Below are 140,942 nucleotides of genomic sequence, written 5' to 3'. Positions count from 1 at the left end.
TGAGGGAGAATGGGCCAGTTATGCTGTTTATTAAGCAATAGATTAACTTTGACTACTCTGTTTGTGCTATGTGTATTGTGTAGTGTGTGATAAGATTAATAATAATGTTGGTATTGCACAATAGAATGTTGCGCAAGCTTTGTTAAAGTCAGTCGATGGGTTTAAAGCAGGTACAATATGTGCATGATATTTCATGTTTTTCATGATCTGTCAGAAACACAGATCAGTTTGCTTTAGCTTAGATTTATTTTGCATTATTTGTAGAGTACTGGGTGATATAGCAAACCAACTTGTGTGATGTTCAGCAGATAATTATATTACCTCATTCATTAATGTAGATTTTTGTTGTTGAATCTTCTTGCATATATTGAGTTACTAGTTGATTTTAGGAGGCATTTTCAAATGTGACGAATGAATCGGGGTTTGATTTTAAGATACTAAATGGTTATGAGGTATAAACCTTGCAGACATAACTCATTATTTATGCCTTTTATTAGACATTAGATGATCTTGCAACAACTGATTATTTGCTAGCATCTCTGCAAACTTACAGTGACCTGAAAATTGAAAAGCAAGAGAGTGCTGTGAACAGGTCATGTTTGACTTAGATATGTATTTTTTGGCTGGACTTTTTGCTCAAGATGACCAAGATACTGTTGTTAGCTTAACCCACTTTGTGGAAGTAGTGATAGCAGGATTGGTTGGCCTTTAACTGTTCTCCTAGGGTAGTCAGTAGCATGTGTAAATATTGAGATGAAGGTGTATACAATGTTGAAATTTAGGAAGCTTGTAAATGTGAAATTCTGATACATCTGATTTTGGGGATGAATTTCTTGGTTGTGTCTGTTTTGAAATTATGAGAGAGATAATGTATCTCCGTTTCTATCATGGAGAGGTTGAGTGTTGCAGCATTGATGAAATGTTTTCGTGTGGGATTCCATGACAGATTGTGTATAGTATTGCGCCGTTACATGTTGGTGCAGATAGATGGCTCTTTGCCAAGAGGGTAGTTAAACATGTCTTTTATACCATTGTTTTACTGACTTAGAATTCACACAGATTTATTATCATTCATCCCATTCGGAAGTGTAAAATAAGTGATATAAAAATTTGTTTAGTTTCATTTTGAAATGGAAAAGTAATTTGAAAAAATAGATTTTGCATGTCTGTACTTGACCCCTCTAAAACTGTAACATAGTAGATAGTAGAACATGTAACTTGAATATTTCTGTGTGTGATTAAATTATCTTATCCAGTGAGCTTTATGCAGAGTAGAAGAGTTGGGAAGTTGATCAATGTCTTTGTTAAAGGTGCAGGAAAACAATGTCTGGTAAATTGTGGCATGTCTGTATACAGTGCATATTGATCTGTTCTCAAATGATACATAAACCAATCCATACCAAGCAGGGCTGTCATTGCTGGTTGAATTCTAGCCTGGGCAGAATAATGGTAGGCTTATCCAAGAGAAATTAATGCTTGACAATGGGGAATTTGCCACACAATGTACATGCAGTTTCTGTACAATTGGTAATAGCTAAATGTAGAGGCATGGTACCTCAGACTGTCTTCGAACATGTAGGGCTTGTTTATGGTGACACATTTATGGAAGGCTCCTAGTGGCTCTCCTAAAGTACAGTTAGGTGCCAAGTCAGTGGTAGGCAGTCTGGAAGCTATTTGTCAAGGTCATGCCTCCCCCAAAGTGCTGTCATTTTGTTGCATTCCATAGATGTGTATTGATCTAGTACCTTGATCTACTTACCCAGATCTGATTAAAAAATCTCGCAGCCAGTCCTACACAATTGATTTTTGATAAACCCTCCTCAGTGTTGCCAGCTTTTTGTTCAGGGCTCAAATTACAAGTTATTGTGGATCTCCCCACTTCATTGAGCCACACATAAATCAAGACTATCAAATTTTGTTGTTTGTTTGTATTATTATTATATGTATTAATAATGATGATAAGACTCATAGATGATCATGTATTAAAAATGTTTAACCACTTGAATATATATCTTTATAATCTATTTAAGCCTTATGTTTGAAAGGGGAAAAAAGAGCATGCATATGTTTAGAGATTATTTATTATTAGAATTTAAATGGTTGGTTTAATGAAAAATACAAAGAATTGAATATATTTCATTTAGAGAATTCGTTTGAATGAGATTACTGTTGATTCCTCATATTTCTTCTTCAGAGAATTGACTGACTGACCTTGTTTCTTTCAGGTAAAATAAAATATACAGAAAAAGTGTATGATGCTTGCATGGAATCGTTTGATTGTTTACCCCTAGCAGCTTTAATGAATCAACAGTTTTTATGTGTCCATGGCGGGCTTTCACCAGAAATCCACAATTTAGATGATATTAGGAAAGTGAGTACAATGTGAAACAGCTGTAGTTGTTTGATGTTTGAGTAAAATGCATAGTAGAAGGTTAGCAACTGTCTGGCTCTCATTATCTTCTGTGCATGAATCTTCATTAGAGTCTCAGACTATAATATCTGATAACAAAACAGAAAATTTCCCACCAATATACTCTTTTTTCTTAACATGCCTGATTGACTGAATTTGCCAATGGCCATGCCGTCTGTCTAAAGAGCACTAACCTGTCTGCAGAACTTAAAAATCGGTAGCGATCATGTGTAGGTGTGTGATCAGGCATTGCCTTATCGTATGAATGCAGCTGAGGGCAAGTGAAATTGATGAGAAGACCAGCATGTTTAGCTTGTTGCGTGTTGAAAAGTAACAAAACGCAAGATATCTCTTCTCTCTCCTTGGATTACATATGAGCCAATGCATTTTGGCCTTTGTTCCTGGAAGTCAATTACCACGGTTACAATAGATTAGATACTGGAACTTAAAGAAGAGGGTGTTTACCTGTCCTATTTAGCTGTGCATCTCCTAAATACCAATGAATTATGTAATTGCATATAAATTCCATGTGTTTTCATCCTGTCTAACAGCCAGTGATTATTGCAGCTGCTGATATGCAATTTATTAGCTCACCTGATGAAGAAAGCTCTAATGATAGGAAATTGTTCCTCTGCATTAATTTTTCTTTTTTCAACTTTTCTAACATTGCATATCGTATCTTGTCACGATGCCTTAAGATTTCTTGAAATGCTGGCTGTTAAGAAATAATTTTCACTTAAAAGAGAAATACAACTTTTTGTGTTATTCTCCATTTCCATGAACAAAATTAGCTCTTCTAAATCCTAATCTGCTTTAGTTAATGATATATCAGTTTGTATGCAAGACAGTCATGTAGAAGTCTAAAACGTGTAAAATGACGTGAATATTCTTTTAGTTGTTAGTAGATGTTAAAGCTAAGGCTAATGATCTGCAAGATTATGTTAAAACAAGATATTGAGGGTTTTTTAGCTCACCGAGACGAAGTCAAGGAGAGCTTATGCTATACCCTCGGCGTCGGCGGTGGCGTCGGCGTCGGCGTCCGGACCTGGTTAAAGTTTTTGTTGCAGGTCCTGTATCTAAGCTATTACTTGTCCTATCTTCACCAAACTTGCATGGGTGATGCATCTGGACCTACTTATGGACTTGAAAGACTTGGATGCTGAATCTGGGTCCTAAATTTCAGATGCTGGAGGAGGTTAAGGTTGTTGGACCAGGTTAAAGTTTTTGTTGCAGGTGCCCTTTGATAGCAATATCTTAGTTACTGCTGGTCCGTACATCACCAAACTTGCATGGATGGTGTGCCTTATGATACTGATGCACCAGACAGGCTTGAGTGCTGAATCTGAGCTATAGGTTTCGGATGCTGGAGGAGGTTAAGGTTTTTGGAGCAGGTTAAAGTTTTTGTTGTGGGTGCCCATTGATAGCAATATCTAAGTTACTACTGGTCCTAACTTCACCAAACTTGTATGGATGATGCGTCTTATGATACTGATGCACCTGACAAGCTTGAATGCTGAATCTGAGCAATAGGTTTCGGATGCTGGAAGAGGTTAAGGTTTTTAGAGCTGGTTAAAGTTTTTGTTGCAGGTGCCCTCTGATGATTATATCTTAGTTACTACTGGTCCTTACTTCACCAAACTTGTATGGATGGTGCGTCTTATGATACTGATGCACCTGACAAGCTTGAATGCTGAATCTGAGCAATAGGTTTCGGATGCTGGAGGAGGTTAAGGTTTTAAGAGCTGGTTAAATAAAGTTTTTGAAACAGGTGCCCTCTGATGATGATATCTTAGTTACTACTTGTCCTTACTTCACCAGACTTCCATGGATGGTGTGTCTTATGATACTGATGCACCTGACAGGCTTGACTGCTGAGTCGGGTTTCGGATGCTGGATAAAGTTAAGTTTTTAGGAACAGGTCACATGTTTAATAGATGATAGTACTTTATCAAACTTGCATAGTTGATTTAACTGTAATATGAATGAATCGCAGAGGTAGCTTCAGATGCAGAGCTTGATCTCCATTATCAAGGATGCTAAAAAATAAATCTTAGTTATTACAGGTCCTAACTTCACCAAACTTGAATGGATGGTGTGTCTTATGATACAGATGCACCTGACAGGCATGGATGCTGAATCTGAGCCATAGGTTGCGGATGCTGGAGGAAGTTAAGGTTTTAATTGCTAGTGCCCTCTGATGATGATATCTTAGTTATTACTGGTCCAAACTTCACCAAACTTGCATGGATGATGCGTGTTATGATACCAATGCACCTGATGGGCTTGAATGCTGAATCTGAGCCATAGGTTTCGGATGCTGGATGAGGTTTAGTTTTTTGGAACAGGTCACATGTTTTATAGATGATAGCTTGCATAGTTGATTTAACTTTATTATAAATTAAATGCAGAGGTTGCTTTATATGCAGAGCCTGATCTCCATTATCAAGGATGCTAAAGAAATTTCCTACCTCACTCAAACCAGCTCGATAGATAGATGTGTTTGTTGATAAATGATATAACATGATTCCTATGATATAGTATTGTATGATATGAAACAATATTGTTTGAAATGATACAATATGAAATCATATGTTATATTATAAAAAGTTATACAATACGATATGATATTGTATCAATTTTTTGGCTATTTTATGATATGATATTGTATCATGATACCTTTATGTATAGTATTGTATATTATGATACAATATTGTATAATATTATATTGTATTTTTAATTTATTATTTTATCACATGATACAATTACATAAGATATTGCAAAATATTATATTGTATCCTATGATACAATATTGTATATTCTATAATATTGTATCTTACAATATTGTATAATATGGTATTGGTTTCAGTAATATAGAATTATATCACATGAAATTGTATTATATGATATTGTAATATTATATTATATTGTATCATACGATATTGTATGATATGATATTGGTTTATATGATATATTATCTTATCACATGAAATTGTATTATATGATATTGTAATATATATTATTGTGTCATATGATAATATGTATAATATGATAATGTATTTTATAATATTTTGCTTTATCACATAATATTGTATCATTTGATAAGATACAATGTTGGATCCAATTATATTGTATTATATGATATAATATCATATAATGTATCAAATATGTTTCAGTGTCATTCAATACAATATCATACTATATTATACAATATAATATGTTTCAATGTTATGATGTATTATGTAATATGATATTGTAATATAATACTATGTTGTATTATATTTTATGATATTGTATTATGTGATCAAATACAATAAGGTATAACACAATACAATGTCATATCATACATTACAATATCATATCTCATTATTGTTTATTACGGTATTTTATTGTTTTATATGATATATATTATAAATATGACATGATACAATATTTAATTTTATATCATTGTATTGATTAACATATGAACATATGATTATCATAAAAAAAATTTATCAGATGATATACGATATTTTGTCAAAACAGAATCCATGAATATCCAAGATCATAAAGTATGATTTTCATATAAAATGATAAAGGTGGTCTTATGAAGGTGATGTCTCATAATGGTGATGCTCCGTCTCGGTGAGCTTAGTAATCTATGATTACCTATGTTTTCTTTTTCCGCTTGGCAGTATTTTTCAAAAAAAAATCAGTGAGCATATCTCGTGCATATATTACTGACCTTGCAAGCCATTTCTTGGGAGAAAGGAGTACCCAGTCTCCTTATGACACATTGCAAGAGAAAGTGATTTTTTCTCACTCCTACACATCATCTTACAAATTGTTTGTTTCCAAATGATATGTTTTGAGAGCCAGCATCATGAATTTTTATTAAATCAATATTAGCATAGGTTAACTATTTGTTTTCATCTGCTTTGATTATTACTAATTTCAAAATAATTTGTTCAGTTAAGTTTATAACTATTATTTAAATGCCAATTTTTAAATTATATATACTTCTAAAAACAAGATTTGGCAGAAAAAGAAGAAAATATTATCTGACTATTTAATATTTGTATCTGTAATTATCATTGAACTTGTTTTGTCTGGTTTCAGTTGGATAGGTTTAAGGAACCACCAGCATTTGGTCCCATGTGTGATATATTATGGTCAGACCCCTTAGAAGACTTTGGATCAGAGAGGACATCAGAACATTTTACTCATAATAGTGTTAGAGGTTGCTCATATTTCTACAGGTAACTCTGGGTTTGTCAGGCTGTTAAGTCTGAATAATTGATTAGAGTTTGTGACACATCTGCATTGTCTAGCTCGGCTGATATTGATTTATCTGCACTTCCACTCATAGTTTTCTAACTGAGGCGATGCATTACTTTTCATGTATTTTTCATTGGTGTTCAGGATAATTCAGGGAAACCTTTTTTTTTCTCTTTCAGCTATGCAGCATGTTGTGATTTTTTGCAGCAAAATAATTTATTATCAATTATCAGAGCACACGAAGCACAGGATGCTGGGTAAGATTAGTACAACAATACCGATCGAAAGTGTACTGACAGTATATTTTAATTCAGCACAAATATAATAATAATTAAAAGACATCACATAGAAGGAGTCTATAGATTTGCTTGCAGATACAAGTCTGTTTGTTTCTTGAATGCATTTTCGTGATAATATAACTATTTTAACAAGAGCTTGGACTTAAGGTAGTTGTGTCAAACAGCAATGTGAGGTAGCCCTGTTTATTTCATTGCTGGCTACTCAGCCATGGCTCTTAAAAGTTAACAAGGTTTTTGTCTGGCTTTTGAGCCAAGACAATGCAATCGGTGTATATTTCGTTTAAAACCATCACCAATTTTTACTTGTTTTGACACAGAAATAGTTATGTCCTACTGAAAGTCCAGCGCCTTGTTTATTTGGTTCTAAAGAAATTTCCTAATAACAGTGAAATTTGAATTGTCCATGCATCTTTTCAGGTACCGAATGTACAGAAAAAGTCAAACAACTGGATTCCCCTCTCTAATTACAATATTTTCTGCACCAAATTACTTAGATGTTTATAATAATAAAGGTTAGTATATGCTTATTTTACAGGCTTATTTTTGTATGATAGTAGTTGCTTTTATACTGCAATGCTGTTGACATGAGGTTTTGAAATTTAATTTGATATTTCAGCTGCCATATTAAAGTATGAGAACAATGTGATGAATATCCGACAGTTCAACTGTTCCCCACACCCGTACTGGTTGCCAAACTTCATCGATGTTTTCACTTGGTCTCTACCATTTGTCGGAGAGAAAGGTCTTTCCCTTAAATTTATTTTTCCATGATCATAAAAAGGAACGTTGACATCAATATTCTGTGTTAATGCATGATTAATGTAAGAAGTCAACACTAGTATGCAGTAAAATTGTTTATTTTTTCTAGTGACGGAAATGCTAGTGAACGTGCTCAGCATCTGTTCTGATGATGAATTGATCAGAGATGAAGACGACACATTTGAAGGTACCATTTCAATAATTGTTTTTATTATCTTTTTTATTGATAAATATTTTGGGGCAAATGATGTAATTATCATACAACAGTGACTTTGGAATGTGTGTGTGTTTGGAATATTTTTATGGAATGATGAATGATAATTGCAGTTTTGTGCAACTTTAAGCATACTTTGAAAGATTATTTTAACCTTCAACTTTGAATACGCTATGTGGGGAAAGAACTTGAATTTTAAGGACAAAACTCTTTTTAGGGAGAGAGGGGAATCTGAATTTATATTTTATTTTTTGATCATGTTAAATTCTTTCTAGCCCAAAATCTTTTAAAAGGGAGATAATATTAGAAACTGTTCTCTTGCAATTAGAAGTGCAGTCGGAAGAATTAAAGGGGAAGTTGATAGGGAATATGGAAATGAAATTGTATTCATACTGCAATAGGGTTATTAATGATGTTATGTTTTTCACACAAATAGGATCCGATGAAGGTAAATCTACTTATAACAGTGCAATTTATGTAGTCAGAAGACAGTTAAAACTCGGATGAGTAAACATTGTGTATTGTGTAGATCTATCCTTGTGTTGTTGCATACTTTGGGAAATGTTAGCTGCACTTCATAGACCAAATTGTACTGTTTATTTGATACATTAGCCTTTGAATAATTGAAGTGACATTGTTCGGTTGGATTTGAAGTCACTATAATTATTATGTTTTTGTTTTTTCTTACTTGAAACATTTCATTTATCTGAAACCCAGATGATTGAAAGTTTGACCCAAACATCTTACTACCTAGTTTTCTTTTGACACAAATAATTCTTATTAATGCTGCATTTTCTTAACGTTGTTGTTTTTCTGTTATTAAACTTTCAAGGGGAGGGGATGAATGAAAATTGAATCACTTTTTCGTTCTTTTGAAAACTTATGATTATTTTTGTTGTGCCACTTTGTAAATATATATGTATACATGAATTTTAATTGCTTAACACAGATGCAGCATGGCTTGATATCTGAAGCACAAGCTTCCATAGTATAGGCACTTTGACATTTAATAAATTATAGCATCAAATTAAAGGGCCAGGCTTACGAACATATTTAAACATGATACACTTTACTTGAAAGTAATTTTGATTGTACAGATGCATCCTTGCTGCATGATGTACACTACTATAATCTGCTTCATTGTACAAACAAGTCCAAGCTTAGGTGATGGGTACTTTCAATAAGGAATTCAATTTGAATTGCATTAGGTCCATTTCACTTTGTCTTTAGTTTTAATACTCAAACGATTGGAAACAGTATATTTCATTCAAGAATCTTCTCTTTGCAATGATAAAGGAAAGCATATGTAAGTTAAAGAGTTGACATTATGAAATGTTAAGGAGAAAAATGGGAAAAATGGGGGGGGGGGTATCATAGACAGTTTTTAGCTGATATTTGATAATTCTCTCAAAAAATATTTGTCAAGTATGTTTTTGTATAGAATTTCTAAAAGCACTGTGTACTTGTACCATAAAGTAAATATTGGCTGTAATTTCTGTTTAATATTTTATCTAGTTATTTCAATCAAGTTGCAGATTGTATGAATTTGTTAAATATTTTTCATTTTCTTATAATTGCTTTTATTTAATAAATGGAATATTCAAATTTAATATTATTACTGTTAGGTATAAGTATCACTAAATACAAATGCAGAGATGATGGCATTTCCTTTTTCTATATAATATATCAAAATTCAATCTGCAACTTCTGTCAGACCAGTATGTCAATTTGAGGGAAAAGGGGAAGTGGGATGAGCTGAAAAGATGCATGGTTAACAATTATGCTGGTCTGACTAAGATTCTAAGTGTGTTATGCTGTTTTGTTGGTTCCCATGATATCCTTTGCATGTGTTTACTGTAGGACCACGTAATGGTAAGTCAGACATTGCAGACTGCGTGGTTAAAGCTTTGTGCCTTGTGTACATATTAACCATGCATTTGATGCTGTTGGCAACCATATGTAATCCTCTACTGAAGCTAGATGCAAAATACTGCTTGTAGTTTTTGCTTGAGTGCTTGGAACCCAGATTTTTTTAAAGTTATCCAGACATGGCCCACTGGTTTTTCAATAATAGATTTGTGTAACATTCTAGTTGACCCTAAAGACCAGGATAAAGAGGCAAGTAAGTGTCTCCAGCATGAGCAGCATCTCTGTATCATTGCCTGGTTGGTCCACTAAGGTGCTCCATCCCCCCAAAGGCTCTGCCCTCAATGACTTTTCAGTCCAAACCTCCAAGCGATTTGTTTTTTCTATCCTTTATACGAAGCTATCGTGCTTTGCAAAAATGGATTAAAATATCTTTGCATTGATAAGGATAAACTTTCCAAGATTTTAAGTATTTTTTATGTATTTAATTTAATATGCATTTTCTCAAACAGCAAGATATTTATTTCCATTTTGGCATGCTAGCTTTTAAAGCAATAAGTTATAACAACAAATTTTATACTTATTAAGTCGTCTTCACTACTAAAAGAGGTGGAGCATCAAAGGAAAAGTTGTTGTGCTTACTACAGAACTTGTAAGACTATATTCAGAGAACCAAATTGTGTTGCTCTTTGGTTTAACTTACACCACATATTGCGGTTTTATTCGTTCAGCACAAACAAGTGGCAGGCATTTTCTGTAACTGATCTAACGTATGTGCTTTAAGGTTGCTCAGTGATGTGATCAGAGGAAAGCTCATTTATACATATGTCTGCAGTCATTGTTTTGCCTATCTGTTAAAATAATGTTTAAAGACACTAAAAACACCATTTGCAGTTCTAATTCTTGTGTATTAGTTGTAGAGCATAAATGTCCTAAAAAGTGGTCCATTGTGGTCATTAACATTGCTCTGATGCTGTAAGTGCACTACTTGGCTTAAAGATGAATTGTTTTGCAGTTATATTCTATATATGTATATCTATGGGAAAATATCTTGCCATATATCCAAAATTTTATAAACATCGCAAACCTTTCCTTTTAACCAAAATTATTTATATGTTAAATTTTTGCTTCTGTAATAGGAAATTTTAATATAAAATGAGGCTAGTTTTGTATACATCGTTTAGAAAGTTTTAGCCAGATGTTCCTAACAAGTTGGTGCCAAAAATTATTCATCAATATGTCTTATTCTAGGTGATATGTTTTAAAGTAAAATGTTTTTACTATGAGAAGTCTTTTTTTCAAGTCATCCATCCCCTTTATAGATAACAATGTCTTCCCTTTATACTTTCCTATTATATTTACACTTCTTCTTACCTAAAACATAACACATTTTTCTGCACATATTTGGAACCACCCTTTTAAATGTTGAACTATAATGGTGTGTTTTTTTTTTCACTCCTAAAAATTTTAATGAAGGCTGTCTGCCTCTAAAATTTGAGTCATGTTGATTTGAGGAGTGTAGTTAAGGTAAAATAGAGACAAATGTCAAAAGATATTTCCTTCAAGATGGCTTTATCTCCTTATTCCCATACATTTTTTTGTCTTTATACAAGTTAATGAGAAACATTAAATATTTGTTTTCATTGGTAAGATTAATTTTCTTTTGAGTAATTAAAAATTTTCCACTAGTGTAGTTTTATGATTGCCATGATTTTCCAGGAGGTACTATTGCCGCCAGGAAAGAGGTGATCCGTAACAAAATTCGAGCCATTGGAAAAATGGCTCGGGTGTTCACTGTGCTCAGGTAGGTCACGTGTGCTGTTCTGTTTGGCTGGGTTTGTTCATGAGTGTGTGTTTGCTTTTGTTACAGATGGTGCAGTGGCAGCCAGGAAAGAAGTGATAAGGAACAAAATCCGGGCCATAGGGAAAATGGCACGTGTCTTCACTGTTCTGAGGTACGTGACCAGGCCAGACAATCAAGTCTATGTCAACAAAAGGGAAATCTGGCTTCCTCTGCCACTCTCTGTCTTTGTAAACAAACAAGTGCTTTTCATTAATCCTTTACCAGTGTAAAAACTGATCTCTCCTGCCCACTGCAGTCACCACTTTTTAAGCATACAGTTACATGTGTTTGCTTTATGAATTTGACTGTTTCAGGTTATATCTCTAACAATACTAGTACTTGCTTGATTTGAATCACAGCAATTTGCACTTTTGTTTTAAATGAAACAGACTGACACCCATTACAGCTAGATATAAAACCATGCAAAATAAGTGTTTTATTGATTTAAAACAATGAGCAAGTTGGTGAAGGTGTTTAAGGTATCAAATGGTATGATGTCATTTCTTAATGTGTAATCTGCCTAATTTGCATGAACCTAAACAAATTAATATTGCCCTTTTTTACTTAACCTTAAACACATGACATGTTTGTCACCCCACTCTGCTATAGCTCCTATAAATATATTGAAAAACGTAGTAAAAATATCAAAATTTATTGTATATTCTCTGGCTCTGTTTTTATTTAAATAAGATATATTGCTTTAATTAAAGATGAGATGAGTTCATCAATTTTAAAATAATTGATAAATGATGAATTGATGGTAAGCGTCAAATAAAAGGTAATAGTGAGAGTAATGTGCATAGCAAAGACAAAGTATAAAGAAATAGGATCTCGTGCTTTGTGATGGTACATGTATATGATTTTATTAAATTAGAGCCCAGGGAGGATTGGAAAAAAGTCATATACCATCACAATAGATTTTTTTATCACATGTTTTAATAATGTTTTTGCAAAATTTTTTAATTCTTTACATGATGTTATCACAGTATAATGAGCTAAACATCGATTTAATAACTGTAACATTATTCTAACAGCATCCAAATATAAAAGAGGATGTTTTTCTTACATTATGAAATGATTTTAGTAGACTTTGTTTCTGCTCATCTTTATTATCCCTAAATAGTCTCATTTTGAAAAGCTAATTGTAAATAACTGGTTAGCAAATGAGAAAATTAAAAAAAATATTTGCAAAGTTCTAGTATTGGGATACTTTGAAGATACAAAAATTGAGTTTAAACACATGTACCTATTACAAGATATTTTTGTAACTTAAGTTGCCTGTTTGCTTTCAAATTCATCATAGATGTTGAGATTTTCTGTGGACATATTTCAGAGAGGAAAGTGAGAGTGTCCTGCAGTTGAAGGGACTGACTCCCAATGGACTCCTCCCTCTCGGGGCCTTGTCTGGTGGAAAAGAAACGTTATCCACAGGTAGTACAATTCAATTTCAGAAAAATTTCAATACTTTATTTCTATTTGATAAGTAATGTGAATTTAAAGAAAATAGCTTCTAGTTACTCGCTGAAAATAGTCAGTTACAATGCCAGTAGCCAAAATCTTTATCGCAAATCTTACACGGGTGTATTCACTGCGAGTGATAAACTGATGCGTTGAGTGACGACACTATCGGGATTGCGAGTTCCAGTTATATAAACAAGCATTTTCATTGGCCGTTTTAGTACCCGCCCACCCATACCTGCTGACGTGGTATTTGTGTCGTTTCTGCAATAATTGACTAAGAGTTCTCACAATAATCGCATCTTCTTTTTTTGTGTAAACAATTGTCAAAAACACGCTGTTAAGACAGGTTCAATCCCCAATTCATTTTTAAATATAATACATACTTCATCGAAAAATTCAAATCCTTTTAGCTGTTAAACGCATCAATTTAAGATGAGGCTATATTTATTTTGTTGTAGCTTATTCCAAAGAATTCACAACAGATACTGCATTAAATATTACATAGCCTATATTGCATTTTGTTGAACTTTGACTGATTAATATGACACACTTAGAACTACAAGTGTGCATGTGTTTTCAAACATACCAAAAAATTGAATTTTACGGCATGTAAACGTGTTCAATTTTGGACTGATCTGTGATCAACGTTATTTTGTAACTCACTTAGTCTGTATAAACATTCATTTTATTATATGTTCTTCGATATTAATCACACAATATTTACTTCTGATGTTGACACTGACACGCTAATCGACCTCGGATTGTTTAATTCACGTGCAGATCGAGTCGCAATTTTACAGTTTTCAATGAATATAAACAAACCACACTTCTTCATTTTGCGGAGCTGTTGACGGTGTTTCAAGGATTTCAATACTTATTTATTGTAAATAAAACAGTGAAGACATATGCTGTAAAACGTCTAATGGATTTCACGGCGTGTCAACCCGAATTTTCCCGTGGATCTACATTTTGCAACAAGTTTTTTATGAGGAAAAACAGTTAAACGCATGCGATTTTCAATATATACAGTATATGGTACATTATTAACGGTAACGTAAACTTTATTTGTTCACTAAACAGTTTCTGGCGATTTTTTTTCACAATGAACTGAATGACATTATTCGATAAGCGAAGTACAATCTTATTCTGTGACTGATAATCTATATGTGCCGATCCCTGCTTTTAAGGAACTTTTTCTTTTTCTTTTCATTAATATTTTACACATGTATGTGAACATCTCCCCGTTTGTTATTAAATAACTCTGTACGTAAATTTTTAACTTGCTAGTACAACTTTATGAGATGTTTTCTTTCTCCGACATATCTTTCCACGTGTTAGCATCATGTTCTCAACATGCATTTGATAAATGGGCGGGTCTATATAAATGCACCAATCAGAATCTTTATTTCAAATCACAATTGAAATACACACCGATTAGAAAGTGTCATCACTCAACGCAATGCTACATCGGTCGTAGCGAATACTTTCATGTAAGATTTGCGATAAAAAGGTTGCTTTTGATTTAAGCCTCACTTCAACAAAAAGAATATATTGTGGAAAAGTTAGATTGGGATCACAATTGACATTGAATCCCCTGCAAGTTAAAATTGATAAAAGTATTGTCATTTAGTTGTCAGTTTCTGTTACTCTTTATGTTGATGTTTTTTGGTAACTTGGTTTAATGTTTTCTGGTTTATCTGTAGCATTGAGTGGATTTTCACCAACTCATAAAATCAGTGGGTTTGAGGAAGCGAAATGCTTGGACAAGATGAATGAAAGAAGGCCTCCACAGAAAGATGCTCTAAACAATTCCACAAGATAAGGAAAAACGTGAGAGATGATGAGCTGGTCTCCTCATAGGCAATATATGGGACTGCACACCTAACACTCACTGGTCATGTGCAGTCTTACTTGTTTTGTCATTTCGGCTGTCCAACAACAGCGGAAGGGAAAAAGAATTTTATCTAGCATGCTACCAGTTCTCATGATTTTCCATTTCGTAATATTTGCTGACAATTCACTTTGCCGGATTTCTACAGAGTTTATGCATTTGCTCACTCATCTTTATCTGTTAATGAGTATACTTAAAGGACAGGCTTTGGATATTTCTCAGCGATAGTGCAAGAGTTGTTTTCATTCTAGTCATTGATAGTGTAGAAATTAAAGTGTTTTTTCAGCAAGGCCAGCTGATTCTTTAGTGTGTGCAGACGATGACCTGGTTGCATACGAAATGTCAATGGACGTAGAAGGCAGCACAGCTTTCAGAAGGAAATGTAATGAAAATGAACTGCACCAATAAACAGGATTTTATAAATGCACAGTGTTTAAGTGAAAGTGCATTGGGCATGATCAGAAGTTGTGCATTACCCAGCTTTGAACACACTTTAGGAAACTTACTTGAGGACTTCACTATTTGTGATGCAGGATATACATAAAATCACAACAAAAACACGCTGCAGAAAACGAGGAGATTGATGAAATCTGTTATATTTCACATGGAATAGGAATCAATTCAAAAGATCTGTGCTGAATGAACAAATGCAATTGATATGTGTTATACTCTCTCTATATAAAGCACCCCTTAGGTTAATAGGGAGATGCTTTTACTGTATGGATTGTTCATGTTTGTTAACATTCTGGCGTTGATCTGTACTTATATATTATATACATATAAGTGTCAAATTTTTAAATGGTGTGTTTTCTCAACAACAACAAAAAAAAAATTATTCCCCAATGTTCTTGTATCTAATATACTAGTCCCATTAAATTATTATTTTCCCCTTATTCCACATGAATGTAGCTTTTGTGTCTGATACTATTGACATTTTTGGTCATAAGCTTTGACTGTAGTGCTCTAAAAGAAGTGTGAGAGAAATCCAATTTTTTTCCAGTTCTGTAATGGTAAAGTGGTTTGCCATGTGGTGGCCACACCTTAAATAAACATGGATGACTTAGCTGTAAAAAGATCATTCACTTCCAATGGGCTGATAATTTCAGAACTACTTGGACTTTAATGTGTTAATGACTGATATGTGCTACAAATGATAATATTGCATGCATTGGTTAAAAAAACAAAATCATTATTTTGACTCTCAAGAAATATGCAATAGAAGAAAAGAAATCTTTACGAAATTAATGTTAAGATCATGATACAAATTTGAATTTTAAACTTTTTTGATTGTGAGGGTAATGTAATTATTTTTTTTTTATAAGGTTTGCATATAGCATGTGTTGTAAAATTCTATTTTGAATTAACTAAACATCAGCAGTCACAGTTGCTTCTAGTCAATAAACTTGTTATATCGTGTATAATAACAACCAGTACATCTGTGTTGTGTGGTTGGTAACTATAAATGCAGCTGGTCAAGTTGGATCCATAAAATTGTAAGAAAGAAAAACAAGACCCTCCTAAGAAAGAACTTGCAGCTGAAAAAAAAAATGTTAGAAATAGCTTTGTGTCAGTCATGTAATTTCATGGCAGGCTCTCTTATTGTACATAACTTCCAGAATTGGAAAGAAATATGAGAACTGTATGTCTTGAGAGTTTCATTCTGGTTTGTTGTTGATGTTTTGAAATCCCCCCCCCCCTTTTCCCTTCTTACATTTTTTCCCCCATGTAAATGCTATGTTAAAGCAATGAACAGAAGTGTATTTTGCCGATATTTTTTCATTATTATGAATGTCATTCCGATTTTCAATATACTAATGATGAAACCTTATTCAGGGCTCATAGTAGAGGCTGTCTTAGCTCACAGTGCAATTTGTGTTCTTGTGATGAGTGACCTTGTTGCATCTTACTAATGTAACTTGTTATTAATATATTGTAGACTTGTTCTTAGCCTTTTTGGCGCTAAACTTCAGTTGTTATTCCTCCGTTATATCACCTTTAACAGTGGATATTTTCCCCCCTATTTGATGTGCATTACTCCTTTTAAGACTATCGTAGTTTCTGGTTTTCAACGTGTTTAAATTTAGAAGAAAACAGCAAATTTCTGAAGTGTGCTATATACTGGGTACTTTAAAAGTGAAAATTAAAAGAGAGCCAGATATTTGAAAATAAGATATAATTAGGAAAATTAGCATCCTTAATGAGATGGGTATTCTTTGAATTAAGGAATGCATCAAGGTTGTTTAAGTAATTTACTAGAATATTGACAGAGTGAAAGGATTTTTTTTTTCATTATTTATTTTTTTAGTATTGTCATATTCCCGGTATATGCACAGAAAGAAAGAGAATGATAGTATGTTGTATATCTGCAGTTTGTTGTAACTAAATTTTCATGTTATCAAATTTTAAATTCTTAATTAGGGAATGTGTTTTCCATTCAAACTTACATTTATTAGTGTACTTTCTGAATATTGCAGTTGTGCAGCAGATTGCTCACAACAAGAAAATGGTTCTATGCCATTTAACAGTAATACCTTTGATGTTGAATTCTTAATTGTGTTTTACAATTCTCTGCAATTTAAACAGTTTTGACAACTTTTAGGTGTTGTCTTTAGATGTCTGGAAACTGGTGTTGTTCTTCAAACCATTTTCTCTACCAACAACATTTTTATACTTAATAAATAATTACTACAAAATACGAGTTCTACTTGTTTTCTGAAGGACATGTCTTGGAAGCGTTTTATAGATGATATATATATATTCATTTACAAACTATGTAAGACCAGATCTTGTTATTACTGGTGTTGTCTTCACACAAAACTTCAATGGATGATGCATTTGCGATGCACTTGACATGTTTGGATTCGAAAGCTGGGGGATGTTGATGTATATGAAGTAGATGGCTAAAAAAAAGATGAGGGGATAAGATGGCGCAAATGCCCATTCAGTTTAGTCATAAAATACAATTTTAAATTTATTTTTTCCCAATTAAATATTTTCAAATATATAAAAACACAAGTTTGCAAAAGCACAATTTCGAACTATATTCAATTTTTAATATTTAAGAAAAAATATTTCTGGAAAAACAAGTATAGCCAGATATTTTGGTAGTATTGAACCCATGGCATAAAAACCCTAGATTGTCAGGTACTCTAACCACAGAGCCATTTCAGACACAACAAAGTAGGCTGTTTAAATATTGAATGTGACTGGCCACGAATTTACGGACTTGTATTATTTTATCAAAACGTTTAATTGTAGGGATACAAAATGATATTTCTAATGCATAGTGGGTCATCTCTCCACGTTGTTGATTGAAATCGGCTTGTTTTTCATTAGACCTTATGTTCTCCTTCGTTTCACTCATCCGAACATAAGTATTTCTATTTTAAGTTTTTATAAATGACAACAGGTGTTGGAGTGAGTGAGCTATCAACCAGTTTATTCGCGTAATATACAATCAGCACGCGACTTTAATAGCAATGAACTGGGATTAGGCCCAATAATTGTAGATTTCCAAAATACAATGTAAATTTTATATATAAATGCATTTCAAGCATACTTCATCATACGCACATGCACCTATAAACAAAAACAAAAAAATCGTGTTCGAAAGGGTTGTTGCTCATCGATGACCTGTCTATACCAGATCGGTTCTATATATACTACAGCCAAACGACTACTTGTATAACTGCGCTAAAAGAAGTAGTCCGTAAAATATGCAACTTACAGAAATTTATTTATTTAGATCAAGTGAAAAATAAGGAGCAAAGACCCACTCTATTAAAGAAAACGCCTTGAAGTTCTAAAAAAAAGAAAGACAGTATTTGCAGGTTTTGATACGTATACGCCTGTTTGACTCAACATATTTTAAGTATTGTACATATTTATTAGTTAAAAATCCATGATATTTATGGGCATTTTACATGCCTTATCCATCCATCTTCTTTAAGGTATCATTTGTTTACCGGGTTTTCCAACGGAAAAATCCGGTTATTAAAACGGTAAAAATGGCGGACAGGCGGCTGCCAAAATGGTACCCTCATTGTACAGATAACTCTTCCTACAGTTTATAAGATAGAAAGTTGTTCTTTTGCAGATCAATTGTACATATATATCAAAGGTGTGTGCAAATTGATGTCTGATAATTTATGAAAAAAATACCAGCTGTCGAACTTAGTCATTTTTTGGCAAAATATTGCATATTCTTTTGCAGATCAACTGTACATATATCAGAGGTGTGCATATTGCTAGGATTTTGATTTCTGATAATTTATGAAAAAATACATGCTTTTGAACTTAGTCATGTTTTGGCAAAATATTACATATAGGGTACCCTCATTGTACGGATAACTCCTCCTACAGTTTTCAAGATAGGAAGGTTGCTCTTTTGCAGATCAACTGTACATATATTAGAGGTGTGCATATTGCTAGGTTTTTGTTTTCTGGTATTTTGTGGAAAAAATATCAGTTTTTCAGTTTAATTATTTTTCGGCATAGTATTGCAGATAGGGTACCCCGTTTCACTGGAGGTGTCCCATACCACCCTAATCTTTTATTCGTAAAAAAATGGAACATCTCTCGTCAATATCTATTCCAAGAGTGCACATATACATTAAGACAAGTCCTGCCAATCTTTATTTATCCATTAAGCGTTTGGGTTTTGGTAAGGATGATTTGCATAATTTCTAGCCTTTATTAACAGGTCTCCGGCAATGAGAACGCGCTTCTGTGCCCAATAGAAAAAGTCACCTATTAACACAAAAAAATATTCAGACAAATTCCGAGATGCTAATATAGAAATGGAATTTTTGGGGTATTTTTTTTATCGCTCTGAAGTTTTAATAATTCTGAAATTTTTTATTAATATTGATAGTTTATCAATTGATCTGTTTAATAAAGGTCTAAATGATCGGATATGAGAAACAGTGGGGATAATTTTCTGCTAAACAGATGTTACATGCGTATTACAACTTGCACAAGCAATTGCTGTCCCCTGGAAATTGATGTGGTCTCTCAAATGGGTGCCCTACATCATTCGACCCTAGTGCAGATGCAAGATCAAATTCAGGAAAGTTTTGAAAAAAATGTACATTTTCATTATGGTTTTCATTTAAACCCTTCTCACGATATTCTTGCAACAATTTTGATTCTTGGAAACATTTACACAATAAAATCCTTTTTTTGTGTGTTTCATGTGGATATGTAGATAGCTAGCAGTGTTGAATTTGTTTTGCAATGCCGCCATGCACCTTCATAACCCGTATGACACCTCCCCCCCCTCCCCCCTTAAAAAGCATTTCATTGTTCATATATTTTACATCTGGCTCAATATCATTTAATATATTATCCATAAAGAATTATGAAAAATACATAAATTAACATTTTTGTCGACCAGAACGCAACACAGAAGGACCAGCTAATTTTTGTGAAGGTGAAATAAACTGCATGTAACTACAACTACTTGATGGTCTGATAGTGGGTATCTGTTCGTTTAAAGAAACAATTTACGGTCCGATGTAAAAAAAAAAATCTTCAAAATAAGTGATTTCTAAAGCATGATTAATAATGATAGTATTTATTTATTAATAATGATAGTATTTATATAGATTATAGATGGAAAAACTACCTTTAAATAAACATTTTAAGTTTAAAAAAAAACATATGTCCCAGAGAAAAGGGGGGGGGGTCCAAACCCCAGAACACTGGATCCGCAAATGGTCAGGGTCATGTATATATAGATGGATGTTAATCGCGTGTACCCACAGTTTTAGACCTATATGCACCTATCATCGCTAAAAGACGGAACTGTTGTTACTTCAGCCTGTCGTTGCTGAAGATCGAACCATCAACAGCCCAATTTACGCTAATGACGAAATTTACTATAATAAATGAAATTACACCAGAATAATATATAAGGGGGGGGGGGTATATTTCGGTGAGATAATTGGTTAAATTTTAATTAATCTATTATTATTATTATAATTACTCTGATAAATTTGGACATCATCGAAAAATGGTATAGCATTGTCATAGGAAACTGCATCATACTTCAGCAAATACACATTGAAAGGATTTGGAAGTCCACAAAACTTCATATTCCCAAGCCAAGTCTGATTCGGACCTCTCCTCACAAACCCAAAATCCGCACCTCTCCTCACAAACCCCTGATCCTCACCTCTCCTCACAAACCCCAGATCTGCACCTCTCCTCACAAACCCCTGATCCGCACCTCTCCTCAGAAACCCCTGATCCACACTTCTCCTAACAAACCCCTGATCCGCACCTCTCCTCACAAACCCCTGATCTGCATTTCTCCTCACAAACCCCAGATCCGCACCTCTCCTCACAAACCCCTGATCCACACCTCTCCTCACAAACCCTTGATCCGCACCTCTCCCATCTTCCCCAGTCAAGGGTTCTTAATTCGGACTCTAGCTGGATTTGTAAAGAAGAAAAAACTTTTAATTTAAGTATTTATGCCTTGATATTTCTAATCCTCAGAGAGTTTTTTATCGGTCTCATGACGTTAAAAGATTAAAAGATAATTACTGTGTCTGTAGTACAGTCTTTATTCACTATTTGGTTATGCTAAATTAAATGTATATCTATAATCTTAAATCTTTAGAATGACTCATTGTAAATTAAATGTTTTAAACCAGTGTAATTCACCAGAAGTGTTAAGAAACAACAATAAATTTTTAAAAAAAGATGAATTAAATAATGCAAATTTATTCTACAAACAATACATACAGTTTGTATAACAATATAAAATAAAATTAACACAAAGAAATGATATAAATTGATGCAGATTTTTTTTAAAATCAGGACATCTTTTATCAAACTATCACCATCATTATGATATGATCAAAGACAGATTAATTTTACATATATAGAGGTTACGGGGTCTTTTAAAAAAGCAACAACAGCGTTCTAATTAAAGTACTGAAAGTACTGGAAAGCTTTTAAGCAAGCGTGTTATTTAATTGTTAGATCATTTGCAGAAAGGTTTCATTTTTGTATATTGTATAGTTCCTGTAAAAGCTAGAAAAAACCAAAAGAATAAGACAAGCCAATACTTTCATTTCATAGAAAATTTAATTTCATTGTCTTTTTCCTCTAAAACTATTTTTTTAAATAACAAACTAAAACAATAATTTTTTCTGATATTTACACAATGCTAGGTTTTTTTTTATGATTTCTAAAAATTTCGTGTTTTAAGTTTGAACACTCATTGTGTCGAGTATAGGACTATGATTTAGATTTCAAATCGGAAAACAAAAAGATAATTGGATCTAATCTTACCGCTAATTAATACTTTTTCGCGATTTTCAATAATATATAACCCCGTTAATTTAATATATATATTTTATATTAATAGATACGTAAATTGGCCAACACAACATCAAGACAACAGCAAACGAATAATTTTAATCAATATAAAAAAAACTCCAAATTTTAAAACACCGAAAGGCATGGGAAAGCGATTGTCACGTCTCTCTATATATCTTAATGTGACGTAACAAATGATCTTGAACTTTTATTACCCGAGCTGGTTTTTTCTCTCTCGTTAGCACAGCAGCACCTAAATGTGAGCCCAAATGCCAAATACAGAAACACGCCCTGACCTGCAGTAAATAAGGTGTGCAAAACGGAGAACAGATGAAGCTCAGTGAGCAAAGCCAAAAATCCAAACAGCCAAGACACTCCAGTAAGCGTTGATAACCGGAAGAATGCGCCAATATTCTTATGATCAGCAGACTTGCGTACTTCGTCCTTCTCTTGAATTCTACTTACCGTGACCAAAAACATAAACATGTTGAGACACACAGCGATGCCAACAGGTAGGGCAAAGGTGTATAGAACCATACTAGATTCTGCGATATAACAGGTAGTGAGAGAATATCCTAAATTCTCGCCTTGACTGGAACTGTAGCTTAAAATGACGTTGATTCCTACAGGAAGTATAGAGAGGAACGTGTTAGGCAGCAAAAGAAACAACACCCGTGCGTTCTTTCCAAAGCGTGCAACTCTCAAAGTTGTAAACGTTTGAAAAATTTGGAAAGTAGACAGGCTCATCCAAAATAGAACAGACAGCCAGAGAAAGTGCACTAACATGCCAACAGTAACACACAATTCTTTGCTCCAAAGGAAGTACTTCGAAAAGGTGTATACTGTATTGGCAAGTATCATTAAAACTGAAAGAATGATGATTTTTGTTCCTGAGGATGTAATGCGAGATTTTTTAGAAACAAAAGATAGAATTGTCAACACAGCCCCACAAGAAGAAAGAGACAAACAAGCGAGTGAGAGATATTTCTCTACTGAATCATCAATTGTATTGGACAGGGCTTGTGTTGTAAGAGAAAACCGATACCAGTCAAGACAAACTTGAAACTTCTGATTATTTAAAGACTGCTTGAAGTATCTTGAGGGAATACAGTTTTGGTTGTCGGTGAGACACAGGGTGAAGTTTGACAACTCAAGTCTTGCATCAGCCGTCTCTATGTTAACTTTTGGACAACGATACCAGTCGGCCACGACCACAATATGGGCTTTTTCCTTGACACAATTATATCGTCTGTTATCATTTGCCTGATTAGCAATGTCGAATAGTTTACTATGTAGCGTTTTAAATGTAATTGGGTGGATGTAATGGGGATCTTTATAAGCATAAAAATTATCCTCATACAAATGAAAGCGTTGGCCAATAATAAACCCGGTGACATTTATTCTATGGTTGAATAGTCTATCGGAGAGTTCGATTTCATTTTCAAAAGTAACTATTCGGATCAGATTTTCTATGAAGCTGTCAATGTTATGTGGATGATTCACCGATAGTTTGACGACCACCCCGTGATAAATAACATCTGTTTTACGACTGGGACCGCCGCCTTGTTCGTCAATGGGACTCAGAACTGTTATTGTACACAGGTACCTGGAAATGTTATTCTGAGCAAAGACGCCCTGTAGAAAGTCCCTCAATGATTTTTTTACGTCCACCTCTAACCCGACTGATTCTGTGGGATAGAACATCATGTTGACTTCGTAGTTGTTTTCTCCCATTGTTGAGTACATGGACTGACAAACAGTATTTCCTTCTAAAATGTACTCGTCTTCACAAGTCAGCTTTAAGCATTTGTCCTTCAAAAGAGAAAGGGAATTTAGCAGTTTTTACTTCGACTATTTAAGTACTTCATTAGCGCTCTCTATTTTATATATGATGAAAATAAAACTATTCTCAAATAACGAAAAGAGGGATTAATTTATATATATTAGTAGTTACCGTTGAAAACTGTGTGTTCTAATTGATTTTGAAACAAGGTTTTGTTTTTGTAGTATTGTTATCAAACTGAAGTTATAAAGTGATAAAGAAATTTGTACACCAATGTTTTTGCAGGTATTTTAAATCAAACACTCGATCCGTGTTATATTTAAAAGTTTATTGTAGGTCCTACCGATTTATGGATACTAGAATTGGGGGTTTACAACATGTATGTATATGAATCGTTACGCAGTATGCGTAAATTTCATTGAATTCATTTTAAGGATCCGGAACAACGATACCATTCACATGCTTACCAAAAAGGTGTCGTATAATTCGCCATCTGTACACATTTCATCTTGAGTTACCGTGCGAGTTTCTCCAGCGATCTCTTTTTCCAAATTCAGAAGAGCAGAAAAAATCGGAAGTTTGTCCGCCCCCAGTTGAAATAAATGGCTGCTGTTTGGGCAGGCAATTGGAGCATCATATATTCTTGGAACGGTACACAGGTAACAGTAAACATTTCTATGTACGATACCTGTCATACACGAAAAGTATGGCAAATTATATGCAGCACAGGCATCCACCAGGTACGCTTTATCTGCTGGCAAGATGTTCGCGTTAATACAATAATTGTCATCAACTTCGGTACATTTCGAAACAATTTTCTGTAGCGAGACTGGTGGATAAAACAAGAAGTTACATGATGGGTAAGGATTGAAAACCAATCGCACAAATTCTCTGCTGGTTATCTTTGACAGCAACTCGGACCTCGACGTGCAAATAATTTGGTCATGGTTCCAGAATACCAAATCCGTGAAGTTTTCAGAGTGACACAGAGCGCAGCGTATGTTTCTGTAGGTTTCGTTTGTTCTGAGAGAAGTGACTGGAAGAGAAAGCGTGATGTTCCTTATGTCGGCTTTGGACAGCGGTGGCACACATCTTTCGCCACTTGGACATGTCTCTATCATCCAATACGACGCTCTGTGTGCTTGGAAAAGGACAGCAAACGTCGGGTTCCATAATGGTTTGAGACATGCTAATGGTGTGCTCTTCTTCCCCAAGCTGTTCTGGTCCAAAATATTTGAAGGACAACAATTCTTCTTCCTAGCGCAAGAGTCGTCACAGCTGCAAGTCGAACACGCAGGACTCATAGAACCACCAAACGTGTAATTCGTTTTAAAACTTTCCCCCTTGCACATGTCTTGTCCAGGGCAGACTGTCAGATAGTCAGCCAGCATGTTCCTTGCTGTAAGGTTTGTGATTGTTGATGTTATATTTAATGCTCCTGCCACGAGTTCTTCAGACGGAAGTACTTCAGAACGGAATGTGAAGCCCCCAGTGAAGCCCCCAGTTGGTAAATTAAAGCCTGCACAGTTGCTCCACCACGAGATGAATAATACCAACCGCAGCGCCTAAAATACACTCTAAAATTGTATTCGTGATATTTGCTAAGTTTTACTAATGCTTTTAAATAATTGTTTTCAAGAAATGTCCAGTCTTACTAGAACCCATTTTAAAGTAATATGATACTAGTAGATTTTTTAATGGTGGTAATTTCCTCAGTTTATTATAACCCTTATTTACACTTCCTGTTTTTCGTGCTATTTTCAGAATCTTTTTTAAATAAATCAAATTCAAAAGGGTGTAAAATAATACATACATTTGCATAACTGCGACGTTAAAAATGAATTTTATAGTTTTGTATTTTACTTTATGACTATTTTAGCTTTTTCAAATAAGACCTGAATTTTTAACTATAAATATTATTAATTATAGAAAAAATCAATATATTTTACATTTTTAACTTGGGTATTTTCCTATATTTCAATATAAAGCTCTTCTAAAGGAGATCAAAACAGTCTACAAATGGATACGACCATCGAGTCTTCTTAAGTATTTGTAAAAATGTAATTGAGCCCCATTACAAATTTGATGAAAAATAAAAGTTTAAAAAAAAATTATTTGAGGCATTGAAGATAGAAAAAAATTGAAGGAAAAAGATAAAAGATGACTCCGGTATTTTTCAAGTGCAATTCTGTAACCTACGAGAATGGGGATTTGGTTGCTTACGACATCTCATTCTAAAATAATAACTATTTACGTTTTGTTTTGTCCGTTGCATTGCATTAAATTATCAGGCAAGTCATCATGATGTTGTAGACTAGTGATGTTATAATTATGTATTTATTCAATATTTCTGGTAACACCATTGATGTTCAAATGTTAACCTTCATATGATAACAACTTGAATCATTTTATAAAGAAATAAACCAACGGAAATCCATTCTAAGCTTAGGAGTAATCGACCGACATTTTATATTCGTTATTTTATAAGCTTGTCGCCCTTATAAATGCAAAATTCTTTTAGACAGCATAAGGGTTTAAGATAACAGTTTTTCTTAATTAACCGACTTTGAGAAACTCATATTTTAAAGGGTAAAAAAGACTATATATATATATATATATATATATATATATATATATATATATATATATATATATATATATATATATATATATATATATATATATATATATACAAAGATATTGAGTGTACATAAAACATTTTACTAGTGTGTCACATGTTTTCTCTTTACAGTGTTATCACACAATATCATTTCTCGACTGCGAATTTAATTTAAGATATACCTAAACATGGGGGATGTTGATGTATATGAAGTAGATGGCTAAAAAAAGATGAGGGGATAAGATGGCGCAAATGCCCATTCAGTTTAGTCATAAAATACAATTTTAAATTTATTTTTTCCCAATTAAATATTTTCAAATATATAAAAACACAAGTTTGCAAAAGCACAATTTCGAACTATATTCAATTTTTAATATTTAAGAAAAAATATTTCTGGAAAAACAAGTATAGCCAGATATTTTGGTAGTATTGAACCCATGGCATAAAAACCCTAGATTGTCAGGTACTCTAACCACAGAGCCATTTCAGACACAACAAAGTAGGCTGTTTAAATATTGAATGTGACTGGCCACGAATTTACGGACTTGTATTATTTTATCAAAACGTTTAATTGTAGGGATACAAAATGATATTTCTAATGCATAGTGGGTCATCTCTCCACGTTGTTGATTGAAATCGGCTTGTTTTTCATTAGACCTTATGTTCTCCTTCGTTTCACTCATCCGAACATAAGTATTTCTATTTTAAGTTTTTATAAATGACAACAGGTGTTGGAGTGAGTGAGCTATCAACCAGTTTATTCGCGTAATATACAATCAGCACGCGACTTTAATAGCAATGAACTGGGATTAGGCCCAATAATTGTAGATTTCCAAAATACAATGTAAATTTTATATATAAATGCATTTCAAGCATACTTCATCATACGCACATGCACCTATAAACAAAAACAAAAAAATCGTGTTCGAAAGGGTTGTTGCTCATCGATGACCTGTCTATACCAGATCGGTTCTATATATACTACAGCCAAACGACTACTTGTATAACTGCGCTAAAAGAAGTAGTCCGTAAAATATGCAACTTACAGAAATTTATTTATTTAGATCAAGTGAAAAATAAGGAGCAAAGACCCACTCTATTAAAGAAAACGCCTTGAAGTTCTAAAAAAAAGAAAGACAGTATTTGCAGGTTTTGATACGTATACGCCTGTTTGACTCAACATATTTTAAGTATTGTACATATTTATTAGTTAAAAATCCATGATATTTATGGGCATTTTACATGCCTTATCCATCCATCTTCTTTAAGGTATCATTTGTTTACCGGGTTTTCCAACGGAAAAATCCGGTTATTAAAACGGTAAAAATGGCGGACAGGCGGCTGCCAAAATGGTACCCTCATTGTACAGATAACTCTTCCTACAGTTTATAAGATAGAAAGTTGTTCTTTTGCAGATCAATTGTACATATATATCAAAGGTGTGTGCAAATTGATGTCTGATAATTTATGAAAAAAATACCAGCTGTCGAACTTAGTCATTTTTTGGCAAAATATTGCATATTCTTTTGCAGATCAACTGTACATATATCAGAGGTGTGCATATTGCTAGGATTTTGATTTCTGATAATTTATGAAAAAATACATGCTTTTGAACTTAGTCATGTTTTGGCAAAATATTACATATAGGGTACCCTCATTGTACGGATAACTCCTCCTACAGTTTTCAAGATAGGAAGGTTGCTCTTTTGCAGATCAACTGTACATATATTAGAGGTGTGCATATTGCTAGGTTTTTGTTTTCTGGTATTTTGTGGAAAAAATATCAGTTTTTCAGTTTAATTATTTTTCGGCATAGTATTGCAGATAGGGTACCCCGTTTCACTGGAGGTGTCCCATACCACCCTAATCTTTTATTCGTAAAAAAATGGAACATCTCTCGTCAATATCTATTCCAAGAGTGCACATATACATTAAGACAAGTCCTGCCAATCTTTATTTATCCATTAAGCGTTTGGGTTTTGGTAAGGATGATTTGCATAATTTCTAGCCTTTATTAACAGGTCTCCGGCAATGAGAACGCGCTTCTGTGCCCAATAGAAAAAGTCACCTATTAACACAAAAAAATATTCAGACAAATTCCGAGATGCTAATATAGAAATGGAATTTTTGGGGTATTTTTTTTATCGCTCTGAAGTTTTAATAATTCTGAAATTTTTTATTAATATTGATAGTTTATCAATTGATCTGTTTAATAAAGGTCTAAATGATCGGATATGAGAAACAGTGGGGATAATTTTCTGCTAAACAGATGTTACATGCGTAATACAACTTGCACAAGCAATTGCTGTCCCCTGGAAATTGATGTGGTCTCTCAAATGGGTGCCCTACATCATTCGACCCTAGTGCAGATGCAAGATCAAATTCAGGAAAGTTTTGAAAAAAATGTACATTTTCATTATGGTTTTCATTTAAACCCTTCTCACGATATTCTTGCAACAATTTTGATTCTTGGAAACATTTACACAATAAAATCCTTTTTTTGTGTGTTTCATGTGGATATGTAGATAGCTAGCAGTGTTGAATTTGTTTTGCAATGCCGCCATGCACCTTCATAACCCGTATGACACCTCCCCCCCCCCCCCTCCCCCCTTAAAAAGCATTTCATTGTTCATATATTTTACATCTGGCTCAATATCATTTAATATATTATCCATAAAGAATTATGAAAAATACATAAATTAACATTTTTGTCGACCAGAACGCAACACAGAAGGACCAGCTAATTTTTGTGAAGGTGAAATAAACTGCATGTAACTACAACTACTTGATGGTCTGATAGTGGGTATCTGTTCGTTTAAAGAAACAATTTACGGTCCGATGTAAAAAAAAAAATCTTCAAAATAAGTGATTTCTAAAGCATGATTAATAATGATAGTATTTATTTATTAATAATGATAGTATTTATATAGATTATAGATGGAAAAACTACCTTTAAATAAACATTTTAAGTTTAAAAAAAAACATATGTCCCAGAGAAAAGGGGGGGGGGTCCAAACCCCAGAACACTGGATCCGCAAATGGTCAGGGTCATGTATATATAGATGGATGTTAATCGCGTGTACCCACAGTTTTAGACCTATATGCACCTATCATCGCTAAAAGACGGAACTGTTGTTACTTCAGCCTGTCGTTGCTGAAGATCGAACCATCAACAGCCCAATTTACGCTAATGACGAAATTTACTATAATAAATGAAATTACACCAGAATAATATATAAGGGGGGGGGGGTATATTTCGGTGAGATAATTGGTTAAATTTTAATTAATCTATTATTATTATTATAATTACTCTGATAAATTTGGACATCATCGAAAAATGGTATAGCATTGTCATAGGAAACTGCATCATACTTCAGCAAATACACATTGAAAGGATTTGGAAGTCCACAAAACTTCATATTCCCAAGCCAAGTCTGATTCGGACCTCTCCTCACAAACCCAAAATCCGCACCTCTCCTCACAAACCCCTGATCCTCACCTCTCCTCACAAACCCCAGATCTGCACCTCTCCTCACAAACCCCTGATCCGCACCTCTCCTCAGAAACCCCTGATCCACACTTCTCCTAACAAACCCCTGATCCGCACCTCTCCTCACAAACCCCTGATCTGCATTTCTCCTCACAAACCCCAGATCCGCACCTCTCCTCACAAACCCCTGATCCACACCTCTCCTCACAAACCCTTGATCCGCACCTCTCCCATCTTCCCCAGTCAAGGGTTCTTAATTCGGACTCTAGCTGGATTTGTAAAGAAGAAAAAACTTTTAATTTAAGTATTTATGCCTTGATATTTCTAATCCTCAGAGAGTTTTTTATCGGTCTCATGACGTTAAAAGATTAAAAGATAATTACTGTGTCTGTAGTACAGTCTTTATTCACTATTTGGTTATGCTAAATTAAATGTATATCTATAATCTTAAATCTTTAGAATGACTCATTGTAAATTAAATGTTTTAAACCAGTGTAATTCACCAGAAGTGTTAAGAAACAACAATAAATTTTTAAAAAAAGATGAATTAAATAATGCAAATTTATTCTACAAACAATACATACAGTTTGTATAACAATATAAAATAAAATTAACACAAAGAAATGATATAAATTGATGCAGATTTTTTTTAAAATCAGGACATCTTTTATCAAACTATCACCATCATTATGATATGATCAAAGACAGATTAATTTTACATATATAGAGGTTACGGGGTCTTTTAAAAAAGCAACAACAGCGTTCTAATTAAAGTACTGAAAGTACTGGAAAGCTTTTAAGCAAGCGTGTTATTTAATTGTTAGATCATTTGCAGAAAGGTTTCATTTTTGTATATTGTATAGTTCCTGTAAAAGCTAGAAAAAACCAAAAGAATAAGACAAGCCAATACTTTCATTTCATAGAAAATTTAATTTCATTGTCTTTTTCCTCTAAAACTATTTTTTTAAATAACAAACTAAAACAATAATTTTTTCTGATATTTACACAATGCTAGGTTTTTTTTTATGATTTCTAAAAATTTCGTGTTTTAAGTTTGAACACTCATTGTGTCGAGTATAGGACTATGATTTAGATTTCAAATCGGAAAACAAAAAGATAATTGGATCTAATCTTACCGCTAATTAATACTTTTTCGCGATTTTCAATAATATATAACCCCGTTAATTTAATATATATATTTTATATTAATAGATACGTAAATTGGCCAACACAACATCAAGACAACAGCAAACGAATAATTTTAATCAATATAAAAAAAACTCCAAATTTTAAAACACCGAAAGGCATGGGAAAGCGATTGTCACGTCTCTCTATATATCTTAATGTGACGTAACAAATGATCTTGAACTTTTATTACCCGAGCTGGTTTTTTCTCTCTCGTTAGCACAGCAGCACCTAAATGTGAGCCCAAATGCCAAATACAGAAACACGCCCTGACCTGCAGTAAATAAGGTGTGCAAAACGGAGAACAGATGAAGCTCAGTGAGCAAAGCCAAAAATCCAAACAGCCAAGACACTCCAGTAAGCGTTGATAACCGGAAGAATGCGCCAATATTCTTATGATCAGCAGACTTGCGTACTTCGTCCTTCTCTTGAATTCTACTTACCGTGACCAAAAACATAAACATGTTGAGACACACAGCGATGCCAACAGGTAGGGCAAAGGTGTATAGAACCATACTAGATTCTGCGATATAACAGGTAGTGAGAGAATATCCTAAATTCTCGCCTTGACTGGAACTGTAGCTTAAAATGACGTTGATTCCTACAGGAAGTATAGAGAGGAACGTGTTAGGCAGCAAAAGAAACAACACCCGTGCGTTCTTTCCAAAGCGTGCAACTCTCAAAGTTGTAAACGTTTGAAAAATTTGGAAAGTAGACAGGCTCATCCAAAATAGAACAGACAGCCAGAGAAAGTGCACTAACATGCCAACAGTAACACACAATTCTTTGCTCCAAAGGAAGTACTTCGAAAAGGTGTATACTGTATTGGCAAGTATCATTAAAACTGAAAGAATGATGATTTTTGTTCCTGAGGATGTAATGCGAGATTTTTTAGAAACAAAAGATAGAATTGTCAACACAGCCCCACAAGAAGAAAGAGACAAACAAGCGAGTGAGAGATATTTCTCTACTGAATCATCAATTGTATTGGACAGGGCTTGTGTTGTAAGAGAAAACCGATACCAGTCAAGACAAACTTGAAACTTCTGATTATTTAAAGACTGCTTGAAGTATCTTGAGGGAATACAGTTTTGGTTGTCGGTGAGACACAGGGTGAAGTTTGACAACTCAAGTCTTGCATCAGCCGTCTCTATGTTAACTTTTGGACAACGATACCAGTCGGCCACGACCACAATATGGGCTTTTTCCTTGACACAATTATATCGTCTGTTATCATTTGCCTGATTAGCAATGTCGAATAGTTTACTATGTAGCGTTTTAAATGTAATTGGGTGGATGTAATGGGGATCTTTATAAGCATAAAAATTATCCTCATACAAATGAAAGCGTTGGCCAATAATAAACCCGGTGACATTTATTCTATGGTTGAATAGTCTATCGGAGAGTTCGATTTCATTTTCAAAAGTAACTATTCGGATCAGATTTTCTATGAAGCTGTCAATGTTATGTGGATGATTCACCGATAGTTTGACGACCACCCCGTGATAAATAACATCTGTTTTACGACTGGGACCGCCGCCTTGTTCGTCAATGGGACTCAGAACTGTTATTGTACACAGGTACCTGGAAATGTTATTCTGAGCAAAGACGCCCTGTAGAAAGTCCCTCAATGATTTTTTTACGTCCACCTCTAACCCGACTGATTCTGTGGGATAGAACATCATGTTGACTTCGTAGTTGTTTTCTCCCATTGTTGAGTACATGGACTGACAAACAGTATTTCCTTCTAAAATGTACTCGTCTTCACAAGTCAGCTTTAAGCATTTGTCCTTCAAAAGAGAAAGGGAATTTAGCAGTTTTTACTTCGACTATTTAAGTACTTCATTAGCGCTCTCTATTTTATATATGATGAAAATAAAACTATTCTCAAATAACGAAAAGAGGGATTAATTTATATATATTAGTAGTTACCGTTGAAAACTGTGTGTTCTAATTGATTTTGAAACAAGGTTTTGTTTTTGTAGTATTGTTATCAAACTGAAGTTATAAAGTGATAAAGAAATTTGTACACCAATGTTTTTGCAGGTATTTTAAATCAAACACTCGATCCGTGTTATATTTAAAAGTTTATTGTAGGTCCTACCGATTTATGGATACTAGAATTGGGGGTTTACAACATGTATGTATATGAATCGTTACGCAGTATGCGTAAATTTCATTGAATTCATTTTAAGGATCCGGAACAACGATACCATTCACATGCTTACCAAAAAGGTGTCGTATAATTCGCCATCTGTACACATTTCATCTTGAGTTACCGTGCGAGTTTCTCCAGCGATCTCTTTTTCCAAATTCAGAAGAGCAGAAAAAATCGGAAGTTTGTCCGCCCCCAGTTGAAATAAATGGCTGCTGTTTGGGCAGGCAATTGGAGCATCATATATTCTTGGAACGGTACACAGGTAACAGTAAACATTTCTATGTACGATACCTGTCATACACGAAAAGTATGGCAAATTATATGCAGCACAGGCATCCACCAGGTACGCTTTATCTGCTGGCAAGATGTTCGCGTTAATACAATAATTGTCATCAACTTCGGTACATTTCGAAACAATTTTCTGTAGCGAGACTGGTGGATAAAACAAGAAGTTACATGATGGGTAAGGATTGAAAACCAATCGCACAAATTCTCTGCTGGTTATCTTTGACAGCAACTCGGACCTCGACGTGCAAATAATTTGGTCATGGTTCCAGAATACCAAATCCGTGAAGTTTTCAGAGTGACACAGTGCGCAGCGTATGTTTCTGTAGGTTTCGTTTGTTCTGAGAGAAGTGACTGGAAGAGAAAGCGTGATGTTCCTTATGTCGGCTTTGGACAGCGGTGGCACACATCTTTCGCCACTTGGACATGTCTCTATCATCCAATACGACGCTCTGTGTGCTTGGAAAAGGACAGCAAACGTCGGGTTCCATAATGGTTTGAGACATGCTAATGGTGTGCTCTTCTTCCCCAAGCTGTTCTGGTCCAAAATATTTGAAGGACAACAATTCTTCTTCCTAGCGCAAGAGTCGTCACAGCTGCAAGTCGAACACGCAGGACTCATAGAACCACCAAACGTGTAATTCGTTTTAAAACTTTCCCCCTTGCACATGTCTTGTCCAGGGCAGACTGTCAGATAGTCAGCCAGCATGTTCCTTGCTGTAAGGTTTGTGATTGTTGATGTTATATTTAATGCTCCTGCCACGAGTTCTTCAGACGGAAGTACTTCAGAACGGAATGTGAAGCCCCCAGTGAAGCCCCCAGTTGGTAAATTAAAGCCTGCACAGTTGCTCCACCACGAGATGAATAATACCAACCGCAGCGCCTAAAATACACTCTAAAATTGTATTCGTGATATTTGCTAAGTTTTACTAATGCTTTTAAATAATTGTTTTCAAGAAATGTCCAGTCTTACTAGAACCCATTTTAAAGTAATATGATACTAGTAGATTTTTTAATGGTGGTAATTTCCTCAGTTTATTATAACCCTTATTTACACTTCCTGTTTTTCGTGCTATTTTCAGAATCTTTTTTAAATAAATCAAATTCAAAAGGGTGTAAAATAATACATACATTTGCATAACTGCGACGTTAAAAATGAATTTTATAGTTTTGTATTTTACTTTATGACTATTTTAGCTTTTTCAAATAAGACCTGAATTTTTAACTATAAATATTATTAATTATAGAAAAAATCAATATATTTTACATTTTTAACTTGGGTATTTTCCTATATTTCAATATAAAGCTCTTCTAAAGGAGATCAAAACAGTCTACAAATGGATACGACCATCGAGTCTTCTTAAGTATTTGTAAAAATGTAATTGAGCCCCATTACAAATTTGATGAAAAATAAAAGTTTAAAAAAAAATTATTTGAGGCATTGAAGATAGAAAAAAATTGAAGGAAAAAGATAAAAGATGACTCCGGTATTTTTCAAGTGCAATTCTGTAACCTACGAGAATGGGGATTTGGTTGCTTACGACATCTCATTCTAAAATAATAACTATTTACGTTTTGTTTTGTCCGTTGCATTGCATTAAATTATCAGGCAAGTCATCATGATGTTGTAGACTAGTGATGTTATAATTATGTATTTATTCAATATTTCTGGTAACACCATTGATGTTCAAATGTTAACCTTCATATGATAACAACTTGAATCATTTTATAAAGAAATAAACCAACGGAAATCCATTCTAAGCTTAGGAGTAATCGACCGACATTTTATATTCGTTATTTTATAAGCTTGTCGCCCTTATAAATGCAAAATTCTTTTAGACAGCATAAGGGTTTAAGATAACAGTTTTTCTTAATTAACCGACTTTGAGAAACTCATATTTTAAAGGGTAAAAAAGACTATATATATATATATATATATATATATATATATATATATATATATATATATATATATATATATATATATATACAAAGATATTGAGTGTACATAAAACATTTTACTAGTGTGTCACATGTTTTCTCTTTACAGTGTTATCACACAATATCATTTCTCGACTGCGAATTTAATTTAAGATATACCTAAACATTTACCCTTGTGTTTTTTGCAAGTTGTCAACACATTTTCCCTGGCGACAATTAATGTCCACATCAATATTTCTATTGTTTTTGTTCATATCGTTTTTATCATTATTATTTGGTTATTCTTTGTTATAAAAAAGAATGCCTTTTTTGCGTAAAAGTATTCTTTGTAATAAACTAATATACCTTAAAATACTGACTTTGTATAAGTTTTATCATTCTATGCAAACGTTGTAAATGATACTGAAAATTCCTAATTAAACGCGAGGAATTAATATCCCCTTGAAATCGTGGGAAGCACATCTCGCGAATTTAAAAATCTCGCTTTTATTTTTTGGACATATGTAAGCTACATAAAACTATGACAAAAATTCGCATTCGCTATGTGATGTTCAGGCAATTTGAAAGAAAACGGTTGAATCGCGGAATTAAGTGCTCGCTTAAAATAATGAATCCATAAGTACAGTAACAGATCACTTGAGATTTACCCTCACTCATAAAGAAATACAGGTGTACTTCACGGATTTCACCATATCGGTTTTAGAACCCGTAGAATATATACATGATCACATAATTGGTTTTGCGCAAAATTCCCACAAATCAGCTTATGCTTCATAGACCCAGAGTTTTAATTCGCCACTTTTCAAATAATCTTTTTCTATTTGAACTCGCTTTTTTGTTCAGTTATTCTAGTTTATAGCCCTGAATTTATAAAATTAAAAAAAAATTAAAACATACAAGTTATGAAGGAAAAAAAACTTAATTGCAAACTACATGTCATCAAAACTCATATTCATACTTACCATGGCGGGAATCGAATGATTTGATCGTACGTCTGATCGTGTTAGTCTTTTATATGGGTTGAGCGAAAGACATGAAGCCTTAGACCAAACGAGGCATACTTAGACACCTACATAGTGTAGTATGAGGCGACTATTAACACTCTTGCTGTAACGCGCTTTGTGTAAAACTATTCTGTTAGAATCGTTTTAGTCTCATTTGAAGTTCTTCCTATTAAAAGTGTACACTTTATTAGCTACAAATGAGATGTATAATGACCTGTCAGGTGTTAAAACCATGAAACAAGTTTGAAAAAGGTAAAAAGGTGTAAAAAAAAAAAATGAAAGATGATCTGGTGTAATTCAAACTTATTGCCAAAAAAAAACATTGCTTATGTTTGTTGGACATTTACACAATCTAACGGACTCTATAACTATACTTTATTGCTTTTAAGGGCAATTATTATTATCATTATCATTATTATTATTATTATTATTGAAAGTGCCAATTTATATTTAGAACTCTTTCGGAATGACACTTTCCCTTTGTTTTAATACTATCTTTGAAACGGCAATGCAATGATTTTACTTCCGAATTGAAATGTATCAGGTGTCTAACTAATCAGATGCCTCTATTTTTGACCAATCAGTTATAATCAGTACACTTAATAGAAATTATGCATGATTAGACCAATCAGTGAGAACTTGTATAGTTTATTGGTCAACAGCTGTACAGCTCATAGACATAAACAATTAATATACAAATGTTACAATACATATACTGGTCACTTGAAAAACAGGCAAGTTTTTACATTTTGATTAAAAAAGCATTCTTAATATATTTAACTAAATTGCACAAATCCTTTACATTTTGTGTTGACAATAATAGAATTAATTTAAAAACAGAGGGTTTAATATAATAAAACTTCTTAAGGAATTTTTCTCTTGAGTTACAGTAATAGGGACATTTCAATATAAAATGATATTCATCTTCTATATCTAAAGTACATAGAGGACATAACCATCTTTGTAATGGAACATTGTTTTATCTGCCAGTTTCGATGGTAAGACAATGAGATGATAATCTTAATTTACATACAACTGTATAAGTTTCTTTTATTGTAAAGGGATTCTTTTTGTTAGATATGACTGCAAGGTACAATGATCAACTAAATATTTATAGATTGTACATTTGGAAGAGGCATTTATGTCAGCTAGAAGAGACTGTTTAAAATTATCAAAAATACGTTGCTTGGCGATTGTTAGAATAATAACTTGCTGGGTATATACTAATATACAGTCACCTTTTTATTCTTAATCAGTCTTCTGTCGGTGAACGACTAAAACCGTCGTCTGGTGAAACTCTTCGGTAAGAGTTCTACAGACCAGGGATTTGAGCTTTGTCGGAAAGCAACAGAATTGTGAGCTAGATCATTCAGTTTTTAACTCTGCCTCTGTAACTTGTGTCTTGGTGACTTGCTAGTGTCTTTGTGTCTAAGTGACAGTCGTTCTACAATTAAATAACAAAGGTAGAGCCAAAGGAAAATCATACAATAACTGCGAGTTATATTGGCAGATGAAGGCTTCGTTCAATTGTTGTTTAATACTTGATTCTTAGGAAGGAAATTTAAGCGAACTTACTAATTGAGGAGGTTGGCTCCTGAAATAATAGTAATGTCAATCATTCGAAAACCACTTAGATATAAAGATGGGGACCTAAAATGGTCATTTATTTAATTTGTGACCCATGTCCCAGGCCATTTTTTAAAATAAAAGGCCCCAAACAGAAATGATTATTCTCCGGAAGTTTTTGCTAAGATTTGACATAGAAATTGATGATTTGAAGAAATCAAACAAATATTCATAATTTGAACTATTACTATTTAGCTATGGTTTTAATACAGTATGAAGTCGAGCACACTATAAAAGTAAAGTCTAAGTCAAAGTTTAAAAATTCTTGCTTTACTGGTGGCTTCAAAGGCCAGTACACAATGAACAAAACAACAGATATTACAAAATTTTGGAGTAATCAAATTATAACGTAAATAAAAAAAAATATACATTTAGTATGTTATCTTTCCAAAACTTTGCACACAAATAGACGTACATTTATTGTCTCATTTGAAAGTAAAACAAGTAGGGGTCACATTTCAAAAATTTGAGATATGGCATGAAATAAGCTAATTTAAGGCCAAAATTGGAGTTAATTTTTTCTTAACTTTTATGGAATACAAGCTAAATATGTCAAATATATCGATTGAAATATCAAAATTGTTTTAATATGTTTTTCAGAATATCATGAATATATCATTATACACAAGCTATCTAGAAGTTTGGTCTGCGCTGAAAATTAGGAAGCTAAAGTAACAATACATGTACTCTAAAACTAGTGAGTTATGAAAATTGGTCATTTCCTTCTTGAAAACCTTCCGCCACAAAATATGGTCCCTTACTAAACTATGTAAAAATGTAATTTTTAAAAACAATTTTATTCAATATAGTTTATTTGGCATTGTAAAATATAAATATAATACTAGAATTGATATGTGATGCAGAATTTTCAGACTATAGGTGACTAAAAATGGCTACCCAAAACCTAAGGAGTGAACCTCTTTAATAGATGATAATTTTAATAGTAACTTGAAAAACGTTTGCAGTTATATCAAATTACAGGACATGAATTTCATATTATTTTCTCATTAGGACAACTTTAGAAAAAGTTCAACACAAAACTGTATCAAACAATTGACGGAATATGTATTTTTAATCTACTTGCGTAATACATACTCATTGATCCGTGCATGCACTGTCTGTTTCAATATCATTGATGCTCGATCAATTAACCGCGACAATGTCAAAAAACTTTTAATTTTGACAACGGAAATGTGCCTAAATTTGAAGTTTACTGGAGCATGTGGAGGTTAGATGCAGTTTAAACAATGGCCTCACCGCCTGCTAGCCTCATAATGAATATAAGATCATGTGTTAACAGGTTTGTTTTTTGCCATTCTATATCCATGTTCATGTCACATGTTGTAGACGTGTGTAGCATGAAAAGGACAGATGTACAAAACATAGAAACTGTGGAAATGGCGAATAAAATGGTTAAAGTGTGTTTTTTTATTAATCCGATCATCAGTTAAAATAAATTATTTTGTGAATATTTTTAACACGCCCCAAGAAGTGTTCACCCAAAAAGCATATGTAGCCAACGTATTTCTATTGTTTTGTTTTGATTTCTGTAAATTATTTCTTTGATGTCTGTAAAATAAATATGAATTAACTGCAGACAGTACATAATGTTTTCATACACATTTATTTGTATAAAGAAACACTTCATTTAAAAGGTGTCTTTATAAAAGAAAACACGTTATAATAAATAACCTTTAAAAAAAGTTTCTTCATAGGAGAAAAGTTACCTTTCGAAAAAAAAAATCATAAATCTGAAAATAATTTATAAGAATGTAGCGATGTTCGCACTACATGTACTATCATAGATACAACCAATAACAAAACAAAGAGGAGCAATTTTCAACAAGAGTATTTCAAACGGATGATTTTAAGAAATTTTCTTAATTGGAACCAGATTCACAAAAAGGAACATTTCGAGAGGGATATTTTAAGGAGGCTGAACGATCAATAAATTACACATCCGATCTGTCTTAAACTTTTTATTATAACACACTGTAATTTGATCATTAACAATTATTCAGTAAAGAAAAAACCCAATTATTTTGGCTTCAAAATCTGACATTTTCCTATACCAATATTCTTCAAAAATTACATAACCCAAAAATGGCCACGGCCACCCCGCCATCTTAAAAGAACGTATTAGCCATCCTTTTTTTTCACTGGTAAAACCCCGAGTCCTGTGAGTCCTGTCCTGTCGTCTGTTCCTCTTTTTCACAAAGACACCGTTTGCATTTTAAGATCAACACAAAAAATCTGCGCAGACTTTCTCTGCGCAGTATGACGTAGAGCCAGGGATTGATTTGAGTGTTTAGGTACATTAATCGAATCAACCATAGTTCCTTTCTACTGTTGGTCTCTGATAATCCACAGATATGGAAAAGGATGTCAAACTGTGAAAATGAAATTTTAAAAAATCAGATTTATTCATATTTTGGCAACGCCTTCGAATTTACATATACATGAAGTACAGTGTACTACACTTATAAGTGAGTTCTTTGCGATAAAAACGATGCAGTAAAACACGGTTATAGCGAACACGCTTATAATGAATTGACGTTTACAGCGAAGTGAATTTCATTCCCCAAGACTATATTTCATGTTGTAAACTTGACGGATATAACGAATTACGCTTATAACGAAGTTAAATTCCCTGACCCTGGGACTTCGTTATAAATTTAATTTTATTTTAAAAAATATGTGCTGAATGAAAGGCAAAAAAGTCTCTTGCTAATATCTAAAACATGGGTAACAACACTTGTACACTGGAAACGAAATACGAAATGGAATTATACTATTAATTTGATCCTTTCCGTTATGACACCACTTAATTTCTAAATCGTGTGCATGTATATTTTTAAAAATGTACAAATTTCTAAACTGTACAAACGACTTTATATATTGTACCAATCATTTAAAGGGTCGTAAAATTAATTAATTACATATTTTTGCAAAATTAAACGTTTTTGGTACACTTTATGTTAGTTTAACAACTAAAATTTATTGAATTTTAAACTTATACCAACCAGAAGGGGACTCCACAGCAAAAGAAAGGTCACCATTGAAATGACCAGGAACTTTCTCACGTGGTTGTCGTAAATCCCAGTCACACGATGGTGATCGAGTAGCAATGCTTGGTACTCGGAATTTCTACACGTGACCACGATCGTTTTCACACCGATAACGAACACTGCCATCATGATGCATAGACCAAACACGGAATATATCCCAGCATTGATTTTATTTCCGATCGACGAATCGGTAAAGTCAAGAAAACACCAGGATCCTGGATAATAAAGCTGGCTGTTTCCTAAGCCAAGGAGATGGAAACTTGAAATTATGCTTGCTAAAAGAATTATAGCAAAAAGTGAAGCGACATAAGGTTTTCTTTGAGCGCCGTATTCTTGGGTCTGCGTGTGTATTGCTCTGAGGTAGAGATACCTGTCTAAGGTCATGGCCCCAATAATCATTCCAGATGCCAAATGTGAAAATGTTTCCATAAAAGAGTGAAAATTGCACAATTTTACGGAAAAGCACCACGTGAAGTCTGAAATGTATCTTAGTAGAACTAAGGGATAACACACACCGTTGTGAACCAAATCGGTGAGCACAAGTCCAGTGAAAAAGATGTAAAAAGACTGCCATTGGTGCTCGTGTCGGCCAACAAACAATATGATTACCGCCAGAATATTTCCAAGGGCGCCTAGGGCCAGCTGAATATACACTGGAATCGCGCTTTCATTTTCTTTTTCGTCGCACAACAGTTTGTAAGCTGTCATATTCCTCATTTTTATTTTAAAGGGTGAGATTGTTTTTCAACATGGCGATGCATTGTGGGGAGAAAATGACAAGAGGTGCTTGATCTATATATAGAGCGATGGTAATATATATACATGTATATATAGCAATTTTTTGTAATAGGGGTTGCGTTTAGTTTCATTTTCGTTAATCTACTTAAATCAAGAGAGCAAAATTTAATGTCCAATACTCCTATATAATAGAGAACATTTTTCGTTTGATTATTTCATTTATTTTTAGCTCTAGTTTTCTGTTTTGTTTTGGGTTTTTTTGGGTGAGTGGGGGATGGGGGTTAGTTTCTTTTCTTTTCTTAAAAAATAGATGGTTTTTATAATAAAATATGTATATTGTGAAATTATTGTTGGACTTTAAACTTTAATTTCCCGAAAATGATATAAAGAGGGAAGTTAATCTGAGGTATAATGGTTTTGAGGACACACCGCTTCAGACAATTACTACTTGACTTTGGGCGGTAATCGATGATAGAATGTATGTAATTATGATTGTAATTCCTGTCTCAACTTTCCATTTTCACATAGTTTAAAAATTTTTTTTAAAGTGCGTTAAAATTTAAGACCAAGTCAATGCACTTTGAATTTTTTTTCTTTCAAAAGTGCGTTATGACTGTACCTCAACTTTTTTTTTTACCATCACGACACTTAAACGCACTTTTTAAAGAAAATGTGTACATTATATAAATAGTGCCTGTTTGGAAGGGTAACAGTTGAAATTGACACCCGAGGAAACTATTGTCAACCGACGCGAAGCGGAGGTTGACAATGGTTTTCGAGGGGTGTCAATTTCAACTGTTATCCTCCCAAACAGGCACTATTTATTTTATTATATTGAATGTCTTAATTTTAGAGATTTTTTACTGCTTTTATTTAAACAATAAAATGCTTTCTTTGGTGATTCATTATAACCCGCGGGTTATGTAAATTTTTTCTGCAATGATCACTACCTTCATAACCCGAATGAATCATCAAAGAAAGCATTTTATTGTTTATATTAACATCTTTCTTTAAGCTTATCGATAAATCAATTAGGAAAAGTAAGTAAAATTCACTAAATTACTGTTGATGTACGTAAGTAAGTTAGCTTAAAGAAACAGCCAAATCGTCTCCTGTGAGACCTTGAATTGTTGTTCTTCGTGCGTAAATTGATAAACGGCATCATTTTAAACGAAAAGCTTTTTCATTGCAAAATTGCTTTTCAGGATAGCTGCATGTTGACATAACTATCTTGCATGCCAACATATTTATCTTGCATGTCGACATTATTAATAGAAAAATAACTTGCACACAAGGGGCAGAGATATGCCACCATATACTTCCAAACAATTTGCGTTTTTCTGGACATAAAAGTTTTTGAGAAGAAGGTTTTTAAAGATTTTCCTATGTATAACTTGACCCCCCTCCCCATCATGGTCCCACCCTACCCAGAGGGCCATCTTTTAAACAAACTTGAATCTACACTAACTGAGGATGCTTCTGGCCTAATGGTTTTTGAGAATCAGTTTTTTTAAAAGATTTTCTCTATATATTCCAATGTAAAAATTTATTCCCCATTGTGGCCCACCCTACCCCCAAGGATCATCATTTAAACAAACTGGAATCCCTTAAAGAGGGTGTGGCCCTTCATTTGAACAAACTTGAATATTCTTCACACAGTGATGCTCTGTGCCAAGTTTGATTGAAATCGACCCCGTAGTTCTGGAGAAGAAGATGAAAATGTGAAAAGTTTACAACAACAACGACAACAGACAAAGGACAAATCTTGATCAGAAAAGCTCATTTGAGCCTTCTGCTCAGGTGAGCTAATAAAAAACATGTATCTCTGTATGGCAACACTTTACTAAATGTTATATTAACTTTCAAGGACTTGCAGTGAGCTTGATTATAACGTTTCTTTGGTAATGTAAAGTTTAAAATTTATGGAGTCAATTTTGTTGTTTTTGTTGTTGCTGGTAATATATTGGCCAGCAAACTTGACTTCAAAATGAGTGCAGATTTTATAGATGAAATTTTTATATGTCAATAAGAATATGAACTAATTGTGAAAGAAGGTGACGTTATACTAGTATGTACTAGCATACATTCTTTAACCGTTTTAAGTAAATAACCATAGTAACAAACGATTTTTTTGTAAGAGAAAAATCAAATTCTTCTACTAGATTTTAAACTATTGTATATATTAACTAAACGAAATCAATAAACTCATTAAATACTAACAAGAAGAGGTCCCCATAGGAAAACAAAGGTGAATATCGAAGTTATAAGAAATGCTGTCACGTGCTTGTCATAAACTCCGGACACTAGAGAGTTGTCGAGTAGCAATGCTTGATTTTCTGCGTTCCTGCACGTTATTCTCAGAGTCATCATACCGATGATAAACGTCGAAGTCATAATTGAGATCCCTAATCCCGAATATACATAGGCAGCAATTCTATTGCCAAAAGACTTGCTGGTAAAATCTAGAAAGCACCAAGAACCCGGGTAATAAAGTTGACTGTTTCCGATGCCAACAAGTTGAAAACTAGATATCAGGGCTGATACCAACAAGAGAACGCTCAATACTCCTAAATATTTCAGTCTCGATGCGGCAGTGGACTGCCGAGATATCAGTGTTAAATGTAGATATCGGTCAATTGTCATCGCGCAGACGATCATGCCGGTGTAATGAAGAATAATGACCCCCGTAGAATAATGACCGGGGGTCATTTTTCTACGTAGAAAAATGACCCCCCGGTCATTATTCTACACAGAAAAATGACCCCCCGGTCATTATTCTACGTAGAAAAATGACCCCTTTGCCTGAAGAATAAGTGTCATTTTCATAAAAATGAGCACACTCCACATGAAGAAAAGTGACCCCTGTAGAATAATGACCCCCTTGTAGATATTATATATATATATATATATATATATATATATATATATATATATATATATATATATATATATTGTGAAATAGTCTTTACACTATTGTAATTTTGACTGCTGCAGTGTACAGAAAGTAACAGAAATTATAATTCATATTCAAATAAACTTAAAGTGAAAAAAGGGGTATATCTTAGAAAATAAAAATCCTTCCGTTATAACAAGATATTGACGTATTGCATCGGGGTATGGTTGTCATCTTAACAATTACATTTACATATATCTATGGTGTTCTGATAGGGCCACTTCGACCTAAGTTGCAAAGGCGATAGAGCGAAGGCGTAGGAGCAAAAGTGCGAAGATGCGACGACGAAGCGCGAAGATGTGACGCCTAAAGTGCGAAGTTGCGAAGGCGAAGGAGCGATACTACTATCTTCCTTTCCAACTTTGCACTCTGGCCTTCGCATCTTCGCACTTTTGCATTCGCCTTTTTTGATTGCATTCAGCAAGTCTCTGTCGATTACATAGAATTTAATACAGGCACCGTACTCGCCAAGGTTTTCCGATTAATCCAGGCTATTATTGGTACGAATGCGCTAGGCCATCGCGCTTACTATGAATGTTTATAAATATTTTAATGTGTACATGTAACATATATGTTTATTAGTAATGGCTATGCCTAATCATTATCTACTCCACACAAAATTTAATGTCCGCCATAATGTGTACATATGCACTTCTAAACTTCTGTCACTTACCAGCCGTCTGTTAACCGTGGACCAAACACAGTAACATTCTAATTTCATTATGCGACACGCCTTGCTCATGCATGGATCTAGAGGGGGAGAGGGGGTCCCCCCCCCCCCCGGAAAATTCAATATTAATAATTTTACGCAGTAAATCGGGAGAGGGAGTCCGGATCCTATCCCCCTGGATAATTTAATTTTATTGATTTTATATTTTTTTCCCCAAAATATGCCTCGGAACCCTTTAAACGATGGAGAGCTCCGCAATTATAAAACATAGGTAATCACAGATTACAAAGCTCACCGAGACGAGGCATCACCTTTATGAAGCATCACCTTTATAAGACCACCTTCATCATATTATATGAAAACCATCCTTTATGATCTTGGATATTCATGGATTCTGTTTTGACACAATATTGAATATCATCTGTTAAAAAATTGGTTGATAATCATATGTTCATATGTTTATCAATACAATAATATATAATTAAAATTGCATCCTATTATACTTACAATATATATCATATACTACCATAAAATACCGTAAAAAATTGTGAGATATGATATTATAACGATATTATAACGTAAGATATGACATTGTATTGTATTATACATTATAATTGTATTTGATCTAATAATAGAATATCATAAAACATAATACAATATAGTATTATATGAAACAATATCATATTGCAATAATACATCATAACATTGAAACATATGATATTATATTGTTTAATTAAGCATTGAATCATTATTTTTCTTAAAGAAGTGGTCTCATAACTGCAACGGTGTGCATACAAATTGTATAACGCGCGCTAGTGCGTAATGAAAATTTGTTTGCACTCATCGTTACTCATATATTGCAATATCATATGTAATACTATCATGTGATTAAATAATAATTAAATAATACAATATAATATTATACAATATTGTATCATATTAATCAATACTTTACATAACAATATCGTGATACAATATCATATCATAAAATATAAAAACAAGAGATGTTTGTAAAACACTTATGCCCACCTCCCTTGGAAACATCCACAAAGAAAATGAACTGCAAAAAACTGGTATTTTTCTATGTTCAAGGGGTATAACTCTGTCGAAAATTGCTCGATCGTACCCAATATCGAACGTGACCTTGATAATATAATGATAAACCTGTACACAAAATTGCATTCCAATATGTTGATCCTTTGCGAAGAAAATGAGCGGAAACTGCAAATAACTGGAATTTTTCTACGTCCAAGGGCCATAGCTCTGTCGAAAATTGCTCGATCGTACCCAATTACGAACTTGACCTAGATATTATCATGATAAACCTGTATACCAAATTTCATTTCAATATGTTCATCCTCTGCGAAGAAAATGAACTGAAACTGTTAGTGGACAGACTGACAGACCGACAGCAGCAGAGCAATATGCCCTCCCTTCTTCGAAGGGGGGCATAAAACTTGATACAATATTTTATCGCATCATATAACGTTTTACAATATAACATTTTGGTATTATATTGTATCCTATTAAACAATAGTGTTTCAAATCATACAATACTATATCATAGGAATCATGTAACATCATTTAACAACAACCACATCCATCTATCAAGCAGGTTTGAGTGAGGTAGGAGATTTCTCTAGCATCCTTGATAGTGGAGATCAGGCTCTGCATCTAAAGCAACCTCTGCGTTTCATTTATAATATAGTTACATCAACTATGCAAGCTATCATCTATAAAACATGTGACCTGTTCCATAAAACTAAACCACATCAAGAATCATAAACCTATGGCTCTGATTCAGCATTCAAGCCTGTCAGGTGCATCAGTATCATAAGGCGCACCATCCATACAAATTTAATGAAGTTAGGACCAGTAGTAACTAAGATATAATCATTAGAGGGCACCTGCAACAAAAACTTTAACCAGCTCTAAAAACCTTAACCTCCTCCAGGATCCAAAGCCTATTCAGCACTCAATCCTGTCTGGTGCATCAGTATCATAAGACACACCATATATGCAAGTTTGGTGAAGTTAGGACCAGTAGTAACTTAGATATTGCTATTAAAGGGTACCTGCAACAAAAACTTTAATCTGCTCCAAAAATCTTAACCTCCTCCAGCACCTGAAAGTTAGGAACCAGATTTAATAGGTCCAGATGCATCATCCATGTAATTTTGGTGAAGAGAGGACAAGTAATTATAATAGCTTAGATACAGGAGCTGCAACTAAAACTTTAACCAGCTCCGGACGCCGACGCCGGGGGATAACATATGCTCCCATTGACTTCGTCTGGGTGAGCTAAAAAGGCGAAAGAGCGAAGATTTGAAGGCGAGAGTGCGAAGTTGCAAAGGCGAAGAAGCGATAGTAGTATCACTTCTTCGCTTTCGCAACTTAGCACTTTCGTCTTCGCATCTTCGCGCTTCGCTGTCGCATCTTCTATATTCTTCACAGTGTTCATGAATTATACTTGCATTGTGGATTTCCACAATACAAACTGCTGGGTACATACAAGTTCATCACTTATGATCATTAATGATGAAAAGTTTACTTTATAACCAAGCTGAAGTTAGTAGGCAATGACAGCAGCAATTACGCCAGTAGAGGTTAGCGGCCAATAAGGAAAATCGTCAAAGTACTGAGAGTACTCGTACAAAAAATATATTTTACTTTATCCTCGGCATACTTTAGTAAGTTTAGTTAACATCAAGATGATTAATGCTTCAATAGTTTGTATGAGCATTGGTAACTTTTTATACAATAAAGATCGTGTGATCAAAATCAAGCGGGATATAAACCCCTAACATGGGCCCTAACCTCTTATCAACGCTTTTAGAAACAATCTTTTATTATAATCGACCAGTGTTTATTACATGTATCTATTAAGATTTACTATACTCAGGTACTCTTCACAAATTTGCTCTAAAAGAATAAAGTTTATTCATAATCACAAAACAACATTACAACAAATGTTTAGAATATTGATGTTCATGTATTACGTAGAAGAAAACAAAACTAACGCAGAATGATTTTTTAAAAAATCACTTTCCCCAAGAAATGTAAATAAGAAGTATTCATATTCCTACGTTACCTGCCCCTTAGTCTTTTCCCATTAAGATATATACATGTATCATTCTTCGATTGACAATTCATTCACCAATGAATATTGCTTATATCATTACAACAATTATTCTTTTATGATTATTGTTCGTTAATTATCTCACAATATCCTCATTTCCAAATTTTTCTTTATTTGCGTCATTTCCCGCCGTATGTCGACGAGAGAAGTAACGTAACTGTTAACAATCAATTTGTGGCAATGTCAGAGTGTTTTGCATGTGCTTGCTACGGATATATACAGCGATTTATCAACAAGTTCGGTGTTTATAACTTCAAAATCAGTTGAACAGAGTGAAATATTAAGTAATTTCAAAGTCATATCTTGGATACGGGGTAACCAATTTCTATTCATGTTTACGGGGGGGGGGGGGTCATTTTTTTATGGGGGTCATTTTTCTTCATGTTTAACATGAAGAAAAATAACCCCTGGGTCTTTTTTCTTTAGAAAAATCCAATTATTCTTCAGCTAGAGGGGTCATTATTCTACGTAGAAAAATGACCCCCGGTCATTATTCTACGGGGGTCATTTTTCTTCATTACACCGGAAGTCAAGTGACAAAATGTCTCCACGAACGAAAGAAAATCACATAATGGTTCGGATAAACACCAGGTGAAATGGGACACGTATCTTCGAAGGACAAGGGGATAGCAAGCACAATTGTTCAGCAAGTCCGTCATCACCAGGCCTGCGAAAAAGATGTAGAAAGACCGCCACTGATGATGTAAACGGCTCGTCCACAAAATCCCCACCGCTAAAACGTTTCCTACAATACCCATTACCAGCTGAAAGTACACAGGGAGAGCATTTTCTTTTTCGTCCAATTCGCACAACACGCGATATGCAGTCTTATTTCTCATTATAGTCGAATTCCTATGTCATAAAACCTTCATAATGGCAACTGTATTTTCATATGTGTACCATTCCTTCTCTGGTTTACGCTCATTTTTTTACACCCAGGAAAATAAATTCCTTTCATGATTCTAACCACTGAAAATCAAGCACCATAAAATTATCTTTGCGATCCAATTGGAATTTATTTAAAAAAAAGAAAAAGTGAATTACAATATATGTAATTGCTATCGTGTACATGGTAATTCTTCCCTATCATCAAACGAATCAGATTGGTACACAATGACACAGGAAACAAGGCACGAACTGTCAAGTGTTAAGTTCCTGTAAGTTATTAAAAAAGTGTATTTTATTAAAGTGTTGAAAAAGTTAAAACGCAAACAATTCACTGGTTATCTTGTGAAGACAAGAAGTCCACATGGTGAAGAGTGAAACGATCCGTCAGTCAGGCTTGGGGTAATGCTAAATGTAATGGTAATGCATTGCAATGCATTACATGTTTTCAAAGTAATGCTAGTACATGTAATGTGTAATGCCACAAAATTAGCATTACAAGTAATGGTAATGTAATTCATTACTTTCCAAAATCTAGTGTAATGCTGGCATTACATGGCATTACTTTTCATTACTATGCTTATTTATGCATGTTCATTTTAAAAAATGTGATTAATAAATGAATAGTTGAAATTGAATTTGACTAAATTTGTTTTTTTTAAAAAGAAATAAAAATGTTTTAATTGTATTATTTAAAAAGATTTTTGTACAAACTGTGGGTCTTAATCTGAAGGTAATATACATTTTTTTCTTGAGTGCCCAAGATACACTCAACAAAGAGTTAAACTTTTTAATCAATTGTATGACATTAGTGTACCTTTTCATATTAACTATATTCTTTATGGTAGTTCTGACTTTTCATACAACTTAAATTGTAAAATTGTTTCTTATGTTCATAGTTATATTATAGCTTCTAAGCGTTTTTGATTTATTTTTTTTTCAAATGGGCTGGATCATGACACCAATATTCTATGTCTGTCTGTCGGTATGAATGAATGAGGTGATGGGTTTATAAATGTAGAATTGAATGTGGTTATGTATATGCTAAACCTAAACAACAAGTTAATTTATCATCATATGACAAAAGTCAAGCTTATTATTTATAATCCAATTATCCATTGTCTTGTATGCAAATATATCAATAATATATCACTCTGTAAACTGGTTAATTATACTACATACTATATTCTATGATTATTTTATAACACCACTTCTTGACTTTGTATTTTGGAGAGGGTTTATATAGGCTTTGCCTGTTGCCTATTCCATTTGATTGCTCAATAAAATATGTTTAAATTAAAGATTTTTAAAAATTCAATTTTGAATTGTAAATATTACTAAATATAACAGTACAGATACATAACATTTTTAAGAGTGTTGTTATTAAGAGTTTTTAATCATTTAAACAATTTACTCCAATAAGAAATGTGTCAACAACACATTATGCCACCAGGATAATCTAAGTATCAAAACAATCTGTTGTTATAAGAAGTGCTAAACACCCGAATCCCCTTCCCTTTGCTATGTCCCAAAGGAATACGAGACAGACATGCACCTTTAAAAGCAAAGTGAATGCACTGTTAATCCATGATGAAAATCAATATCACTTCCAATATTATAACCCATTTGAAAATAATTTTACTGACTTATTCTCTCTCTCTCTATCTCTCTCTCGTATATTAAGTACACTGTACATTAGTTTGGACTGATAGAAAATACAAGATTCATGTATTTTTTCTATAATTGCACTTAATATATCCTAAGATAAAGATCGTCAAACAGTACTTTTCAGTCCAAGCTTCGACTGCTCCTGTAAAACATTTATTTAGTATAGCTGGGAAGATTTTCAAACTAACAGGATGCAGTTAAAAGATGAACCCTTTGAAACTTTGATCATATGGTGCAACAGTCCTCAGCAGAAAGAAATACGATTCAAATACAGTATCTTAAGAAATATAACTGGGAAAAACCATCTGTTTATGAATTAATACAATTAAGTGTCCAAAATTATAAAGATTTGTGTATTCTGAGGAAATATCTCTATTTAGCTTTTGATAACCGCAACATTATTCCATAAACTGTTTTTTGTTATGCATGTAATTCTGTGTCTCTATTTCGTATCCTACATTGTATCATGCCATATGTCTATAAATATCATTTTACTTATGTAATATGTTGTTCATAATGCCACAAGATGATTATGTATTGAGCAAATAAAGAATGACTCTTGTATAGTCATTGAATTTGAACCTGATACTGAGCATGAACCTGTAGATATGTTAAGAGTGTTTTATGTTTGAACCATTTGCAAAAACTCTTTATCAGCTTTACTTTTTTAAAACAAAGTAATGGTAATGCATTACTTTACTCATGTAATGGTAATGTAATGCATTACTTTACAATGTAATTCGCCCCAAGCCTGCCGTCAGTATAACATGCAGGGAAAAATTTCCGAAGGCAAGTTCCAATCAAGTGTGTGTGAAGTTTTTCTTTTGATAGCCCATATCCTTTTGACGACGGAAGTGTAATATTGGGGTTATTTCCTGAAGGGCAGTCGCATTGTCATAAAACGAAAATAAAATTCGGGTTTCGTAATAAGGTGGAATTTTGTTTTATGGATCTTTAAAGTATCATTTCTGAAACATGACTTCAGAGCAGTCTCCCATGGTAGTCGGAGATTAACGAAGACAGCCGAGCGTCTGGTTGAACGAGACAAGAGTTCAAATTTGCTAGGATCTAGACACGTGTACAATTTTTAGAAATATCTCGATTACTGATACATAGTTTGATGGAATTAATTCTATCTTTAAATATTATACAACATGATTCATATGTGGTTTTCTCGAAATTCTTGTCGGAAAAGTTCGAGAATTCATATTTTAAAAATGTGCGCAATTCAAATACAGATTAAAAACTACATATGTACTTGACATGCAAAATAACGTATCGTTGATTTTAAAATTAATAATAATTGATTGTAAATGTTGTTAGTGAATTCGCTTTTTCTTTTGCCAAATGAAAACTGTATAATACAAGTTAGGATAATACTTGGTATTACATGTAAATGCTTATTGGTATGTACACTATGACCTTGGTTCACGATTACAAAGTTCTTCCCATTGTCATGGCTTACAAAGCATTATTGACAAACCTAAATAATTTCAAGTTACTTGTACAAAAATTAAATCTTTTTAAAATAGTTTAATTTAAAATTACAACAAGTCTTAGAGGAATTGGCTCAATCTACAGCTTGCTAGATACTAGTAAGCTAACAATCTCAAATATTTAATTTAAACTAAGAAACAGACAAGAAGATCAATGGTGTTCATTGATTTAATCAATATATACATGAAAACATGTAAATTTCAAACACAATACTCACAGAAGTAAATGATAATGGACTTCACTACATGAAATCAATGAGATATTCAATGGTATTAGCATGATTTTGGGTATTACTTGGAAACAGTAATAAATTGTCACTATAACACTCATGTCTTTCGGGAAAAACCATGCTGCACTCCAAAAAGACTGTCTTCTATTCAACACATCCTCTCTGCTTAAGATTCTTTTCATTTTCATGATGTCATCAGAAAGCAGTGTAGTTTGGATTTCCCATATTACCGCCCATGTTGCCCATGCCTCCGCCCATGTTGCCCATACCCCCACCCATATTGCCCATACCACCCCCCATGTTGCCCATTCCACCTCCAAAATTGTTCATCCCTCCTGTAAAATATCAAACATACCAGTATTATGTAGGGTACAATATAAACATATTTGATGACAAGTTACATACAATTGCAAATATCATTGCAACTGTATTTTAAACTCTAAGTAGATTTTACCTTCAAAATCCTCTGATTCATCAAAGTCTTCTCCATCACCGTAACCCCCACCCATGTTTCCCATGTTCCCTACCCCTCCCCCGTTGAATCCACCACCAGGTCCATAATTCTGTCGTCCAGTTGGTGTGGAATTTAAAAAGAGCTCTATGTATCTGTGCTCTGTAAAAAAAAAAACAATGGCAATATTATGAACGTTTATTTTTAATTCCTGGATCATCAGCAAACAAAGAACTTTTATATATTACCAAATTTCAATTTTTTGCAAGTTTCGAAAATACATATTCATGTACTTACGCATATTTTTCTTGTGTCGGGACATGGCTTCCACTGCATCAGAATGAGTTTTGAAGTCAACATTGGCCTCTCCTGTTGGTCTTCCATTTGGTGCGAACTCAAACTCTACTCTAACAGGGGTCAATGGAGAAAAGAACTGTGGAAATCAGAAATACATTGTAAGATTTAAAATACAACCACAACTTTTTCAGCACAAAGAACAGTATAATAAACTTGTTTCAGTAAATCATAAAATCAACTATAGTTTCACAACAACAGACTTACATCTGCTATGTCGGACTCGAGGGCTTGGAAAGGGAGTCCCCTCATGTGTACAGAGTGACCAGTCCGGCTGACGTAGTGACTGCCTGGGGTAGCTCCTCTCTGTCGATTGCCACCTCCCATCCCGCTCCCTCCCATTCCACCCCCCATGCCCCCTCCTCCTCCTCCTCCCATACGTCCGCCCATGCCTGGGCCCATTCCCCCTTCTCCACCCATCATGTTCATTCTTCCTCTCTGTTGCTGCTGCCTCATCCCCATGGGACCTCGGCGGTTCATGCCACCACCTCCACTGCCAAAGCCTGGTCCTGGTCCGTAGCCACCATTGAAATCATCAAAGTCATCTTCAAAGAATCCTAAACAATTGACCAGAAGAGCCATGACAGAATATATATATATCAAAAATACTTAAATGGTCCCTAAAGAAGTTTGTTTTCTTCTTCAACTTTACCACATCCAATTCTTGGTGATTTTTGTTTTTCTTGCCATATTGATTATGTAGTCCCCTACACTTCAATTTCCCTGTAATTCTCAACACTACAGACAAACTAGACAGGAACAGATTAAGCTTTTACCTTTTACATTACGACTGCCTCGACCCATGCCATATCCCGACATTCCCATTCCGGGATTGCCTCCCATGCCCATGTTACTACTGGCACCACCTGCCCCCATTCCAAAGCGGTTGTTTCTGTCATAGGGACCTGGTCGCTGCATTCCCCCTCCTGATCCCCCCATCAGTGGCCTTATCCGGGGGGTCTGTCCCATGGCATTCTGGGCCTCTTGCATGCCACTTTTAAAGATTTCAATGTACCTAAAATATTGAACAAATCAATTGGTATGTTTCTAAATTCCTCATGCCAATATTTACCATACTGCCATACACTCACTGATTTGGTATATAGAGATGTACATGTATATCTATACAAAACAAATACTATTCATTAGGGGAATACAAACATGAACAGAACAGAGGGTTTCACTTTATACAACAGTGGTTGCTTTTAGCCAAATACCTTTTTCAATAAATCAAATTATTAAAGAAAAGTTTTGGCATCTGCTTTTTACATTTAATATTCAAAATTATTATCGTTGTTTTAAAACCAGATAAGCACGTGTCGGAAGTTATCCATATATCACAAAATGCAACATATGCATGTCAGGCACAGATTAAAATAAATATACTCAATCTATACTGTAAGTTGTACAATGTACATGTATTTCTATACAAACAGTTCGTTTGATATGCTATTCACCTTCTAAAATCTTTGGAAAATCAACAAGGCACATAAAATGGAACCCTCTGTGTTGTACAGGAAAGCATGCTTATGTTTTATAACAACATATTCTACATGCATCAAAAGCTTTTTGTCCATTTTTCCATTAATTCCAAAGATAATATACTGACACATTAAATCTGTGACCTGTAGATAAATCTTAGTCAAGTTTCTGAATTTTCATCAAATCAATCTTACTATCGCAAACCCTCGTTTACTCATCACTCATTTCTGCTTCCAAAAAAAAAAAAAACAATAAAAAGAAAATCTGTAAGCTATAAATGTAACCAGGCTAGTGTGTTGCCGTGGAAACCCACCAAGCCCAGTGTTCTCACCTCCCAAACCAGCCAGCCAACCGACCTTCAAGTTTGTAGACCCGTCCTTAACTTCCATCCTACTTTGCTTGCTGTTCAGTTTCTTACAAGTAGCAATATAGCATCAAGGTTTACAAAATTCCAACAAAACCAAAAAGTTATCTCTTACAAGTTATCATTCTTTGTTTGGTTTTTAAATTAGTCCATTAATATCATGAGTTTTAGATTTAAATTTATGAGAAAACGTTTTAATGTACAATCTCTTTCCTTCTTGCTCTTACTTTTCTTCTTTTAAAAATGTTTTTTCTTCCCCCCCTTTTTTTTTTTACTTAAACTCTAAATAAACTGACACAGCAAGCAAAGAGTTTGATATTTTTGGCTTAGTTACCACCAGAGTTTAACCAAGGAGATACTAATAAGTTGACCACGCCCCAAGAGGCCCTTTCCTCCCACCTGTGCCCAATTCTTTCCTTGTGTTTGGATAAAGCTTTTTCGGCTATCTCCTGTGATGCAAATTGGACGTATGCCTCCCCCGTGCTTCTCCCTTGTCGATCCTCTGGTAGCATTATCCCATTTGGTACAATCTCCAACCCTATAGCCCCCAGGCCCAATGAGAAACATGACATCAGCCACATATATTGCCACAATGTGTAGCAAGTCATTGCATTGCTCTCAGTCAGGGGAGGTTTGTCTCCATTTCGTTTACTCAAAAATCTGGAGTGATTGTATGTGTAAATTAAAAGAAAGAACAGAAGTACATTTATTTTTCATACTTTATATACTTGTAACAAAAATCCTCCCCTAACTGTGTGGGATCTTGACAAATTCTCATTGTACAAGTAAAACTTACAAATCCCGAATTCTGTTTTCCCTGTGTATAAATTATTCTTCCTAATCCCTTCCATTTACCATTCATTAACCAATGACTTAAATCTATTCAATCATTTCATTTGTTGATTATCACTATCACAAATCTCTTGATCCTGATCTACATCAATGATCATTTGTACACAATAAATTTAAACTATATTTACAGCGGTATCTCAAATTTACTCTTTCTCTTTGCTTTTTTCTTTTCTTTTTTTAAACTTTCATTTCCTTTCAATATTGTTTTTGCTTCTGCGACAAACATAGAATAAAATCAAACATAAACATAAGAAAGATTTCCGCAAACACGCTAATCATTATTATCTCACCTGTGAAAAATTGAGCAATTTCTTCTTTGGAACAACCAAACGGCAGTCCACGTAACCTGACCACAGCTTCACAGGATCCTGGCATTTGTCCAGGCCCTGCCCTCTTAATCACCCAATCCATTTCACTTTTCTTGGAGCGGAAAACTGAAAAGGCAAAACAAAAAGGGAATCAAGGTTAAACATAAATCTTCCATTAAAACTTGCTCAAAGAACTAGGAACACATTCCCAATACAAACCTTCAATATATCTGTTTCCCATGTGTTTATTATGACATTTCAACCCTCTCTGCACATTGTCTTCATCTATCAACTCCACAAAGCATTCTCCACTTGGCCTTCCCTCTCGGGAAAATGTAAAATGGACTCCCTGTTCTCCATCTACTATCTCTACGTCTTCTGTAAGAGTCAAAGAAGTAAATATATTCTACTCTAATTTCCTGTGAAGTAACGTGCTGCAAACTTTACAAAAAATCATATATTTACAGAAAAGAGAAAAAATCATCATCAATTTACCTCCGAAAAATTTGACAACTTCAGATTCTGTTGCTGACCATGGTAATCCCCTCAACCTGACAACACAGCCATCTTCATCACCAATTCCTTGCTGAATAGGGTAAACAAAAATACATTGAAAAGTGAAAAACATAAAAAAACCTTTAAGTTATAATTAAGCAATTTCTGTGATACAACAGTGAAATTTAATTCTAAATATAAAGAATGGATTTTTAGTGAAGTGGGGCTTTTTGGAGGTTGTGGTTTATTATTTTCACTAAAATCACTATTCCTATCTGTATTCCGAGTCTCTCCTGCAAGTTTTATATTGCGATTTTCTTACTAACATGGCAAAATTATATGTGTATATGGATGCATGTATAAATTATTATAAAGTTTTCAATTGCCATGTTAAAAAAATTAGTTTATTTTCGATTCAAGCACGGAAGTAAAAAAGAAATTTCCCACAAAGAAGCCAATAAAATGGCGACGCCGCGGGGGGAAAAATTTATTAACGCAAGTGCAAGTAATCGGAGAATGTTAGGGAACAAACATTGAATGCCAATACACAGTATAAACATAACTATGTCAACAAAAAATATATCAAAACGTGAAACTCACATATACCTCTTGTTTCATCATTTTTGGCACTTCGAAGAACGCTTCTCCTCGTGTCGATAAAATTGGAGTTGGTCGGATACGGAACATAAATAAGTACGAATACCTTTTCGGACAAAAACGGATTAATGCAGAGAATTTAAATAGCTTTATGTATATTTTAATTTTATTATTATTTCTTTTTATTATTACCTATGAATTTCGTCGAATTTTTTTTTTGGGGGTTGGGGGGTTGGGAGAGGACAGAATTGTTTTTTTTTAAGAATGTATTTAGTGTTTTATTAAATAAAAGAAAGAAAAGATATTTTCAAGCAGATCGATCATCCAAAAGTAGGCTATTTGAGCAGGCTCAGTACAGAAATGAAAACGATACGCACAATCCTATTAAAATCATTGATATAACTGATAATCAAATAAATGGCAGATTAGATAACGACTAAAAAGCGTATCAACGCTTTTCCAAAAGTCATAATTAATAATGCGATGAAATGCGTTAATGTTATTTATGTCTCTGGTTTTAACGCAAAAAAAGGTTTTTTTATCCAAAATTTTCAAAAGCAATATAGGTCAAATAAGGACAACAGTTTTAGATTTAAGCCGGAAAATATCCTCTGTCCCAAATTTATGCGTCCACAACTCTTTGCTTAATATTTCGATAATCATATGAATATCTAAGTTGTGTCCAAACTGCGTTCATCCACTAGAGTGAAAAAAGTCCACATTATCTGCTTTGGTGCACCCTCTACCGCTTCATGTTTCAATACACAGCCAAAAATAGAAAGTCTACGGGGATTTTGCATGACAAACGATATGAAAAGTACCCGGATGATTACGTTGAAAACCTGTACGAGGTGTTCCGAGTGTTTCCGAATGGAGAAAATATGTAAACATTTTCCATTCTCCCGGTAAAAATAGAGGAGGTGTGAATGAAAAAATCTTGGATTTTACACCTAGTATCAATTTCAATTGTACTTCTTTTACTGGTATATGTAAGTTCGTTAGAATTTGTCAAAAGGTGACGTAAACAGTAACCTGGGACAGACTGTACTGCGTGTCAGATTGCCAAATTTTTTCCTACGGGGGCCAGGAATGCATTACTATTGGGTCACGAATTTAACACAGAAATATATATTAGTTTTTAATTTAAAAAAGGACTCAAAACTCTCTTCTTTTTTTCTTTTCTTTTTACTTTTACACAGAAATGTATTTTTTTTTTTAAAGCTTAGTTTAGACATGACTGCATGAATAAATATAAAACGTACTATAGGCTTTTTTATTTAGACAAGATTGCCCAATGCATTTGCATAAGGATATATGATAAACTAGTTATACCAGTTTATACATGTAGCTATTTGGTTCAAAGTTAGAAGCTGTTGCTTATATGAGGGTGATATGACAAATGGACCTTTTGGGAAGGCGACATTGAATCATATAGGTGTAATTGCAACGGTCTGTGCAAATCATGAGAGCAACGAACCAACTTTGTTACATGTTGTTGGTTGGCACAAGCCGTTGTAGTTATGATACTAGGGAGGGTACCTACATCTTTCAAAAACAATTCAATAGACAATACATATATTAACATTTCTAAACCACTCTTCAGCCTTGTCTTCAAGAATGTTTGATATTTCAAAATCCTTGTAATATCCTCAGTTCTGATATAAGTTTAAAATAATTGTTCAACGGCCAAAACTGCGAAATTTGATTTTTGTTTCTGATGCTGCACTTTTAAAATAGCGTTCAACGTTAATTGTGACGTATTGATAATGAAACTCATTACTCAAACCTTTATCATCTCAGTCAGCGTGAGCGTCAATGTACGCCTGTAAATACCGTTAATTGCGTTAAATTACGCCTTTTATTTTGAATGATAAAATATAAAGGCCTTTGTGAAAAAAAGCAAATAAAACGGGTAATGGAGTGAAAACATTTTTTGGCAGGATTTTTCAAAACTGAATAGAAATAAATTGTGTAAAACTCAAAAATTCAAGAAGTTCCATGGCACTTTGATCATTCAATGGTTTACAATTTAGAATAAATTTGTTATTGTAATCCATTTTTTCCTTTGTAATTATCAAAGTTCTATAGGCTATATAATTTAGTTCTTATGACCTTATGACCTATGTCAATTATTTTTCCGTTTTTATCAGGATTTAGTTGTTCACTCTCATGTTCCTTGGGTGACTTTCTTTCATAAAATATGGGAGTATGCACATTTTTACATTTATTCATTAAATAAAGTTAATAGCAAAAGAACTTCAACATATTTTTTCACTCTGTTGCATTTTCCCTCCGTCGTCCAAATATTTGAAAGCTTCCTGGTTCTGGTTTCCGGTAACCATTTTCTATGTTTACAAACAACAAAGTCGAGGAAAATCCATCATCATCGGCGTAATTATCTGCTGTCAGATTAAATCTGACTATTCTATTCATGAAACAAAGTAGCAGCAGATATATATCTACTCATAATTGCCAATTGTATGCAGAATGAGCTTTCTGTTGTAAGTTGAATTGCTTTATTGACATTTGGCTGTTATTGTTTACATTGAAGCTTTTTATGCTTGACATGATACTATTAAATTTCATATTTTATGTCATAATCGGATAGATGATTTATATAGTAACATAGCTATTCAGTATATGAAGATTTAAAGATCTCTTGCTTTATTTAACCCTTATTTTTCGATACAGGATCGTAACATAATCAGGTTCAAACAACATCTGTAAAGTGTAGTGCTGTTAGTTCTGCTACGATTTTTGTTAATATGAGTTTGTTAAATTGTTTACGTTGTCCCTTGTCATGGTCTGACTTGCTGGTTAAACTTTCAGCAAATATATCCAAGGTTAACTAATCAGGTCCAGTTCAATCTCCAGATTTAGCCTTTTAGCTCGAAAAAGCTATATAGCTTGATAAAGCTTTTCAGAATAGCTTGATTAAGCTATTTATATGCATTTTCACAAAAATTTTACTGGCAACGCGACCAGATCTCGCCGAGTACCATTTCTTGCCAGTACATTGTGATGCATTTTATCAACACATTAAATTATAGATGAAAAATGACGTCACAATGTACTGGCGAGAAATGGTACTCAGCGAGAACTGGTCGCACGCCAGTAATGATCAGAAATATTTTTAGAAAACTTTTAGAACTTTAAGTGCAAAGTCTATGAAAAGAGACACAAATTGATGAGTAATCTTTACATGCATTGTTTTCAGAACAGTTCAAAGTTGTAAACTATCACTGCACTAAAGTGCGATTTTGTTTACATGCTGAAAAAAATACAAATTTAAGAAAAAATTATGACAAAACAGCTTCATCAAGCCTTTCTAAATAGTTTTAAATAAGAGATTGTGCTGGACCTGTTAATAATGTAAACGTAAATCATGGGGGCTTGTGTAGAAAAAAAATGTTTAAAAAGTGGGTATCTTGGTGGAAAAATAACAAGGTAGGACCGCCATCTTGGATACCGCCTTGCTTCATCAGCTAATTTCTCATCAAGTTGTTAAACTAAACATATGCTACAATTCGTATTACTTTATAAAAGATTCTTCTTTAAGCTATTACCTCTGGGTTAGTTCTTTTTTTACACCAACATCAACAAACTTTTTGATTTCTCGCATATACATTCAAAATCGGCAACTCCCTGGTTTCTGCAGAAAGCGAACGAACGGCATGTCAGATCTTCGTACGATTGGTTATGGGAAAAAGCCAAAGAGTTTTTGATTTTGGATGTTTATGCGAGAAAAAAATTTGTTGATGAAGAGTTGAAAAGAATTAATTGAAGGTGGGATCTTAAAGAAGAATCAATTTTCTTGAATACGAAAGGGGGGGGGGGGAAGTTTCTAAAACGTTTTAAATGAGAAATCAGCTGATGAAGTGGGGCGGTGTCAAAGATGGCATCCTCACTTGTTTTTTTTTTTTCTTTGGAGGTACCCTTTTTTTAATGCACTGATGAGAAATGGTACTCGGCGAGATTTGGTCGTATAACAGTACTGTTTCTAATGTTCTTAAGAACTTTGTAATTTGTGGGGAAAAAAAACTTGCTCAGGTGTTGAACTGATTAACAAATACTCTAAAATTGAATACTACTATGAAAATTTTAAGACAATTTTCTATTGATGCCATCACTTATTCTCTTGAAAACATGCTAACCGACCACAGAAAATGAAGAATGTTAAATTCATATGCAGACCGAGAGTTGTCAATTTTAAATGTAAACAACTATAAACTTCTTCACTTTGAGGTGCTGGTGATATTGTTTAACAGAATAACTTCGGCAAATAGTACAATATAATGATCATATCTGTGGTGAAATGTCTGTTGATTTTTTTTTTTTTCGAATCGAATCTTTGTGCAGAATGTGTTCGGAAATAAGATTAATCAGTCCAAAACTAGCGCACCATAAATTGCAAATTTTTTAACAAACAAGGAACTATAGCTCTCAGGTCTTCCATCCAAATTTTGTTAAACCTGCAAAAGCATGCATAAGACACAAATTTCAGTAATTTTGTGGGGCCTGTAATAGTTTTTGGGTGTTCAACTTGTCACATGTATGAATTTGCAAGTTTATTTAATTGTCAGTAGACAGCAGTCTTAGACTAACAGGAAAACACATTATCTAATCCAGAGACAGATAATTTATGAAAATAGAATTACTTTTTATTTAGTGGGTGTTGATATTTTTTCTACAGACACAGGTATTTTCAGCTCTTATGACATTTCAATTCCAAGTTCTTAAAACATTTTTTCAGATATTGTATACCAAGACTTTATATTTATCTCATATTCAAAATATATCCTTTTACATTTGTGTGTTGATTATGTATCTTTACAAAATGTTTGAAAGTTAGCATAATAAATAATATAATTTATAACATTTTATCATAAAGCATTTTTATTTTAAACTTAAATTAAGTTTAAAATAAAAATGCTTTACGATAAAATGTTAAGTTACTTAATGCTCATCTATTTTGACATAAATGTGTATTTGCCATGTGTGTTTAACATCGGGTTTACCATTACACACCTCGGATGTGAAGCATCTATCAGGTTGAAAATTTGCATATTGAAATATCAAGCAAAATTGTAAAATCCTATGCTCTTGCAGAACAGACCCTGGTGTGCATTTTAAGTTGAGATTAGATAAAGAAAACCAGTAAATAAAATTTCTTGTAGATGGAGGTCACTAGGTACATTTTTAAAATGGAATGGTCATAGGTTGCTTTGCAGTTTTAAAGAAATGAAGCTGTTGTGGCTTTATATATTCTACTAATGGTTTTTATTAATGAATTAAAACTGGTCACTAGATATATATAGATATATGCATACGAATCAGTCCATTGTAGCCCTAAGATTTTGTCAGCACTTGTACAATCTTTCGAATATTCTTGCCTGAGAATATCATTAAAATTAGATGTAGATTTATTGAACTATTGGTATGCAGTGTTGTACACATTTGTATCTAGTAATATATACTAGAATATAGTATATATTACACATGTAGTAACATTACAGGGAATTCCTATGCTACAAAGAAATTTTTTTTTGAATGGAATTAGAATTTGAATTGTCAAATGCATGTACACATTACACACCAATAAAACTTGATTACCACAAACAGAGAGAAAACGAAATCATAGTTATAGTGAAAGTTTTGTGGGATCCTTAGCCATTTGAAACAAATTCCTGATATTATAATGAACTCGAATCTAATGAGTTTTGGGATAGAAAATAGGTGTAAAAAAAGTCGTAGTTTATAATGAATTGTTATATAAATAGTTATAAAAGTTCACAATATTTAAGATCATATATTTTGTGGGATTTTTGGATCTTTCTTGAATAGTCCAGCTTGTTTTGCCTCTCATAAACCCCCCTGTACTTTTGTTTACAGTGGAGGCCGAAGTAACAAGACCTTCAAGCCTAAGAAGAACATTCCTGAAGGCACGCATCAGTATGACTTGATGAAACATGCCGCTGTCACGCTGGGCAGCGGGAACCTGCGACAGGCGGTCATGTTACCTGAGGGGGAGGATCTCAATGAATGGGTGGCGGTCAACAGTAAGTACTCATTTTTGTCTGGGGGCAGATAGTGTGGGGAGATTCTCCTTACCAATTTCTGGTACCATGAAGCCGGTTATCTACTTGTGGTAGATAGAGTGAATATTCTTTTTGCCATAAAAAGGCTATTTTTGTAGGAGCTCCAACTTTGGTTTAATTTGTTGGTTGCTATCAATGTGCTAAAATAAAAAGTAATTATAACAGGCTATTTTTGTAGGAGCTCCAACTTTGGTTTAATTTGTTGGTTGCTATCAATGTGCTAAAATAAAGTAATTTACCTTAGACTTTATACTTATATTTAAAAAAAATGTGAAAATTGCAGATTTGAATGGATTTGTTTGTTTATAAAATTGTTACTTTATGTGTGTGTCTCTTTTTGCAGCTGTCGATTTCTTCAATCAAATTAACATGTTGTATGGAACCATAACAGAATTCTGTATAGAGGAAACTTGCCCTGTGATGTCAGCGGGACCAAAGTATGAGTACCACTGGGCAGACGGACAGACTGTGAAGAAACCCATCAAATGCTCTGCTCCAAAATATATCGATTATCTCATGTCATGGGTCCAAGACCAGCTAGATGACGAAAACCTATTCCCCTCAAAAATAGGTAGGTGTCATCGTTGTCATGACTAATGCATCATGTAGTACATACACATTGAATATCAACCTGGTATTGGTCCAACAATACTGAAAGGCTCCATTATCTACATTGTACATGAAATTATCTTGAGGAAAAAAATAAAAAATTTTAAGATGAAATGAAACTGATACTTTATTGTAGTTATCAATGAAATATTTTTGTGAAAATAAAGTGGGGATGTTTTTGTTTTCTTATCCATTGATGATAGAAGTTTGTTATGAATAATGGGTTATTATCCTGTGATTTCCTTCCACTTCCTGTTAATCATCACCCTGTACATTAAACAATAGAACCACTGTTATATGGTATCTTTATGAAGACAGCCTTAAAAGAATATAAAGGATGTATGAGCTGGTGTTTATTTAGAAAAAAAAAATCTCTTACGTAACTTTTGCTTCCTTTATTCAGGAGTGCCATTTCCCAAAAATTTCCTGTCTATTGCCAAAACTATACTAAAAAGACTATTTCGTGTGTATGCCCACATTTACCACCAGCACTTCAAGGAGGTGGTGCAACTGAGCGAGGAGGCCCATCTCAACACCTCCTTCAAGCACTTTATCTACTTTGTCCAGGAGTTCAACCTCATTGAGCGCCGCGAGCTGGCACCGCTACAGGAACTCATCGATAAGCTGACCAGCAAGGATCGCTAGGGTGGCCCCACGCACCACCGGCGATTCCCGCCCCCAAACATGTGTGACAGGACTAGTCGATTTTGAATATACACTACTGTTATCTCACTGCTGTGAGGACATTTTGGGATCTGGACATCTCCTGCAGGGACACGTTTCTATTGCTGAATTTTACCCATGTTCACCCTTTTATTATTATGCGCATTTTTTCAGCCCAGCATCCATTCATTTCTATTTGTTGGCCATGCTTTCAAATGGAAGACTTTTTTTCGTTTATCTTTTATTGTGAATTTTGAGTTTTTAACACACCTTTTTCTCATGTTACTCGATGATGCTATTTTGTTCAAACTACTTAAAAACTTCATATTCACTCGGTATATTTTGTACATAAGAGTCTTCGTTCATTTTGAAATTTCCAAAAAAGTTTGCTTGCAATCAGTTATCAGTCTAATTTTAAAATTACCTTTTACTAGATGGATACTACGGTACATATGTACTGCATTTTAACTAATATGTGTTTCTCCTGCCTTTTCTTTTGATAAAGAATGTGAAGGGGAAAGACATGCTTTCTCTGAGAGAATACAAAATATTAATCATGTTATGTTTTAGAAGATTTGAATGTGTATCCATGTTATATGCAGTAAATATATGATATGCCATATCAATCTTTGAACTAGAGAAGGCGTGTTTAAGCTTGAAATAGGGAATTTTATTCTATTTTTAAGGGTGCAAAGATGACTGTGATAAGGAAGAAGTTAGATAATTTCTTTAAAATTTTATTTTGGGGACTTACAAGAAGGATAGATATTTTTGGGGTTTATTGGGTTTTTAGGTACTGTAGGTGCTGTATATCTGAGAACATGATCAATTCTCTAGCATCAGATTATTCTTCATTTGTATGTTCACTCATTCTCTACAATACATGCATGTACATATTTATATATATAGTTTTCTATTGACCCTCATTTGATCCCATTTTGATTGTTATGCCAGGAGATGAAAAATATATATACTCATTTTTTTTTTTATTTGCCCATGTATGCTACACAATTATAACGCCCTGTTAACTGGTTCCCTGCTAAACTGGTTCAAGTGCTTATTGCCAGAGTGCTTCTTGTGTGTCACGACCAAATATGGAGCAGGCAAATTTTATGTCCTTCAAAGTCAAACTGCTATTTAGTGCAATAGGTAATAACTTGTATGAAGATGCTTCTAGATATCTGAATGAATATAAACATGTGTACCATACGTAGGTTTGCTTATTTTTGAGCAATAATTTTTTAATAATTTTTTTTTGAAAAATTGCGTAATACATCCCGAAATCCTAGCTGTGTCTCTTTGTTATACACGTCTTTCAGAGTTCAGGAATAGTGAATGGAAATAAGTTTGAATTATTGAGCTTGATCATTACTGTGTACATGTGAAGTTCTAGACTTTGTAAAATGGATTAAGATAATGCATGCGTTTGCTTCCAGAGAGATGTTTAATGTAAAAAAAAAAATTTAGGCCATTTTACATTTTCCAAATCGCTGTTTCCTCCTTTGAAGTCTTTGTAGTTCAACAAAAAAGAAGTGTATTATAATTTTGGGTTTAAAATGTACAGCATAAAATGTCAAAATTCAGCGAAAAACGAAATTGTAAAGCAGGAAGGGGGAAACATTTAATTCTCTGCAAGGCTTTTATTTGTTTTCTTTATTATTTGACAAAGAAAGGAGTATTTTTATGCCAAAAATTATTTTGTGTCATTGCACATGTGTCATTGTTATTAATGTAGATACATGTAATGAACATGATACCACATTAAATCATACAAAATCTATGCATGCGTGTTTCATTTTGGGGGATTTATGGAGAAAAGTTGAGGATAATGTTCCATTTATGGTAGCATATTGTCATTGTCATATATGTCCACTGAGCATTATGCCCACATATGACTGTAAACTCACACAAAATTACAATGAATTACTGTCTAAATGAAGTCTTATTTTATACTTATATGGTTAACTTTGTGTTAAAATTTTAGATATTTAAACAGTAAACTATACTGAGAACACTCGTATACTTTCATCCGATTTCCAAATAATTATAAATTCCATAAATGAGAGAATTAGTTTTCCTTCTAATGTACAGTATATATGTACATTGTATTTGTACTGATTGACAATGATGATAATGTACTCGCTGTATATGAATGATTTTACAAAGACATTGAGAGTGATGCAAGTGCTTCTTTTGATGATTCCAAAACATTCTTAAGGTGACTATCTATGTGGAATATGTATGACTGACTAACATGGGTTAAGTATTTTTGTCTTATTTTTTTACCCCTTCCTTCATACTTGAACCATCAAAGAAGCATTTGTGTTTACACAACCCACAAGGGAGCATGTGATATAAAAACTTTCCCAGTGGTAAGTTATACAAGTACCGGTAGTCCATATTTATCCCCATATTTAGGCACTTATTTTGAATTAGAATCCTATTTGATTCCTATGACCTTTACATGTGTATATTAACTTACAATCTCCAATGGTGTGAGACGCCCTCTGATTCAAGGTGGATGAGAATACACTTAATTAAAACAGTAAACAAATTGTTGAAACATTTTAAAATTGTACAGATTTCGATCATTAAATTACATTATAAATTCTCTTATTGATGTAAAAATTGCTCTTATCAAAGAAAGTACATCTGACCTAACTATGCTTACAAACAATTGGCCACTGGGTAAACAAATAGCATGAGAAAACTATTACATACTGGTATATATACCCCAATAAAATGAAGCAAAAAAGACAATGAAAATTTTTTTTCATGATGACTTTAATTTTTGTGACTACAAAAAATGACATGACTAAAACATTGCATTTTATGCTTGATGCACATTATGAAAAAAAATCATAATTAAAACATAAAGGAAAGGAGGGTGTCATAAAATAGCATACATTTAACACTGTTCTGACGGAGAGTACACACACGATGAATGGGGATGCATAAAGATGTCTGAAATCAACGACAAATCTGAAGCTTTCTCAATAATAGTTTCCGTTTCCATAGTTGTCATTTCCATAATTCCTTGAACTCCCTGAAACAAAGAAAAAGTTCAATCAGAACAGATATATTCACTGGTACATGTTACAAATTTTGAAATATATTTTCATCAATACCTGTAAACTTTTCACTGCATGTATATATTTGACAAATTCAGAGAAATCAAATCAAATGCCCTAGTTATCATTTAAATTTACTAACAGAAGAATTTCAGATCAACATGCACACAAATATTAATTAAGTTTATCATTATATACAGTAGTAATCAAATACAAAATAATTAACAATTAAACACTATTATAGTGAAGCACCAGGGACAAGGTAGATTTCAAGGAATAATTCTGACATGGCGATCTCATAAAATGTTTTACTGTATTGACTATCTAGTATAGACATTTCATTAATGGAATAGAATGCTCTTACCTCCTCCCTGTTTGGACATGTTGTACTGTTCCCACTTGGACTGAGCAGAGGTCCACGACTTCTCTCGGGGTGATTCCTGTTTGAGGTTGCGCCTCGGTGAGGAGCCTCTGTTACCATAGCCCCGCCCACCATCTCTACGGCCCCCTCCCCTCTGTCCTCCACCTGAATCAGAAGATTAGCTTGGATATAAAGTAATGATATAGGGTAGAGAAATTGGTTTAAGTGTCCCCCTTCATATACATGCAAATTTTCAGCAGAACCTTCTAAGGTTCTATACACATACTAAATACTAATAGATATGATGCTGAGAAAAAATGTTGTCGTTTGAATCAATAAGATAACTGATACAAACATACACAAAATATCATGCATGAGACAGGCAATCTAAATTAAATTTGATCATGCATCTGTTTCTTTCAAACATGCAAAAACTTAACTACATTTATATCTTGAAAGCCTCAAATTTCACTTTTTCCAGAATCATTGGATATCTACATAAAATGTACATATAAATGGCTTTATTTAGCTTAATGCTGCTTTATCAACTCACTTCAAAGATATGTCTGGTTGTTCAAGTCAATAGATTCTGGCTTGGACAACCTGACATACACTAACTTCTTTAAAAGTCTCTGACAAAGCTTCTAAAGGTTTTGTTCTGTATGTAAATATCCATGAAGATAAATTGTAAAACGTTCATTCAAACCACCTTGTTGCCATTTACATAGTATATATTGCAACGTGCAGAATACAAAAATTCTGTTGACTAAAGCCAGAATAGAGTCTGAGACAAAACAAAGTTTATTTAATTTTTACATGCATATATAAAGTATAAAATTTCATTTTCATACCATAATTCGTTCTCTTTGGTCCTCTGTGATCATCATAATCACCCTTGCGTTTGTTTGACTGGAATCGGTCAAAGTTATCGTCAAACCTGTTTCCACCAGTCCCGCTGGCAATGCCAGTCATAAATGGCACATCCTCAGCAATTCTTGGTGGATCCACATCATACCTGTATAAAACAAAATTTATAATTCACTTACAAGAATAAAAGGATTCTGTTTTTATTAATAATTATTACGGTAATTGAATTCTGTTTATATAGTTTAAATCAACTTCTATTCAAGCACAAGAAAAGTTTCTGAGGTTCGCAAAAGATTCATTGTTACAAATATGAATATTTGTGAACCAGTCTTATAATATATATTGGTTTAAGATGGTAAATGTAGACTTAGTTTATAAAATAAGCTGCAGCTTCCCAGTTAATTTCTGGTAAATTGCAAATCAATTTGGTTAATATATATGTGTCACAAATAAAAGTTGGTTAAGAGCAGTTTATGACTTTGAGTCTGGATGTCAATAATGGCGTCTATACCTCTTGGAGTCGTAGCTGTCTTGGCGTCCTCCATAGCTCTGTCGACCACCACCACCACCACTGCCACCGCTAGGCCTGGGGTCTATAGAGTAATAAAGAACAAGGTCAATCAAATATACAAGTTATATATGAAAGCTAACAAGAAAGGATCATAACATATAATAGCACCTCCCTAAATACCGTGGTAGTTGATAATTCATTAGCAAATAACTGTGATAGTTTATGAATTACGGTATCCAAGTACTATTCATAGTGTGTGAAGAATACACATGCATTTTTGTTTAACAGTAACTGTTTTAAAATAATCAGCAAAAGTTGAACATATTTCTTTAAAAAAACTTATCTTAAGTTCATGAAACTCACTATTCTTTTAATGTCACAGCAGTAAAACATGCACATGAATTTGAACACATAAGGGATATAAAAAATGTCCCATCCTTTAACAGATTATAAAGAGGTTAAAGCAGTCCTCTTCTTGAGAATAATTACTACATGTACCCGGTAGAAAATTTCTGTTTATCTACTTGCTGTATGCTTGTGTGGATATGATAAGGGGATTTTTTAAATGGATATTTAAAGAGTTTTTAAAACTACTGTTCTAGCATTCATTCATATTTCTGAGTTCTTCAGAATTCCAATGCCCGTCCTACTTCTATATAAATGACAAAAAAATCTTACTTCTCTGTGGATTGGGGCACTCTCTGGCCCAGTGGCCTCTCTCGCCACACTTGTTACACAGGTCCTCAGGCTTGGGTCCTCCAGGCTTGTTTGGTCCTCCACTGTGTCCTCCATGGCCACTGTGTCCTCCATGCCCTCCGTGGCCACGATCTGAACTGCTAGAACCTGGGCCTGCTGGAATGTCAAAGTAAGATGTCACACACTAAACTGTATACCATCTGTAGTACATGTATTTACAATGTTGCTCCAATTACCTCTCTGGTTCTGATTCGGACACTCCCTTGCCCAGTGACCATCCTGTCCACATTTGAAGCAAGCAGACTCTCCTGGGGGAATATTACCTACGTTTGAACAGTAACACTGTCAACAAACTTAACAATGGGCCATCTTAACAATCAATACTTAGTGTTCTTTCCAAATTAATATCTTTAATCTTCAGTAAAAGCACATACTGTGGAATCATTAGATTTCGTGGTGGCTCAATTTTCGTGGAATTCATGGGTACGTCTTATCCACGAATTAGCATCCTCCACGAATAAATAAATTAAGGCAATATTTCCTTTTGAAGGTATACGAGAATACACGAAAATGCGTCACCACGAACCTGTAAAATTTAAGCATTCCACGAAAATTGGCCTCCACGAATTTTAATGATTCCACAGTACCTGGGGTGTTTCTCCTGTTCCCAGCACCACCTCTAGAGTGACTATCAAAATCATCCCGCCTGCCCTGCGACCTCTGAGATGACCCCATGCCCCCCATTCTGTCTCCTCCCCGATCAAACGAGTCCCGCCTGTTGCGACTGTCATTCAAGCTGTCCATGTCATTGAATCCCCTTCCCCCTCCCATTCCTCCACCCATGGCACCGACCCCTGACATCCCCGTGTTAATGGTGTTGAGCATGTTCTGCTGGTTGGCCATCTGTCTGACCAGATTCTGCTGCTGAGCCAGCTTCTGTTGGCTGGTCATCACCATATTGGTCAGAGCCGACATCTGGTTCACCAGCATCTCAGTCGATGGTCCTGTGTCTACAAGAGTTAAGATGAAACATGTACATCATAACTATATTACCATGCTATAACTTTTCAAATGTGAACTAACTGTAAGAAGGAATTTAATTTTCAACACTTGCCCTACCCCCAGAAACTTAATTTCCAGGATATGTAATATGTCTAAATAACATCTCAATAATGTAAGTTTAAACTCTTGTATGTAGCTAATGTAAGTTAAAACTTTTGTATGTAGCATTAAATAATAAAGGACAATAGCAGATAAAGGTTATGTCTAAGAGTCCTGTATTTAAAAGACAAACCCAACTTGTTCAGATTCACTATCAGGCGAGAAACACGTACTTCTGTTGACATGGCCATGTCCGTGGCTGGAGCCCATGTTGTTGTAGCTGCTTCTGTTGATGCCACCACGCTGCATGCCCCGACCTCTGCTCCTAGTCATTGTATTGCCTCCAAACTTGTTGTACCTTGTGGAGAGACTGGTACCTATGCGTTTGACAGGCATGGTGCGTCGATTCTTCAGGTTAGAGAAGCGACTAGCAGTGGGACGGGGGCGGTCGTGTTTGTCTCTGGGACGGTCATGCTTCCTCTCTTCTTCTAGTCTCTTTTGTACTGTTTGTGACCAAAAAAAAATCAAAAATGTAATAGGTAAAAAAAATTTTCATTATATGTCTTTATATATGCTAGAGAACATGAACATTCAAAAACTGTAAGAACATAGAGTACAAAGGGATCTACGCAATTGAAAAATGAAGATTATTTCAAACTTGAAAAATCATTTTTGAAACTCTGTATCTTGAATGCCATTAACTCATCCGATTATTGGATATTTATTAACCAAGAATAAATTGCAAGAAGTCATGCATTATTTGGATGTCATTTTTCCACTTAGCACCTCCATCATCCATTTCCAAAAAAATCTTTTTCTGCATGTTACGGTTTTTTATATTCCACCAATTTATACATCTTAGACTTAAAAAAAAAAAAATAGTGATAAGGCCTATGAAAAAAATTGTGCGTTTAGGGTAACACTGATGAAAAAATTAGGTTAGGTAGGGAGTGATTTTTTTTTAAATTTTATCATTTTTTCTGCATGAATCCTAAGAATGTTTGCTTGTGTCATATTTAAAAATAGATTTTTTAATGGAATTAATCAGACATAAAAAAATGGTAGGATCGGGGCATTTTTGTAGGTTAGGTCCAGTTACCCTAAACACACAACTTTTTTTTTTAGGCCTAACAATGCAAATTCTTCATCCCCCCCCTTTACACATGTATCTCTAAGATGGAAAAACTTTCAACACAAGCATTTCTTATTTGTATGAGGAACTGGAACCTATATAAAAGACTTGAATCAATACTGGTACTCAATCAGTTTTAATTTATAAATGGAGCATGGAGAGAACCCGAGACTTGACTGACCATGGTCTGGCATGGGGTAGCAGTGGCTCAGCTTGATCTTGTGGTCCCCGACCTCCACATCCTTGTTTCCCTCCACACAGCTGGCCGCCTCCTGTCCACTCTTGAACTCCAGGATGGCACACCTACACAGGTACAAAGGGCAAAGGTTAAAGAGCAAGATCAGACTTTGTCTTTTATGTTTTAGTAATCTTCCATTTTTTTTTTAAATTTTGGCTTTAGAAATACTTACCCTCTTTACTAAAACAGAATTACATACCATAATAATGATAAATAATTAAAATAAAATCATTACCGGTACATGTCATTGAACATAAGATTAAATTGAAGTTTTAAAGTAATGTTTTTTAACGCTTTATGCCAAACATCATTGCATACTAATATAGTGCAATTCTTTTGTTCAAGATTCAATGTCCTCTTACATTGAAAGTTTGAAATCTCTCTTGCTCTAACCAAAACGCTTCACATTTTAAAATTAGAACTAACGTGCTATGAAAATCGGCTTACAACTACTCATTTCACTTGAAGATATTACTATTCAAAATAATCGTCTCAGAGCATTCAACAGCTTCCATTTCTAAGATGCAAAACCTGGTGAAATTATAGTTCCTCAGTAACTTTGCTTTTCGCAGGCAATGACAACTTATTCAACTTCAGCGGAGTTGCTTGAAATTAAATTTCCTTCAGCGTAATTATATATTCAGCGCTTAAAATTATCTGACATTATCAAAATGCCGTTCATCACTCAGCCGCAAAACTTAACCTCTCATTCAAGAACTGGCAAAATATTACCTGACGCATCCATGCCACCACTTTTTCCTTTCCATTAGCAACTTACCCAAAGTTTTCACCTTCCTCATTAGTGGGTATTAGAACATTGGTGCATTCTGGGAAAATAGCTCTCAAAACCTCCTCTGTAGTGTCTGGGGGAATATTGGTGCAATAGGCTGATTTATCTTTTTTCTGACCTGAAAATTTAACCTTCAAATGCAGAAAATGGGTGTTTGTACCACTGGGGCCTTGTTAGCTTTCTTTTCTCAGGAGCCAACATGGTCCAAGAGCAGCCTGCTGGTTAAATTCTATACAGCTTAAAGAATCTCATTTTCATTAAAACATAAACATTTAAGGGAAGTTATATCAGTGTTTTCTCCATACAGTAGAGTCCAAAACTTCATTTCCTTCCTTGGATATATTTACAGTATAAAATCATATTATCTCATTTTTTTTATATAATCAATCCTCTAAAGAACTCAAAACTTTATTCCTTCTCATCGTCGAAGATATGTCATGTCTTAAGAATCATTACGTTCATATTTTTTCCAGTCATCAACATGAATGCTTTCAGATTATTTTTCATTGAAGTTCCATGTTTGGTTACATTCTTTTTTGGCTGAATTTGAAAAATTTTCCATCGGTGGGCAATAGCTGTAATTAGTATTAAGGTTAATTCTGAAGAAGATTTCACCATATGAAACTACCATGTATTCCATGGCTTTCCAATCATTTCCAACCTCGGAGGACAATAAAAGAAAACTGCTAAATCCACTTCTTATTGGTCAATTTCTCAGTTTTTCATCTGTATCTGGAAATCAGAATTTTGCGTTTGTTTCTGAAGACTGCATAATGTTGATGATGCCAAAATGTATATAGAAATACAAATGTATCCAGAAGATTTGCATGAATATGCACGCTTAATTTCTTTACTGCAAGTCAGAATTTGTCATTGCAGTGCTGCCTTGTAGAATGTAGTATCTCTTGGTAAAATCCTCATTTCCAGCGGAGGTTTACAGCTGATTTTGTAAAATCCAGAGTCAATCTTCCAAAAATTTTCTTTGCTTCTTCTTTTCCAATCTTTTCTACTAGCAACACAAGCTTTTTCTTTGTGTACAAGCCAATAAGATTCTAGTATCAAGTTCTCTCTTTGAAGATATCATAAAGCCATATTGTTGACATTGAAGTTCTCTGAACATGTTTTAATTTCCATTACTCATTTGATTTGATGCAATTTTTCTTCATCTGTGTGTCTGACTCAGCTTTTCTTTAGGGTGAAATTTTGACATTTAAAAAATCTGTCCTTATGTCTCTGCTTTTATTTTCAGATGAACTGCCGCATTTTGCTTGGGATTTCAGGAAATTGGAGAAAACACTGATATTCCCAATTTTCATCTCTTTCCTTGGTCATTTTCAAATCTCCTGCCTTTATCCATAATAAACTCAAAGAACATTAATTATTATGTTTCAGTATACAGTACATGTATTGGATAGATCCAAACTTCTGAATCAGAAATATGTTGGTGAGTGAAAAATAAAGGCTACAACAAACAAACATTAAATAAAGTCAGGCTGATCCCCAAGGCTATCATGACATATCTAAGCATATTTCTTCCATGAAGAAATAAACTCTTTTGTTTCTTATGCCCTCTACATTAAATTTTGGCATATTGTATCTTATGCCTTCGACATTAAATTTTGGCAATAATATGCTAAGAAAAATTTTCAAGATGCCTGCATTTCTTAAAGTCCATTCAATCTCACCAAATTTTCACTGTACTATTCCAGCAACAGTCAACCCAACCTGGCATGGATTTTTGTAGTCAAACTTGTAAAAGCTCTGCATTATCCTCTTAATTCCAGTAACATTAAAATACTTCAAAAAGTTACATGCATAATCTTTCCCCATTTGAAATTTTTCCCACAACAAAAGGCATTAGGATTTAGTGCTTATTTGATAAGCTTCCATTACACCTTACCTCCGTCAAAATTTGGAAACTTGTCCCTTCTTTTCTCAGTAGCTGTGAAAGAAATACATGTACATTAAAAATTTGATTTGAATCTCACAATAGAGGTTTCAAACACAATATGGACAAAAAGATCAATGAGAATCTGAAATACTAAACCACAATAAAATTGTAAAGACTAATAGATGATGCTGTTACCCAGCAAAGCTGCAAAAGCTCTTGGACAGGCGACACTGATTTCATCATTGGTAAGCTTCAGTTTGGCCAGACAAGACAATATGTCAATGGCCTTTCGACTTCGTCGGGGATTAAACCACATTGTAACTGTCCTGTTAATAAAAAAGTTTTAACTTTTGATTTAGTTCAATAAATTTGATTTTTTTATTCTCATTGATTGAAAATGCTCTAAAATATTGGATCAAACTGTACACAATTATATCGTCCTCTTCTTGACTCAAGCTAATTGATTCTACATCTATTACCCTTTTCTGTCATCATAATCCAGTGTAGCCTTGACAGACTTCTGGATCAGTGATTGAAGATCTCGGTTACTCAGGTCTGCAACTGTCAGTATGGAAATTCGAACAGGACCCTTGACAACTGAAAATTTAAAAAAATTCAAATACATACTCTAAGAAACAAGGAAATTTGACTCAGAGATGCAATTATTTTTTTCTAATCTATAAATTTGGGGGAGTCAATAACATGTTCTGCTTTCTGAATTTCTACATATTTCAGATCTCAACAGTGGTTTAAAAAATACCATGGGTCAATAATGTTTTCTCTGGAGCATCTGGGTCTGTTTTTTCTTCCTTCTTCTCTCCTTCTCCTTCCTTTTTTGGTGTACTCTCTTCCTTGTTTTCCTTCTCTTTTTCCTCTTTCTCTTCTTCCTCCTCCTTGCTCTCTTCTTCTTCATCATCTTTCTGATCATCTTCTAGCTGTTCCTCATTTTCATCCAATAATTCCACTGCTTTCAATTCAATCTCATCTTCATCTGCATCAGAGAATATAAAATGCAAATTATTTTTACATGGTAATCTTATGTAATTGTACAATGCACATTGTATAATATAAAAACTCCTTTCTTGAAAGATTTTTTTTTGAAGTTGGTTTAGAACTCTAACTTTAAGTGCATGTAAAAGGCAGCCTTACATTTCTAAACTAACAAGGAAACTATTCAACATGCTATACTTAAACAGTATGCTGAAAAAGTAACATAATAAACTCATTTATATGTACATGTATATAATTCTTATCTTGAAAATGATATCACTCAAAGGAAAAAATATAGAGACCTTTCTATGGAATATTGTTTCACAAACCAATATTTTCAGTGAATGGTCTATACAAATCTTCTCTGAAAAAAATGTTTTCAATGGAAGTCTTCAAAATGTAAACAAACCTGCAGCATTATTGGTTTCTTTTTCTTCTTTGTCTTCTTTCTTAGTGTCCTCTGCTGTTGTTTCTGTCTTTTCTTCCGTTTCTTGGTCTTCCTTCGAGTCTTCCTCTTCTTCTTCATCCAGCTTTATGACATCTTCCTCCTCCTCTTGATCAGATACCGTGAAATCAACATCCACTAAGTTGTCATCTCCACTGACATCCATTTTCTTTTCCTCTTCCTCGTCGTCAATGGGTTTTACAGGATCTTTCTTAGCAGCAGCTGCACGCGGCCTTTAAAACATAATGCATGTTTAGTAAACAAGCAAAATTGACTTCCTACGTAAAATATTACATAATAAGGAAATTTTCATTCCTGATAAACACATCAGATTTTGTGGGTATGAGCATGACAAAAATATTTGCAGGGTAAAAGGTCATTCAGGATTTTTTCCCAACAAATTTTTTAGTCATAATATTATGTAAAATTCTTATCTATTTAGTATTTACATGATATTTCTTTGGAAGTTTAACAGAAAACTAAAATATAACTGTTAACACACTACATAGTTATGAAAAACATGGTAAAAATAGGCTTCAAAGTGCCAAATATAGAATTTTTAGAAAGTTCCTATAATTATACATTTTGCATTTTAATTCTAAACTATCAGTATGTGTAAATTATCCGCATATTTCTCCGCCATATGGTATGTTGTCATGCGCATTAATAAATCATTGAACAAGTGCAAAACAGAATTTCCTTAGGGTTCGTTTAAATAAAGAGTTTTAATCCTTACGTTGAACTTCTTCCTCTTCTAGCCACTTGCTTTCCTCTGGGAGGCATCCTTTATGAAAAAAAAACAACAATTTTTGCAATATATATACATACATGATGGATATGTCCAATTTTAAAAGTTTAATTCTTAATGTTTTATTTCTTTGAGTGAAAGTGAAATCAGAATTCAAAACATTATAACATGAAATCAATATGAACCACTCAAAATCATTACAGATTATATCCTGCAAGAGAAAATATTTGACTTCCACCTCCTCTTTTAAACAATAGACATTCTGTTTAATAAATGTCATGAAGTTTTCCTTTGAAATCACTTCACCAATGTTTATAAATAACAGCTTCATCACAGATGCTTCCATTTTCCTGCCAAGATTTCTTTAGACAGAAAATTCACAAACAGCAATGCTGAGAAACTTCTATCCGTTCAGCTACTGATTAATTACATATTGTGAAACTAAAAAAAACGTGCACAGTTGGAAAGAATTCAATTTTTAAACTCATGTTTTCAAGTTTTGAAACTGGTCAACTTCAGCTGTGCATCAAAAATCAATTAAGAGCATTACATGCAGAACTTACAACAGCTGATCAGGTTTAATCGATTAACATCATCATTAAATACAATCTCAAAATAAGTCTATAAGACTTCTAAAGTAAAGTATGGGCATTGTCCAATCACAATAAAGCATCCACCAAAAATGTCCAAATGCCTGAAATGGCACAATATCTCATATAATTTGTCTTCGTTTAATCTTTTAATTCTGAAAACAAATAATCCACTGATTGGCTTTTTGTCTTTATTTTATCTAACCACTGATCTTAACTATTCTAAACAACAGTGGCCAACACCACGCATAAAATAAACAAGAACAAAGCAGCGAAAATAAACTCGTAAAAGCCACCAATCAACTACAAGGGTTGCTCAAATCAATCTACTATTGCTTTCGAAGTATCCTTATCCATAATAATATATGCATAACTATGAAAAACTCTTCATACATACGTGTATATATATATTTTTTTCACTTTTTAAAAGACACAAGTGCACATTGCTTTGGAAGAAAAATGGCGGCTACCGAATATTGCAAGTGATTAGGTCGTACGGATAACATTCGTATTTATTTATAACGACGCACAAGGGCCTTAATATAATCGAACTTTAAAAAAGTTTTGCTTACATTAATCAATTTGTAAAAAAATCTTTTCTATGTAGAAAACCCCGTTCTGTAAACTTTTTGGAAACAAGATCAAGGGAGAATAAAACTGAATAGATGCCCATTTGATTGATAAAACTCGGAAAATTAAATTTCAAATGCACACTGAGGAAAAGGCACTTTTTAAACATTCTTGACTTTTCAAAAATATTTGAAACCTTTTATGTGACATCTAAGTCATGAACACTATATGAATAATAATTTATATATAAAGTGATGATGCATGGTTTTGATTTTAAAATACTTTACATAACTACATATTTATAGAGCAAGCTCAAGTTATATTCCATCATTCAAAATGAATGAAATGTCCAGTATCTATCACTACCTTGAATAAAAAGTGCGATTTTTTTTTCTCATAGAGTAATGCAAGACATATATCAGATAAATTTTTGTTAACTTAAATCATACTTGAAATTATACATTGACAAAAACATTTATCAAATACCCGCTCATAAATTTAATTGTAGTTGAAAAAATAATCATTAGACGTTGGGAGGGGGGGGGGGGAGTGTCAATTTCTCCTCTCTTATATAAAGAAACTGACAACATGAACGCTTAAAGGCTTATAGATCTCCTTAAATTATGCTTCTTCGATTTTTCGTGAAATGATTAAGATTCTCCATTGGCTTTCATACTCTTACTTTCTTTGATGATCGAAAAAAGCATCGAGCTCTGTGGGTGGGTGCGATTGGCTATCTTTGAGGCTTCACTTTATAAACCCTTTAAATAATGTTCTTGCGTTCCGATAAATCCTTATGAAAAAACATGGGGAAAATTAAAGGAGCTAATTAAGAAACCATGGAGATAGCTGTTTTCCTATCTTCTAACCTATCTAGCGAGTTTTTGCACGATAGCAACTAATTCGAAAACGCGGATACGATTATCATATGTTCACTCTCCTTTTCTTAAATAAGTCAAATACATTTATTTGAAATGAAATAATGGATCAGATGAAATATAGAATTGAAGTCTCTGTAAAAGACAGAGGGTACTGTAAACAATGTATAAGTTATATGCGATGTTCTATCTATATATATATTATTAAAAACCGAGAAACCAGAATGCTCAGATCTCAATCTAATTAAAATTAGATTTGTAAATCCGCTCCTCTACGATACTCTACACAAATTTTACATGTCATGGCAGGGGAGCGGATTTACAAATGAATCTAACTTTAATTCTATTGTCTCAGAACACACAGAAGACTAGCCATTTCGGTCTTTAGCACACAGCTCTATATACACCGCAACAAGATTTTTAATCGAACATGCATCATGTATATGATGCTCGTTAGTAAGCCCTTTTAATGATAGCTGATTGAGCATAAAATGGGAAGCGGCCGGTCGACTTCTTTGATTTTTCGTCTTAGTGACACGCTCGTGGAGCTTTGAACTTTAAGGTTCGAAGGAACTAATCAGGTATCACAGGAAGAAGTGACAGGAGTTAGATTTTTTATTTTTGAATTTTAATTTCACTGGAAGCCTTTCATTAGAGCTGGATATTTATTGACATTATAATCTAAATGTGCAAGCAAGTTATCGATTCCGCCTTTAGGAGTTATCTCAGAAAGCCTTTAAGAAGCCTCGATTTGGGGTAAATGCTCCCGTTCAGGCATAGAACAACAATTAGTTTATTCTATCAGTTTTAAAATTCGGGAAATACTTTGTCTTAGTAATCATGAGTACTTAAAACCGGGCAACTATTATACATACTATAATGCGTGGTAACATTTTGTCTCATATGCATCGATCGGTCTTTCAGTAAAAAGTGACTGAAGGTAATTATGAACTTAAAAAAAAAAAAACACCGAAAAAACCCAAAACAAAACAAAACAAAACAAAAACAAAAAAAGAACCCCAAAAAAAAAACAAAATAAAAAAACCAGACCCCCATTTCCCCTTTCGAGTTCTGAAAAAGGAGAACTTAATACTGCATCTAATTATCTCTACCACTTATCCACAGGCACTTGTTTCTGAGAAAAAATTTTACCTGTACAAAAGTTCTAGGTACATATATTGGACACAACAAAGAAAAGTGCATTGAAAAAAATTGGGGAGATAAACTGAAAGAACTAGAGAGACTTTTTGAATCGTGGAAAAAAAGAAAATTAACTATATTCGGAAAAACATGTATTATTAATAGTCTAGCTATCTCCAGATTGATCTACAATTTATCAATATTACCATCCCCAAGTTCTGATATTATTAAATCTATAAATAGATTGATTTTCAATTTTATCTGGAATAAAAAGGATCGAATAAAACGAAAAACACTTATCGGAGATGTAAAATATGGCGGAATAGGAATAGTAGATATAGAATCAAAAATCAAAGCTATTAAATCATCTTGGATATCTTATATATTAAACGGTGAAAATAACTTGCTCTATTTTCTAGAAAATTTCAAACTAAAAGATGATGACATACTTTATATATTACACACAAATAAAATAGATCTGCAAAACCACTTTCTCCTTAAAAAGCTACCAATATTTTACAGAGAGATATTTGAAGCATTTAGTTATTCAAAAACCACTAAAGAGGCAAATGCTATGTCAACCCCTGAATTTTTACAACAGCATATTTGGGGCAATAAAATGTTCATGTTTAAAAACAAAACACTTTATTTTCAAAACTGGTTTAATAAAGGTTTTAAATATGTCAAAGATATTGTTGACGAAAATGGGCTAAAACCACTGGAATTCTTTTCGAATATATTAGCCCAAAAGAACAATTTAATCTGTGAATATTTTATAATGAAAAACGTATTTCATAAATTTAAAAAACAGTTTGACCTAGGTCTGGCTAAACATACGACTGTTATTCACAGACCGCAGTTTCTATTTCATGGTAACATATATGAATCGATAGATGATAAAAAATGTAAATTTTACTATAAGATTTTTAGAGATCACAAATTTGAAAAGCCATACTATATCAAGAAAATACTTAAGGACCTTAATATTGAAGGATCAGAATGGATAAAAAACATTTATATAAACAAAGTCGTTAACATGTTTGACAAACAAATCGCAGATTTTAACTATAAACTATTAAACAACATACTTATAAGTAGAGAATATCTCAGTAAATGGAAAAACGATTCTAGTGCATGCTTGTATTGTAAGCACTCTAATGAAACAATTAAACATTTACTATATGATTGTACAAATGTCAAAAAAATATGGAATATTGTTAGCATTATCTTACATTTTGTGGTTTCATGGAAACATGTAATTGTTGGACTATATAAAGAAATCAATAACAAAGTTATCGTTTATAATAATGTTATATCGTTTGTAGCACTTAGAATTTATAAATACAAGATGTGGTGTAGAATAAATGATGATATTGAAAAACCAGAAGACATAATTTCGCACGTGAAAACGTCCACAAAAATATTTTACTTAGCCCTGAAAAAATCAAAATATAGTAATTTTAACATAGATATGCTTAGGCTTTTATTTGAGAAGCTGTAATGTTATTTTTGAACTATGATTAACAATGTATCACAAAACTGATATGGGCTTATGTTTAATATGAGTACATGTATACATCTTCTGGATGTCTAGTCTTCATGTATCTTCTTTTTCTTTTTTTCCTTATGCATGTATTTATTTTCCAATTATAAATTAATTTCATATTCCACGCTACTGGAGGGTTTCTGTCTCTCCAGTGGAGCTGCTATAGGGGAAAACGAGGACTCTGTAAGATGTGTGATGATATCCCCTGTGGCAGCAACCATATGTACATGTATTTCATTATATGAACGTCTTTTTTTTTTTTAATTCAAGGACGAAAATCATCCATCATATTATATTTGTTTAAATGAGATAGTCTTTTCGTTATATGCGTATATTTTTATATTTTCTATAATATGTATTTCAAATATACTTAAAATGTCAAACATACATTATATATTTTTCTTTCTGTTCTATTGTTACTATATAAATACTTAAATGTGTCATCCTGCGAGAGGATTTAGAAAAACTACTATTTTTGTGTATTATTAATATTTTTCTTTATATGCTTGTATTAATGACATAACTCAAACTGAATATATACATATATAATATTGATATTAATTATAACTTATCGGATCCAGGGGGCCCCTGGCACCCCAGGTGACGATATACCTGAGGGTCTCTGCGGAGATGTTGCCTCGCTTGTAATGTAATTTATTGAATAAAATATATATATTAAAAAAAAAAAAAAAAAAGAGTTCTGAAAAAGGAGAACTTAATACTGCATCTAATTATCTCTACCACTTATCCACAGGCACTTGTTTCTGAGAAAAAATTTTACCCTATAGTATTATACTATAGGGTAAATTTTTTTCTCAGAAACAAGTGCCTATGCACTTATCATATGGTATTCAACGCAAAACTCAAAAGCTTCCCAAAAAATGCAAATCTTTGAAATCGATGCAAAGTATTTATTGTAACAATTTAAAGAATTTGAACCGGATCAAAAACTTTGGTATAAACTAATTTTAAGTTACATCATAAATTTTCACATATTATGATTTTCACGAATTTTAAGAATTTGCTGTAAAATGGGAAATCGAGAAAGGGCAAAAGTAGATCATGTAATTAAAAAAAAAATACACCGATATTTTATATAGCAAATTTTTTAGCAATGATATTTTTATACACTGATGATGTAAAAATGATAAAATACTAAAAAAAAAAAAAAATAAAGTAATAATAATAATAATAATAATAGGAAAAGAAAATCACAACAGACATTTTGTCAACAATTAGTTAACAATTATGAAAAGTATAATCTCCATATGTAGGTCACGCACGACTTGACTAAAAACGAACGCACCCCAGAATATTATCGGCTGATGGTGCAGGAGGTCAACAGCGTGAAAAAAAGAATACGCAGATGCTGAGTCTGATCAATACAATATATTTCTGATATACGAGATAAACTGTGCAGGTAAATGATGATTTTATCAATACAATTCAATGTAAACGATATTAAAGTTTTGTCTTTTTCATTCATCACTCTTAATTACAGATAGCTGGAATTTCCTCTGTGTAAGTGAATTCCAGTTTACACTAGGATGTAGTACGTGTATTACGTTAGGAAGTAGTAGTACGTTGCTCTGTTTAAATCTTCCGTTTTTCGTTGAAAGACATTCCTTGCATCTATATACACTTATAATTAACAGGTTTGTCACTGGGTTAACCATGAGTTGCATACTATACTGAAGACATAAGTCTTGACAGTAACCACTGAAGTAATATTTCCTATACCCATTGAACGAAAAGGCATACAAATAAAAGAAAATGTGTACATTTAATATTTTCTTCCACAAACATTGAAAACAGTGTTTCCCTGTTATAGCGTCACCTGTCTTTTCATGACAGAAAAGATCATGTCCAGTTAAAGTAAATTAACATACAGTTATTTTTAAGGTCTTCCGTTTCCAACGGAAGACCTTGTACTGATTCTGATGGGTCTTCTTCATTATTATTTTTCTTCTTCTAGACGTTTTTAAATCCTCAATAACTTTTTTGTTTGTCATCTGATTTCATTCAAATTTTCACGGTATATTGTAAATTGAATTAGGTATCTAGAGCACAAAAAAAATTGAAATCGAAACTTCCGGTTTTGAGTTATTCCCCTTTTTCTAAAATTTTAGGGACGTTAGTTTCCAGACAAAGGCTCCAAAATGGTCCGTAGCAAATAATTTATAATTAAAAATCTTTATTATTGACACTTTGAATATTGTCCTCTGATTTTTGGATTTCAGTTTCTTCCAATTATTCCACTCGAATTCATCAATCGAAATCTATGTTTTAAAAATAGCAAAATTTTTCTCATGTTTTAGCTTCGTAACTTTTTAGTTTGAAATATTTCCTAAATACATATAGAACAAAAGTTGTGCATAATGTTAAGGGCTTTCATTTGACACCAATAAAAAAGGGCTGGCCCCTTTAATTAAGGGCCAGAAGCCCTCAAAAGATTTTGCTTAATAACTCAAAAACGGTTAGGATTTCGATATTGCTGTCGTTGGAAAAGTTGTTTGTTGGGATCTCATAAAGGTTGTTATAATGTTATTTTGTAAGTGATTTGTGTAGTATGAGTGTAAAAAGCTTTACATGTTAACATGTACCTGCTTTCATTTGGCAAGTTAACGAAAGTCTTTGCGCGTAAAACTGGCAAAAAGTTACCACAGAAAGTATGATGGTTTATACAGGAGGCTTTAATTCATGAGAAAAAAATTAGAACACATGCTTTTTTTTTTATAGAAGTTAAACTCATTGTCGTTTAGTTCTTATAGTGCACAATCCTTAAAGACGAGAATCGAAAAACAAAACATTCTTTTTCTTTTCTAGTAAAACACAAAATACTTATTGAAAAAAAAATTCTATGCATTACATTTTAGTTATCATACTGCATGCATTTAAAATCCACCTTGAATCAGAGATGTGTATTATTACGTAAGCTATCCCTCGCCAACGGCCGAGAAAATCGGTCACCATGGTCGCGGCTGTACTACCTAGCGGTCAGCGGTTATCTAATACACGAGAGTTGCGTCTCTCATATATGAGTTAATTTAGCTGCGAACTGAAGAATTATTTCAGTTTTGATTACACATAAAGGTTTATTCTTCAATTGGATTAAACGATAGGGTGTCAATTAAGAAATCGTTCAGTTAATTAATAAAAGCAATGCCATTCTCAATCTAATGCAATATCAGTCATATATATCAATTGTGGGTTTTAAGTAAAAAAAGAATTTCTATTTGATAGAATTTAGTCATTAAATTGCAAACTTTTCAAATCTTCCTAGGTTCTTAGCTGTGCGTGTGTATGCGTTAAACCTTTATGTAATCTATCCTTCGCCCGCGGCCGAGGAAATCATCCACGGCTGCACTATCTAGCGGTTAACGGTTATCTAATACACAAGATTCGCACCCGCACACTTACATGAATATGAACGTGTTTGAGTTTATAAAGCCGTTAATACACTGTACACTGTTTTAATTTTATGTTATAAAAGTTTGTTCATTTTGTATTTAGTTAAATTAAACATTGGAGAGTAAATTAAAAAGTCGTTCTGAAAATTAATAAAAGCGATATTACTCCAAATCGGAAATACTCGTGAGACATATTTGAATGGTTGGTTTGTAAGTCTTAAATGTTTTAAAAACTGTACAAATAATGTTTTCAATCAACAAAAAAAAACAACAACACAAATATTAAAACCTTTAAATGATGATCATCCCTCGCACATGGCCGAGGAGATCCCGCGCAAGTGACCTCTACATGTACCTTATCACGCGTGCATGTTTGGTATTTTGTACGAACGCAACTATTTTTATTATGTTTTAAACTATTATATTGGTTTTAGATGAACAGATAAATTTATCTTACTCGTACAGTTGATTTAGCATTGATTTATACGACAGCGTACAAGGTAATTTTAAAAATCAAATCAAATTATGATCAAAGTTCCATGTTTGCGGTAGGTGCTGACACGATAAAAGAATGCCCTGAATGAAGGCATTGGGTGATTATTTTAAAGAATATTCACATGAGTTCTGAAACAAGTTTTGTTTAGATTCTATCGGTCTCATATTAATATCTTCTGTAGTGTTTCTACATGGTCGTTAGTTTCATTGTGAAAACGAACTTATTTCTGTGTTGCCCTCCCACCGCCCCGCTGCCAAGTGCTCTTTTTTTTAAATTCCAGATCTATCGAAAATCATTTGATAGTGACTTCTTCTTATGTGTAACATTTTCTCCTGAGCGTGTTTCTCTTTCCCACCCGTTTTTTTATTCGGTCAGTCTTTGTAAATTTCAATTTTCTTTATTGCGTAAATTCAATCGCCACGTGCTACCGAAAATCTTGTGTCACGTTGAACAGCGCAAACAGCTCAGAACATATATAGCCCCAGCTTATTTATGGCTGCAGATCATCAATTGTTATGTAATTAATCAACAGTTCGAAGGGTGCTTTCTTCAAAGTGGTCAATTATCAAACAACAAGACTTTCATTTTTACATTAAAGGTGCGAGATCGTAATCTGAGAACGTGGCTATAATAAATTAACATGTCGAACACGCTAAACTTCTATTATATATAATTATGAACAGAATAATATATTTTATAATTAAAAGTTTTAAGTCAAATGTAATTTTTTCTTGGGATAAGATGTTATGAAATTCGACTACATGCATTATGCTATGCAGGTGGTCGCCATAGAAATCATCAAAGTATTGCAAGTTAGGACAGATTAGTTTACTTGACTTACAGACTATAATATAGCGACATATCTGCCTCCAAAAAATATATGCGCTTCTCAAAGTTACGCTTCAGTGAGATGGACATGTGTTCTTGGGGATTTTCTTTATTGCTAATTATATGAAAATTGATTAAAAAAAAGTTTTATTGAAGTTGTGTGGTATGAGGATGTCATGCAACTTAATTTACTTACAAGGTTAGCTACAGCCAGTGGAATACTAAGTTTAGGTCAACAATGATTACCCAATCTATTAAAATACAAGATATATAGAGAAGGCAAATATTCCTTGTGACATGTACGTAGTTTTTTTTTTTTATATATCTTTATGATAAAGCAGAGAAAAGCAAAAAAAAAATTAAAAAAAAAAAAAAAAAACCCACAAAAAACAAACATGGAACTTGCATCAAATTTACTTCATGTACATGTTACCAAAAATCCGACCGAATATGCGCCTTTGTCACATTTAATTTAATTAACTGAAAATAAAAACCGTAACACCATCATTTTTCGCTTATTTTTATTGAAGTTTCTCCCCTTTTTTTTAAATACATACGTAAACTTTCTCCGAGAGAATAACTGTTGATCCGATAAAGGAGAAAAAACTGACTTAAAAATAGGGATTTTGAATATTATTGCATCGTAGAGAGAAGTAATATTTATTTCTGTAAATAATGTTATTAAATTTTACGGTACATAGCGGTGTCTGTATATCAGGAGTAAAATTAAGACGCTCACTTATGCATAAATTCTCCCGATGATCCTTGATAGCTGATTATTATTTTAAATGTTCAAGTCTACTCGTATTATCAAATAATATCAGCCCTGAATAAATTTTCAGATACGCCATCAATTTTGGCTATTTACCAAATTTTGACAGCACGAAACAAATTCAAACTTGCACATAGTCTTCAAAAAATTAGAAAGATTTATTTACAGAAGTTACGTGTTTTTTATGCACGTTTTTACGTACATTTCCTTACATGAATCATGAGTACATGTAATATATAACAATCCATGCTACCCTGAAAAATTTAACTCGCCATTAAACTTCTCATTGTTTAAACCCCTGTCACACTGGAGCTGCGTCCTCACAGCGATCCCGCTGCGTAATTGAATAATGTAAAACGCCATGGTAAACGAACTAGAGTCTTCTACAGCGCCGTAACAACTCAACAGCATCTTCGTTCGCCGCGGTGGGATATCCTAGCCTAGAACATTTTAGAACGCCATGCGACGGCGCGCACTTTGAACATGCACAAAGTACGCGCCGTGGCTCTGCGTTCCGATAAACACGCCGTAGAAGTGGAGTAAGGTCGCCATGACAGCGCCGTAAAGTCTCCAACAGAGCATGTGCACGCAGTCAGCGCGCAGAGCACGCTGTGGATGCGCGGTAAAAACTCCTAGCACGCATGAGCGCTCGGCGGATACCCAGCGAGAGGGCAGTCAATCGCCAAGTAGAACTCTGTTCTAACGTAGTTGGGAGCTCTGTAAGAACGCCTTTCTGAATTTTCCTACGGCGATTCCATGAATTTTACAACGCCGTGAACACGCCCTGGGAACGCAACTTTGTGTGACAGGGCCTTAAAGAGTTTTCAAAACAATTACACAAACTGTGTTCGACAAATAGTTTTCATAAAACATTTTCTTCCTGTCTTTATACAGGCTTTCAATCACAACACGTTTTTATAACAAAAGCAGAAGTAAAATTTTAGTCATTAGTCATTATAATCGTTTGACACCAAATCACATAAATTTTCATCTCGCAGCAACAACGGAAGACCTACTCGTGGCTTTGCCACGAGCTCTGCTCTAGTTCTTTTAATAATTGTTATAGAGCATTAATGAATCAGGAAGTCATGGTATATAATACTTAATAACACAATGTCTGTAATGTGAGAAGATTTGAGCTAAGCACTTGTAAATGATAAAGCTGAAGACTTTTCATGAACAAAAGTTGAATGAGAGCCAAGGAAAGAAATCTGTATTAAAATGCCAAATTTACTGAGAATCATATTTATAATTTTTTTTACTAAACTTTGATAATTTTGCACATAGTTATGTACTGTTTAAACTTTAGAATTTGATTTGGAAGCGCCTATATTTTTGTAGCAGTTTGGGCTATATGCTTTGTGAATATATGGACACTTGGGGGGTATAGATCCTGACTAGATCAAAATAACAGGAGTCCCAGGATCAATTACCAATCCAGCCACTAACTCTGCCCATCCTACTACATTTGTTGCCGTTGACCAACCCCTAGATTACAGGTGATTCTGAAAGTCCTGCCAGGGTGTTAGAACTTGGGGGGTGTGTTGTCGTCAGTGTAGTGTATAGGGAGGATTAATAGTTAGGGCTTTGTGGATCGATCATGAATGTTGGCTAGGTTAGCTTATTGGTAGAGCTCTTGACTAGAGAAATTCAAGAGTCATTGGTTTGATTCCCAGCCAAGCCACTAACTTTTCCTCTCCTTTTTCATTTTAGCAATATAAAACAATTCATGTCAATTGCATTCTCCATTTAATTTTTTGGTTCCCCATAAACCTAAAAAGTGAAAACTTGCCCGATTAAGTCAACATTTTGTATAGATTTTTGCACATTGGTACCAGTTACATCACTGAAATTGATTAAAATGTTATTTGATTTACCTCTGCCTTTTCTGTACAAGACAGTGACACAATAAAAAATGTGAAACAAGGAAAAAGGAAATTTGTATATTTTTTAAGGCAACAACTTATCAGGATGTTGGGGGACATATACTGTATTTTATGTATCTGAAATTATTTGATGTCGCTGGCTTGCGTTTCATAGATTTTTTTCTTTCTTAAATCAGAGCCCTGACAAGAACATACTTGATAATCAACAACTGACCTATATCTAGATGACTTTTTTCTTTTTCTTTTTTTTTTTAAATTTGCATTTTTATTAAACACAGTGATTGTTATTAAAAAAAATTGTGTGAGAACTTTGAAATGGATGTAAAAATGTCAAATATTCCCACTACTAGTCACTTCAAGAGATTTGTTCTCTTTCTTGTCAATATCTTTGCAGATTTTATGAGGAAAGTGAAATGACAAGTCAAGGAAAAAAATCTTTGACTTATTACTTTTACCTTTTTCAATTTCGATTCTACTTCACGAACAGGTATCTATTTTTTCTCTAAATATTGCCAAAAAAGGACAGAAAAGAGATCGAACCTTGGACAAAGTACATGTAAAATAAAACTGAGCAATTGAGTAACAAACATGTGATATTATTAGAATGTGCAATGCATTATGTAAATGAAAAACTGAAGAAAAAAAATGGTTTTTGACTTGTAGACCAGTTATGTTAAAGCAAGTCTGATTTATCCTTTATGTCATTATAATAGTGACACCATATTAATTTTGTTATCTAATATCTATTACCCCAAGACTAAGGCAAAACAATTCAGAATTAGTTAACGTGCATTTTTTTGCATGTCTGTAATAAAAAGAAAGATCTTTATTTAATGTATTTCAGTTAACAATTTCTAACAAAAAGCTCTGCACACATGGATAACTTGGTTTTAAGATAAAGCTTACAGGGGACTTTTAGTTATTATTCAAAACCAAATTATGTAATTATTACCAATGTGAAGAAGATAAGAACCAAAAGCTAAACAATAAGTACATGTATTTCATGCTCTGTGTCACAGTAAACAGCTTTAATGTCGTAGATAATGTTGAAATAACCCTATCAGTTAATGAATAAATATTGCTCAAATTAAGGATGTCAATGGGTATAAAACTGTATGAATATAAAAGGGATGCAGTATCTTAATAATCTTATTAATATAAATTCAAGCAGTTTGGAAGATGCTCAAATTGAAAAGAGGTTCACATTATTTTGACTTAGTTCTTGTGACAGAGAATTCTGTTATATAAGAATAGTACACCAAGTAAGAATGAGAGTTATTTATCTTTGCTGTTTCAGTATTTTGTCTGCAAGTTTAGTCATTCTACTGATATGAATGGCTCTGAGTGACCTTGAGGTTTTTCGATATCAGGGCTCTATTTAAAGAGCTTGTGAATGAAGCATGCATGTTTGTATAATGGATCACCTATTTCTGCCAGACAGCTGGGGGAATCGACCCTTTCTGTGGTTAGTTACCCCTAAACTTTGGACCTGCATGCATGTCCATCACCTGATAGCCCCTAGTCGACACTGCTGTACTTTAAGTGTTGGAGATATTGAAATGTCACAATATATACACTTTACGAACCCCATTGTATTACAAGCCAGGAGTCTATAACGTACTAGCCATCAAATTCAGGAGTTTAGAACAATAATCCTGGTGAGTATGAATCAGAACTTGTGAATGAATTGGACTTACCACTAGACAAGACTGCTATGGACTGTAGAGCATTGTACCTTGATCCCAATACAACACTGTCAGTATATGTGACGTGTTATATTAAGGGGGGAGTTTATCATTATCTCGTAAATACTTGGACTGGCCTTGACAGATTTCTACAACATGTATGGCCAGTTTTTTTTTTTGTCAGATAGTATAGTCCATGAGTCCGTTTTCTGCATCTTGTACTGCATTTAGTCCACGGTCGTTCTGGTGTGACAAAGGCCAGTACAGTAGTCTTTGTGGATAATTATTGATTGACGTGAAACAAGATGTCTGCGACATCTCTGATTCAGGGAGTTTCAGTGGCAGGCATGGTGATGATGTGAGTGTTTGGTGTCCTTGAAGGATTCAGTATTAATTCATTGTCAGCCTATATTTTTATAAAGAAAACCTGTGCATCTGTGCTAATTCAACTGTTACAGATGTGCCTTCATGTGTTAAATTTCCATGCATAAATTTTGAATGAATTTTCTTCTCTGCATGAAACATGCAACTGCAGATCCTAAAACCACTCTCCAGTGAGATCTGTATGTTTAGGATTTTAAAAGAAATAATGCATGTGTTTAATCAATTTTGATCAGGGTTTAGAGTCTCAATTTTGTTGATTTTCGTCTTAACTATCATGGTATATTCTCTCTATATTTCAATGTAAATTTACCGTACATGTTGATTTATCCCTATTGCAAAATTGTACACTTGTATGCATTGATGATCTTGCTTGATATGCAAGGAAGCACACACATTCCTATTGAAGTGTCTTGGAAAAGGGAAGGATATTTATGTTTAGATTCCAGTGACAATTTTAGTTCTTGAAATCTGTTTTAAAATGTTGACATCCTTCCTCATTCATTTTTTAACCGGGTTTTCCAACGGAAAAATCCGGTTATTAAAATGGTGAAAATGGCGGGCGGGTGGGCGGGCGGGCGGGCGGCTGCCAAAAGGGTACCCTCATTGTACGGATAACTCCTCCTACAGTTCTCAAGATAGGAAGTTGTTCTTTTGGAGATCAATTGTACATATATCAGAGGTGTGCATATTGCTAGGATTTTGATTTCCGATAATTTATCGAAAAAATACAAGCTTTTGAACTTAGTCATTATTTGGCAAAATGTTGCATATACATGTAGGGTACTCCATTTCACTGGATGAGGGTTGACATGGATTATGGATACAGTTTACATAAAAGAAAACCCGGTTTGCTGTCACATTGACAGCTTTTCACTTGTATTATATTTTTTTTTAGCTTCCTTTGTCTATGACATGTATTGCATATAACCGAAATAATAAATACATGTTTGCTCATATATGACCGAGTTGTATCGATTGGTTGATAGGCAACCAACCCCATGTACCATCTGCTGTGAAGTCTGTTTTTATGAAAATTGATGCATATTCTCACATGTATATAATTGACAGTTGGTAAAAATTGTCACTAGAGCAACTGGATATACCCGTATAATTTATTAACGTACAGACTTTTTTCGATGGATATAATATACCGTAATTTGAAAGTTGCACACATTTGCAATCACCAGAATAAAATAGGTCTGTATAATTGAATTTGTCTCGAACATCATTTTTTGAATAATGAAACATTTCCTACAGTCTTCTAGCACGTCATTAAGTGACTTCAACTGTTATATTGGCTGGTAGTTTGGACAACTTTTTACCATTTTACTGATAAAAGAAAAGCGCTTTGAATTATATGGTTCACTGAACCACAGAGGCAATATCTATGCAGGCACAGATTCTAAATTTTAAACTTGATGAACTTTATAATTTCAGAGAGAAAATACGAAATATGGATTACTTGAAGCTACTGGGAGCTGGTGCTGTGACTCTAGCGGCTGTAACCACTACTACGTTCTATTACCTGACAAGCCGCCCACAACCCATTCCATTGCTCTGTGATCTGAATGACCAAACGCAAGAAAAAGATGTAAGTATATTGCAATGCCTGATGCATAAATAAATCAGCCTCCATCCCTCTCTATTTATCACCTCCCTCTCCCTATCCCTTCTTCCCTCCCTTTCTATCTCTGTGTCTCTCTGTATGTGTCTGTCTGTCCATCTGTCTTCTTAGCAAAAAAGTTTTTTGAGTTTTTAGAATACACATGTATAATGAAAAATTGCCATGCTTTCACAGCCATCAAGGAATGAAGAACTTGTTATAGTTTGATTGGTTATTGTTAAGGACATGTTCTCATCCTATTCATTGATATATAGGAAATGATTATCCTAATGATGCTGATGTGTAATGTAGACCACTTGAATTAATTACATAATTTTTTATAGAAGCTTATAACAACTATGCAATTCAAACAGCAGATATTGAAGAAACATCCTGGTAATTATATGTAAGAAACAGAATGAGCGGAGACGTTTTAAAAAGTTCAGAAATGAGGGAAAATATAAAGGAACACTCTCTCTCAATCAGAAATAATTCAGTTAATATTTACTCTATAGTCTATAAAACATGATATTTTAAATTTTCTTCAACTTAAATAATACAAGATCAAGAGACTCGCCATACTCAGTGTCATGAAGGTCTGTGCAGCATGTATGCAATTCAGGAGTTGTCCATCTTGATTCATTTATGTTGCATCTATATATACTGTTACATGGCAATATTTTGTTATGAAAGAAATAAAAAAAAATAAGTTCATGAGCGCTAATAATCTGTATATCTAAATGACTACTGTCAATAGGTCAATCAAACTTTAAGTTGGACAAGCTGCTCTATTATGATAATTAAAATGTACATACTTGCTGGCATATTTTTACAGTTGATACCCTGAGACAATAACTTACCACACACCTGGGATTAATTTTTGTGCAATGAAAGTCTAGATGCTAGTTTACATTGACAGTATCAGTGATGATGATGCGAAAGCTATTTGATTTTCATATGAGTCTGCAAATGTACAATTTACCATATTTCTTGCCCAGATGAAAGTGAACTCAATTCAAAATTAACGTGCATGCAGAGATCATGCAGGCTACACCTGTGTACATACTTGTGACCTTTAAAATTTATATAACTTTTAAAAAAAATAATTTCATAGGGATCACAAAGTCTGTGATTCCGTAAGAAAATATCACAGTCACATGTTGCAGAGTATTAAAAGTTTATACAGTTTAAGGGCTATAATATTCCGGTAATTTGAAAAAAGTGCTTGAATGTACTGATACGTCATTACCATACTTTTATGTGAAGTTTTCTTAAATTGGTGGTGTCTGGTTATTTTTGAAAAAGGGAAATTATCTGGTACTTGAGAGTTAAGAAATTTTTGGAAATTTTACATACATGTACATTTAGTGTATATATATATATGAATTAAAAAAATCCAAACACTATACAGTAGAATTTTGTAAGTTGTCATAAACAGGAACTGAAATATTAAGGCAGGATGTCTGCATCTTAGATTATTTGCAGTTAGAAAAAAGATGTGTGCTGGTGTACATTAATAGACACACCTAAAGTATATGTAAATTAAGTGATGGAGGAGAAAACAGGCATGGTGGTGTGATCAAGAATCACACCACTATGTCTAAGTGCATTTATGTAGGTCTATACTGTTCTATATTGATCCAAAGTTATTTATAGAAATATGCACAATCATTATCAGGTACTAGAAAATCAATTTTCAGATGCTCTAACTATCTGCTTGAATTTAGCGCCCTCCCCCTTCTCATCCCTCTTTATTCTCCAGCCACATGGCTCAGATTTGTTAAAGAAAAAAAAATGATCAAACCGTGGAAGGATATAACTTAATAGTAAATTGGAGAATTCAATTTGGCTTAATTGTGTGTGGTTAAGTGATTTAAATACAATATATTCTTAAGCTGTTAACCTGACCTCATAGTATCCTGGCAGTATTGATTTTATTGAGTAAGTGAGAGTAATGGTGGAGCATCAGCATAAACATGTGACGTATTGTTTATGTGTTGGACTACAACCTAGCCCATGCGCTAGGGGAAGTATTGTATCCTCTTTCAGCCATGTGGATTGTTGACTAGTCATAAGTAAGGTCACTGATATTTAGCAAGTGGAGCATGACAGATTGAACTATTTTACTCCAGGTAGTGGAACAGGTTATATACCTGAAGTATCAAGCACTGGAAACATGTGCTCAGTGGAAGTTCATTGACAAACAAACAAAAGACAGCAGCGGGTTTTTGTGTGTTGTTGTTATCTCAGTGACTGTGAATACTGTGCTCAATATAACAGGGGAAATTTATAGCACCACGTGGACGGGGAAAGGTATTTGTTGTCATTCATAGAATTCGTTTGTGGAGAAGGCATGGGGAACTCTCAGTCTATCGATCTGATTGTGGATCCTGCTAATCAGAGTGAAATAACTGATGTAAGTGTCTTTTTCTTCTTTTATTCTGGAAGAATTTCTTCTGGTTTTCTTTCAAAAGATATGGACATCTGTTTTCCAAATTCCAGAGTGTTTTGCTAATCAAGTCTCAACTGCTATTTTCAGCGTGGCCTTTTAAATGAAAAAACCAACAAAACATGACCTGTTTTTCATGAATTGTGAATTAAAGATTAAATGTATTCAGTTGATAATAATAGAATTCTGCCTTTAAATGTAACTTTAAAATTTGAATTTTTTATGTGGTTTTGAATGAGTCTCTCTACCATTGATTGCTCATGTAAAAGATTTAACTTGATTTCTCAACAGAGGATTAGAGCTTCTCAAGGTTGTTGACAAGTATTTTTTTAGAACACTGGTTGATTATACTCTTACAACAGTACAATTAAGGGAATTACTTGGATGTAAATTCTAGTACATGTACCGGTACTACTGGTTTTTCCTTCAAATTTTTCATCCTACTTTCCCTAACATTCGTGACAGTGCATTAATTTATCTTGCTGGTTGTTACAAGGTATAATGTAGGGATAAAATTACCTAGTTGTTTAAATAAAATCCTGTTTCTAAAAATGTGTTAGGAATTAAGATACTATTTTAAATATTTATATTTAACATGTTTAATGACCTAGTAATTTGGGTGAGGTTTCCATCAATTCATATGGAAAAAAACTCTATGATCGTTGAAGCAAATCATTTCAATACATCAACATACATTAAGTTTTTATTCAGGAATCTGAATGAAAAAAAAATTGATTGTGCCTTATTCTTTATAGTTTCACCTCGGGGGTAAAACTGTAGGAGTTGTTTCTGCTCAAGATTTGTTCGTGTTATGCCAGCACCAAATATTTATGAGAGATAATATAAATCTTTGTAACTTTATTCGATATTCCATGCAGTTATGATTTTTAGTTCAGCTCAGATGGGGATGTGGGTTGTTTATGTGCCAGGCTTTTTTTTTTTCAAAGGAAATTGCTTGTGCTTGAAACTGTAATGTGATTAAATAACTTTTAATTTTTGAATAGTCTCATCTGATTTAAGATAGCTTATAAATACCCAGTATATAAAGTTCTCAACTCAGAACTGCCCCATTATATTTCTCTCCCAATGATATTATTAAGTATCAACCTAATTACCAACAGTACTAAGTTTAAGATTTCTGGTCACTGGTTTGTCTACAATTTATTGCCTGGGAAACTTATGTAGTCTGTGTTACTTTTCTTGAAGAATGGTTTTTATTTGTTGAATTACAAGTGGTTCTCTGTTGTCATTGCATGCTGATTTCAAGTTTATTTAAATTACATGTATCAATATCACACTTCTAGGGATTCTTTTGTCAATACAATATTTCCTTATTTACTTTTTGTCATCAAGTGAGAGAATGAGGTTTTGAAGTCCGGGTGTGTTAACAGTCATATTGAAACTGATTAATTTTCAAATGAATTGGACTCATGATGATGATTAAAGTCCCATGAATGACACTTCTCTATGATGCAATGAAATGATACATATTTTAATTGTCTGGATAATGTTAGTAGCTACAATTGAGGATATGTAAGAACTGAGTATTTCTTGAGTTTAGTTTATGTCCGGTCTCTTTATTTCAAAATTTCAAAATTTGAACACTTAATTTATTACCATATTTAACCTACCCTATTCTTTAAACCCTTTGTAATGAAATCAAAGGGTTTATATACCAGGTACCTGTGTGACGGTGCCTATATTTACGAGTGATATTCAGCTTGGATTGAAAATTAGATTATTAGAAAATTAAATTGAAAAACCACCCTTTTCCCAAACTACTCCTCCCCCCTCCCTATGTCCATTTCTTCCTTGCCCATATCCTCCCTGCACATGCCAATCTCCTCAATGCCCTCTCCTCCTAACTAATGTCCAATTCCTCCCTGCCCATCTTCTCCCTGCCCATGCCCATTTCCTCTTTGCCCTCTTTTCTCTACCCATGCCCAACTCCTCCTTGTGCTGTCATCTATGCAAATGCCAGTCTCCTCATTGCCTTCTCCTTGTCCATCTCCTCCTTGTCAATCCCCTCATTGCCCTCTCATCCTTGTCCATGCCCATCTCCTCAGTGCCAGTCTCCTCATTGCCCTCTCATCCTTGCCCATCTCTTCCTTTTCCTGATCTATGTCTATGCACATCTCCACATTGCCCTATTATCTCATCCATACACATCTCCTTGCTCATGCCAATTTGATTTCTCCTGTACCTGTTCTTAATGATGCAAATCTTGACTGCTTTATTCAGCCGACTGAGTGTGGTAGATTTTCTCAAGTTTCATTGTGCAAAATGAAATGAAAAAAAAAGTCATACGTTTTATTTTTTTTTCCAGAAAAATGAAAGATCACGAATGTCAAAGCTCTGTAAAAATGGAAAGTACCTCTGTGAATATGAGGACGGCGAAGTGAAGACTCTGTATGATGCTTTCAAAAGGGGAGCAAGAGTATCAAGTAAGAACATGGAATAGATAATGATTCATGCTGGTATTTTGACTATCACAATTGATCCATTGTATCATATTTCATAGAGAAGAAAAAAATTTACAGAAATCAGAAGAGAGAGTGATTAAGAGGGAACATTGTTTGAATTTTAGTTTGGTAGATATGTCATATTTGATATACATAAATGTACTAGGAAACAGGTTATGTACATTTGGAGATTTAAATTATCCATCTTTCCTGGATTATAAATACCGGTATCTAGAAGTTTGTTACGATTATTTATCATCCCAAAATGAGCAAGAACATTACAATTTCTTGGATTAAAACGTAGTTTATTTTCTGTAAATAACTGGAATAATCAAACGTTAAACAGTGTGAAGATGATGAGGCTTGTGTTTCTTCATTCTCCATCATTATATACAATCAGATACACATATGGCCAACCTACACATATCATCATTGATCAGTTAGAAATTGAATTATGTAGGCCATTTAGGCTTGTAGATTGATGTATGTACATACATCAAGAAATTACTGAGTAATTGAGACTTGTTTGTCAATCAGATAAAAAAAAGAATGTGCTTCAGGCATTACAAACTTATGTACAGTGTGATACATCAAAACATTATCATACCTGAATGAGACATTTACATATTTATTCATTTCATTACTCAGTTCCCTTTTGTTCATGAGATATATAAAAACGTTAATAAAACTTGAAAAAAAAAAAGATTTTTATTTTCTTGAGAGTCCAAAGTCTCCTTACTTAACATATATTTGTATTCTTGTCAAGTCATCAGAACAAAGTCCGCGTAAACAGGCAATTACAGATATATACTTGTCTTTTGTTAAGGTTTGCTGGTAAATTTCTTTTTAACCAAAACTACAGACTTTGAACCATCTCTTCATCTGTGTATTATTGATGCCTTCAGGAGTTTTATATTGTATCAGCTAGGTTATTCTGACAAACTTGACATATCTTATTTGTCAATTTAAGGACAGTTTGTTCACAGTGGATGTAAATGAGTCGATAAATATCAAGAAAATCCATTCAAGCAAAAGATTGTCCTCAAACGTATTGTATGGATGGTTTGAATTGGTATATTTTAAGGGTAGTGAGATCTTCATAAAGTAAACTTTGCATTTAAGTTTCTGGGTTGTGACATTATTATAAAAATATAAAGTTCTACCATATTTGTCTCTGTTTACAATGCAAAACTATGATTCATGTTTCAAAGAGTAAGAGGAGGATTATGAATTGATTGAATACAAGTGGTACAATTATATTAACGTACGTAGCCTCTTATCATAATATGTGTAGTTTCAATTAAAATGAAAAGTTTTTTAATTCCCACGAATTTCAGAGATCTACCTTATACACATTTTATACTTTACAGTTTCAAGACATATTTTGTGGCAACCAAATCTGAGTTGTGCATGCAAATGTAGCTTATTATGGTACCAGTAAACGGTTTTATGAGGCTTGAAGGTTTAAATAATCTATATTTATGGTTTAAAATGTTTAAAATAGCGCATGTAAGTTTGACTCTTGAATTGTGCAATGTTTGCTAAATAGTAAATGAGATATATTAAGCAGATTTGTGATGTAAAAGTTTTACTGTTTGTTTAGTACATGTATTGGCTCATTTCGTGCCAAAGTTGGCGAAAAAACAACCATTCGTGAAAGCAGTAAAAGATTATTAAAAATGGGCATAACAAGTTTCCCCAACATTAACTTTAATTGTGAAAAAATATTATAAAAAACATAATTTTTAAAAGCAATAAAAGCTGAAAAGCACTTTAACAATTTTGGCAACAGTAAATGGGTATACAAAACAGACAGTAAGAAAGTTATAAAGTAACTCATTGATATGAAAATGAACAAGTGTTGATTGAAATCATTGATGTACATTTATCATTTGTTGCCTGTAGATAATGGAGAGGCCTACGGATGGAAACCCAGCCCCTCAGAACCATTCCAGTGGATCTCCTACAATGATGTAAGATTGTTACACAGTTCATGTTACTGGTTTTATTTCTGAGAAACTACGGACCCCTAGATTGTTTGAACAGTCCAAATTCAAGGAATCTAGTGTTTTATGATATACGCCAGGTTTGAAGGAAAGCTACCATGTAGAAGCTGGATTCTTTTGTTTATTTAGTCCAATCAAAGATTTATTGAGGCATATACCAGGGACATAAGTTTTTTTTTTAATAGAAAGAACTTAGAATGGCCTCTTTATAAAATTGGCAATTTGATAAAGAATCGATACTCTTTAAAAACTCACTGCATATAAATAAAAAATATCTTTGGTATGGAAAAGGGGCAAGGAGGGATGTGTATGAGTTTTAAAAATATATGCATGTACTGATGCATCCCTGATGCAGGAAACACAATTTTTGATAAAGATCGAGTACTTATATATCATGATATCTTTGGTATTTCCTTCCTATTCATAACCTCTGAAAATTTAATTGTAATATTTTGATGCTTCAGAAATTTGACTGTGAGCAATTATCATTTTCTTTTCCCTCATAGAATCTGAAACATGATAATACTAATATAATGATAACACATGTAATTATGATAAAATTGGTATATAATGGTAGTAAATGTTTTTTTGATAATTAAACTATTACATGTACTGGAAATAAGTCATCTTGTTATAATTGCTGATTTTTCGTTTTTTTTGTTTTTTTTGTTATCAAGGTCTTAGTTCGAGCTGCCAATGTTGGTGCTGGTCTTATAGCTAAAGGACTCAAGCCAGAAAACACAACAAATGTCGGCATTTATTCCCAAAACAGGGTTGAGGTATACCATATGTCATATTATATCCCAGCCCAGTATTTGTTTTCAGTAAATAAAAAAATTATAGTAAGCAATACAGACGTTCATGACCCAGTTTTTAGAATTAAAAAACAACATTGAATGTTTTATTCATGCAAGAAAATATTTTCAGTTGATATATCAGGAAGTTTTAAAACGAAAAGATCAGAATTCATGCTATTTTCCGCTATCACTTAAATTTTATTGCCTTAAAGAAAATTACTTCTTATGAACTAGTGCATACTTTATTTTGACTGTTTTTTTTATGCAGATGTATATATGTAGGTGTAGTACTTGTTAAAAAGAAAGTCTTCCTTTTTTTTTGCTTGTATAGTATGGGATCACAGAACAAGCCTGCTATATGTATTCCATGGTCCTTGTGCCGCTCTATGACACATTGGGACCAGAGGCGTGCACACACATCATCAACCAAGGTAATAAATGAAGGAGTGGCACAAGGAAGAGATAAGAGACTAAGATTGTCCACAGAAAATAACACACAAAAAATAAGATTGCTGTTCATGTTTACGCTGATGAATATTCATTTCATTACCCTATTAATTGTTGACCATGAGAAATGTTTCCTTAAATGTAATGTGTTTGTGTTTACTGACGAAAATGAGTCTGCCTTTGTAGATAACAAAATCTGTATTCATTAGGATGAATAATTGGCAGAGAATTTTTTCGGAGGTTTTTGGAGGGGCATAATCTAAAGACAGATTATTTAAGTTTTAATGACAGGGATGCACATGTAATTAAATGTAGAATAATGTACATATTGATATTTTACTCTCATACGAAATTCTTTTCAGCTGAGATTAAGACTGTGGTCTGTGATAAGAATGTGAAGGTCAAGGCCATACTGAATCGAATCAAGGAGACGCCCGACCTAGAGAGCATAATCCTGGTGGAGGAACCTTCCGACGAGATGAAGGAGCTGGCACAAAAACACAACATTGACCTCACATCCTTCGCCGAGTTAGAGGTCAGGGGCCATCTTTGTAGCGCTGAGAAACATCCCATACTGGCCATAGGGAATTCTCTTTTCACTATTAAAAAAAAGCAGTTTATTTGTGTCTCTTTAATTTATTGCTCAATTATCCAATTCAATTTTTTTCTACTTACAAATCAAATTTTTGAAAAAAAAAAAAATTCAAATTCAGAACATCTGTTGACCGTTTTTTCATATACTGGTAGTTCTCTGCTACGAAATGCAACAGATGTTAGAGATTGAGATTTCATGGAGATTGGTGTATTCATATCAAAAATAGGATCATATAAACAAGCTCAAATCTTTCCTTGTTGATATCCATGCATAGTTTGTTCCTTTATTATTTGAAACACCTGCCAATCAGCTTATTACTAGAAAAGTTGTTTGGTAGAAATCAGATATCTAATATAAAGTCATGTACATGTAAAGCAATTTGCAGTAAATGCTGGATCTCGATCCAGACTGTTTTATGATGTAGATATCGTACAGATTAACATCCATGTTTGGAGACTTTTTTATCAAAATATCTTTACATTGTTTCTATGCAGGCACTTGGTGAGAAGAATCCACAAGAACCAAAAGTAAGCTTAGATCCAAAGAAAATGATGTTTATTGATATTGAAGTATAATTATATGTTCAGTGCACCAATAGTTTCCCCATAATGAAGTTTACTAAGTACATATATTGTCACGATAATTTTGGAGAACATAGTAATTTATGTGTAAGTTTGGGAAAAAGTTTTATAGATAGTAAGGTATAATATTGTTCATTTGTATGTGACATAACCCTCAATCAAGGTCAATTGATGCAGGTCAGTGTCATCTGGTCAATTAATAAACTTAGAACCATTTTAACACGACCTTGGACTTCTGGTAGGACGTAACTATTTCTTGCATCAAAACAGGTAAAAAAAACAACACTGGTTTTGAGAGAAATATGCACAGATTGCTTAGTCCTAGCCCAAAAGCCAGACAAATCTTGTTGATTTCAAAGAGCCATGGCTTAGTGGCTAGCAATGAAATAGACAGGCCTATGTCACATTAGTGTTTCAGCCTGTTTGACACTACTACCCAAAGTTCAAGCTCTTGTTAAAATGGTTCTATTATGATGGATCTCATACTTAACCAAAAGTATAATCCATAATAAACCTTAGAGTGTTTAATGAAAAATTCTTAAGGAAATGTTACTGGGAGAATTTTTCAACATGGACTTGATTTAAAAAGTGGCATCCCAGGGGTTATAAACTGTCTAGAACAGTGTAAGATTGTGTTTGATGAAGTAGACTATGTTTGACTTGTACATTGGGCAAGCACAAAGACTTTCAATGTATTGTTTACTTGATTTTTTTTTCAGCCTGCCAAGCCGGACGATTTGTGTGTTCTGTGCTACACCAGTGGGACCACAGGTAATATTTTCTTGTTATACTCATCACTAACAACAGGATGTATACATGTAGACATATGCCACATCCTTATTTATGGTCAAAGACGAATTACTGCACATTGTTACACAATAGTTTAAGGAGGTATATTGTACGTGTACATTGGCATGTAGCATAACTGTTAGAAAAGAAGTGGGATGGTAAACCAATCAATTAGATTTATTGTCCAGGCCCTCCTCAATACCAAGTTGTTGTATTTGGTCGAAGGCTTGTCACTTGTTGACAGATATGACGGCTCTAAAGAGGTTTTGGCCTATAAATAGATTTACAATGCCTCTACCCATGCTGTATATAAGATGTTTATTTATGGTTGTTGTAAATCCGATCAATGTTTGTATACAAGGAAACTATTGATTTGAATCAAAAACAGTGACTGTTGAATTTTGTTTGTTGTCAACCAATAAGAACATACTCTTTCCTATAGGATTAACCTATACAAACAGCATAATATATGTCTTATTGTAGATTTGTGGGATTTGGTGGTCGATTGGTCGTAGATATGAGAAAATTGGGAAGGGCCCAGTGCTTCCTATGCCCCCCACCCCACCCTATCCCCCCACTCCCTACATGTATTTAACTTACAAACATTAATTTGGTGTTTTTTTTTAATTCTTGAAATTTCAACAACAGTGTTTATTTTTTTCAAGGTTTACCAAAAGGTGCCATGTTGACACACAGAGGAACAATGGCTACTGTTGTGGCAGCTGGGGCCGTGCTGGTGAGAAGCTTTAATTGAGACATTGTGATAGTTTTTCAGCATTTGTCTTTACAGAACTATTCAAAATTCTTTTTTATGCGATACATGAATTCAAGAAATTCTTCATCAGAGAGTCTATCATCCATAGATATTTGTTTTGTTGTTTATCATATAACTTTTGCTTTAATTATAAATGCAAGGAAAAACATCTATTTTCATTAGATCATCAGAGGTTCTGATTTTATGCATTGTATACTCTGTGTTGAGCTGAATATTTTAAATATTGATGTATCTTTTTGTATTTCAGAAACCTGGTGGCATAGACATCTCTCCAGAAGACACACTTATATCATATCTTCCACTTGCTCATTCATACGAAAGGTTACTCGAGGTACATTCAATACATATACTACCATATTGTTATTGTTAAAATAATTCATGAGTTTCATATTGTACATTTAACAATAAACCTACCTATAAATTACATTTTGTGTTAAACCTGCTTTAATATATTTTTTGATTTTACCCTTAGTGCTACTGTGTGTTGAACGGAGCCAGAATTGGGTTTTTCCAAGGAGACGTGAAGTTATTGTTGGATGATATTAAGGAGTTGCAGCCCACCCTCTTCCCATCTGTACCAAGGTTACTCAACAGAATCTATGACAAGGTATGTTACATGATGACAGCTGACACCCTCCTTCTTCAGTAGAAACACGAACAGCTAGGATAAAACCCAACAACAAAATGTTCAGGATTTTTATTTGTATGCCTTGGTATTTGTTTACGAAAATGCTGTTTTTAGCTCACCTGAGCTGAAAGCTCAAGTGAGCTTTTCTGATCACTTTTTGTCCGTCGTCCGTCCGTCCGTCCGTCTGTCCGTCCGTCTGTCCGTCTGTAAACTTTTTACATTTTGAACTTCTTCTCTAAAACCGCTTATCCAATTTCAACCAAATTTGGCACAAAGCATCCTTATGGGAGGGCGAATATAAATTGCAGAAATAAAAGTCCGATCTGTTTTCAAAGCGGAGAAAACCTTGAAAATGTAGAAAAAGGGGGGTGCATTTTTTAAAATCTTCTTCTCAAGAACTACTGATTCCAATTCAACGTAGTTTAGCATAAATTATCCTTATGGGAAGGAAAATATAAATTGCAAAAATTAAGGTCTAATTCTGTTTCAAATCTGAGTTATTACGAAAATAATAATAAAGGAAAGCCGTGTTTCAATCAGTTTAATAGCCTCGGATTCGGCATCCGGTAAAATGGGTAGACAAGACTTGGCCTGGGCAAAACAAAAGATAAGCAGTTATTAATCTGCCAATCTCATTAAAATTTCAGGATAATTGATGGACCAGTATATTTGTATTTGCTGTAATTATTGCTGCAAAATAATGCGTATTTGGAATTGACGATTGCCGATCTGCCCCGGCTTTTATTTTGCCACGGCTCGGTTTTGCTTACCCATTTTACCAAGACTCGTATTCCATACTTCTAAAACGAGGTTCTTTGTTGAAAGCAGCCATGACATTATACGAAAAAGGGTCGATCTGACTATGATGAATTTGCTTGTTGTGCAACAGTTCGCGTATGAAGGGAAATTTTTTAAACATGAAAAATATATTGGTGCCGATTTTGTGAAGTAAATTGAGGCTAAATATTTCAATGCGTTGACAGTTTTCACACATGACGTTGATGTTAGCATGTTCTGATTTTCGTTTCGTTTTCATTATTTATGCTTTGTAACCTGGAAACTGTCGTCTGTATTTCGTGATTTTTACGTATCAAATCAAACAGGGACTTCGGTAAATCAAACAGTTACGTTAACTGTTTACCTGCGCAAATTAAGCAAAATCTGATGTAGGAGTACTGAAATACAATTCATTCTATCGGTAATTCGGCATTATTTTTTGCGTAATGGTAGATTAATGCAATAGGTTTTTGTTGAGATGCTCGGCATTTTCTCGAGTTTATTCAGTTTAAATAGAGTTTGATATCGCTTACGGAAATATGTAGGTATATACATGTATATATATGATTCATTTCGAAAAAATAAATTGTGTTCTTTGTTTGTTATACATGTAGTGCATGTTTCTTGTGTTTAATTGTTAACAATTTCTATTTACTAACCATTTTTTAGTGTTTGCTTCGAATTATAAGCAAGATACAGAGATTTGCTAACAATTCTATGTTTGTACACAGATCTTAAAAGCTTAAGATTAAATCAAAGTACTGATAGTACTGAAAAGCGCTAACCCAGCTTCTGTATGTATATAACAGATATATGTATATAGCATTTCAGCTTCTGTATACGCACTATATTATATTATGACAGTCCCTGCAATGATGTATGTAAGCCCCGTACATTAATTTCACAATAACCCGTAAGTTAGATTCACAATAGCCCGTGCAGTTATGTGCATAAACCCCTGAAACTGGTTCCCTAACCAGTTTAAATGATGTATACTTTTGCTTAGAGGGGGCGGTTATTCGATGCACTGGAAGTTGAAGTCTAACGACCATAAAGGGCTGAGCTATGCTTAGCGCTTTAAAAAGTAAAAAAATTGTCAATATTTATTACGAAAATTTTCAAAATCTGTTCTTCCAGAAACCAACTTATTGAATTGTAAACTTAACCTTTTTAGCTCACCTGAGAATGGGGCCACAATGGGGGGTCGAAGTTTAACAAATGAATATATAGAGTAAATCTTTAGAAATCCTCTTCTCAGAAACTAATCGGCCAGGAAAGCTGAAACTTGTGTGGAAGCATCCTCAGGTAGTGTAGATTCAAAGATGTGAAAATCATGACCCCTGGGGATAGGGTGGGGCCACAATGGAGGGTCGAAGTTTAACATATGAATATAAAAAGTAAATCTTTAAAAATCTTCTTCTCAGAAACTAATTGGCCAGGAAAGCTGACACTTGTGTGGATGCATCCTTATGTAGTGAAGATTCAAATTTGTGAAAATCATGACCCCCCGGGGGTAGGTTTGGGCCACAATGGGAGATCAACGTTTTACATAGGAATATACACAGTTAATCTTTAAAAATCTTCTTCTCAGAAACTAATCAGCCAGGAAAGCTGACACTTGTGTGGATGCATCCTCAGGTAGTGTAAATTCAAAGTTGTAAAAATCGTGACCCCCGGGGGTAGGGTTGGGCCACAATGGGGGATCGAAGTTTAACATAGGAATATATACAGTAAATCTTTAAAAATCTTCTTCTCAGTAACTAATTCGAAGGCAAAGCTGGAACTTGTGTGGAAGCATCCTCAGGTAGTGAAGATTCAAAGTTGTGAAAATCATGACCCCTGGGGGTAGGTTGGGGCCACAATGGGGGATTGAAGTTAAACATATGATTATATACAGTAAATCTTTAAAAATCTTCTTCTCAGAAACTAATTAGCCAGGAAAGCTAAAACTTGTGTGGAAGCATCCTCAGTTAGTGTAGATTCAAATTTGTGAAAAGCATGACCCCTGGGGGTAGGTTTGGGCCACAATGGGAGGTCGATGTTTTACATAGGAATAAACAGAGTCATCTTTAAAAATCTTCTTCTCAGAAACTAATCAGCCAGGAAAGCTGGAACTTGTGTGAAAGCATCCTCAGGTAGTGTAGATTCAAAGTTGTGAAAATAATGATCCCCACGGGTAGGGTGGGGCCACAATGGGGGGGGGGGGGGGTCAAAGTTTAACAAAGGAATTTATAGGGTAAATCTTTAAAAATCTTCTCAGAAACTAATCAGCCAGATGATTCTTTATAATTGTTAAGACTTTGGCCCCAGGACAATTCTTTGGCCTCATGAGAAGGTTGAGAGTTTACTGTACGTTTATATCCCATATATAAACTATTGTTAGGGATCTTTTTGAGAACTGCAATACTCAACACATGATATGACTATAAAATCATCCTGTTAGAAAAGGGACTAATGATTATAAACATTAGAATATCCAGGGGAAAATGGATTTTATTTATACAGGATTTACATGAATTATTGTATATTGTCCAGATAGTTTGTATTATGACTCCATTGAGCTGATTTTATCATACCTATTGTTCCTCAGGTGAGCGATGTGGCCCATGGGCCTCTTGTTTTATTGATGAAATTGATCCGAATAAAGAGAATTATAAGTCTCAGATTACCAGGAAATTTGGTTATTATTGGCATATTGTTATGGGATGTTATTGATTGAAACAAGCATTCTGAGAGTATTGCATATTAAGCAATACACGTCCCCTACCGGTTTGTGGAAATTGTAAAAACAATGCACTGTTATGCAGAATATCGAACCCAAACATTAAAAAATTGGAATATCAAAAAATTAATTTTCTCGAAAATATGTCAACCAGATGCTACAGAATTGTAAACTTGATCTGTAGTTTGACATTTTGAAGCTGTTTAGCAAATTTCATATTATTCCTCAAACGCATTAAGAAAAAAAGTGTAGAAAACTGAAGTGGGACAGACAGACGGACGGACAGACTGACGAATGCAGAGGAAAGCTATAGTCCCCTCCGGTGAAAACCGGTAGGGGACTAATAACATGCATGTATAACTGCAGATTCTTAAAGTTTGCAAAAAATGACAAGCTGATATGCCATTGACATACCGGTATACAGTAGTATTTAGATATGGGTGTTAGATTGAGAAAAAAAAAAGTACACAGTCACTCTTGGTCCATAAAATGTTTATATACATATATTTATTTTGCAATTTTAAAAATGCTTATTTCCAATATTTTTGACAAGAACTGTTGTTTTCTCTTCAAAGGTTATGAGTCAAATAAATTCAGGATCAGGAATAAAAAAGAAGATGTTTAATATGGCTTTAGCCAGCAAGGAAAATGAACTGAAAAAGTAAGAATCTTTTTCAATTTTTCAAAAAGTTCTACCCGGTAATTTAAATCAATGACTTTTAATATTTCATAAATCATTTAAAATACATTTTTTTAAGGAAGTATATATTCTTTGGCATGATATTAAAAACATGTTTTGTTTTTTTTTATTTTGTTTGAAACAGGAGTATAATAAGAAATGATAGCCTATGGGACAAAATTGTATTCAAGAAGATTCAGGCCAGCCTCGGGGGAAAAGTGAAGCTCATTACAACAGGATCTGCTCCTCTGTCCCCCAAAGTACTTCATTTCTTGAGGTGCTGCGCGGGATGTCCTGTAAGTATGCATTACATTCATCCATTACAAAATTGTTATTTTTAGAAAAATTGGTAGCGTCATTTGCATTTCAATGAATGTCAATATTTTGACAGGTTGTGGAGGGATATGGACAGACTGAATGCCACGCTGTCTGCTCCGTGACTTTAGTTGGAGATCCTGATACAGGTATGGTGAAAAACATTGCCTAAAGTGCTCACTCTTACAAACCACCCATCAACAGACACCCAAAATTCAATTTCGTATTTTACGTACTGGGCGCCAATAGAAAATATTTCTGAAATTGTTCATTCACTAAAAAGGTGCACTCTGGCCTAGTAAGCCCCATTCTGTTACTGCCGACTGCAGTACCTGCGTAACTATGCTATGACAATGTTCTGTGACAATCCCAGCTCCACCACTATGGTGTCACAGCTATTCATTGGGACATTGGTCCAGAATATGAGAGGGTTACCTCTGAGTACTCTCTACCCAGGGTCTGGGGACTTTCCCAGAAGCCAAGAGAAACATGAAGTTTCAGTATGTTGCTTCCAAGGCAGGTCTTGTCAGAGTACACTTACTATGGAGATGGATGTTGTTTATATACCAGGTTTATATATCTTAGACAAAATTGTAGTTTTTAAACTCTTCATTATTTGTGGTTCTTTAAGTTGAAGTTTTAAACATCAAAGAATTATTTTTTTAAAATAAGAATCAAAGAATTATTATTATTGTAAAAATAAACAGCTGTAAAATCGATGGAATAGTTTTTAAAAGTCTTGACAAAGTGTTGGCATGTGAAAGACAAGGGGAATAACTTGTGTATAACCGATCGTCTTTCACTTTAAGAGGTATAGCACACTTAATATACAATTTCTCCAAAAATATAGCACTTTTGCAAACATCAGACATTTTCAATATTATACAATATTCAGTTAAAAGATATTCAAAGAATCGCAAATTTCACAATTATCATGCTCTAAGAGTCTTAATTACCTTACACAGCATCATTAAAATAATCAGGTTTAGTCAGGGATATATAGGAAAATAGTAAGTATGCGATGAAAAATGATATATTTGACTTTTTGTACCACTTAAAACTAAAGAAATCCAATTAAAATTATGTTTTACAGGTATTGTAGTATATTTTAACATTGAATTAATTTTGGTTTAACGTGATCTTCGTATTAAAAATTAGAGAAATACGATATTTCAATTAGTGACCTTTCTAATACAATCTTGTACATAGCCATATATATTTAAAAGAGTTAGATGTGTGGCCTAGTGGTAACATGGAGGTCATTTTGATTTTGTGGTCGCTGGATCGATTCAACCAGGTAGTAACTATTTTTTCACTTAATTGATAATATGATAAGATTACATGGATCTAATTGACTGGATTTTTAAAAATTATCTTGTTTAACGGTAATTCAACCTGGGTATGAGCACACCCAATATAAACAGATCGCTTTATTAACACTATACATGTATTATATATACAGCTGTACACTTAGATTCAAATTGCTTTTTGCTGGAAGTTATCACGCTTCAGAATATTAAGTGACATTATACACAGAGTTTTATGTATTCATTTCTCAATGAAGGTTTCCCGAATTTATGACAGATCATTTGTCACACACACCATTATTAAAGCAGTATCTATCTTTGAGAATCATATTGCGACAGGTACCTGAAGCTATATTTAGTAACAGGTACTTTCCGTTCAGACACAGTTGTAGGCGAAATAATGGGAAAGGCACTCTACCTCTTTATCAAGAAATAAGGGAAATTTGATGAGGAAAATAATATGATTTTTTCTATTCATTAGTTTCCTCTAACAATTTGCTTTATTTCTTAAAGACTTTAATATAGGTTATTAGAGAGGTTAAGCATTTGAACGTGTATGTCTACGTGTACGTGTGTTTACACGTACCAAAATTTGGTGTACGTTTAATAAACTGTACGTGTAAGTGAATGTGTAAAATACCGGTAATTAGATTTAACATTTCCAACATGTTCAGTTTACTCTTATTGTTTATGAAATAATTCTATGAATTTGATGAAACCAAAAGCACAGTCGTCCCCAATTTATCGTCTGCTTTACATAAAACAACGTTTGATATAAACAGCGTCTGTATTTCTATTCAAAAATGCTACAAGTCTTCATCTCCATGTACTTTTGATTCTACACGTTTTGCACAACTTGTAGAATTACGCGGTATGCAGAATTTATGACGTAATACACAACAATTTTTGGGATTCCCCTAGTCACACGTACTCGTACACGTACACGTTCAAATGCTTAACCTCTCTAATGTCTTGTGTTTCACTACTGTACATCAGAATGTGGAAAAGTGTCCCTCCAAATATTAGCATTAAGATGTTACAAATTGGTAATAATTACTGTGAGATGGATGTCAGTTAAAAAAAAAAATAAACTTTAAATGTATTGAATTATTATTCAGTGTAAATGTTTACTATCTGTAGAACTTTTATAGGTAATTTAGTTTGAAAGACATGATTTTGAAAAAGAAATTGAAGGTTATTGATTTCTGTTAAATGTTTGACAGTAAAAATCTTAGAATTGATTACAAGTTTCTGGATTGAATCAGTGGTCGGGTCTGACCAAAATATATGTACATGTACTGAAAAATTCAATAAAAGTAAAGGGGTCTACATTTTTTTCATTAGTAAATTCAAGAATTGATGAATTTTTCTTTGAAATAATATGTGAAGGTTGAGGTTTCCTGTAAACCAAATTTTCTTTGCGTGCGATAAACATTCGAAGGAATGAATTTTTCTTGCGGCAAACTAGGTTTTGGCAAAGTGTTAGGTCAAATGGAGTGTGGATCAAGCGTGGTCGTGAAAAATAGTCGTCGCAAACCAATTTATCTCTGGTAAATCGTGAAATAAAGTTGTTGTGAATAAAAATTGGTTTAGAGTATAGTAAAGTTTGGTTTGATTTTTATGAATGACTATTGTTTTCTGTATTAAGGAAATGTTGGCCCACCACTGCCATGTTGTGAGATCAAATTGGCTGATGTGGAGGAGATGAATTACTATGCAAAAGACAACAAAGGGGAGGTAAGTCATCTCTTGCGAACAGATAGTCTCATAAAAATTGATATCAAGATCATCAATTAAGTGAGAGCTAAATTCTTCAGCTGGAATTAAGTTACCGCTGTAGGTCAATTTTGTTGATATAATATATTGCAAAATTAGATCCATAAGTAAGTTTTTCAATGGGGAAATAATTAAAGAAGATTGTTTTTAAACAACAAAATGTAATACCCTCTTTCCCCATTGAAATAGATTCAATGGAACTTGACTCTGATGAAAATTTCTTATTTTTCAATTTTTCAAGGTACCGTACATATGTTACTGTACATGCATAAAAGTTAATAAACATCAAATTTGAGAAATTATCTTGATTTGATGTTGATTTGATACGACAGGTGTGTATCAAAGGACCCAATGTGTTCCTGGGTTACTACAGAGACCAAGCGAAGACGGACGAGGCTCTGGATAAAGACGGATGGCTCCACACCGGAGACATCGGACAGTGGCTGGAGGTAGGTGTTAAGACAACTAACAGTGAAAGGAATGGGGATTAAAAATGTGAACGATTTGATAGCATAATAGTAATTCATCTTCTCATAAATCTTCTCCTCTTTTCTTCCTCTCTCAATTTTTTTTTTCTTCCTCTCTCAAACGATGATGCAGAGTTGAACACCTTCAGAAGTGAAATTACCCGAAGGGTCCTTTGATGGATTGGTAGAGCGAATTTAACGAGGCCGGGTCTAATTTGTTCTGCCCTACATTTTTGGATGAAACTTTTTACATGAATTTCTACCGATATAATTATTATTTTAAGATTTAAAAATAAGACAGTTACCATGCCGTTTGTTTAGGGGGTCATCTCAAAGTTTGTTAATCTTTAACATAGGACCCTATGGGATTTTGCTTGAAATGTATCAATTTTGCAAATTTTTTACATTTTTTCAAAACTTCTGCCCTAGGGATTTCTTTTTCTGTTCTACATATTAAAGTTATTGCTAAAGGGCATGAAATGGTCAAATAAAAAAAACCTTTTACCTCCTGGTTTGTTCCAGGGGTCTTATCAAAGTTGATTTTTGTATGCCCAATTTCCCAGATTCGTCAGATAATGGCTATTTTTTATATGACAAAGGCGAAAAAGGTGGTCTATATAGTATTATTAAAACATTCAGACATATTTAAGTAATAAAAAAATATATAACTTCACATATTAAGGGTCATTAATATAAAATACATGGTTACTATCTTGAAAGGTATGAATTAAGCTATATTTAGGCGGGTTAAGAAAACGTGACAGAAGGCTAGGCTTGCTGAACCCTCTTCACGTTTTCAACCAATTGCTTATACTTCGAGACATTTATGTTTATTCCACAATATAACATTATTTTTACGCATCAAACGAGATATTTTCAACAATTTTCACTGAATATCTACAGTTGAAACTATCACGCCATGGCGTCAACTAAGCAAAAAGATGACGTCACAATACAAATGAAACGCTGCGCGAAAGCGTGCGTACTCGTTCTGTACTCGGCCTCATTAAATTTCATATGTATTGTCTTTTTTCAGAATGGTACTTTGAAGATCATTGACAGAAAGAAGAATATTTTCAAATTAGCACAGGTAATTGATAGGTCTCCTTGAACAAATATTGAATGTTTTAAATGAGGTTTTATTCAGGCATTTAAAGAATACCTGGACATACAGTTGTAGTGTTGATACACAAATTATGAATAAGGATTTGTTTTCCAGGGTGAATACATTGCTCCTGAGAAGATTGAAAATGTCTACGTGAGAAGCCCATTAGTGGCACAAGTCTTCATTCACGGAGAAAGCTTGAAAGTCAGTTTTAGTTTTGATATAAAATTGATTGTTCATGTGTATAATGCCTAAAACTATAGAGTTTATGTAATCTTATATCATTAATTTACATCATGTAAGCTGTAATATCTCTGGTCTTTTTTTAAGTTGATTTAACAGTTATTCATAAAGTCACAAAGTAACTCCTTTTTTCAGTCGAGTTTGGTGGGTGTGGTGGTACCTGATCCTGAAGTGTTACCTGGCTGGGCTAAGACAAACCTCCATGTGACGCAGACAATGGAAGAATTGTGTGCAAACCCAGTAAGTTAGACAGAATAAAACGCTTCAGAGAACTAGTGTCATCATCATGAAAAATTACAAAGATAGATTAATCTGCTATTTTACATTTGTATAGTTGGATGATATTTCATAGAAATTCAGCTGAATTACCTCTCTGGAATTGAATTATTATTGAAAAAGTCTCTCTGTAATGACTGAATGCCCTATCATTGTGGTCTATGTTGGTGATACATGTACTGATAATCCTGTCTGTAATTGTAGGATGTTAAGAAGCAAATAATGACCGATTTAACCAACATTGGAAAAACTGGAGGACTCCATTCATTTGAACAGGTAAGTTTTCAGTTAACGAAACTTTTGTTGACTGGATGTACATGTACTTGTACAAATTGAGATTTGATTTCTAAATAATAATGGCAAGGGTCAGAGAATATGAAAATTTCTTAGTAATTTGTTTGAATTTGCTCCCCATAAAACTTGATCTCATAGCATTTACCAGTACATACTGGTAAACATTTTACATACCAATATATATACAATGTACATGTACCATATAAATATTGAGGATTTTAAATTTTCAGGTGAAAGACATATTCCTATATCCTGAGCAGTTTTCTGTGGAAAATGGACTTCTAACGCCAACATTCAAAGCTAAAAGACATGAATTGAAACTAAAATTCAAATCAGAAATTGATGAGATGTACAAAAATCTAGTGTAAAAGAATGATTATCTTAGAATCTATACAAAATATTATAGAGTGGAGATTTAATTGCATGGCAAGGTTTGCTTACCTTACTCGGGTCATCTGCCAGATATAAAACAGTGCATGTAGTCAGTGATGTATATCTGAATCTCTCTAATTGTATAAAGCAAATGTACATGAGACATATCTAAAAACATTTTGAAGGTAAAAAAAATATTGTATTGGTAATATCTTAATTTTTTTCTCATTGTTCTATGAATTTTTGAGTGGTTTCTGAATTTTGTGCTGAGAGAAATTTGAAGAGATTTTTTTTTTCAATGATAAGTTTTTGAGTCTATGCAGGATTCGGATTGACAATGAAAGGAACCAAGTGTATAATATTGTACATACACAGCAAGGTTGTGTGATATCATCATTTCACAAATTCTTCATACACATTGCACAAGCTGATGAATTGTAAAATTTTTACATAGGTGCATATGTACATATACATGTACATTGTACATGCATAATACATTTCATTTTGCAAAGAACATTGTTAAGCAGTAAAAATGTCTAGTTTGTACTGTTGAGCAGATGGAAAAATAGAAATGTTGAATTTTTCCGCTGTCAATAGAAATGATTAGATCGGTGTTGTATGTTCTTTGGTTAATTTTTGATAGAAATTTTAGCTAAAAGGTTTTTTTTTTTCTCCTTGAAATAGCTAGATTTTTGGAACAAATTTTGACACATGTATTGACTCACCGTGATGCACTATCTGTGATTAAGAATTAAGTTGATCTCCATTGAATTTAATACCCAGTTTATAAATACATGTACATGTATTTGAAAAAAACAAAATGGAGATCCTGGCAGTCAACATACCAGTGAAACATTTTGTACATTAGTATTTATTCATACACTTCAAAGTCATGCTTCGTTGCAGTGCTATATGGTGTTAGTGCTAACTTTACCACATTCTGCATAGACTAGTCATTTTTTCTTGTGAAAACATTTCAACCCCAAGATCCCAAAAAGGGACCTACATTATGTACCGGTACATGTGTATTGAAAGTAAAACAATATGTATGATTACAAATTTGCATGATTTATTTTTGACCACACAATGCACAAAAGAGAATAAATTCAGGCACATACATATGAGGTATTATTTTTCGTGATAATCCTGTATAAAATACTGTTACTGTAGAATATTTCTATGCTGAGTGGAATTGCATAATTAAAACACTATAACTTTCACAGTTTTTATTTTGTTCATTTGTTCACGATCTTGGGCTGACATAGCACACAATTTTCAACCAAGGAAGGTACATGCAGTCAAAGGGGTTTTTCAACCAAAGAATGTGGGCGCTTAAGATGTAGATTCGGCAGGAATCTGGGCGCACAAGGAGAGTGAAAATTTCATCAATTAATTTTGAATATTTTTCGAATTTTAACCGTTATTTGGTTTCTGTTGGATGTGGAATGAGTGGAAAAATATTTGAAATGCAAAAGGTTTTATTATAATATGGGTCTAAATATAGCAACACGATGCAATTCATGCAAAATCCTACTTATTTACAACTGTTTTTAAATGATTTTGTTGTCTCTGGGTCTTCTCTCCACAAATTTGAAACGTGTAAAGGTAACATATTTCAACATTAAAAATGTCGCATTTTAAAAAAAGATGGAGAGATGACCCAGAGATGACTAATTATGTACTTTTCAAATTATTTTTTGAAGGATAAAAAACAAAGTCCATTGATATGACAGTGGTGTTTCAAACAGTACTTTATAGAGCATATATTGACAAGTCTCTGTGGCTCAGTGGTTTCGTCCTGGATTTAGTGAATACATACATTCAGTGTTTTGGGTTCAAATCCAACTGGTGGTCTTTTTAAAAAAATTAAACTTTTTTGTTTTAAATGTATGTTATTATAACATGATGTTGAATTATAATATACCGGTATATTTTAATTTGTTTTTATTGATTTCTAGATCTGCTGTATGAACACTATAAAAAAATTCTTTTCTTATTACTAGTTTTTTAGGATAACACAATATAACTTCATTAAATAATGTTTTCATTAACATTTCCAACTAGTTATCGGTTTACCTCTCATTGCCATTTTTTGAAAGCTTTGTGAGTTTTTCAATAACCGGAATAGCCATGTACTTCGACTCTCAACATAATATATTTTTGTTGAAACCTGTACTTAGCCTTTCGTGGTTATAGACATTTAAATCCCAATTGATTCGTGTCGAGGATTCCTGCAAACTTACAATCTTGTGCGCTCACTTTCTTTTATTCGATTTGGCCAGCAGAATGGGTGGTCCCATTATAAACAAATCAATTGTAATAATTTCTATATATCTTTTTCCTTCATTGCTTCCCCAAGAAAAGGAAAATCACATCATGATTTGAGTCAAATTTATTATCAAATACTATGCTATTCAATTCGTTATCATTGAACTTTTAAAAATTTTCAACTTGGGTAGTCAGAAGTCACATGGTGTGATTTTAGTCAAGGGCATTTCATTTGAAAACTACCTTTAAATTGAAATTGGATAGGAAATCACATTGCTTGATTTCACCTTCAGATAGCGGACGTAGTCTCTACCTTTGACACCATTATGTGTGAGGTAAAAGTAAAACATTCTAACATAATTACATATGTAATAATATATAAAAAATATAAAATGATGGGGTTAGTGTTGCCAAATCATTTTCTTGAAAACCTTTTGCTTGACAGAGGTATAATAAGGTACAGTGGTACCATTTCAGTAGATGACTCCTACTGATTTTGAGATATCTGGACTTCTATCAATCTGAAGTCTAAAACGGTGTCCAATTAATGGCATTAAATCAATCACTTGACAGACGTGCAACATGATGATATGCTGCACGAGATGCTCCGAGATATTTTCATATCATTCCTCCTTTGAAATACGTCAAATTACCCATTGTAAAAAGGACCAACAATTATTAAAGGTCACGACTTTGGTTAAATGTTTACAATGCTTTAGGAATGCATTTCTAATTATCAAATAAAATGTGAGAGTCAGTCGTTGAGTTACACAAGCAAGATAGAGATAGATTTGTCTATCTTCTCATTCATTTTAAACATAAATTAGCAGTTTGGAACATTGAAAACATTCTTTTTAGGTCTTAAACTCGAATTTTTACTTCAACTTTCAAAATGTAAACAAAGGCTTTGTTTACTAGCAAAGAATTGTAATCTCTGTAACTCACTTATAACTGACACTCAACTTTGTCTATTACAGATGCTTTACTGAAGCATTGTAAACATTAAAATCGTAAAAATAATTTTTAACCAAAATCGTGACCATGCCCCTTTAATTCTAATGATCATCCTTTTTCCATATTTTACATTCAAACACTGAAAACTGGACTTCATTTTTTCTCTGTATTTTATTCAATATATAATTTAACTTTTAATCTGAACATTTTTCTGTGAACAATTTCATCAGCACATTTGAAAAAATTGTATTGCAATTATACTATTTTGTTTGAAACCGAATTCTGGTTCATATGCACGAACATATACAATAAATCATATATATTATCGTAACTATCTATCTTGCTTTAAAAAAATGATATCAAAAGTTACAGAAAGCCCTAAAGACAACCAATTATTGCTACCATTCGAAATTTCAACTATCAAGAAAAACATGTTCTGCAAACAAGATGTTACAAAAAAGAACAATAATTGAAAAAATGTTCAACTGTTAAAAGATTAATACAGGTTTAGAATTGCCAGAGCATGTTCTGAATTAGCATGATGACCAGTATACATGAAACCAAAGTACATGTATTAAAATTAGTTTATAAAGAAGACTTAATTTGAAAGTGGAAAATATACACAAGTTTATAAGACTTAATTTGAAAGTGGAAAATATACACAAGTTTATAATCATGAACAAGATTGAATATCATTCAGCAAGTTTTATCTTTGTTTAAATTTAATATAAGAGGTATTTTCAATTGGCCAACTGCAGACCCCTAAAAAAAAACCCTAATGTACATTCAATTACATTGTAAATCACAATATTTTTAAAATTAATCTACTGAACATTTAATTAATACCAGTGTTTTATGAGTACAATTATTCAAACGTTTGCACCAATATGTTCACGGAACAAAATAAGTTACACATTTAAACTACATGTACTACAAGGGCTTTATTAATAATCTAGCACTTTTGATATGACAAGAAGAAGCTTTTTGTTCATGATCAGCAAAAAACCAGTTGCATTAAAAATGATGACTTTGCAAATACTGTCAGGTCTGAATGAGAATAATGCTGACAAAAATTCAAAAGTAATTACAAGTTCATACAAAAATAGACAAAGCAGTTTAAAAAACATGTCATGCTATCTTCACAAACGTACATGTACAGTTATGTATAAAAATTCCACAGGAATTGCACATATTTTTTTTTTGGAAATGGTATTTACAATGAATACAACTTGTTCTCAGCATTGTTTTCCCCGAAAGCAATTTCTTTCAGCATTTGCAACATGGTAAATAGCTTATATATATACCTCATACATAGCATATCATCCTTTAGCTGCATGCACATTCAACATAATTTTTTGGTAAAGTCAAAAGCAAATCAAAATGTTAATATTTATCAAAGTGCAAAATAGTTGGTGCTTGTACATCATCCGATTACAAAAATAAGAGACCAGATCTCATAAAAATTGACTGTTTTTTTCAACATTGAAAAAAAAAGAAGATTAAATTCAAAATGAATTCGATGAATTAAAGCTTGTTCAACAAAATTAAAACATGTATTAATCTATTGTAAAATTACATAAACAATAGCTACATATAAAATGAGTTTAACAACAAACTGTAAACAAGTCTGGTAAACAACCTCATCATACACAAACAAAGTGAGGGAGGATTGGCGGTGGGGGAGGGGGAGAAAGAGAATCTGAGTTTTTAATGTTTTCACTATGATGGCTACTGAGTGTTTTGAAAGAATGAAACCGGGATTTGACAGCTACCTGTAATATGACAATCAGTATTAAAATAAACCATTAAAAATTTTCCTACAAACACACTCCATTTATACATGTAGACATAAGTCAACATAGATTTTTTTTAATAACTAGGATTCAACTATATAGCTAGTAACAGTCTTGTACATGTACCGGTACCTTATGACCACAGAAGTTATGTATCTTAACCAGTTACTAGTAAGTTTATGCTATAAACAAAGTAGATTGTTGATACACTATAACTAGCATTAAAAAAAAAAAACTAATACAAAGGTTTTTTTAAAAACTATTCAATTGCATATAAAATCAATCTTTATGACCTGCATTAAAATCATTAAAAATGTACTGGTTAAAAAAAAGCAGACTGAAACCCTCTCCCATCCTTGTGGCAAAAATATAAATTAACATTCACAGCCATTTAACTAATCTGGCAACTACTCCAATGACAACATTTAGGTTTACAGTTAATTTTCAATGCTTTGACATTAAAATTTACACTCAACCATTTTGCTACTTGATTTCATATCAATATGATTTTAAATACATGTAAACAATTCATAACACTTAAAGAGTGTGGATTTTGATTCTAGTTACATATTTCTGAACAATGTCCTGAAGTCACTTGTACTCCTAATGAAAATTTCATAGACATTTTAAATCAAATCAAAGGAAAAATGAAGTCTATCAGAATAAGATTCATTTCCTACAGGTCAACCTTGTGGAGAGGATGGGTACAGCATAAAAAAATATCACAATCATACGACAAGGGAGTGCACGACATGAGCAGCTTACAAACCAAATACAATTATTCTAGCACCAGTTATGATTAGCAAATTTAATGGCCCTGTAAAAAAAAAAACCAACAACCTTGTTTCATAAAGTTTAAAATTCAAAGTTGTTCCATGACAAAATGAAAATTTGATCAATTTCCAAGTATTAATATCTTCCTCAACCCTCTCATTCTCACACAAAAGCTTTACTCAATTATTAACTAAATTTAAAAAAAACAAAATTTTTTGGCAGTACAACATTTGATGTCATGAAAGACGATATTTGGACTGGCTCTCTAAATTACACTGTCATAAATGCCATTTTTTTTTTGACCAATCAGAATTGAGTGTTATCTGCTGCTGCTGAGCTCCTGCTCCAGCCAATTAGGAATCCTGTACTTGTACTTCTCCAGCAGATGAGACAGGGCCACGTTGTGTTTACTGTAGAACTGCTGTAGGACCGCCATTGATTTCTGGTCCATGGGGGGATACTTTCTCCCTTTGCTTCGACCTAAGCACTTGCTCTTGTTGTTCGACATGGTTTGGCAATAGAACCCTTTCTTGGGATCAAACCTGAAATACAGAAATAAAAGCATTACATGAATCTACATGTCAAGCCAAATAGATACAATAAAGGCATTCAAAAACTGTCTTTCTGGTAATGCATTTTTCAATTTTTCAGAGATGGTCCACTGGACCTCAAGTGTTATGTCACTATTGTACATGTACAATGTATTGGTTTACAAGGATTTCACATCTAAAGGCATTGTGACAAAGCAGGGACACAATACGTAACTCTATCAAATTTCAAATGATGTTTACCTGAGTAAATCATTATATTCATAGTGCGGCTCTATATGTAGGAACCGCTGAACATTATGCATCACAGCTGCTGGTTGATTCTTGAGTTTTTCTCCATCCACAATAAATAACTGAAAGACACATTTTCTTCAATTTAAATGGTGGCAAAAACATACACATAACTCATAATCAAGAAATAAAGAGCAGTTGCAACCAATCTGGGTAAATATTAAATAATGAATTCTCTGATAAATAGCCCCTTATCCCCTCCAACATAAAATCCATTGATACAAGATCCAATTAACTTAATGTATAAATCAATTCCTTGTTAAAAATTATTTTGAAATTTTTACATTTGACTTACCATATTATATATGTAATATTGGTTGAATATAATAGGGACACTCACCTGTCTGGCTGGGTAGAAATCTAGCCACCTGGACAGGTGCTGTACATAAATTCCTGGCATCAGGCACCGATTCCTCAGACTCTGAAGCTTCTGGGGGGCCGAGTTAGTCGCTGTGATCACTTCATAAAACGAATGATTCATTGCTATCGGGTCCTTATGTGCTTTGATATGCTGAAAATAAAGGTAAGGCAAAGGTCATTTAAACCCTCATTTTGTTGCGAGTACATATTTATATTCTCTCAATATTTGGGTACTTAGAAAAATGTATATTTTTCTTTGATAAATATATGTGAATTTAACATCCCAATCCCACTTCCCCACAAATCAATAAGTTATGGTTGAATTACTGTAATAGTAATCACTGAATAATCCTTCAGCTAGTGGTTGATATAAAGATAAACAGCGAAATATAATCAAACACAGTATTTATGCAAAAAAAAGGTGTATCTCCATGTACAGCTATGCAACACTTGATGAGTGTACCTGATACCAGGAATATGCTCTTTTGGCCGGATGAACGAGTATACAGATGAGTTTTGCCTTGGGCAGGAGAGCGTGAGCTCGATGCGGTGCCAGCTCACTGTCAAAGTAAGTGGCACTCTTCTCAAACAGGAAATCTGAGGTAGCGTTTGGCGGAATGGGGAAGAAATTCATGTACCTGAAAAAAATGAAAATCGTCTCCATCAAATGTGCTGCTTACTGACAGAAAAAAACCCCTATTTCTACAAGGCAAAGACATGACTATAAGCAAAATATCTAGGAACAATCAAATCTATCAAAAAGAACAAACCAATCCAGGCCCTTGTAGTAATTGTTTCCGTTAAAGAACTGAACCTCTTCGAACGTCTCAGAGCTGTTGTAATTACTGATGATGGCTGGGTGCATGGAGAGAAATGTGTACAATGCTGTGGTACCTACAACATAAAAGAACCAGTTGAGCTAGTTCAATGATACCTATAACATCACTTTCTAGTTACATGTTTGACCATGTCATGTTCACTCTGTAATGTGAACCTTACCAGTTTTCTGAGGTCCGATGACCATGAACTTTGGCAGTCTATCACAAGTTTTGTTTTCTGACCAGATCTCTAAATGCCTCTTATACGAGCAAGGATTCTGAAAAGCAGGAAAATATATTTATGTAATAATTCCTATTCCCATTAGGGTGTCTCCTAGATGACAATTCATGAAGATTAGTGTATGTATTCTGCTTCAATTATTATTTTATTGGATATAATACTATGAAGCCTTCCAAATTTTTGAGCTAGAAAGGTTTATTTTACAATTGCCCTTTTTGAAACTCACCCTCCAAATAGGATCCTTCTCTTCAGGGTACATTTCAAAATATTTAATTCCCATTTCCAGAGGTGGCACCTGCTTCAACCTTAAATTGGTCCAGCACTGAACAAACTTGAAAGCGCTCTCAAAGGTATACAAGGCCAGGCGGTCATTGCCATAATTAGACATATGTGTCATGAATATGTTAATCTGAAAGTAAAAGTAGGTAGTACCATTGTGAATTCATAATAATCTCAAATTTAACCTCTTTAAAGTATGCATTAAAAGAAACAAAGTCAAGCTTGAAGAATATGTATGTACATGTACTATCTTTTATGTCAAAGCAAGGCGTTTGTCTAGCAAAAGCTAAATGCGACAAACAACATTTTTCATTGGATTGAAACTTGCTTCACAATATAACATGTGAAGAAAATGAGAAACTATGTGCACAGACTCACAGGATTGAAAAGGAATGTCAAGAAGAGCTCTCCCCCTTGGATGCTCTTGTCTAGGACCTGTGGGCCCCCAGGGTACTCGTCATAGTACATGGTGTGTGTGAACAGTCCACAGGTCTGGCGTGGAAGAACCTGTCAACACAAGAGTAATGATATTTAATGGGTAATAAACAGGACACGTGCCATTGCTGTACACAAGGCCTGAATTCCATGAATTACACATTTATCAATTAAAGCTGCAGAAAGTTTTTTGACCAGAATACATGGTTTGGTCTGCCCGTGTAAGCTCTGGATATACCAAGCATGTACATTATTTAACAAAACGTCAACTTTTTAAATGAATCCTATCTTTCTTGCCTACTGGACCAAATATAAGTAATTACCACAAGGTGTAAGTAACAACTTTCCAACATACACTGCAGATATAATAGAGATGAGGGGTAAGAAGTAGGAAGTTAAGTAAGAACACATTTGTAAAATTCAACTTAAATTTATGGGATGGTTTGTAAGCGAAATCTTACCATAAACCCTTAAGTTTATGAACACCTCCTTTTGTGTAAAGATTTGTGAGCAAGTTCTTACCATCACCCCTTTGTATATGAAGCCCCTCCTTCTCCAGGCAGGGTGCAGGCGGGGGTACTCTTCTGTACTGGTCACTCGGATGTCCCACACATTTTTCCAGGCATTGTACAGTTCCTCATGGATTGGGAACACACCAGCGTGTAGTGGGGCTACTGCATACTGGTGATGTACGGGGATCTTCATCTCCTGAAACAGTGCCACAACAGCTTAATTTTCAAATTCAAATGCAACGCAATCCCTTATATTGTGTTTATGTCCAAAAAACTAAAATATTTATATGGAAGTTTTACTAGTCCTGTAAAGAACAGTGGTTTCTGTCGGAACCTTCAATTAAGTTATATATGCCATTTAGCCGAATAAAATATTTTGATATTCCATAATTGACTTGCAAGATTCAATTTCAACATTCCCAAAATCTGATATCCATTCTGACAGAAATATTTTTTTTCTCAAGAGCACTCTCTGAAAATGTTTATTCCGTAATGGTGCATATATATCACAGAACTGGTATCCAAGAATTGAATAATCAATATATATCTCCAGGGAACTTTATTTTCAGGAATCTCTAGCTTTTGCAAGAATCAAATTCTGATTACTTCTCCCGGAATAACAAACAGCTCTTAATTACAAAGCCAAGACCCTACTCTCCCCATAATCCTGAACATCAGTCCCTAAGGAAATCAGTGGTTCAGATAAAAAAAGATTTTCAGCCATACAACCTGACTAATTTTCAATGCCTGTTCAAGGGTTATCTACAAAATTTCTATAGAGTGTGACATTAACAGGAAACACACTCTGTCCTTTACCGGACATAAAGCTGTGGAAATCAGACGTTCCAGTAAAAAAAATTCCCGCTGGTGGGCAAACTGCTTTATTTTAAGAGCTTTTGTACTTTATATCAGACCCACCCAAGACTGTACATATACTTCAATATACATGTAAATGTACGTATCATCTACACTTTGAAAAAACTGGTCTTGTACATGCAATCACGAACTGGTACTTCACTGTAAACATAAAAGTATATATTCCCAGTACTGTATATCCGGTAATTTTCATGATGTTCTAATTTGAACTTTTTTGTGATCACTTTTGCATCACAAAATATCCAATACGCAGAATATATATCCGGTATTATTTGCTATAGGAAACTTTTTAAGTGACAAAAAATGACTAAAGCAAATTAAAAAGTTACACCTTTTCCCTCATTTTTGTGACATGCAAAACTAGAACTGTCCTAATGGGACTAATACCCCCGCTAGGCTAATTTCAAATGGGACAAATAATTGAATTGAATAATAAAGGTTTGGAACACATACCAAAAAAAATTTCTAGAATTGTAAAAAAAAAAAAATTAGTTATAATAACAAAGAAAAATTAAAATCAAAATTGTCAGAATTTCACTGTAAATACATATCTATAACAGTCATACATTTACAAATGTATGTATTTGATGATATATTTTTTTAATTTAATTGATTTAAAGAAAAACCAACAAAATGACAATAACCCCTCCCTTTGCAGTGAATAGAAATACCAGTAGCCAAGCAATGCTCTTCTGTTGATAAAACTTTCAATATCTTTCTAATAAGAGTCTTGACAGATGTAATTAGTTGTTTCAAATTTTCCTCACTTTCTCCTATGGCACAGTGGAACTCCATATCAGAAAATTGATCCCATAGGACTATGATTTTCTTTGATGAACTTGTTAAATTCAATAAACTCCCAAAACATTACCATAATTACCATACTATGTAAAAATATGTAAAAAAAAAAAAGAAAATTTAATATTACAAACAATTTTAAAATTGCCAAAACACTACAATCATATCAGTAATTTTGAATTTCATTTAAATTAATGCCCAATAGGGTCACTTCATCAATTTACTTGACAAATAAATTTAAACAACCTCTAAAAATAGTTTAACTTCTTAAATTAATCATTATATTATTTATTTCCTTATAATGATAGACCTTTTGGTTTACATGAAACAGTTTTAAAATAGCCCCAAAACCATCACCCACTTTACAGATTATCAATTTCCCCTAAACACATGCTCCATCTGAACCATGGATCAGATAATGGCTCCCTTGGGACAAATGAATTCAGCCACACTTGTCTTTGATGTTCTTATTAGCTCCTAAGAATTTATCATTGACAAACAAAAACTTTGCATTGTCAGTTGATAGAATACTTATAAAAAATAAATTTTTTTTTATTAATTAAGACATAAAGACAAAAAACTTCATCTGGATGTATTTATATAAATATATTTTAGAGTGTTTTCTATTAATTAATTAATAAAATCTGTAAGGATTACCTCCCTTACTTTTCAACATTAGTGTACAATATATAGAATAAGGAAAATGAAAACTGTCATAAAATCATTAAATCTTGTCTGATCTTCAAAAAAATTGCAGGTGCACATCTTCAGATGGTGTTCAACATATGTACAAATTTTCAAACTGTTCCATGCAGTAATAAAAAATTCTATAGGGGGGACAAAGTTGCGTCTACAGACAGACGGACGGACAGACAGACGGACAGGGTGAAACCAATATACCCCCCTAAACTTCGTTTGCAGGGGTATAATAAACAGATATAAGGTATGTCATCTATACCTTGGCAAACTGGTAGTTTTTGAGCATGGACTGCTCCAGTCTCTGTTGAGGAAACTTGTGCGAGTGTTCGTGCTTCCACATGTGACCAAACCACCAGAACTTGTTCTTGTATTCTACAATTTGAAGAACGGTCATTAACAGTTGGTTAACCAAGATGTCAACACAACAATATAATATCATTCCACAAAATCTGACGGTGAAATGAGAGATAAGTGAAAGGAAGCCTCCAATCATTGGTTCATACCAAACCTTAATGACAGGTTTGGAAAAAAAATTTCTTACTTGAAATATTCCATTAATTTTCAACATGAAGACCACACTTTACAAAATATATAGTTTAGTATATTACAATATTTGTTGATCATCATGCCATGCCTGGATATCTTTTGTTAAATGATCCAGTCATGTCACTGATGTCATTCAAGACATTTACCCAGTAGAACCCTTTTAGCACATATTTGTGTAATTCTTATATTTCAAAATCTATTTTAATGAAATGTTGTGAAATATTGAGAGCTTACTGATGTTTGTAACAGTGCTACTTCGGAGGCCATATTGCACACCCAGTGTGCTTAACCTCTTTCAAATGATTCCCAACTTATCTACTTACAATTTTTACAACACTATCTAAAAATGGAGTATTTCCTACAAAAACACACTTGGGATAAGCACAAAAATACAACTACTAGTAAACCATGTTTATAAACCAGTCAAAATGTAGGATACATCATTCCACTTCAAGTAGCAGTAAAAATTGTATTTCTGTATTAAATCTGATGCCATTTGCCCAACCCTGCTTTCATAACTTACACATGTCATCTTTGCATTTCCAAAGCTATGTTTGACATTACCTAGTATCTTCTTGTCGCCTTCATTTTCGGGATTATCTCCGGTCTGGAAGTAATAGCCGGAGAATCCCATGTTGAACATGAATCCCTCCACCTTCTTCTGAAACCTCTCCTGAGCTTGTACCATGGCCTGTCAATTTAAAATATCACCTTACAATGAGTTCAGGAATCATTACATTTATTACAAACTGTATACATTGTACAATTAAATCATAATTTCAAATAAAAGCATGGGCAATATTCTGAACCCTTGCCATCATTGCATTCATTTTTTCACAATCATAACTACTGGTCATATACCGTGGAATTATCATCATTACTTAAATGTACCAATAAAAAAGAGATCTTTAACTTACTCTGTTTCATGACATACATATATCTTTAATCTTACAAGACATTTCCAAAAATCATTTTCAAAAATGTGAGTAAAAGAATTTGTGCATTTTGAAATACAATGAGTAAGGGTTAAAAACAATTTCCTGCCTCTTTTTGTTCAACATATACCAGCAATTTTATTCTCACCTCAACATCTGCCGCTGTCATTCTAGTCCCAGTGATTCCAACAAATATATCGTCCACATCTATTTGAATATAACGATCCAGAGAGAGACTCAACTTCCCATGTGACAGGTATGACAGAGCATCAACCATCATCAGGCGATGCAACCAAAACTCCAGAGAGTTTCCGAAGAACACACGCTTTATCCCATCATGTTTCCCCACATCTAGGATGGCAGCCACTAAAGTTGAATTGTCTTGTTCAGTACCCTCTATAAATTGGTTGGGGGCAGCCCTAGCGAACGCCAATGGTTCGTATGTGTTGTTGTGATATTCAAACACTGTCCAATCATCATCCTCCAGCGGCCCATCTATCACTTCACCCGGTCGAGCGATTCTCCACATTTCGGAATACATGTTCAAGTGGAAATCCCGAAGTCCCATGTTGTACCGTAGAATCAAGGGAAATCCTGTAACTTTCTCCCTATCAATTCCTAATTCATCAGAAGAGTGCACAAAAATGATCATCCCCACTTTGAAGTCTTTGCAGTACTTATCAATCATTTCCCTATTCCATTGGTCCATAGCTAAGTAAGCTTCCAAATTCTCAAAAATAATCACAGACCACCTTCCCTTGTCTAAATGAGTCAGGGGAGGTAAATGTTTACCCGTACTTTCGATCTTGTAGTCAAACCTAGCTAGCTCAAGCGTCTGTACTATCTGTCTCACCAGTTTGGGATAATGGGACTCAGCAATCACCAGCACTTTCTTACTGATCTGCAGATTGTCCCTGGTGTTGTGGTCTCTTGGCGCAAACTGCATCTTTCTTTCGAATCGACAGTGCACCTTTGGAACTGGTGGATGTGGCATTTTACGAACGTGTCTTGGGGTCATCAGTTTATATGAGAGGATGAAGAAAGTCACAAGACTGAAGAGAATAACAATGATGAATACTCGTGTAATGGAAAATGACCTGGTCTTTTGGCGAAAGCAAGAGGTCTTCAACCTTTCTATGTAACGTCTTAGAAACATGTTAAATCCGTCCAGCTAAAAAATCCTCAACGCAAATAAATAAATGAAAGAAGAAAAAAAAAGTCACAACCAAAATAAAGATCTAGTAGAGGTCCATCACAGCCAATGATATGTCAATCCAATGAAGACTTCAGTTCGTGGCTTTATTCATCCATAGTCGAAGGCGAAGCTACTGGGCAAATTCATCTTGATGGTATCCTCGAAACTGCATTCGAATGTAGTTGTTACCTCATTTTCTTTCTTTGGAATTTAACACAAGTTGTCAATCTCTCACTCCCTGCAATAAATCAAAAGCACTCAAGTTACATAACACCCAGAATTGATTACTGTGAAAATGATTCCATTACTCCAAAAAAGTAGCCGGGAGCAGACATCAAATGAAAAAAATAGCTCTGGCAGTGCATGAAAAATCCACACTAGGCCCGAGACAATTTACTCTTCCTGGACAATATAAAGGGGCGGAAATGTCACACTGTTAGTCTTAATGAATACAGATGCATTCAAGAGTAAAGTAATCATCTCTCCCAATTTTCATCTGAAATGGGAGGCAAGACCATCAAATCGATGTGGGCAAAAAAGCCGTAAATAACTGCTTCTTTAATATCAGAGTCAATTATCACAGATCAGCTACACTGAAATTACTGCTTCATTCTTAATCACCAGACTCAGATTTCTGGCCATCATGCAAAATAAGTGTGAACTGAATATTGGCTAAAGGCGACCGATATTGAAATTTTGCCGATTATGAGAGTAATGACTACTCTAGCTGGCTCTATATGGATTGTTAATTAGACAACTTTGGATCTTACAAGTATGAAAATGTTACAAAAACTACATATATGCATTACTGGTAATTGAAGTAAATTCTTTGATGGTAGTGAATTTACAGCAAACTCAGAAAAAAGATTGACTTTTGAAATGTTAAGACCTTGACATCTTATTCTCTAATCAAGGTCTACTGTTAGATTCAAATTCAGAATATTTTCAACAACACTCTCTCCATTGCCGGAAATTTCTGCAAGTTTTTTATGACTAATATGAGGTTTACTGCCAGTGCTTCTTGTGAACCTAAAGCAATCTAATACCTGCTATATCTAATGCCTTTATTTTGAGAAAATGGGAGGGGATGAAGCTAAGGGTAAAGACAAACAATTTTACTTAAATCAAATAAAAGAGACATACTGTACAGAATATTTCACATAATACTAACATGCAATCCCTGCTTTAAAAATCAGCATTAAGATATTAAAAAGTATTCCAGTACATGTATATACCTACAAACTTTGCATACTTTCCTTGAAACAGCGATGAAATTCAACAAAGATAATCATAGCCATAATCACACTTATCCAAATACATGTAGCGATCTTTTCCTTTTAGTCAGAGTCCATGAACAGAAATTAGAAATTGTTTTTCAGGCACAACATGAACAGCAGGACACTGCATGTGCATTGGGCTGGCTAATTTGGAGAGTGGTTGCTAGAAAATGCTTTCATTACCATTCATTAATAAATTATACACACACACATAAACACGTCATCATGTTCTATTAGTTTCCAACTGCACCAAACTGAAATTATAACCACTGCAAGGATTCAAACAAATCTGATTAACTTCTGTTTCCTTATTGCTCTTCCACCACGTTTTGAAATCCATACATACATGCATGTTTTGCTTTATTTCAAAATTCAAGGCACATGCATTCTGCATTTTCCAACCCCAAATTTAACTTACCATAGTAATTAAAACTTGTTCAAGTACATGCTTCTGCAACGAAAAAATTTCAACATGGAAACTGAATGACTACATCTTCAACGAGTACTCTCATGATAATGGCCCACACACTTCCTAGTCAAGTGTATTGTTCACTGAGCAAATAACCTCTCTCTCTCTCTCTCTCTCTCTCTCTCTCTCTCTCTCTCTCTCTCTGTACAAAACAAGCAACTAGCTTTTCATGGATGTCTGTATAGGCCTTAATGGAAGATTAATGGCAAAATAAAGGAGAAAGAGAATCCATTTACTCTTAATTGGTTCTTGAAGATAATAAAAGCAAAGAAAAATAAGAAAGAGCACCAGTGTTTAAAAAAATAAGAGAAAACTTACTGGACATTTTACTTTAAAACTCTGTTTCCCTAAAGTTATCATCCATTAAATTAATCAGCCATGATTCCATTTGGTTTAAATTTGTCCGACAACAAATAAAAGAAAATACAGCCCTGGATGTTACTCAATTACCTGGTAAACAATCCAACAAAAGATATGAATCTCAAGTCGTGGTATCAAGTGATCAGATTTCTCCAGAAACACAGACGGACCAATGTTCACTGCGGCGATTCATGTGTGTGCTCCTACCAGTCCAAATAAAATGTTTGAATGAAATTCCAACCTAATATCTTTCTTGTACATGGCTTGTAATAACACTATCCAAAGGTAGCATAAAAAGCTAGAAATATCCTTCAAAAGCCCGACATGGACTAAGACAAATCTGAATGATACCAGAGTCTTAAAATTATAAAAAAAAAATCAATACCTAATTAAGCTACAAGTTTCAGACATACAGTACATTGAGGTATATCAAGTTTGATGTAGGTTGGTTGTACGAGTACATCAGAGAAAACGGATGTAAAAGTCTATTTTGTTTATGGGGGAACTAAAGAGTTTATGCTCTACATCTATTATAGTATTGGTAATTTTTAAAGGCAAAGGCCAAATTTTGGCTATCAGAGATTGGTATATCTCAATCTGGGTTTTGAATGATGTGACCTTGATAAAATAGGGCTGGAAAATAATAGGATTTAATTGCTTTAAAAAAAAATCCAAAAATTTACACTTTATTTTTTCTATAAATAAAACCAGAAACTGGTACATGTAGTTCCTAAAGACTTAGCCTTAATCTGTTCGATGAGTTCAATTCATTAATAGATAATTTTTTTTCTCTACATTGCCCATAAAGTTAAATTTGAGTTTTTCCTTCTATTCTACCCTTTTCATGTATAAGAATAAACTTCAACTATCTCAGAACCGGTGCATTAATATTACACTGAACTTAAAATGAAACAGGTGTCGCACAATACCTACTGGTACATTTCTAAAACTGCACCAATTCAAACTGATATGAAAATCGATATACATATTCAAAGCCTATAAAGATTCGAAAAATACATACTCATGCTGTCTAAAAATGCTGTACAGACCAACTCTTTTTATAACTATGCAACAATCCAATCAAACTTACTAGCAACTTCAAAGGAATGGATTTCAATTTGTACCCACTCTATCTAGTTGTGACACTGTCATACCTTGCTAAATCAAACACCTGTGCTCCCAAATCCTCTCATTAAAAACAGCTGCTCAGACTGACTACGCATTCTACGAAACAAGTGTACGCATTAAACCGGCCATGCATGATTTGAACAACCAAGACACCAGATATTTATAAACCAGTTGAATCTAGAAAAGATCTCCAACAATTTAACATGTTAATTAATTTCATAAAAAAAATAAATCAAGAACGTTCCTATTCACTTGACATAGCAGTGATTATTATGTGACATTTTTCCACATCTGTACACATTGAGCTGTCAAATGTCAGGATAAACTTAGGGAATTGAAAGGTGAACAATTAGGTATCTTTGTTTTCGCACAGTTATCTACATCATGGCATGATGAGCCAAGCATGTCAGTCTGTGTGTGTTACAGTTTTGTTTTTTCTCCCCAACTTTCAACATAAATTTACAATTAGGAAGTCAGAAATACAGACAGCATTGCAACATTAACACAGATTGGAATCTAGATGCACAAATTTTTCATGATTGCTATTCTCTACTAAGGCAAATGAAAAATACCTGGCTAGATGGACAAATGAATGCATACTGTAGATCAGCCCAAATCAAACATATTAAATATAAAAGTCTGTACAGTTATTAAATACCACACTAGCACCGATATCTTATTCCAATTTATTTTAAGGATTGTATGCATGTAACATCGTTCTGAACATTTAAATTCATGAAGCCTACATACTGCCTCTGTTGTTAATAAAATGTCCTAACAGAAACAATGCCTTGTGTTGGCAATCCTATAAAGCTGCCCTAGCTGAAATAATGACTTGTGACATCAATCATAATTCATAAATATATATGTGTGAAATGTGCATGTACACATCATCAGACAACTACATGTATATGTATTCTTCTAATGCCTACAATTCTGGTGGGTTTATGTGAAAAAAGATAACAAATAAGTTTTCTCATTAATTAATTTGATCAGAAAGTTACAAAACCACAAAAGATGACTCAGCCACTTCCTGTGAAAGTTTTAACTATTTAATTCCAATTGCTTTTTTTGTTACAGATAACAGCAAACAATGCAAACGGAATATGTCAGCTAACCAGGTCACTAAATTCAGACAAATGTATCAATAATTTGATGTGTGAAGTACTATTCTTAAGAACCATGATTAGGCACACAAAACCACTCGTGACTGTCATATTACTTCAATACATCTTTCAATACAGTAAAAACAGTAGAGAGAGAGAGAGAGAGAGAGAGAGAGAGAGAGAGAGAGAGAGAGAGAGAGAGAGAGATTTTCAGAGGTTCTAACTGAATCAAGTTTACATACCATTTCGCACAGTATTTTACACGATTTTTAACTAAATTCAAAAGTTCAAAATTGGTATGAATCCCAGAAATATACCGGAACCATAATTTCCTGGTTGAAATCTTTTCCGAGTCAAGTGAAATTGTACCCAAACCGACTTGTACCCAAACCGACTAATAATCCATTGGTCCGGTGGTAGACAATGATACTTGGGTTGTATATGTAAAAGATAATCTGTTAAGGTTATAAGTTTTGATATAATTACAATTATTAAGAAATTGTGAGATAAATGAATATAGAATTTTTTTTAATATAATGTCATCTCCTGTAAGTTTGCCAAAGAGGTCCCTATATCAACATTTGATAGAAATTTCTGTTTACATGCAATCTTTTCTTTAAAAAACCGATTAATTAGATTGACAAATTTACAAATTCTTCTCACTCTTTGAAGGCTGCAAGCATAACATTATTAAGTCATTTTATACTCGACAATTTGGTAACGGGTGGTTTCGCTCCGATCGCTTGTTTGCGCTGAGGGGTTTCGCGCCGAGAGGTTTCGCCCCTTTTCAATATATTATATAGATATTATCAACGATCAAGGATTACCTGTATTTATCGATCTAAGCAAATCCCAAATAATTGCTAACGTTGTGTTTTATGGAATAATTAAAAATTATCGTGATTTCACCTAATCGAGCTGTCTTAATTAATGCCTTTTATAAACATTTGTGAAGTGAAGGCATTTTTTAGCCAATATTCCGTCATTATAAACAGTATACAAAATATGACATTGATAATATATATGCAATGGCCAAATGGACATAAAAAAATATTATATAGCTTGCACAATAGGAAATATTCAAAGTTCGATTGTAAATATATTTAATAATACTGCATTAATTTAACATGTATATGCGAGCATCTTATGGAATTTTAGGCATTATTTAATTCATTTTATTATCTATCATATAATGCATTATATTTTATTTACTCATCAACTTATGGCAGTAGATCGAGGCAGCATTTACGAACCAGTTCTTTGCTATACTCTTTCAGAATACTGGTTCCAAAAAAACGTGCTAATGAATTCTTGAGATACTCATCATTTACTTCTCCAAATTAGATCGCAGTCAAAGCTATTTATTTAACGGTTTCATCGATGGTGGATTAATTGCCGACTAATTAAACTGCTCAGGCGATGCTCGTGCATGTGTATGAAATTAGTCTTATTAAACTAAATTACTTTCTAAAACGTTTAATTTACCACTTGATATGTATAGATAGAAATAATTTAAATTACGTATTTAAAAACAAAAGCAACGAGCAGTGTTTATTGTAGTACTATCCGGGCGAATCCACCCAGGGCGAACATAAATTCGGAGCGAAAATCACTCAGCGCGAACAAGCGATCGGAGCGAAACCACCTGGATTCGACAATTTGATTACAAGTCTGTTTGGGTACGAGTCAGTTTGGTTATGACTGTAATTCATATTTTCCAAATTAACCATTAGATCTGCCTAAAATCTTGAGATATTATTTTAGTCATTACAAAGTTTCTGGCACTATATTTTTAGTCGCAGAAGCAAACTAAATAACACATTAAGAAGGCTGTTTCATGTATGTTTCATATCCCTGACTGAGATTGTATATAATGGCCTTACAACAACAATACAAATATATTTCATACAAATAGACATCAGAATGAATATAAATATAAGCATTGAATTAATGCTTATATTTTTGGATGTCGTCGGTCCTGTAACACACCAAGCTGTGCAGACAAATTATCATACCACACTTAAGCGCAGTTTCAATTTGTCTGCACCGCTTGGTGTGTTTATTAATACAAGACCAAAACATCCAAAAATAAGCATTCAATGCTTAAGTAAAACACTGATTTCATAAAAAGCCTTAAAGTAGCAATTGCTTGTGATCATTTAAATTAGAATCTAATCTAGATATTCTGTACAAATCTGTTCGAAAAAGATTTTGGGGGTCAGCTTGACTTATTATTCATCATTTATAGGGCAAAATGAACAGATAGAAGGGCTGTGTTAGTTACACTGTAACACAAGTATACAATCATCTCATAAAGAAAAAATCCATGAGCCAATGCATTTTCCTAAGCAAACTTTTTTTTCAACACCTTTTTGAAGAGTACTCAAACAGCTATAAGTAAACTTATGCCGACTGTCACATTGAGAAGTGTTTCCATACATGTTTCTCTAACTATCTATCAAACTACTGATATGTAGGAGGCTATCGATAACTTTTGTTTTTTATACCCTCTTCCTTCTACTATCTTTAAAATAATTTAAAGCATTTTACCTGTCAACCTAAAGTGAACCTTTCTTTTTCATTTCAGTCCCATGGACGCATGCGCAACGGGTTGGTGTAAAAGTAGTCCGATATTTACGTCCTATTTTGCGGTTTTGCCAATATATATTGTTTATTGGGTAATTTGAGATGTTATCCTTGTAATAAGTATGGTATGTTTTAAAGTATGTTTTATAAGTTGTTGGTATAACATCGTACTCAGTAAACAATTTTCAGAATGTAAATGTAGGCCCGGGATATAAGAGGCCTGCGGGTCACACTGCAAACCTGAACAACACACAATCTTTCGATGCATGCAATTCCTTACAATCCCCTGGAATTATTCCTGTGTCGGAATTCAAATATGATGCGCAGACGATGTATAATATTTTACTACGATAGATTATACGGACTAATGTAAATTATCATGATAGTTTACACAATTTTCTTTATATTCACACTCAGTATCTCTCTCTCCCCCCCCCCCACCATAATAATATGTTTGCATAATAAGTCTATGGCGTTCATATTGATATCCGTTTTTGTCCGTCGTCGTGCGACGTGCGTCGTGACTCGTGCGTTAACAATTTTACATTTTTAACTCCTTCTTAAAAACTACAAGGCTGATTATTACCTTTTTGGTTTGAGGCATCTCTATGGTAAAAGCAATCTAAATTGTGAAATTCATGGCTCTACCACCCCTGGGGCGCCACAGGTGGAGCCAAAAATGCCCAAAAAAAGCCAAATTTTGTGAGGAAAAAAATTGGTTGCATAGTTATGATATCCATGAAACCCTCTACCAAAATTGTGAAATTCATGACCCTTGCGTTAGGGGTTCAGGCTCTAGGGTGGGGCCAATATGGCCATTAATAGTTAAATTGTATTAAATCTTAGAAAATCTTCTTCTCTACTCCCATATATATTTGTTAAAAATTAAATGCATGATTATGATGTCCATGAAGCCCTCTACCAAACTTGTGAAATTCATGGCCCCTGTGTCAGGGGTTCAGGACACGGGGGTGGGGGGGGGGGCAATATGGCAATATAGTGTTAATGCATATAATGTTTTAACAATTTCTTCTCTATTCTCGCACATATGAGTGTATAAAGAAACTGACTTATAATTATGTTGACCTAGAAGTCATCTACTGAAATTTTAATTTTCATGTCCCCTTGAGAATGGGTTTTGACTTTAGGGCAGGGCCAAAATGGATGTATAGGTGTTAATGCATATAATGTTTAAAAAAAATCTTCTTCACTACTCCCATATATATTTGTTAAAAACTAAATGCATGATTATGATGTCCATGAAGCCCTCTACCAAACTTGTGAAATTCATGGCCCCTGTGTCAGGGGTTCAGGGCACGGGGGTGGGGGGGGGGCAATATGGCAATATAGTGTTAATGCATATAATGTTTAAACAATTTCTTCTCTATTCTCGCACAGATGAGTGTATAAAAAAACTGACTTATAATTATGTTGACCTAGAAGTCATCTACTGAAATTTTAATTTTCATGTCCCCTTGAGAATGGGTTTTGACTCTAGGGCAGGGCCAAAATGGATGTATAGGTGTTAATGCATATAATGTTTAAAAATTATCTTCTTTACTCGTATTATGTACATTAAATGTAATTTAATGAATCTTACTTACTTTTTACAATCAATTTATTCATTTGTTAAAAAAAAGACTGGACAAAGTTTCCGGCATTAATCTTTTAGCGGCGGAAGCGAACTCAATAGCATGTTTTATGGCCGTTCCATCCATTATTTATATCCCCGAAAAAGAGCGTATAAGAAGGCTTTAAAGCAACCGTACACAAATATATGTATTTCACTATTGGGCCAAACTTTAATATGATGAGGTTCAAAACCTATTGCAGACAACGATATTTGTAGTGACACGTTTCATAATTATAAAGAAGGAGAACTGTCCATAAAAGAGGCGAAGGGCGCCAATGATGTGATTCTGAAGTACGTGCAGTGCATGGTGCTTCTTAACAGAAGAGATTGAAAACACGAGGAATAAGAAAACCGTCAAACTTGAAAGTCGTACTGTATTGCATTCTTAAACACAACACTAGATGACAAGTATTAGTCGAGATAATGGACGCCTTAATTTCAAAGAATCAAATGCATTTCCAAGAATACTATAGAACAAACGTTTTTCGATGAATCGGTTCTATACTAGTATTAGGAAAATAGCAGGTGCTTTCTGCAAACAAACAAACGTCTTTGAATGACAACGTATTAGATAACTTACTAGTATATGTTACTGTTGTTAAAAGAGTTGTTGGATACTGTACCTGGTAAACATCGACATGGAACATTTTTATAAGTAACAATGTCACATCTACCACCTCTACTGGAAGAACAGACAACAGCGGACCTTTTACATTTGTTGGTATCGACTATTTTGTCCGCCTCTGATGAAATCAAAACGTTCACATATGAAGAGATATGGTTACATATTTCCATGCCTTTATACGAGTGGAGCAGTGAATTTAGAGTTTGCCTATAGTCTAACAACTGATTTCTTTATAGCGTCCTTCCAACGATTTACTCATGTAGATGTAAAACACACGATGTCTCCAAGAAAGAAGACATATATATGCTATGCGATGGCGGAAACAGATCCCAGTATATAGCTAATGTGTTCGGGGAAAGATGGATATATAAGTATTAGTCAGACGCCGTCAGTTGCCAGTGTTTCCTTTGTCTTTAGCAACCAAAAAAAAAATATTTACAAACTGTTTATTACTACATGTATATTCAATATAGAACCAAACGTCCGAGTTCAAAATGGTACATTCCCAGAAAAATAACGAAATTTGGATTTTCTATAAATATGCAAATCTCCACATCGTGTCCCTAAATCCTACAAAGTTTCTTAATATTCTGTGCTGAAGTGTAAGTGTGAGAGGATTGAGTTACGCTTACAAACCGTTCGTTACTATGTTCAATGTTTGGCCAAAATATTTAGTTAAAAAGCTCGAAAGAAGATAGGGGGATAAGAGAGCGCAAATGCCCATTTTGTTTAGTCGTAAAACACAATTTCTAGTTTATTTTTTTCAATTACCGGGTACATATTTTTGATAATGTTAAAATACAAGTTTACAAAAGGACATTTTCTCACTATTATATATTCAGTTTTGAATATTTTAACAAATGTTAAGACAACAAATAAACCCTTTAAGTTTCGGTGGTATCGAACCCACAATCTAAAAACTCTAGTTCAATAAGAATACCTTATGTCTGGTGCTCTAACCACTGAGCCATATCAGTCACAACAAAGTGTGGTGTTTAAATGCTATATGTGACTTTGGCCACGAATCTACGGACTTCTGTCATTTTTCTAAAATGTTCAATTGTTGATATACAAAATGTCATTTTTAAAGTATAGTGGGTCATCTCTCCACGTTTTTCTTGATTGAAATCGGTTTGTTTCCATAAAACCTTATTTAGACTATGACAAAAATATGGAGCTCAGACGCACGCTATGAAAGAAAACACATTGAAGTTCTAAAAAATGACACTATTTGGAGGTTTTGACACGCATACGTTAGTTTGAATCAATATATTCCAAGTACATGTATTTAACATATATTAGAGTTACAAATCTATGTTATATTAAATATACATTGTTTTTAATAATTTTAACAAGAAATTATCAGTTTTGTTGATATTTTGATTTTACAGTATCTTATCTCTCTTC

The 140,942-nt window shown here is 33.6% G+C and overlaps 10 protein-coding genes across 25 annotated transcripts in view; 3 read left to right on the top strand and 7 right to left on the bottom strand.

The window, feature by feature from the left end:
• LOC128164979 (protein phosphatase 3 catalytic subunit alpha-like) overlaps positions 1 to 17,690 on the top strand; it is a 20,886-nt gene extending 3,196 nt beyond the window's left edge. Inside the window, exons 5-14 of one of the 5 annotated variants that reach the window (XR_008241011.1) lie at positions 2,226 to 2,371; positions 6,506 to 6,645; positions 6,844 to 6,921; positions 7,381 to 7,475; positions 7,580 to 7,705; positions 7,832 to 7,909; positions 8,373 to 8,384; positions 9,797 to 11,606; positions 12,979 to 13,076; positions 14,810 to 14,837. Coding sequence is in view for 2 of the 5 variants with exons in the window: in XM_052829112.1 (XP_052685072.1) it covers positions 2,226 to 2,371; positions 6,506 to 6,645; positions 6,844 to 6,921; positions 7,381 to 7,475; positions 7,580 to 7,705; positions 7,832 to 7,909; positions 8,373 to 8,384; positions 11,673 to 11,757; positions 12,979 to 13,076; positions 14,810 to 14,928 (977 nt within the window). In the remaining 3 variants the exon portion in view is untranslated. Of the gene's footprint in view, positions 1 to 2,225; positions 2,372 to 6,505; positions 6,646 to 6,843; positions 6,922 to 7,380; positions 7,476 to 7,579; positions 7,706 to 7,831; positions 7,910 to 8,372; positions 8,385 to 9,796; positions 11,758 to 12,978; positions 13,077 to 14,809 lie in introns of those variants that run through there. The other 4 variants (XM_052829112.1, XR_008241010.1, XM_052829113.1 and 1 more) reach the window with 4 other exon arrangements.
• Positions 17,691 to 21,710: 4,020 nt separating this feature from the next.
• LOC128166966 (uncharacterized) lies at positions 21,711 to 25,733 on the bottom strand. The gene is made up of 2 exons (XM_052832445.1): positions 24,577 to 25,733; positions 21,711 to 24,138 (listed from the first exon to the last, which is right to left on the bottom strand). Exons 1-2 carry the CDS (start codon positions 25,498 to 25,500, stop codon positions 22,504 to 22,506), a joined length of 2,559 nt encoding a protein of 852 aa, XP_052688405.1. The 5' UTR covers positions 25,501 to 25,733; the 3' UTR covers positions 21,711 to 22,503.
• A 5,033-nt stretch (positions 25,734 to 30,766) lies between these two features.
• LOC128166895 (uncharacterized) lies at positions 30,767 to 34,789 on the bottom strand. Its single transcript, XM_052832347.1, has 2 exons — positions 33,633 to 34,789; positions 30,767 to 33,194 (listed from the first exon to the last, which is right to left on the bottom strand). The coding sequence occupies exons 1-2, from the start codon at positions 34,554 to 34,556 to the stop codon at positions 31,560 to 31,562; spliced, it is 2,559 nt and encodes an 852-aa protein (XP_052688307.1). The 5' UTR covers positions 34,557 to 34,789; the 3' UTR covers positions 30,767 to 31,559.
• Positions 34,790 to 37,876: 3,087 nt separating this feature from the next.
• On the bottom strand, positions 37,877 to 42,332 carry LOC128164570 (prostaglandin E2 receptor EP3 subtype-like). The gene is made up of 2 exons (XM_052828485.1): positions 41,442 to 42,332; positions 37,877 to 40,808 (listed from the first exon to the last, which is right to left on the bottom strand). The coding sequence occupies exons 1-2, from the start codon at positions 42,201 to 42,203 to the stop codon at positions 40,575 to 40,577; spliced, it is 996 nt and encodes a 331-aa protein (XP_052684445.1). The 5' UTR covers positions 42,204 to 42,332; the 3' UTR covers positions 37,877 to 40,574.
• A 1,464-nt stretch (positions 42,333 to 43,796) lies between these two features.
• LOC128167263 (prostaglandin E2 receptor EP4 subtype-like) lies at positions 43,797 to 50,212 on the bottom strand. The gene is made up of 3 exons (XM_052832870.1): positions 49,513 to 50,212; positions 44,445 to 44,887; positions 43,797 to 43,925 (listed from the first exon to the last, which is right to left on the bottom strand). The coding sequence occupies exons 1-3, from the start codon at positions 49,823 to 49,825 to the stop codon at positions 43,851 to 43,853; spliced, it is 831 nt and encodes a 276-aa protein (XP_052688830.1). The 5' UTR covers positions 49,826 to 50,212; the 3' UTR covers positions 43,797 to 43,850.
• A 2,976-nt stretch (positions 50,213 to 53,188) lies between these two features.
• On the bottom strand, positions 53,189 to 58,262 carry LOC128167113 (heterogeneous nuclear ribonucleoprotein F-like). Of its 3 annotated transcripts, none has more exons than XM_052832650.1 (10): positions 58,178 to 58,262; positions 57,572 to 57,662; positions 57,296 to 57,454; positions 57,059 to 57,202; positions 56,316 to 56,454; positions 54,847 to 55,085; positions 54,278 to 54,627; positions 54,014 to 54,149; positions 53,720 to 53,878; positions 53,189 to 53,600 (listed from the first exon to the last, which is right to left on the bottom strand). In XM_052832650.1, exons 1-10 carry the CDS (start codon positions 58,256 to 58,258, stop codon positions 53,461 to 53,463), a joined length of 1,638 nt encoding a protein of 545 aa, XP_052688610.1. In that variant the 5' UTR covers positions 58,259 to 58,262; the 3' UTR covers positions 53,189 to 53,460. The 3 variants fall into 3 exon arrangements, with proteins under 3 accessions (XP_052688610.1, XP_052688611.1, XP_052688609.1); XM_052832651.1 differs by having other exon boundaries at positions 54,278 to 54,615; XM_052832649.1 differs by having other exon boundaries at positions 58,172 to 58,258.
• A 2,201-nt stretch (positions 58,263 to 60,463) lies between these two features.
• Positions 60,464 to 67,318, top strand: LOC128166803 (MOB kinase activator 1B). Of its 2 annotated transcripts, none has more exons than XM_052832187.1 (4): positions 60,464 to 60,559; positions 64,061 to 64,227; positions 64,610 to 64,837; positions 65,279 to 67,318. In XM_052832187.1, the coding sequence occupies exons 1-4, from the start codon at positions 60,516 to 60,518 to the stop codon at positions 65,518 to 65,520; spliced, it is 681 nt and encodes a 226-aa protein (XP_052688147.1). In that variant the 5' UTR covers positions 60,464 to 60,515; the 3' UTR covers positions 65,521 to 67,318. The 2 variants fall into 2 exon arrangements, with proteins under 2 accessions (XP_052688147.1, XP_052688148.1); XM_052832188.1 differs by having other exon boundaries at positions 60,474 to 60,669.
• Positions 67,319 to 68,298: 980 nt separating this feature from the next.
• On the bottom strand, positions 68,299 to 92,215 carry LOC128168302 (nucleolin-like). 2 transcript variants are annotated; one of them, XM_052834519.1, is made up of 17 exons: positions 92,193 to 92,215; positions 78,368 to 78,415; positions 77,596 to 77,864; positions 76,957 to 77,187; positions 76,676 to 76,793; positions 76,392 to 76,522; positions 76,206 to 76,247; positions 74,294 to 74,423; positions 73,459 to 73,580; positions 72,379 to 72,648; positions 71,692 to 72,054; positions 71,281 to 71,367; positions 71,027 to 71,200; positions 70,349 to 70,430; positions 69,822 to 69,985; positions 68,974 to 69,135; positions 68,299 to 68,584 (listed from the first exon to the last, which is right to left on the bottom strand). In XM_052834519.1, exons 2-17 carry the CDS (start codon positions 78,412 to 78,414, stop codon positions 68,532 to 68,534), a joined length of 2,445 nt encoding a protein of 814 aa, XP_052690479.1. In that variant the 5' UTR covers position 78,415; positions 92,193 to 92,215; the 3' UTR covers positions 68,299 to 68,531. The 2 variants fall into 2 exon arrangements, with proteins under 2 accessions (XP_052690479.1, XP_052690480.1); XM_052834520.1 differs by lacking the exon at positions 92,193 to 92,215 and adding an exon at positions 79,367 to 79,451.
• On the top strand, positions 84,377 to 116,139 carry LOC128168303 (long-chain-fatty-acid--CoA ligase 1-like). Of its 4 annotated transcripts, none has more exons than XM_052834522.1 (22): positions 84,377 to 84,523; positions 94,002 to 94,155; positions 98,943 to 99,060; positions 100,984 to 101,051; positions 101,762 to 101,863; positions 102,213 to 102,312; positions 102,691 to 102,863; positions 103,418 to 103,450; positions 104,224 to 104,275; positions 104,959 to 105,029; positions 105,316 to 105,399; positions 105,541 to 105,675; positions 109,771 to 109,856; positions 110,020 to 110,170; positions 110,266 to 110,338; positions 113,145 to 113,233; positions 113,605 to 113,721; positions 114,776 to 114,829; positions 114,959 to 115,048; positions 115,223 to 115,327; positions 115,568 to 115,639; positions 115,888 to 116,139. In XM_052834522.1, exons 2-22 carry the CDS (start codon positions 94,018 to 94,020, stop codon positions 116,023 to 116,025), a joined length of 2,049 nt encoding a protein of 682 aa, XP_052690482.1. In that variant the 5' UTR covers positions 84,377 to 84,523; positions 94,002 to 94,017; the 3' UTR covers positions 116,026 to 116,139. The 4 variants fall into 4 exon arrangements, with proteins under 4 accessions (XP_052690482.1, XP_052690483.1, XP_052690481.1 ...); XM_052834523.1 differs by lacking the exon at positions 84,377 to 84,523 and adding an exon at positions 91,942 to 92,153; XM_052834521.1 differs by lacking the exon at positions 84,377 to 84,523 and adding an exon at positions 92,384 to 92,538.
• A 3,264-nt stretch (positions 116,140 to 119,403) lies between these two features.
• Positions 119,404 to 137,300, bottom strand: LOC128166094 (bifunctional heparan sulfate N-deacetylase/N-sulfotransferase 4-like). Of its 5 annotated transcripts, none has more exons than XM_052831025.1 (13): positions 137,242 to 137,300; positions 129,305 to 130,589; positions 128,786 to 128,912; positions 127,935 to 128,047; positions 125,313 to 125,498; positions 124,734 to 124,862; positions 124,303 to 124,485; positions 124,017 to 124,113; positions 123,788 to 123,911; positions 123,481 to 123,655; positions 122,998 to 123,168; positions 122,610 to 122,719; positions 119,404 to 122,360 (listed from the first exon to the last, which is right to left on the bottom strand). In XM_052831025.1, the coding sequence occupies exons 2-13, from the start codon at positions 130,310 to 130,312 to the stop codon at positions 122,138 to 122,140; spliced, it is 2,646 nt and encodes an 881-aa protein (XP_052686985.1). In that variant the 5' UTR covers positions 130,313 to 130,589; positions 137,242 to 137,300; the 3' UTR covers positions 119,404 to 122,137. The 5 variants fall into 5 exon arrangements, with proteins under 5 accessions (XP_052686985.1, XP_052686986.1, XP_052686988.1 ...); XM_052831026.1 differs by lacking the exon at positions 137,242 to 137,300 and adding an exon at positions 132,548 to 132,814; XM_052831028.1 differs by lacking the exon at positions 137,242 to 137,300 and adding an exon at positions 132,416 to 132,541.
• Between the last annotated feature and the right edge of the window lie 3,642 nt (positions 137,301 to 140,942).

Source organism: Crassostrea angulata, chromosome 10 (genome assembly GCF_025612915.1).
Source record: "Crassostrea angulata isolate pt1a10 chromosome 10, ASM2561291v2, whole genome shotgun sequence".
Taxonomy (NCBI): domain Eukaryota; kingdom Metazoa; phylum Mollusca; class Bivalvia; order Ostreida; family Ostreidae; genus Magallana; species Magallana angulata.
The sequence above is the reverse complement of the archived record's forward strand: the minus strand, read 5'-3'. Positions and strand labels throughout refer to the sequence as shown.

Bases quoted from the DNA above. Each gene is read 5' to 3' on its own strand.
- LOC128167113 (XM_052832649.1), bottom strand. From the start codon at position 58,258: ATGTTCCGTATCCGACCAACTCCAATTTTATCGACACGAGGAGAAGCG. The intron at 57,663-58,171 runs GTGAGTTTCACG...TACCCTATTCAG, and splicing joins TGATGAAACAAGAGGTATAT to CAAGGAATTGGTGATGAAGA. The intron at 55,086-56,315 runs GTGGGAGGAAAG...TCAATATTTTAG, and splicing joins AAGGAAAGAATTGGGCACAG to GTACATTGAAATCTTTAAAA.
- LOC128166966 (XM_052832445.1), bottom strand. From the start codon at position 25,500: ATGCTGGCTGACTATCTGACAGTCTGCCCTGGACAAGACATGTGCAAG. The intron at 24,139-24,576 runs GTAAGCATGTGA...TCTCTTTTGAAG, and splicing joins AATTATACGACACCTTTTTG to GACAAATGCTTAAAGCTGAC.
- LOC128166803 (XM_052832187.1), top strand. From the start codon at position 60,516: ATGTTTACAAACAACAAAGTCGAGGAAAATCCATCATCATCGGC. The intron at 60,560-64,060 runs GTAATTATCTGC...TTTTGTTTACAG, and splicing joins GAAAATCCATCATCATCGGC to TGGAGGCCGAAGTAACAAGA. The intron at 64,228-64,609 runs GTAAGTACTCAT...CTCTTTTTGCAG, and splicing joins TGAATGGGTGGCGGTCAACA to CTGTCGATTTCTTCAATCAA.
- LOC128168302 (XM_052834519.1), bottom strand. From the start codon at position 78,414: ATGCCTCCCAGAGGAAAGCAAGTGGCTAGAAGAGGAAGAAGTTCAAC. The intron at 77,188-77,595 runs GTTTGTTTACAT...TCTCTGATGCAG, and splicing joins AGAAACCAATAATGCTGCAG to ATGAAGATGAGATTGAATTG. The intron at 69,986-70,348 runs GTATAGACGCCA...TGTTTTATACAG, and splicing joins GACAGCTACGACTCCAAGAG to GTATGATGTGGATCCACCAA.
- LOC128166895 (XM_052832347.1), bottom strand. From the start codon at position 34,556: ATGCTGGCTGACTATCTGACAGTCTGCCCTGGACAAGACATGTGCAAG. The intron at 33,195-33,632 runs GTAAGCATGTGA...TCTCTTTTGAAG, and splicing joins AATTATACGACACCTTTTTG to GACAAATGCTTAAAGCTGAC.
- LOC128166094 (XM_052831025.1), bottom strand. From the start codon at position 130,312: ATGTTTCTAAGACGTTACATAGAAAGGTTGAAGACCTCTTGCTTTCGC. The intron at 124,114-124,302 runs GTGAGTTTCAAA...CCTGCTTTTCAG, and splicing joins AGAAGGATCCTATTTGGAGG to AATCCTTGCTCGTATAAGAG. The intron at 123,169-123,480 runs GTACACTCATCA...CTTTATTTTCAG, and splicing joins GAGCATATTCCTGGTATCAG to CATATCAAAGCACATAAGGA.
- LOC128168303 (XM_052834521.1), top strand. From the start codon at position 92,486: ATGTCTGCGACATCTCTGATTCAGGGAGTTTCAGTGGCAGGCATGGTG. The intron at 101,864-102,212 runs GTATACCATATG...TTGCTTGTATAG, and splicing joins ATTCCCAAAACAGGGTTGAG to TATGGGATCACAGAACAAGC. The intron at 114,830-114,958 runs GTAATTGATAGG...TTTGTTTTCCAG, and splicing joins ATATTTTCAAATTAGCACAG to GGTGAATACATTGCTCCTGA.
- LOC128164570 (XM_052828485.1), bottom strand. From the start codon at position 42,203: ATGAGGAATATGACAGCTTACAAACTGTTGTGCGACGAAAAAGAAAAT. The intron at 40,809-41,441 runs GTTGGTATAAGT...TCATTTTCACAG, and splicing joins TGCTGTGGAGTCCCCTTCTG to TTTGACATCCTTTTCCATAT.
- LOC128167263 (XM_052832870.1), bottom strand. From the start codon at position 49,825: ATGAGAAATAAGACTGCATATCGCGTGTTGTGCGAATTGGACGAAAAA. The intron at 44,888-49,512 runs CCGGTGTAATGA...TTCTTCATTACA, and splicing joins GACATTTTGTCACTTGACTT to CCGGCATGATCGTCTGCGCG. The intron at 43,926-44,444 runs GTTAGTATTTAA...CTTCTTCTCCAG, and splicing joins TCCTATGGGGACCTCTTCTT to AACTACGGGGTCGATTTCAA.